The sequence below is a fragment of the Cibotium barometz genome, chromosome 50, assembly GCF_041138505.1.
Source record: "Cibotium barometz isolate CiBa-2024 chromosome 50, ASM4113850v1, whole genome shotgun sequence".
Classification (NCBI taxonomy): Eukaryota; Viridiplantae; Streptophyta; class Polypodiopsida; order Cyatheales; family Cibotiaceae; genus Cibotium; species Cibotium barometz.
In genome coordinates, this window is record NC_141095.1 from 37,539,918 (window position 1) to 37,684,096 (window position 144,179).

Sequence of the window (144,179 nt, forward strand, 5' to 3'; positions counted from 1 at the left end):
TGTACGACTGTATTAACAAAAATAATGCTAATGTACAAAAAAAGGCAAAACCCTAGATTTGAGCGAAAGTGCGCAGAGCAAGATCTTACCCAGAACAACCCAAAACATGCAGTGGCGCCAATGAGATGAAAACCAGCAAGAGCCAATGCCAATGACTGAATAACGTCAAGGCCAACAACAGCAGCCGATGGTCAAGGAGAGCGCAACAACAAAGTGTAGGCGAGAGCGGCAAGAGAATGAGAGCTCTAAAACACTCACTCTAAAACTTACATGAAAAGATATATATATTCCTAAAACCCATTTATAGAGACCTATTTTTTACTACTCTTTGAACATAGGTGATATGGATGTTTTCTTAAGAGTGAGCCCCCCCAAGATCTAGAATCTTTTTTGTTCCCATGTATTTTGACTTTTATCCATATTTAACTAGCTCTCCCTTGTTAAATACCAACGAAAAAAAGGAGGAACAAGCAGTGAAACATGAGAAAGATACAAGCAATTGTCAACGGTTTTTGGACGTTAGATAGTGGGAACGAGAAACTTTAAAAAAACTAGAAGTTGTGAGTGCTACAACAGCATCACAACCAATTTCTCTTTTGAATGTTTGGCCCACCATCCTCTTGCTTGGTTTGCCAATGAACAACCACCTCACATATTTCTTTTGAAGGTTTGGGTCCAGCAGCATGTAAACCAAATCATTGGTTGATGGTGGCAGGTTGTGCTTGCCAACACAACTAGCCCTTGCCAATCGTGTGTTAGTGCAATGGTTAGAATGAAGTTCGAGAGTCCCTAAGTTGTGGGTTCGAATCTCCCCTGTGTGCGGGAGATGGCACTTGTGTGTGGGGGTGATAACATGTGTAATTTCTACTTTCAAAAAACAAGACCCTAAGTTTCCATGGTAGTATATCTAAAGGTTGGAGGGTGTCTAAATGTATAAATTCTTGTTGGCAATAACCATGTGGCTAGCATATTAGATGTTTTTTTCGGGACCAATAATATTTATTTATATTAACTGTTCCAAATTTGACATACACCAAACCCAAAAGACCTACTATCTACTCTTTTTTCACCTCATTCAAGATTTTACATAAAAAGTCCCATCTTTCATTCTCACACAAGAAACAAGATTATTCCCATGAGATGTGATACCCCAGCAACAAGCAAGCCTCCATCATGGCCTCAGTAGTGCAACCACGGGGGGACTGTTTTTCTAGCATTCCCCCATGCTTTGACCAAACCTTGACTGTAGGTCTAGTGCCAATCGGATTCTCAATAAGGCAACAAATGTGTGATCATTTTGTTTTTCCTTGCGGTACCATCTCAAAGTTTTAGGTCCAAATCTAGGAGGCCTTTTCTTCTCAACGCAACATCTCACTTGCAGCCAACAATCCATCATTAGGGGAAGAACCCTAATATGTTTGAAGCTTAGCCATAATCAGGGAAACATTCAAAGCATATTCCTCTGCAGGTTCTGAATCAACAAATCCAATTCCAGAGATCTAATTTTATTTACATTATAGACCAGCGCATGCACACACATTTATACATCAACTCTGTATCCTTCAACCCTGTACATGTAGCCCTCAAGAACACAATTTCATTCCTGCTAGTCCAAATTTCCCATAAGATGCAAGTTCTGATAATGTTGAACACCAATCCACTAAGTTCATCACTTACTGCCCACTTCCCAAGTAACCAGTCCTCCCAAAAGGTTTACATGTTCAGACCCTTCTCTATCCACTTAGTTATTTTGCACCAGGTGCTCCTTAGAACTGGACATTCCCAAAACAAATGTTTGCCACTTTCTATTGAAGATCTGTACCTAGGGCAAATGCCACTAGCCATGTTCCTTTTTTGCACTTTATAGCCTAGGTGATGCCCACATGCAAACCTTCCACAGAAAAACTTGAAATTTCCTACGGACTTGGCAATTCCAGATCAAGTGTCATCTCTTTTTTCGGCTAGAAGAGCTCCATTTTACATTCCATATTTTATTACAATACAGTACATTGGCATCCCCCTTTCTCATTAATGCATAAATGTCCCTAGTTTTTCCCTCCTTCAGTTTGACACCATTGATCCAAGTCCAACCCTTGATCCAGACTGAAGTATCAGTTGTTGTAGAATACAATTCCCTATGCAACACCTCTAGCACCTGAGTCATCAAGTCTCTCTTACTCCTGGTTAATTGAAATTCCAAAGATAAGAGGTTCACCTCTTTTCACCTAGCCAAATCCCTGTCCCAACAGTCAGCAGGATATCTAATGCCTTTGTTGTTGAGAAGCTTTGCCACAGATGTATCAAGTAAAGCTAGGGGGGATTAAACTTATGCAACCATCATAGACCCAAGGACAACATGGAGTTACCAGTTACCCTCCCACCACCATCCCAAGCCATGAAGCCCAAATTATCTTTCCAACAATTGCATAGCAGTTTGCAAAAATCTGAGCATGTGATTTTAAGAGGGGCATATGAAAATAGCTTATCTTTCCAGTTTAAGTTCCCCCATGTGCCCTACATCAACCATTTCCACCAATTCCCTCATCATTTTCATTAAGGCCCAAGTAGCATTTTGAGATAAAACCCTAGGGAGCATCAGAGTCCTTTTGGCAACCCAATGAGTGGGCAAATGGATAACACCAATGTTCCCTTGCTTTTTAGGCACTGACACTTTATCCCAAGCCAGCCAAGCAATGACTCTTTTCTTACCATTGCCATTTCTCCATAGGAAGTCTCTAATAGGGCCAATGATTTTCTTCCAATGACACTTCCCAAACTTTAACACAAGACTTAGAAACATGATATAAGCATTCAAAACTGAGTTGCAGATGTCAATCCTGTTATGGAAGGGAACTTTCAAACCTTCCTGCTTCTTCAATTTTTATCCAAGAATCTATTAATGACCCACATTACCAAGCTGTTTATTAGTAAGTCCAACCCCAAAAGGATCACCAAGTAGTTTGACAATATGGCCCTTTTGCACCACATCATAGCCCCACCTTTGAAGATCAAAGTCATCGTCTTCAGTCAGGCTTATGATTCTAAATTTCAAAACGTTACATTTAGAGCTTAAGGCATTGGCATACTCCTGTACTAGCTCTAGGGCCCATCTCACATTGTTGTTAGGAATAACAAAGAGCCATCACAAAACATTGAATTACAAGCTGTTCACTGTGCTTGAGTTTTAAGCTTGTAATCTTCCCTTCAATGCATGCTAGTTCTAATGACAAAATCAAAGGGGGAGAGGCAATAGAAATAAGCAAGGGGGCTAATGGGCAACCTTGTCTAACTGATCTGTAGATCTCAAATACCCCTACAACTCTTCCATTAAGCATTACTTTAGAATATCCACCCAAGGAGAGAGTATAAATGCATGTAGCCATTTTAATTCTAAATCCCAGTTTTCCCATCACCCTAGCAATAAATGACCATTGTATCCTATCATAAGCTTTCTCTAAGTCCAATTGCATCATGATGTAATAAATGACCATTGTATCCTATCATAAGCTTTCTCTAAGTCCAATTGCATCATAATGCACTTCTACTGAGTTTTAATGGCCACATCTCTACCCAGTAGTGCAGCAAAAATATTATCATAGATGGACCTGCCTTTGAGAAAGCCATGCTGTTTTTTTGAGATAACCTCTTGCAACACATGAGTGATTCTGAGGGCAATCACCTTAGCTAGAATTTTATACATTACTGTTAATAAAGTAATAGGCCTCCAATGCCCAAACCTGCTAACAAGCAGTTTGTTTAGGGATGAGCTTCACAAGCCCTTCTTTAAAGACCTTGTCCCATAAACCCAAGTTGAAGGCTTTCTTGCAAATGTCACCCACCACCTCTTTCAATGAAGGCTAGAAGGCTATGAAGAACTCAGTTGAAAGACCATACCAACCTAAAGCTTTCTCCCTACCCAACTTTAACAAGGCACACCAACACTCATCAACCTCAATATCTCTTTCTAGCCACTTAGCTTTATCAGGGTCCACCTTCTGACTTAGAAGACCTAGCAATCTATCTTTAGCTTGAAGTCTCCTTAAGGAACAATCCTCTTTTAGACTCAGGGTTGAACCCATAAATTTTACCCATTTCAAAGCCAGTACCTTAGTATCATTCACGGTATTACCATCCTCATCCAAAATATTCCCCATAATCTCATTATTATCACTCTTATTCTTTGAGAGTGTAAAAAGCCTATTGTCAGGTTTTTTGCTGTTACTGAATAGCTACCTTCTAGCCCAGTAGTCATGTTCTCTATAGCATCTATCCTCTTCAGCTTTAATATTGGCCTGACACTTAAAATGCAACTCAGTGTCATCAGAATCCAATCCTATAGTCTGCATCTTCAGCAACATATCTTCTAACAAAGCAGACCACTTTCTTCTCTCACCTCTCCTTTCCTCAGACCTCAATTTACCCACATCTCTAATGATCCCTTACATCTCATTAGCAAATTGCTTCCATAAGCCCTCAACCCCCTTTCTCCTTTTTAGTTTATTAATAGCTTCTTCAATATATTCCACAAAGAGGGGGTCCTTCAAGAGTATATTATTCACTCTCAATTTCCTTGTTGGAAAATGAGACAAATCCTTGTCAGTCCCATTAGAATAGGACCAACTCCATTTCAACGGGAGATGATCAGACAGTGTAGAACTACAATCCACTAGCACTCTCAAAGTATGGGCCACCCATGAAGCCTGCTATGACTAAAAAAAACTCTATCAATTCTTGAGGAAGAAGATAAATATTGAAGGCTAAAATAAGTGTGCCCCTGTTTATCTCACTAACCACCCAGATATAAGCTATCCTTAAGCCCCAGCCCCTTTCTAAGCTCTTCCCATTTCCCTTTTTCCTTCCCTATAAGAATAGCACTACCACCACATCTATCCACTACTTTTTCCACCATATTAAAATCCCCTAACACAATACAAGGAACTTGAGCTTTTAGACCAGCAATCCAATTCCACATATTGCTCCTAACCTTATGATTATGAGCTCCATACACATTAATAATCCATATTCTACTAGAGTCATGACCCCACTATATCCTAGATTAACACCACCATAAAAGATTTCCCAATCCCTAAAACTATTTATTCTAGAGGTTTTCCCAAAAAGGTTATGCTCTTGTAAAGCCAAAACAGATAGACCCCACGATATCCTAGATTAACACCACCATAAAAGATTTCCCAATCCCTAAAACTATTTATTCTAGAGGTTTTCCCAAAAAGGTTATGCTCTTGTAAAGCCAAAACAGATAGACCCCACGACTTCACTAATTCCCAAAATATAGCACTTTTCTTCTTATCTTTAATCCCTTTCACGTTCCATGTGCACCCCTTAAACTCTATAGTGTTCTTCATGTTAATGTAGTTTCCGGGACCATCTCCACTTCCTCTCCATCCCTCTAACTACTCTGAACAAGACCAGAATCCTTTCTTGTTTCAATCAGTAACCACCCAGAATTCTGTTCTACCATCATAGGGTTATCACTTTCCAGCAATGGGCTGAAAGGGTTAGAAAAGATGATAGAATTCACATTCTCATCATTCCTATTCTTCCTAATCTCGAGACCCTAACTAAGTTGGGCCTTCCTAGCCTCTGCCTTAGTCTGTCTGACACTAGTTTTGCTTTTGGCTTTGGCTTTAGCCCAACCCCCTTCCATCATGTTCTCCCCAGATTCCACCACCATTAATTCCTTCCCTTTAGACTCTTTCTTCTGAGTTTCCAGAGGTACTCTCTCTTTGTCACTCCCCCCCCCCCCTGATTAACCTCTTTAATCTCGTCCCTCGTAGATTCTAAGTCAGGGCAGTCTTAGGCAATAAGCCCAAAGGCCCCACATCTGAAGCAAGCACCAGGGAAAGCTCCAAACTTGAGGCCTAACTCAATCTTACCCAATTGACCTAAATCTACCTCCATAGACTTTGGAGTTTCATTAGCTGGATTCCATGTGATGTACACGCTATTACCTTGCCTTCCTCTTACCTCATCGCCAGGAATGCATAACACATAAACAAGGGATTGGGCTGTATCACGCAACGCAAGTCTAAGCCAGGGAGGAAGCTCTATCATTTCTACCCAAACAGGGCATGCATTCTGTAAACTTTTATTGACATCAAACAAGGGATCAAAAGGAAAGACATGCACCAACCTTTGCCCAAAAAACAAGGGTCCCTTAGTAAACAACTCAGAAATAGACTGACCTTTAATAAACAACACAATGAAAAAACCCTTCCCTAGGTATAAAGGCTTAGAAACAAAGCAGTCGTGCAGAAAGAGCCACTTGCCTAATTCGCTCTTCGACGGAGGCTTGCCCAGATAGAAAAGGAACACGCTACACATCGAAAATAACCCTACTTGGCTTCTAATGAACTCTTGGCTAAGTTTCAAACATACCTTGCTCTTCACCTGATTATAGAGTCTTTCATTCAGCTAGTCCGGAACACATTTCTTCTTGACGCACTCCACCTTGACATCCTCACCTCTGCGCTTCATCTCCTCCTCTATCTCCGGATCCCAGTCCCCCCATCCACTCGCCCCCTCATCCTCACGTAGAAGCCATTCGCTAGAGGCCACCGCCATGCAAGGCCCAAGATGTCGACCACCCGTCAACGTACAACGGGCATGCACCCACATGAGAGGATTAAACTCTCCACTAACCCACTAACCTTTCGCATGTGCTACATGTAACAATCAGAATCTGATTGCGACCTCTCTCTCCTCAACTTCACTTCTCTCAAAATTGCCTCTAGTGGCATATTAGATGTTCTCATGGTGAGTTTGATATCATGGAGGCCCTTAATTGTGCATCATGTATATATTTAAAAAACTTTCGTAATTATGCAAGGCCACGCGGCAGCATGCGAGAAGGTGGCTGGCTATGGCGGCACTCACACTCTTTTGTGCTTTTCCGGTACTTTAAGTACATGGCCGTGTACTGTCTAGTGTCGTGTTCAGGCCGTTCCTAGTGCCATGGCCTCCTGCTGGTTAGGGTTTCTGGGCATTCTGTTCGTTGCTCTTGTGGGCAGTGCGTCCTCGACATCGTTGAGGCTGCAGCACAGATACAGCGAGCTCCAAGGATCTGCCAAGAGAGGCCCGATGACCTCTGAGCACTACCAACGCTTGCTCTCTCACGATGCTCTACGCCGCAGCCGCCACCGGAACCTTCTTGAAGCAACCTCCTTCCCACTAGGCGGGAATGCAGACCCCACCGCAGCCGGGTAAACCCTGTTTCTTGAGCGCGCGCGCGCGTGTGTGTGTGTGAGAGAGAGAGAGAGAGAGAGAGAGAGAGAGAGAGAGGAAGGGGCCAAGCTAGCGGACCACATACGGTGCCCTCACCCGCCGCCCCCCCGGCCCCCACATATGATCCACGTGACGGCATCGAAAAGAGGGAGAGAGAGAGAGAGTTATTTTTAGAGCTATTCAAGCTTGCGTGCGTACACATACACTGTGAGGACCAAGCACTGCGTCAGTATCCTACTCATGGAATTGCAAATGAGGCGAATTTGTCCAATTAGCTGGACTTCGTTATTGATGACTCTCTGACGTCCAAAGCATAGGTACCCACTGCAGCCATGTTGTTGCTGACTCATTGATGTCCACAGGGACATCGCATTTTACTTACATACAACACACTTCTCTCCTCTGTATTCAGATGTCGACTCAGTGTTTGATAAGATCCAAAGTTCACGTGGCCTGCTGGTTGAAGGCGTCCAAAGTATGCCATATTTACTTAAGGAAGCGATACAGGGTGTGAGATTGGACAAGATAAGGGTGTGGTTGAATAGTCCAAGGCATGGCTCGATATGGGTGTGTGCTTTGACTTGATTTATATGTAACAACCATCTCGTCTGGACTCTTGAATGGCTGTTCGTTCCTCATCCACTGCATCCTCCACAACAGCTTCATCTATGGGTTGTAAACTGGGCTGAATCTCAGCCAAAGGGGGCTGATTTGCCCTTGTTAGGGGCTGAATTTCAGCACCCTGTTGAGCACTTGAATGCTCCACATATGGCTGACCCAAGTTTGTTGGCTTCATGGTGGCTCATAGATGATGAGAAATCTCATGCTTTAGACAAAATGAACATGCTAATCTAGATGGTTAGCCTAATCACAATATGATTAAGATAATGATAAGCATAATGACACCAAGATGGGAGAGTGAGTTATATTTCCATTAGATATGTGTTAGTAGTCATCTCTTGTCTGTATATTTACACCAAGGCCTCTGTTGTGGGTGTGCCCGCCCGATTTAGGTGTTTTCTCATTTTTCCCCACTCTCCATATTTTTTCCTATTTTTTTCCCTATTTTTACCAGGTGTGGGAGGTTTACCAGGTGTGGGAGGCTGTCCTGAGTGGTCCAGGTGATAGCCTACTGGTTCTGCTGCTCCTCATCCTGGCCGACTCCGCACGTGTGGTGGCCGACAGCTGGAGCTGGCCAACTGTCATTTATGCAAGTCGGGTGTCATTTTTGCTGCTGTCGGCTGTCCTTATTGATGGCCGACTGGATCACAAGGGCCATATAAAATGGCCCCTTGCTCCCCCACTTGTAGTATTCAGTCTTCGGGATTTTCATGTGTATATATAGCAGAGTTACACGCCTCTCTCTCTCTCCTTCTCTATTACTGTTTTTTTGTGCAGTGCACTTGCTCTTGAGTTTTCAGATTTTGTCTTCATCTCCGTTGCATATTCTGACATGGTATCAGAGCTCTAGGCTCTTGATAGATCTTGGGAACTGTGTGAGCAGGAGGGGGGTTGTTTTATTGCCGATTGGTGGATTGTTTTGGACTGTTCGGGAAGAGGAGAATCAAGAGAAAGGCGGGCTGATTTGCTAGACAACCACTTGTAGGTTTAAGTTCTTTCTTTTCCCACGCACCCACCCTTTTCAGCTACATCCCCGCAATGGCAGATTTACTTGAGATGGCTGAGAAGCATGTGAAGATCCAGACACTCCCCACGTTTCCAGTGGACCGTCAATTGGACGGGAACAACTACGGCATATGGAAGGTAATGATGGAATCTATTTTGGAGTCTTACGACCTTGTTGATTTCATTGTTGTTGGGGTTCCACGGCCGGAGTTAGAGGAAGGGGAGTAACCCTCGATTCGGAAGGAACGCGAGGCACAAGCACAGTTGTGAGATCGTGTCAATGCCAGGGTCCGTTCTTTCATTTTCCTCAAGTGCACACCGTTGGTAATCAATCATATCAAGCATATGACGCTGGCCAGAGGTATATGGCAGCATTTGGCTTCTCTATATAACAGGGTATCACCCATGAAGAGGATTTCCTTGGAAGTACAGATGCGGGTGCTGAATCCTGCAAAGTCAAATTGACGATGCGGGAGCACATTAACAAGCTGTAGGCTCTTCAGCAGGAAGTTCTTCAGGCTGGGAAAGAGATATCATCAGAGGATATGGCCATCACGTTGCTGTCGCATTTGCCCTCTCCGTACTCAGCATTCTACTCTTCTCTGATTACGAGTGGCAGGCTCAGCACCATCACATGGGAGGAGCTTGCGTCCATGGTCTTGGACAAGGAGGAAAAATTCACGAACTCTCCACAGGGCGGAGGTTCGGATGCCTTAACTGGCCAACGGTCGAAAGGCCGGAATAACAACAAGGGCAAAGGGAAGGCTTCATCGGAGAAGTCTTCTGAGAAGAAGCCTGACGCAGACCGAGAGAAACTGAAGGCAGAGAGGACCTGTAATGATTGTGGCGAGAAAGGCCACTATTGGAGGCAGTGTCCCAAGCGGAGCACCAAGAAGGGTGCCAAATCCTCAGCTGCAACCGGGAAGACTCTAGCTTTTGTGCACAGGGAGGTTGTGGACACCGGTGTTTCATTTTCTTCGTGCAGGGAGGAGGTTGGAGGACACTCCGCTACGGATACTCGGGAGTGGATTCTAGACAGTGGTGCTTCTAGGCACACGACTCCTTCCCGTTCAGATTTACAGGATCTCTACAGGTATTATGGTCACATTCTTACTGGGGATACATCCACTATCCCAGTTCACAGTGAGGGCAGGTTGGAGATAGTTCCCAATGACAGAGGGGGGAAGTATTCCTCCCAAGTATTGTATGTTCCATCACTTGGTTTTCATTTGTTGTTAGTGCATCAGGTTTGCAAGACTGGCGTACGGGTGGAGTTTGATGAGCATTTTGTTGCTCTCCGGGACAAGGCAACAGGTCAGGTAGTTTTGGAAGGCGGAGTGGAGAATGGAGTTTATAAACTTTCAGCACTCTCTCTCCTAGGTCCTCAGTTTTGTGATGAGTGGCAGTCTGGTAATGGCTACTTAAGTGTGGATACGCTACAGGTGCAGGCTTCCCAGGACCAGAGGGTGGATAGCTTGCCAGTTGATGGCAGCAGTTGGCAGGAACTTTCCAGTATAGATGTTGGTAGTTCTTGTGTTCGTCAGTCAGAGGAAACTTTACAGGTAACCTATGCTCTGATGTCTCGTAGTATTCGGGACAAAGAAACTCCTGTAGATGAGGAAGTTCTTTCCACGGGGACCTATTGGAAAGCCAGGCAGGTGGCAATTGATTACTTGCAGAAGGAGGTGGATGTTGCACATTCTCCAGGCTTTGTGATTCCGGATTCAGAGGGGGTAGTTTATAGGTTTACGAAGGCCTTGAGTGGTCTTCAACAGGTTTCCAGGACTTGGCATCCCACGGTAATAGGTGTTGATCCTTGTGAGCAGTATGATGCCTCCTTGACTCGGAAGTAGAATGGTTCATTGATCTGGTTGCTGGATACCAGATTGGATGGGAGCTTTTTGATGAGACTGTTGAGCTCATGTTTTCAGAGGACTCTTTGGGAGGCAGGATTGCGTATCTTGTGGTTTCTGTAGCATGCGAAGGATCTTGGACTCTTTTACACAGGAGGCGGATTGATGAATGGAGTCAGACTCCACGGTTGGAGTGACTCAGATTGGGGAGGAGATCCAGACACGAGGAGCTCTACATCAGGCTACAGTTTTACCATCGGCTCAGGAGCGGTTTCTTGGAGCAGTAAGAGGCAGCCATCTATTGCCTTGTCGTTGACAGAGGCAGAGCTTGTGGTGTTGCTTGTGGTGCTGCTTGTGAGGTGGTGAGGTTGCAGAGGTTGCTTGGCAGGATTGGGTTTCCACTGGTGGAACCCACGGTCATCCAGAGGCATTTTGTTCGTGAAAAGATTGTTGTTGATGACATCTTGCTAGAGTTTTGTTCGATGGAGGACAGTGCGGTGGACCTCTTCACGAAGTCTCTATCTTAGGCTATGCTCCGGCGGCACTCTAGCTCCGTGGGGTTGGTTCCACATCCAGGAGTTGAGAGGGGGTGTTAGCAGTCATCTCCTGTTTGTATATTTACACCAGGGCCTCTGTTGTGGGTGTGCCCGCCCGATTTAGGTGTTTTCTCATTTTTCCCCACTCTATATTTTTCCCTATTTTTTTCCTATTTTTACCAGTGTGGGAGGCTGTCCTGAGTGGTCCAGGTGATAGCCGACTAGTTCTGCTACTCCTTATCTTTCTCTGTAGTAGCTGGCCGACTCCACACGTGTGGTGGCCGATAGACTGGAGGTGGCCGACTGTCATTTATGCAACTCGGGTGTTATTTTTGCTACTGTCGGCTGTCCTTATTGATGGCCGACTGGATCACAGGGGCCATATAAAATGGCCTCTTGCTCCCCCACTTGTAGTATTTAGTCTTCGGGATTTTCTTGTGTATATATAGTAGAGTTACACACCTCTCTCTCTCCTTGTCTATTGCTGTGTTTTTCTGTAGTGCACTTGCTCTTGAGTTTTCAGATTTTGTCTGCATCTCCGCTACATATTGTGACAATATGTACCTCTTAAATAGGCTTAGTACAAGATAAATTAGCAAATGTTAATCATGCTTAGTAGCTTATCAAATTCAATGATGCTCTTCACAAATCTCTCCATGATTATAGCCTCCACATGTCCTAGATTCTAGCTTCTAAAGTCAACAAAGGAGGTTACCTTTAATGCTCCTGGTTCCTCGTACACCTCATGGATTCTTTCACCTTAACTAGCACAATTTACAACTATTGTGAGATTCTAATTGACAAATAAACTAAGGCTTATGGTCTACATCCATAAATCCCAAGTACATGAGTTTGTCCAATAATTCCCTCTTCAAATTGATGATTCCAACCCCCTAGCAGTAGCCCGTGGAATGCTTCATGACTTGTCCACCCTTGTGACAACGTACATGACCCCAACCTGGAATTCACTCTAGTTTGTAGGCTTACAAAGTGAGTGGAATTCAAAAGGTATATAATGAGTACAATGGATTATGATGCAAATGAGTTGGCCTAGAAGGTTCATTCATTATCAACAACAAGAAGGTTGGCCTCATTTGAGGCATCAACAGTATTGTCTTCATCTTCTTCTTGATTGTCTTCTTCCAGGAGGTTGGCAGATATCTTCTTCTTGATGTAGCAATCCTTCTTGAAGTACCGTGGCCTGCCACAAAAGTTGCATTTACCATTTGCTTTGTTTTTGAATGTACCCTTTGTTGAGATAGACCCTTTGGATATATTCTTTGTGTAGTGGGTCTCATTATGGGAGAAGAGATGGCTTCTTCCATGTTTTTGCTTTATCTTCTTCTCTTTATGGGCTGAAATTGCCAGTAAAAGAAAAACAGAAGGATACACCAGTCAATAAAGTAGAGGTGATGAATGCTACATTGGAAGAGGAAGCCAAGAGACAGGGTAGTAAAAGAAAAACAGAAGGATACACCAGTCAATAAAGTAGAGGTGATGAATGCTACATTGGAAGAGGAAGCCAAGAGACAGGCACGTGCCTTACATGTACGTGTAGTTGGGTGGGAAGATAAGGGAAATCCCCAAGAGGATGCAAAGCTCTTGCAACAAAAATGGGAGCCACTGATGTACCCATTGCCGGAGCATGGCGAGTAGGCAGAGATGAAACCAGGGCGAAGATATTGATCATCAGGTTTGGTGACTTGGAGAAGAAGAAGGCCTTCCTCTCCAAAAGGATGGCCCTTACCAGTGGTTTTATGTTCTCATTCGGGAGTGCTATTGTGAGTTGGAGAAGTGAGAAGCAGCCAACAGTTGTCTTGTCGAGTACAAAGACAGAGTACAGGGGTGTTGCTACTATGGCAGCTTGTGAGGTACCTTGGTTTCATAAGCTACTTGGTGACAGTGGGGGATATATGCTTTGTATTACAGGTAGAGTCCGAGCTCCAGGCGGACTATCTGATAGGGTGACTAGCACGATAGGGGTGAAGCAGGGATGCCCGCTATCGCCCACCCTCTTTGGACTGTACATTGATGCGGTCTCTGATTATGTAGACAGATTGGGAGGCTCAGGGGCATGCCTGGCAGGGGTGTTGATACCCATCTTGTTATATGCTGATGATATTGTTCTAATCTCAGACTCTTTGGAGGGATTACAGAGACACCTGGATGCATTACAGGCTTTCTGTGTGGATAGAGTTTTGACAGTGAACCTTGGGAAAACCAAGGTTACGGTGTTTAACACCACACAGGCATGGGTGACGAGATCATAGCCTCAGTTCACTTTCTGAGGGGAGCCGGTAGAGTACATCAGGTCATATGTCTACTTGGGAGTTACTTTCATAGGACCGCGTTTCTCTCTGAAGGAGGCAGCAGCAGCAGCTAGATTAGCTGGAGGGCATGCAACCTTGGGGGCACTTGAGAGGCAGTGTGCACACATACAGTTTCAGGAGCCATGCACCAAATTGTGGCTATTTGATACGCTGGTCACACTGACCCTCCTGTACGGAGCTCCAATTTGGGGGCCTAGCATACATCACAGATCTCAGAGAGGGACAGATGAGGGATGGAGGCAAATGGAGAGACCACTGATTATGATGATTGCCCGCATGATTCGGAGCAAATCATCAGTACCACATGAGATTGTTTGGGTTGAGCTGGGTGCCCCACCAATAGTAACTGAGGCCCTATTCCAGGCAGTTACCTTTTTACAGCGGCTATGGGAGCTCCCTGAGCAGAGGTACTCCTGATTGGCATTGACCTCATCCATACAGTTGGCAAAGGATGGAGATACTCATTGCTGGTACGCTCAGATGAGATCATGGTTTGACCTACATGGTTTGCGGATAGAGGCACTACCACCCTTTCAGTACAATTTGGATTGTCCATTTTTGGATCTCACCCTCTCAGAGCAAAACCGCGTGATCAGGATGGATATCATCAGAGTGGACATAGAGAGGACATGGACTAGCCCCCTTGAGCCAAGTCCATAGTATCACATGAGTGGCATCAATCCTCCGCAGTTGTATATGTGGAGGATTGATGCCACTCATGCCACTGTTGTATATGCGGAGGATTGATGCCACTCATGTGATATTGTGGACTTGGCTTTCCGTTGGGACTTGTGCCTCTATGTACATGCCCGAAAATGCCTGGTGGATTGGCGTTCCATTGGGTCTGGTACCTCGTGTACTTGCATGGAGCACGTCTATTTTGGTATAGTCTCATGAACATGGATTGTCCATACCAATGCTACATTGCAAAGCATCTTTATGTGCTTGCTTGCAATTGAAATTGCATGTTGTTTTCATGCTTGCTTGACCAATGTGTAGTTCTGGGTAAGGGGACGCCTGCCCACGAACCGTGCGTGTGAAACTGTTTGCTGACATGGTTATGTGGCATGTGATAGGTGGTAAGTATTGGTCATAAACCTATCCTTAGGAGTTAACACTAATTTATGAGTGAGTATCGCGAGGTGGACAAAACCCAATGTCCACCGCCCATACCGTATCCCCTTTGTACAAAGGGAGTAACCAACCATGTGTCCTTTCTAGCTTGCTCCACAAAGCACCTGCCTGCCACCTAGAGTGGACAACTCACCACCTCGCTCTTCCCTGTCTCTCTAGAAGAAGTGCCTTTTTCATGAGGGCTTTTGGGTTGTATTTTCTGCACTCTTCTTCCCAACTCCATATCCAAGCTTGCCAAGGTGTTTCCCAAGCTTCCAAGAGTGTTTCGTGCCAATCACTCTCCTTCACACTCTCAATGATTGAAATTCAGCAAAACAGCTCTCTTTCTTGTTGTAATTTTTGGTATTTTTGCTAATAACCCTAATCTTAGCCCTCCTTTCTCAAGTTGAACCATAGGGGAAGCTCTTCGAGGGTTCCCTTCATCCTCTTGATGACTTTTGTCGTGAAGAATTGCGACAAATCGAAGATTCAAGCACTTCTATCGCGAAGACTTTTGTGTCATCGACTCTACTTGCAATTGGTAAGCTTTTATGCTTAAATATGGAAGCAAGTAGCAGGAGGAAGGAACCGGATTACAAGATCACATACCCTGTGTAGTATTCTCTTGTCCTACGTGCTCTCTTGCAGATTGTTGCTACCATGTGTTGGTGGAACAATAGAGAGCGGATGGTAGGGAACATGGGCACTTCAGAGGGTAGTGTGAGTTGTAAGTCTACACCGACAACCAGTTGTTTGCAATATTGTATTTATATGCATTGGTATGGAAATCTGGTCAGAAATGCCCATGACACTATGTACTTGATTCTCCCAAGATCAATATACTTTATTTGAGGGAGGGGCTGGCCGTTCCGGCTCATTGTGTGTCTCTTGTCAATTCAGCAAATTACTTCAATTCTATCGCGAGAGACGATCACCGTGAACACTAGTTATCTTTACACTTAGAACACTATGAACAGCCATACAGTCAATGTTGGAGATGCTAACACAAAAGGCGGGGGACAATGAATTGCATGCCTCCAATGCTTTACAGGATGAGCAAACTCATGTGGTGTGCAACAGGGAACATGAATATGTGGGATAGTCGTCCCGTGGCAAAGATAAGATGCAGGAAGAAGAGTCCATAGTCTTGAGGGCTGAACTTACCCGTATGTAGGCTCTTCTCCATGCACAACAAGAAGAATTGAATCTCTACCGCCGTGAGGATCCATGGGTACATGACCGTTTGAAAGCTGAATCTTATACGGATCATGCAATGGCAATGATTGCTCAAGAGTTGCACATGCAACCAAGGGATGCAACACGTGCATACTTGGCTTGTACCAAGGATGCCTATGTAGAAAAGGCAACCATCCCACATGTCTTGGAATCTCCACAGGTGCCCGAACAAGAACCAAGATCATTGAAAGCAATATGAAACTGGGCAATAAAAACAAGTACCTTTGATAGATCATATTTCCCATGATATGCGTCAAATTGCACAGATTTGTCTCTGGCTTTGAAGTCACGAGACTTTGATGATGCATGTGCTTGCATCTCAACATGTTTTCCTGCATGTTTGTCCATTGGAACAGCCCCTGTGAGTGGCATCATTTTAGGAGGAAAAGGTGATGCATAAGGCATAGATACATGTGCCCCTTAAGCATGCGGCATGGCTGGCCCGTCAACATGCATTGGTGCATTTTCAGCCATAGCTTCTCTCTCACGAGCACACTTAAAGGCATGAGAAATACGTGGAATACCTGCACCAACAGAAAATCATTCAGGCACGTGTGGGGATTCCAAGACATGTGGGATGGTTGCCTTTTCTACATAGGCATCCTCGGTACAAGCCAAGTATGCATGTGCTGCATCCGTGGGTTGCATGTGCAACTCTTGAGCAATTATTGCCATTGCATGATCCATATAAGATTCAGCTTTCTTGGCTTTTAAACTGTCATGTACCAATGGATCCTTATGACAGTAGAGATTCAATTCTTCTTGTTGTGCATGGAGAAGAGCCTGCATACGAGTAAGTTCAGTCCTCAAGACTATGGACTCTTCTTCTTGCATCTTCTCTTTGCCACGGGACGGCTGTCCCACATATTCATGTTCCCTATTGTGCACCACATGAATTTGCTCATCTTGTAAAGCATTGGAGGCATGCAATTCATTGTCCCCATCTCTTGTGTTAGCATCTACAACATTAGGTGTCACTAGCCCGCAGTCCGCAGCAGCATCAACCACCATCATTCGCAGTCAACCAAACTTCAGCAAGTATGATGGTAAGTGTGATCATTCATCAGTTAATCAATTTATTCATCAGTTTAATGCTCATTTTCCATTAGCTAGGATCACAGACCCACAAGATAAAGTCCACTTAGCGGCTCCCCATCTCACTGGTGAAGCAATCACTTGGTGGCAACATTGGTCTAGTATTCATACATACCAGGCCATAGGTGTCTCAGCCTTTGACTGGGACATCTTTGTCCATGACTTGAAGACCAGATTTCTCCCGTCCCAGTACATGACCGGTCTGAAAGATGAGTTCTATGGACTCAGACAGAACGGATCCCCAGTGCTTCAGTTTTCCGGAAAGGTTATTACTTTAGCACATCAGTTAGGGCTATCTGCGCAGGCCAAGATGGAGCAATTCATTCGTGGATTGGACTGTAACATTCGGTTCACAGTTCGTAACTTTGAACCAAGTACATATGACCGGGCTCTGACTCTCGCTCAGAATGAAGAAATGAAGATGAACGGAGGCAAGCCCAAGCAATCATCACAGTCCAGTACCAAATCCCAACAGGGGAAGGGTAATTCGTCTTCTAAAGACACTAAGACAGACACCAGTCCTAGCTCTAGTTCAGGGGGTAAGGAATCCAAGCCTAAGAAGACCCCTGAGGAAAAGGCTCAAGCAGGCATCACCGGAGGCTATCTTCCTCCAGAGGAGCAAAGATAGTATCAGTCAGAAAACCGATGTTTTTTCTGTCATACCATTGGGCATGGTAAGAAGGACTGTCCAAAAAGGCAAGCGGAGCAAGTCTCCAAAGAGCCTTTTGCCACAGTTGCCACAATATCCCCTGCTCCTCCAGACCAGTCTGCTACCACCAATGCGGGTCAGATCTTACCTTCTATGCATCCCATGCCATCCGTAGTACTTGATGCTAAGCAGGAGGGTGAGGCAACAACCACACAGAAAAGCCTGATCCGAGCTTATGGCTCTGCCAAGGGCTGACAGTTCATAATCCTTTTTGACATGGGCAGTTCTGAGGACGCCATCTCTCCCCAGTTGGCTACCAACATGAGCTGTACCTTAGTGTCCTATCATTTGGAGGTAGACGGGTTTACACCTGGTCTCTGCACCCACATATCTCAACAAGCACAGCAGCTTTCTTTTCAAGTTCAAAAGGCGTCATTCTAGCGAGATTTCATTGTCTCTCCTCTTTTGGGATGTGACATGACCTTAGGAATCCAGTGGTTTCGTCAGTATGAACCTATTCCCAATTGGGGACAGGACACCTTTATTATCTCTAAAGGTTTTCCTGAGCCTGTCATGATTTGGAGGGATAGGAGCATTCTTGGCGTTCCTATGATTTCTCATCTCCAGGCCCGACGAGCTATGTGCAAGGGCGTAGAAGGAGCATTAATTTATGCTCAGACAGCTTCTATCTCATCGATAACCGCTCTCTCATCATCTTCAGTCCCTTAGTTGGCAGATCTCCTTTCTCATTCAGACATTTTTAAGGATGATCTCCTACCCAGTATCCCACAGTTAGCAGAACCTCCTAGCAAGTTTCCCGCTTGTCTTTCCAAGACTTTCAAGGGCAAGCTAGAACAGCAGTTAGTTCTTAAACATTTGAAACATGTTCCTTATGGACACATTTTCACAGTCACCATAGACCACCAAGCACTTAAGTGGCTCCGGAGGATGCCAAGTGCCCAGTGGAGTGCTTAGCACACTAGACAGGGTCAGCTCTTCCAAGAGGTTGGAGAAATGATCAAGTACATCTCTGGTCAGCATAACCCAGTAGCAGATGTTCTTAGTAGAAAGACCAGCATCTAGACCAGTCAAGATTCTACCATTCTCAACATCCTTGGAAAAGACGGCCCACTCGGAGTTACATCTTGCCAAGTGTACCTCTCACACGTGCAACAATTCAAATAGAGAATTTCTTGCAAGGAGAGGTATGATTGAGTCCTCTTACATGAATAAGCATGAACTCATGCTTCTTGCATCATTTCCTTTCACATTCATTGCTCCCCTTTTACCTTCCATCACCGGTTCTTCATAGCTTCATGTAAAACTCCTTTGATGGCTATGTCTTGAAGAATGCCACTTACCAAGGCATATGCAAACCAAATGGAGAGGCAAAATTCTCTTGAAGATGCTTGCAAATGTTTGAAAATGATTGAATCTATGCAAGATCTCAAGAAACCCCTTCCTAATGCTTGCATACACTAGGGTTATGCAAGGAAGAAGGAAAAAAACAAGAAATTGCTTGAATCTTTGCAAAGCTTCCAAGATCTTATGAAAATACTTGAATCAAGCAAATCTTGTCCAATCTTGAAAAATCTTCATGCCTCTTGCTATGGTTTGAGCAAGAAGCCATGAGGAGCGTATATTTTTGCCATCACTTATGTGTGCAAGCATGATTAAGAAAAATACTCAAGAAGCCCTATTTGTTTTGCAAGAAATCAAATCATAGCCATGAATGTAGAACACTTACGCCTATGTGCTAGGGTTTTCCAGAGATGGAAAAAACAGTGCGATAGAATCACACATACAACATACAAAAGAGTCCTAAACTACTGCTCTATATTATGTACAAGAAAGAAGTAATACAATTGAAATTCAAGACCAACATGTGGTTGAGAATGAAGACGTCAAATCACAGCCCTATGACCTACTACTACGGAACTCTCATGTGCCAGACGGTCCTTGGGGGTATCAGCAAAAAGCGATCATCTCCCTTTCCTTCCTCCTCACGTATCCAGGCAGTGCATCTCTTTGGCTTCTTCTCCCTATGCAAGTCGACAGAGAACTAAAAACCCCCATGCAGCTGTACCTATACCTGCTTTACCTTGTTGTACATTGCAGCTGTACATGTACCTGTTGTACCCGACTGTACCACGCAACCGTACCTGTATCTCATGTACCCAACTGTACCTGCTGTGCTGAGCCGGCTGTACTTATTACACCTACTTTACTTGCTGCTGGATCTGTAAGAGCCACTGTACAGCTCTCTTGCTGACTGTGTACCTGCAGCTGCCTGTGTACTTGCAGCCATACACACCTGTACTTGCTGTACTTGTTGCAGTACTTACTGAACTTGCTGTTGAATTTGCTGTACCCACTGTACTTGTTGTACCTACGGTACCTGTTGTATGTGTACCTACTATTCCTGTAGTACTTGTTGTACCGGCTGAATCTACTGTATCCACTACAGTACCTGCTTCTACCTGCAGCACCTGCTACGTGCTTGAGTACCTGCTCTTCTACAGGTACCTGTTTGCGTACTCGTTGTCACAGTATGAGTACCTATACGTGTACTTGTGCCACTAGGGTCTACACCACAACAGCCTTTGTGAGCGAGCGAGCCAAGCTCAAGTACGAGAGTGCTTGTTCGTGCGTGGTCTCGGAACAAGAGTTTTGCATTCACTCCACTCCAGGTGTATGAGGTTGGTGGTTTGGTCACTTTGACTCTTTTGACGAATCCTGCATTGACATTCTACTCTGACACTCTTTTGTTTGGGTAACATGTATCCATTATTTGCATTGCATGGAATATCTGGTTGGAAAGCCCTTGGAACTTTGTAGACAGACTAAATACTCCAATAATATAGAACAGTATTGAGGGGGGGGGGTGGGGGTCGGCCCGTTTGCAGCCCCAATGGTGGTGTATTGTGCAGTCTCCATCTTTGTAGTGTTATCTTGTGCAGTGTGGTGTACTTTCAGTTATCTGTTGTATTGTGTCTAGTGCATATTTAAGTGTTGACAAGCTTGTTGTTCATGAGATGGTGCCCATGAACATTCACACCTAATCGGTGTTATTATAGTTGGTATCAGAGCACGGTTGTTTACCTCTTCTACGTGGGGAAATGATCATTTGGGCATTGGGCTCCGTGTCAAGTTGTCAACAGCTGTCATACACTGGACAGCCATGCTCAGAGTGGGCAAGGGCCTAGTTCACATGGCCAGCAAAGTGGTACACATGCTTCTGATGCTTTGGGTAACAACCTTACACATACAGGTTATGTGGAGAAGCAGACACATGTGGGACAACACTCTCAAGACAAACAAGAGATGCATGAAGATGACCCAAATGTGTTGAAGGCCAAGATGGAACACATAAAGAGGTAGTTGTATGCCAAGGAGGAAGAGCTGAAGATGCTCTATGAGAACCTGCAGGTTTATAAGCTTATGGAGGCCACAATGGCGGAGTCTATGGCTGCACACACTATGGTCTCTATGGCCAGGGATTGGGGTATGAACCCTCAAGAGAGAGCTCTCAACTGTCTCATACGCAGTGGAGATGTTAAAGGCAAAGTAGGTGAACTTTTTGTCAAGGAATTCCCGCGTGTGGAGAAGACAGGTGATGATTTGTCTCGCAGGATTAAGTCTTAGAGCAGAAAGACAATAAGTATGTGCAAGCTTACGCGAACAAATCTTGGAAGATCTATTTGGAAGTCTCACCATTTTTGTGCGCGGGTGAGCTCGAGAAGAAACGGAAGTTCAAATCTGGGCTTCAATTGGTTTACAAATCCGGTCTTGATATGGATCGCAATGCTACCTTGCAGGACTACATAGCAATTGTAGCCTTTCGGCAAAGGGGATCATGTTTTCAAGGGCAAAGAGAGGGTTGGTCACATCCTGCAAAATGGTGGACAACATGCTAAACCTTACGTGAAAGATGCAAAAAATGGAGGGAAGGCTGCAAATTCGCAGCCCAAAGATGCCTCTCAGAACAAGCACAAGTTTAGCTTAACGGTTAACCCTGGAGCAAAGAGAGAGATATGCTAAAAGAGGGAAAGTGCTTCTCATGTGCCAGCCAGGATCACATATTTCGTGAGTGTCCTAAACGCAAGAATAAGGACAATGAGAAGCAACAAAAGGTTAATGTCTATGCCATTCCCGATGTGCAAGGGGATACAGGGAATGATGGTAAAGAGAGGGTGGTTTGCAAAGCTTGGGGATAGCTTAAGGGTCAGCCCGCACTCTTTATGTTTGATGACTGTGCGATAGATAATTGCATCTCTGTGGAGATGGCAACTGCATTGAACATTGATGTAGGGGACATGGGACCCCAGATTGAAGCGGAGACCGCCTTTGTGGGAAAGCAAGTGCAAGTGACCCCTATTATTGGAAAGTTACACATTCATATACAGGGTATCTGTTAGCATATATCATCTCCTGTTGGTGGTTATTCTGGTGTTTACGGGTGCCCTTCCCATGCTCAGGCACCCCCCCTATTTTTCCCTATTTTTATTGGGCCTCTGATGTGGGCTGCCCACCCTTTTATGGCATTTATTCCTTGCACCATTTTTCAGGTCGTGTAGGAGTTCATGAGGGAGTCAGCCAGCTCATATGGAGAGTATATATTTTATGCGCTTTCCCCTCACTTTTTATCATCGCTTATTGGTCATTTGGTGAGTACCTTCAGCCCTCTACCTACGGAGTCCACTCCTCGCCTATGGGCTGGTTCTACGGGCTAGTTGTATCCATCTTTTCCTTGAGGATTAGTGCATCAGCGTTTTACCATTTTCTCTCCTCTCTCTCATGGAACTTCAACGTTTTTCTCATTCGTCTACATCTTTCCGCTGCCCTCTGACATGGTATTAGAGTAGAGGTGTTTGGACCTGGAATTGTTGATTGGTGCTGATATTTGCTACATTTTCACGTGAACTTGGTGGCTGCCTGCAATGTTTCACACCTGCATTTTTTTCATTGGAAGGGCCGATCTGCATTTTTTGCGTTTTTTCTCCTCTCCACTCACTTTCTTTCCCACCCACCTTTCCTACAAGTGTAGAGAGCAGCTCTTGGGCTGTTTTGGTGTCTGTGTTTTTTAGAGGAGGTACATCATGGCACTTAGTCAACCTCGGGTGGTTCAAATACCCACTCTTCCGATTTTTCCTACAGATGTGCAAAGTTGGATGGCACAAACTACGACATCTGGAAAGTCATGGTAGAAGCAATCTTGGAGACATACGATCTTTTGGAGTTCATCACTTGGCCGGTCCTCCGGCCTAACACGGACACCGCAGAGGATAAGGATACAAGAGATACCCTTATGCACGAAGCTGTTCTTATGGGATCGGCTCAAGACATTTCTGATAGCATTGTGAAGAAGTACTCCTTGTTTGGCAAAGCAAGTGATAGTGGAAGAGTCCCCCCTGCCGTTGTGCCGCTGCTCAAGACGAAGTCATCCCGCCGGCAAGAGATACATCCTCTTCATCATTCTCCGCATCCTTCTCCTCCTTCACCAACTCCAATCCCTCATCAAAGAGGCCAAGTGAGTTTGAGGTTCCACACAAGAGGCAAGCCACTCTTGGAGGCTCCATTGGAGCAAATGTGGCCTCTCTCTCTTGGGTCCGAGCAAAGCAACAAGACACAAATGTGGAGATTGCACGCACGATCATTGAGTGCAATCTCGCATTTCGTGTCCTCAAAACTCCTCAATGGCAAAGGATGGTGAGGGCCATTGCCGAAGTAGGACCATGCCATGGCCCTTGGCATGGTGTCACCTACAACGATATGCGCACGAAGGCACTTGATGAAGAAAAGGAGAGAATCAACAAGACCCTCGAGCCCGTCCGAGCAGGATGGGTGAAGTATGGGTGTTCCATCCTCTCCGGCGGATGGACCGATAGAAAGCTGTACAGCAGGGCAGCAAAGAGCTCTTGTTTTTCCTCTGAGCGCTGGCCATACAGCAGCCACCTGGCGTGTTCTCTCACCTACAGTGCTGGCTGTACTGTACAGTACAGCAGCAGCCATCTAGGTGTTCTTTCTCCTGATGTGCTGGCCGTACAGCAAGGCAGCAGCTTGTTTCCCACTCCTGAGCGCTGGTCGTACAGCAGTACAGCTTGTTTTCCTTTCTTGAATGCTGGTCGTACAGTGGTACAGCTTGTTTTCCCTCTCTTGAGTGCTGGTCCTACAGCAGGACAGCACCTTGTCTCTCTTTTCCCGGAGTGGCCACTTTTTTGGGGGCTGTTTCGAGGATGTTTTGTACTGTTTTTGGTGCTGTTTGTATCCAGCAATGCTTGGGCAAAGTGTTTGCTAAGGAAGCTTTGTGGAAAATCCGGTGCAGGATTGCACCCGCACCTTGATTTGTTGTAACAGTTTATTCTTTGAATAAAGAAGTTCCTATGGGGGGCCGGCCGTTCCGGCTTAGTGCTGTGTTCTTTGGTGATTGATTATGGTTCTTCTGCTGCGTCACAAGTTTGTTTTTGGTATTGTGCTGTCTGTCTGTTGCCCGAGTGTTCCGGGATTTCATTTCATTGGACTGGATTGGTTTCATATCATGTTAATTCTTTCCATCTTTAGTGGCGCATATGCCCTATCAACTACCTTTTTGTTGTAATAATTCTTTCTATTTGCTATGATCCTTAGTGCTAAGCTTCATTATGGTTGAGTCTGCCCTTTATCTTCGGTGCTCTGACAGAAACTCAGAACTCAGACCTTTGTATATGCATGCTCTTATTTGTGTGTATGTGTGTGCTCGTGGGGGGGGGGGGTGTGGGAGCATACATTGATACCATGTTCTACACCCACTATTGGGCACTGATGACATTAGTGGGGATGTTATAGTATCTAGTCCATACTATGTAGAGATGTGATTGATGAGACTTCATCTTCCACTGGAGAGAGGGTTTCTTCATCATCAGGGGCTGATTCAAATCAGCCCCTCCTTGGTTCCTTGTTGGATTCTCCTATTCCTCTTTCGTCTTCCTTGACTTGAACCGGCATGTCCTCTAGCACCTCAGATGGAGGAATCATGTGACATCAGGAGGAGGAGATTTCGGTGGATGCTCCACAACAGGCTACACCTCAGGAGTAAGGTTTGACTTTTGAGGGGGGATCTCGTATTCCCAATTCTCAGGGGTAACACGGTTGCCTTCACTTACAAGAGGGAGTCCCCATCGATCGGAGCGGTTGCGTACCACGACATCACCTTAGGAGAACTAGACCGGAAAAGCAAAAGGTGATTGGTGTCAATTGGGTCTATAAGACCAAGTACAAATCAGATGGGACTTTGGATAAGCACAAGGCCAAGCTTGTGGACAAAGGCTATTCTCATAAAACTGGCATGGATTTTGATGATACTGTTGTACCCACTGCTTGGATGGCGACCATATAGGCAGTTCTTGCTCTTGCTGCACTCTCTCATTGGCCCATCTTTTAGATGGATGTCAAGTCGGCATTCCTCAACGGGGAGCTAAAGGAGGAAGTTTATGTGGAACAGCTCCTAGGATTTTCGGTTCCTGGCTCCAAAGGTATGGTCTATAGGTTGAAAAAGGCCTTATATGGTTTGAAACAAGCTCCCAGGGCTTGGTATGAGAAGATTGATGCTTCTTTCAACAAAAGGGTTTTAAGTGGTCGGCGAATCTCTACATCTTTCTCGAGAAAGGGTTGTGTACTCTTATCATTCTCTATGTGGACGACTTGATCATCACAAGCAGCCATACAATGCACATTGCTCAGACAAAGGCTGCCCTCAGTAAGGAATTTGAGATGACAGATCTTGGGTTGATTTGCTTCTTTCTTGGACTGGAGATTTTTTAGCCCTCAGATGGCATATTCATTTCTCAGCACAGCAGTATGTTACAGAGCTGCTAGAGGCTTTAAGGATGATAGATTGTAAGCTCATCACTTCCCCCATGGATCTCGGCATTAAACTCTCCTCTTCTGGATCCAATCCATGGCAGATACACTTCTTTATAGGAAATTGGTTGGTTCCGTGATTTGGTTGCTCAACACCACACGGCCTAATCGTGCATTTGTGGTGGGAACTCTCAGTGCTTTCATGTAGGCACCTTAGGATATTCATTGGCAGCCAGCACTTCGCGTGTTGTGGTACTTGAAAGGTACCAAGGATCTTGGTATTTCCTATGGAGAGGGGGCCACTAGAGTGACTTCGACTGGGTTGGGGATGCGGATACCCGATGGTCTACTACGGGTTATTGCTTTACTTTTGGATCTGGAGAAATTTCATGGACGAGTAAAAAGTAGCCTGTGGTGGTACTTTCATTGACTGAGGCAGAGTATCGAGTGGCTTGTTCGGCTGCTTGTGAGGTGATTTGGTTGTGGTGGCTACTTGAGGAGATCGGTTTTCGATTGCAACTCATGCGACAACTAGAGTTGCTTGGCTATTGCTAAGAAACCGTATTTCATGCGCGGACCAAGCATATAGAGATCTAGTACCACTTTGTGTAGGAGCAGATCTTGAAGGGAGACATTATCCTTGAATATTGTCCTACCTAGGACAATGCTGTAGACTTATTTACCAAAGGATTATCTCAGTCAGCTATTGGCATTCATGGTAGCTCCTTGGGTCTTGGGCCACCCCCAAGACTTGAGAGGGGGTGTTAGCATATATCATCTCTTGTTGGTGGCTATTCTCGTGTTTAGGGGTGCCCTTCCCTTGGGGCCTGCTCAGGCACCCCCCCTATTTTTCCCCTATTTTTACTGGGCCTCTGATGTGGGCTGCCCACCCTTTTATGGCATTTATGCCTTATTTTCACAAATTTTCAGGTTGTGGAAGAGTTTGAGGGAGTTGGTCAGCTCATACGGAGAATATATATTTTTTGCCCTTTCCCCTCACTTTTTATCATCGCTTATTGGTCATTTGGTGAGCACCTTCAGCCCTCTGCCTATGAAGTCCACTCCTCGCCTACGGGCTGGTTGTATCCATCTTTTCCTTGAAGGGTTGTATCACATGGATGAAGCTCTGGATATCCCAACAGGAAGGAGGTGGACGAGGGCAGCGGGAAGGAGGAGGGAGGTAGTGGGGTAGCACGAGGGAAGATGGAGGCAGAGGGGAGGAGGGCGATGCGGCAGACAAAGGGAGCTCCAGCTCGCAGGATTGACACCTCTTTGGTTGTACATTCTCACGTTCTTGTGAGATTGAAAGTTGTGAGAAAGAAAATACTGTCTTCAGACAAAACCAAAGGGCGGTGCAAAAACAAACTTGCACACAAAACACTTCAACACCTTTGAAGACCAGGAAAAGGAAAACAAACAGGGGGAGCTAGAGTGCTCCTGCAAACAGTACACGGACACTGATTGGCCCCAAAACGCAGTGGCGCCCCTTGCGGTGTGTCTTTAATTAATTATAAGAGAGCTTTGACTACAATAAGGCTGGAAACTTAGCCGTCACAATAGAACTCCTGAAGCCTGCAAAGACCTTGCATCATGGCTTCTTGTCCACTCGGCATCCACAAACAAGTCCAACCATTGTTCACATCAAAAGACTCTTTCACATGAGTCCTGCATACAGAAGCTTTCTCCCATGATTAGGGCTGCCACAACCATCCATAGCCTCTCACCCTATGAACAACATCAAACCCTGACACATCTAGTGCTCCTGCATCACAACAAAGACTCCAAACTATTCTCCAAAAGAGAATTCGCATCACAGCATAGCATACCATATAGTAGACACACCTATACACTCCCTCTCTACCTTCCAAGGGTACGATCCATATCAGTCATGGATTCCTGTCCCCTGTCCAATCAGTAGCAAGGCTGTACCAAACATGTGTCCACTCCTGTGACGGCTGCCTGCATGTGACCTATCTCCTAGAGAAACCCAAAAACATGAAACAAAGACCTGTTTCAACAAACATTGGGTGACCTGTTTCCCCCTTAAACATCTGGTCTGGCCTAGCATGAAACCCATGTCCTGTTCCATGTGAAAACATTCTTGGCACATACTCAAATGTAGTGGCAACACAACACACAAACAAAAGAGAGAGTTCTTATTGAATATGTCTGGCTGTATTTCTGCCCCACAACTATGTTACGTAGGTATGCCCAAAAACTGGAGGTCCATCTCTTCCTTCCAAGCAGGAAGAAAGCAATCTGCACCATGGGTATGCATCCATGAGAGCTTGCGTCACTCCCATGCCAAGAAACATAACCAGGTGACGTTGTACTTGCAGCCAATAACCCATGTACACAGTGTACTTGCAGCCAAGCATATAAACAGTCTCAAAACATCCCTGTTGCAAGGTGGATCAGCACACTTGTGCACCTCTGTCCAGCAGCCACCTATGAGTGAAAGGAGCTGTACACTACAGTCCAAGTTTGCCTTCAAAAAGCTGTGTGTACCTCTGCAGTCCTGGCCACTTGAGAGTCCAGGGAAACCAGCCCCTCCTTTCTGCAAAAACACGCCGTCCTCCAAAAAGCACACCCCTGTCTGCCTGTGTGTCCAGAGAAACCAGCCTGTAAGCTGCAGCCTGACTCTGTGCAAAAGAGCACGTGTTTCAGCCCTGTGCGCTTGCAGTCCAGCCAGCCGGTGTCTTGCCAAAAGCACAGGAGAAGGAGATTCAATAGGCGCCTATATACACTGCAGGGCAGCAGCCAACCAGCCCTCCAAAAGCCAAAGAGAGAGAGATTTAACGAGTGCCTGGCATACTGTTCTCTGTAGCGCAGCAGCCAGCCCATGAACTCTTCCCAAAAAGTAGGCGTTGAATGATATTCAGCTGCGCCTCTCCATGATTCAGAGCAGCCCGCCAGTAACTCCTTCCAAAAAGCAAGAGTAGCACTGCCCAATAATAGCTTATGGGCCACGATCCCTCTAAAAAAAAGGTGTTCTATTGCTTTTAAAGGTTTTTAAACCTTTGTCCCCTCCAACCTTTTGTCCCCTTGGGTTATGTGAAGAGACTTTAATCACTTGGCCCCAAGTTGGTGCCATTCACACTGTCCACCATGTCCCCGTGCACACTTGCATACTGTCCAGAGAAAAACACAGGGTCGTGACATTAGGATACAGTCTAACTGCGAGAAACCCTTGCTTATGACATTTTGATAGTCTGTTCTTGCTATGACTCTAATACAAGAAGCATTTTTTGTATTGCTCTTCTTTTTATCTTTAACTCTGCAAACTTTAAATTTTGTATGAAAAAATTTCCTTTAATTAGATCAACTTGAAAACATATATTTTTGACGTATTTGAAATTTATATTTATACTCAGATTAGGATTGTCTTTTCCAGATTGTATTTTACAGAGCTAGAGATTGGAACACCGCCTTCCTCCTATTATGCACAAGTGGATACAGGCAGTGACCTGCTGTGGCTTGGCTGTGATTCCTGTAAAACTTGTCCAACTAAAACTAATTTGGGGGTATGTTTTCCATTCTTTCCTCTTAAAAGTAAGTGTTTTATTATTTGTGTGATGTCTTCTACTTGCCTCAATGGATTAAATTATATAATCCTCCACCCCCCCCTCTTTCCGTCTTTTCTTCTCCCCTTCCCTCTCCCTCTCCTCCTCTGATGAGAACCAGTCATGGTAACACATGCTATTGTATCCTATGGTATCTCTTTGCAGGTCCGTTTGAAGTCTTACGATCCAGCCTCTTCAAGAACTAGTCATCAATTCACATGTGAAGAAAACTTTTGTAGAACCAGCTGTTTACCTGGGCACTTGTGTTCGTATCAATTGGCTTATGGTGACGGAAGCACTTCGGAGGGTTATCTTGTTCGTGACGTTTTAGAACTACCAAATGTCAATAATCGGTCGTTGAACAGTGATAATGCTACCATTGCATTTGGGTTAGTAGCTCGATAGTTTTTCTTTGAGCAAATGATCCCATGTGTGTTTTGTAGACACTTTTGACTGTACTCAATGGTTTATGCTGAGTGTAAGAAAGTATGAGGACATATATATATATATATATATGCACTCTGTGCAAATGTAGCTGTATGGTCATGATTTGGCTACATGCACGCCATATAGAGGCCCAAGCACATCAAGAAGTTCTTATAACATCATCTCTTGGATAACCTTGCACCAAATAATGCAACTAATCTATACATTGAAAGACCTTAGTACAAGAATTGGATAGCTCCTCTAGTGTGATAAGCCCAATAGATTATAACAAGTTAGATTTATTATCAAGGCCAGGTTGGATGTGCTTCGCATGGGCTCTCAATGTGCGAATGACTTATTATAATGATAGGGGTGATTTTGCTGTTTGGGGGTTGGAGGTGCAGCCACGGGGGGTGGGTGGGCGGGTGGTGTTTGCTGCGCCTATCAAAGTCAGTTGATTTCTCATAATTAACTGTGTGAAGTGGGAATGATCTCCAGGAGATGAGGTTGATGGGCTCCTGTTTTTATGGGACAAATGGGGTTTGGTAATGTGCTGTGCAGTCTTTCTAGTCTGAGGCTCGGGTTGCTTTGGAGGGAGTTATCGTAGAGAAACCACTCTTGATCTGCTCACCAGCCAAAAAAAAGCGTCTAGATTTAGTTGCCCATGGCAAACTACCATCACAGAGTCATCAGGTGTATCCACCATAGTCACAAGGGAACGTCGTTCCAAGCTCTTGGAACGGGGGAACGCGTTCCATAGAGATAGCCGTTCCCGTTCCCGTTCCAAAATGGCACCGCAGACCATGTAAGAAATATAAGTGAACTATGTATCATGTAGAACACATCTATGCATTATCATGGCCACTACTGAGATGGTTTGAGGTTCTTTCTTTACTATGCCTCTTTCCAAAGCATTTACAGATATATAAAGTAAATTTATAAACACATTTATGCAATGATGTGGCGTTCCCGATTCCGTTCCCTTTTATTCAAGCTTTTCGTTCCCGTTCCAAACAGTCATCTGTTCCCCAAAACGTTCCCGTTCCCTTGTGACTATGGTATCCACATCTGGAGGAAGTACCAGTCCATCTAAGAGTAATCTAGTTGCCATGCATAATTAACCATATTGGTGATTATTCATGCGGATAATTACCCAACTATTTATCATGGGAGGCACACGCATAATTGTCCTTGCTGCCCATAGTTTTCTAGCTCCTACGTTTGCCACACGCAAGCCCATGGAAAAACTTTGATGTAGAATTAAACATATGCAGATAAATGCATATCCTGATCATGAGTGTAATACTCTAGATATATCCACATATTCATGACATAGAATCAAATAACACTCGACAGGCCTAGGATTAGGGCTAGGGATGTGTGTGAACCTAGGATTAACCCAAGACTAGGGTTAAGCCTTAGTTGGGGTGTGGGGACCTGGAGGGTTCGCTTGTGGGCTAAGGGCACTAGCAAGAAGAGGTCAAGTACTCAGGCAGTGGCTTGGGGCTACCAAGGAAGCGTGCAAGATCTTGTGGCCATGTAGCTGCAAGGTGCCAAGTGGTATGGGACACTAGGTTGGGGCCATCGGTACCAAGCAGGCTCGCGGCAATCAGGCTGTGACTAGTTGGGCATTCTCTACGTTTCTGGACCTATGGATGGGCTCCATAGTGTGGACATGACATCTCATGGCAGGGGACTTACATCTACGTCAAGGGTCATGTGGACTGGCACCTCATGGTAGGGGATTGATATTAGAGGGTGGGGATTTTGGTTTACGCCAATATCCAGATTACGGTATTCCGGTTGGCTTGGGGACATAATGTCTGCCCGGAATAACCGCATGCTACAAGCTAAGTGAAAGGGAGATTGTCCAACACATTCTTATGCATGGCATACTTGCATGTCTAGATTTGTTTTTGCGTGAAATGTTTTACTGCCTACAAGATTTGTGTGTCTACTTTATGGGCAGGGGACACCCTCTCGTAAACCATGTGTGTGTGAGATCTTCCCATAGATCAACCCTAATATCCAGGCCAAAACAAGATTAGTACAAACCAAATAGAAGAGGTGCATGCAGGCTCACCACCCAGTCGTAGGCTCGTGACTATGGACCACCCTTGAGCCAGGGGCTAGGGTCCACTCCCACAGGTCCATGCCAGTCAACCCCGACGTCCCATACCACCAAAGCCTGCCCTCAAGGGCCCTCCTCGGCAAGACTACCCATCATCCACCATGTCCATGGCAGGTGTAAATCTCTTGGTTTATCTCCATACCACACTCAATCAATAATAACCCAAGAGTCACTTATACAATGCTTATTGCTGCTATAAATAACAATCCAGTGATAAATAACTAATTATCTTGGATTTATTGAATCTAAATCCTAGCCACCTGACTTCGCCTGCTTTTCCTAATCATCCGAGAGCTCCCCTAACCTTGCTAGATTAGTCCCTAATCCCAAGGGTTAGTGCTAGGTATATAATAGCACGTGAATATGTATTTTGACTTTTCTTGTGGGCTGTAGACAGGTGGTAGGTGTGATTCTATACTCTTTGTCTAAGTTTATTTGTGTTTTAGCTCACTTTGTCATTTTGGAGGTCCACACTTCATTAAAGTATGACTGGAAAACTTGTAAGCGAGTTTGTGTCACAAGACCTTATTCACTTCTTGAAGAAATAATTAAAAACTCACATATACGTCTAAGATTAAAGCATAGACTTTAATTAAATTGATATGACAGAGCATAGCATAATATAAAACAAGAGAAAAAAGAACATCACCATCAACACACTATTGGGTATAATCTCTGTCCTCATGCATATAGCTCCACTTCCACGACATGAGTATTTTGAGAATTGTATTCAATAGATAGCCCAAGGAGCTATTGATAGTTGTGCGTACAAAATAGGGCTTGCTTTTTCACTTTTACAAAAATAGCTCAAACACTAGAGCTTGTTCACACACTAAGTGTAAATAATAAAAACTCTTCTGACATATGTACTAGGAATATAGCAACACCATGCACAAGGGTACATAAATAATATGTACAATCATTTGGCACGTGGCCAACAAAATAATAATATTCCGAGATGATATAGACAAGATCCTCCATGTACGTCACGCGCACTAGTTATCACCTATCTCACAAATGTAAACACATTAGTTGTTTCGATTAATTGTCCTTCTCTACAATTAATCCCAATATGAAACATTGATAGCCACAAACACAATATACACTCGCCACTTGTTTCACTACGATGAAAGTATCATTATACACATCATCTAGCATGGCGTGTATCGTCACTTGCCACACTTCAATTAGCATGGCATACCACTTGTTACACTTCAATTAGCATGGCACATCAATTGCATAAACCACTTGTTACGCTTCGACCATGTGCAGTTGTCTAGTATGTTTCACTTTGACCACAATACAATTATCAAGCATGGCACTACTTGGTACACCTCAATAACATACACCGGTCAAGCATGGTCTCAAGCTATACCAATAACACTAGGTAACCAGCATGGCACATCAATTGCATAAACCACTTGTTACGCTTCGACCATGTGCAGTTGTCTAGTATGTTTCACTTTGACCACAATACAATTATCAAGCATGACACTACTTGGTACACCTCAATAACATACACCGGTCAAGCATGGTCTCAAGCTATACCAATAACACTAGGTAACCAGTATTTAATGCGGGGTCACCTACGATACCAATTCACTAGGATGGCATACCAGCGTCCGGGAGTCCCCGTGCAACTAAAGGGTAGACATTATGTAACATCCCTCCTGCGTGGATAAGCAATTGACCTCAATTACGTGTTTGTTTATTGCGAGCAAAGCAGATCATTGTCTGTCCCTATATAAATTCTAGTATGTTCTTAAATTATGACAAAAAGACATTGAATCAAGGACTTCTATGTGTAATAAATTCTAATGTTCCATACCACCAAAAATTATCCCACATAAATGTAGAGATAAGTATGCATCAGAATCCTTCACACAGGATTAATTTTGTGTCCCATACCATAAGATTAATACATAGTGAAAAATTCATAAAGTATAGTTCAATATCGAAGGGCTAGTTCCTCCAAGAAGTTCTACTTTTGATGCATAAGAACTCTCCTTGAAAATGTCACCACTTCTCTCGCAGACGTCTGAAAAGATGTCATGATTGAATACATGTGGAAGGGCTCCATGGAAGGATTGGTATCCTGGTGTGAGTTCTTGGCATGATTTATGAACTCATGGAAGGGTGGTAACCCTAGTGAGTGACTTTGGACTCATGGAAGGGTGGTTACCCTAGTGAGTACTTTTTGGTCCTGTGTGGACGGCGCCTATGAACGGGCTAGTTGGATGTACAAGATGTAAGTTGGGAGATTTCATCCACTATGTTTGTGCACCAGCATATGTATGTGAGTTGCACATGCATGGATGACTTGTTTTTGATGCCTGGACATTGCTTGGTATTTTGCTTGTGAATGTCCACGGGCACCAAGGATGCTTGGACAACCCGTGGATACGTGTGTGCACACCTGTTTGGGACTCTTATGGTTTCCTTATGTGTTTTGCAAGTGGTAAGTGTGCACACTTAACCGAATTTATTCATTATTTCATGCTACTAAGGTTTATTGGGTGCAAGGTTCACATTCACTTAAAGTGTGGGCGGACACACTTATAATTTTATAAGTGAGTTCACATCAGGGTGGACTATTTTTAATGAACGAAGGCCAAATATGAGAGATGGGCACCCGGGCACTCCCAAAAAGCTCCACGAGTTGCTATTCTGGGTGTGGGAGGGCCAAAGTGGGCAAGCCCTGACTTGTAGAGCACTCAATTGGAAATCGTGGGCTGTTAGGAGCTGTGTGGACAGGAAAAACAGCAAGTTTACTCATATGCATGAGCTACAGGTGGAATACATGCGAAGTACAAGGGTCCTAGGGCTGGCTGGCTGCTATTTCTCTCTACAGGGCAGGTCGACTTCAGCTACAGGGGCTGCAGGTGATCGATTTGGATCCAGGAGCTTGTGCATGGCTGTTGGGACTGTTTTTGGGCTTCTCTGCTGAGAATAGGGCTTGGATGGAGTGAGTAGAGCCTCTACAGGAGCTAGCCGATTGTTATAAGCGCCATTATTGGCTGTTTTTATAGGTTTGCAGGAGGTTTCTCACGATGAAATTTGAGCAAACATGTCCCTAGACAAGTACCAGGCCTAGGGATGTGATCTGGTGGAACCTGTGGGTGACCAGTGAGCCAAAACCATGGCTGGTTACTGTTTTGCAGGTTTGGGACAGCACTTTGTTAGTGGGTTGGTGACCGCTCTATCAAAGTACAGGAGTGGTTGGTGATCACTCTACCCTGGTTGGTGACCGAGGGTGTTCTACAAGAGCGGTTGGTGATCGCTCAACCTTGGTTGGTGACCGAGGGTGTTGCAACAGGAGTGGTTGGTGACCGCCCGACCTTGGTTGGTGACCGAGGAGTTGTAGGTAATGTGTTTACCTATGTTTCCACAGTTGGATAAATCTGGTGTTGGTTGGATGAGTGCGTACTCTCCGGGCACCTGCATCTTGTACATATAAATACTTCTGTTGGTAATAAAGATACCTCGGGGAGGGGGGGGGTGGCCCAACTTCAGCCCCTAGTGCTATGTCATGTGCAAGTTGGTTTATGTTTGCAGGATGTATATGCTCATGTAATGTTTCACAATGATGGTAATCATGTATATGCCAAGAATGGTTGATGTATGTATGCTATTTTGGTATTGGTTCCGTATACACATGCCCATGTTGTGACAGTGGTATCAAAGCATTGGTTTCTTTCTTTGCTTGAGAAAGACGATTTTTGGGCTTACGGAAAGCTTCTTGCTGAGCATACAGATTGTGAAACATGAGCATGCAAGCAGGGTCTGGTGAGCATTCAGATGCACAACGGTCTGCTAAATCCGCATATTCTGACCAAGCGGATGTACTTTCAGAGCTAGAGGCTCTCAAGCGTCAAGTTAGACGCTATCGAGAGGAGAGCAGTCTCTCAAGAATGACCAAGATGTGCAAAGGGTTTTGAATGAAAAGAAAAAGGAAGGGTTCGGGTGACGATGTAGCCTTTCAGGCATAGCAGCAGAGATGGGATACGAAGATCCTAGAGAGTTGGCCATATCTTATTTGAAAGGCAAAAAGGATGTATTGGGTGATGCAGGTACAAAAAGGATTCCCTGCGTGGAAGCACATGCAGATTCTAGTACATCAGATGTAGATCCTCGTCACCGTTATGCAGCTTCACGCCGAGAGCGTTCTTCAAGTGAAGATTCTCACCACTCCAGGAGCGTGTCTCGAGTACGTGGGAAGAGACCCAGGCATGAGTCTCCTAAGCCTAGACATGGGGCTAGAGACAGGGCTCGTTCTAAAAAGAATAGCCGAGAGTTCAAGTTAGGAGACAATTATGTGAAGTTTGAGAACTTCTATGGCAAGATGGATACTACGAAGGCGCTTGCTTTTGTGAGACAGTTTGAAATTGCTTTTTGCAATGAAGATTTCTCTGAGAAGTCTAAACTCAGGCATGTGGGTATGCATCTCAAAGAGACAGCTAGTGATTGGTGGATGGCCAAGCTTTTGGATGCAAGTACTACCTGCACATGGGATGACTTTAAAATTCAGTTTTATGCTCAATTCTTGCCTCCAAACTTTTCCAAGAATGTACGCAAAGAGTGGGATTGGTTGAAGCAAGATGAAGGGGAGACAGTGCAGACATATATAGCTAAGTACTGGAAGGTACTGCTGAAAGTTACTCCCTTTATGTCTCTTTCTAATGGGGAGAAGAAACGGAAGTTTGAATCAGGTTTGCACCCCATCATTCAAGAGAGCTTACAGGTGTACCCAAATTAGACTCTTCAGCAGTTGATAAACTCGGCACTCATAGCTGAAAATTTGCATATGAAGTGGGTTAAAAACAAGTCAAATTCAGATTCATTTAAGGACAAGAGACGGGCTGGTTATGACCAGAAAAAGGGTGGACAGCCATCTAAAAGTGAGCAAAAAGATGCCTCAGATACAAAGGGAAACTCGTCTAAGAAGCCGGGGGTAAACGCAACGATTTTGGGCTGTCAAAACAGCAAAGGCTTCATTATGTACGTGATGGGAAATGTTTTGGTTGCGGTAGTAAGGATCACATATATCCTAAATGCCCGTAGAACCCCAAGAATGCAGATTCTAATCCAGAAAACACTCATGTGAATGCTGTGCCCGATGTGCAGGGTAACACGGGGCAACCCCAGATCATAGAACAATATGCAAAGCATGGGGACAGTTGAGGGATCAGCCTGCACTCTTTTTGTTTAATGATGCATCCACAGATAATTTCATTTTGGTACAGATGGCTGTTGCCATAGGCTTGGATGTATCAAATTTTGGGACTCAAATGAATGCAGATGCCGCCTTTGAGGATAATGGAGTTGATGTAACGCGCCGATCATTGGCAAACTCCGAATTCATATACAGGGATATCTTGATCATGAGAGTTTCTTGGTTGCTCCTCTCACAGGATGTGATGTTTTGTTGGGGATGCCTTGGCATGCTCGTATGGAGCCCAAGAAGGACTGTAAGTCCAAGAAAATCAGCTTTGTTCATAGAGGTAAAGAGCTTGTTATAGAAGTTGGTACTCCAGGTAGTACCATACCTATTGTAAGTCATGTTCAGGTTTGCAAAATAATGAAGAAGTCAGCTTGTTCTTACTTGGTTTTTGTACGAGAACAATCTGAACATGAGAATGTAAATGTAGATTATCTAACCCGAGAGCGCATAGACTTTTTGTGTGGTTATGGTGATTGTTTCAGGGATGCATTATCAGGAGAGTTGCCACTTGAGCGTCCCGAGGATCATCGTATTGATGTGATACCTGGGAGTATGCCCCCCGAATAGACCTCCTTACAGGGTGAGTGCAAGTCAGCAAGAAGAGATTATGGCGCAGGTTAATGACTTGCTTGAGAAAGGGTTGATACCCCCTAGTTCATCTCCTTATTGCTCACCTGTGTTGCTGGTGCAAAAGAAAGACGAGACGTACAGGATGTGTGTGGACTATCGTGCCCTTAACAAGGTGACGATAAAGAACAGGTTTCCGATACCACACGTATCGATGATATTTTGGATAGGTTGGAGGGTGCAACATGTTTTAGCCGCATCGATCTTAAGAGTGGACATCATCAGATACGGGTGGCCCCTCAGGATATTCACAAAATTGCTTTTTGTAACGCAGTTTGGGCTTTATGAGTTCTTGGTGGTCCCGTTTGGACTTACCAATGCTCTTGCCACATTTAATCGTATGATGGATCGTATCTTCAGAGCACATAGAAAGTTCACAGGTACTTTCTTTGATGACATCATTGTGTTCTCTAAAGATGAAGAGCAGCATAAGGAGCATTTGGCCATAGTGTTTGAAGAGCTTCATAGCCATAAACTCTACATTAATGGCAAGAAGAGTGAATTTTTCTTGGCTAAAATTCATTACCTTGGTCATATTGTATCCAAGGATGGGGTACGTATTGATCCCGCCAAGTTGCAGGCTTTAAAAGATTGGCCAGAATTGAAGGATGTACATGAGCTTTCTAGGATTATGCTCATATTATCACCGGTTTATTAAGCTCTTCGCCGAGATTGCTTCACCTTTGCATGATTTAACAAAGAAGAAAGCTACTTTTCACTGGGGTGACAAGCAAAGGAATGCCTTTCTTAAGTTAAAGGAAGCAATCATGACTGGACCGGTGTTGATCATTCTAGATTTGCATAAACCTTTCTTGGTGGAATGTGATGCATGTGGGAGTTGTATTGGTGCAGTGTTGAACCAGGAAGGCCATGCGGTTGCATATGAGAGCCGTCGGTTGCAACATGCCGAACTCTACTTGCAGGTCTACGAGAAAGAGTTACTGGCAGAGATTCATGCTCTCACGATGTGGAAGCATTATCTTTTGGGAGCTGAATTTACTGTTAAGACTGATCATCAAAGTCTACGGTATTTTCTTACACAGACTAAGCTATCTGAGAAACTTTTGAGATGGGCAAACTTCCTATCGATGTTTCATTTTCAGATTTTACATACTCCTGGTAAGAAGAATGTAGTGGCCGATGCACTATCCCAAAGGCCTGAAGTAAGTGCTATTACAGTAGCCTATCATCAGGGACTTATCAGATATGCGAAATTCTTATCATACAGATGATGATTTTCAGCATATATGGGCTGGTTTCAGCAGGGTATAGCAGCCCCGAATTAATCCATACGTGATGGGTATTTGATGTTTCATAGTCGCTTACGTGTACATAAAGATTTTAGGCAGAAAGTGATGGATGAATGCCATGCACCGCCTTATGCAGGGCATAGAGGAATCCTTGCCACTACATAGGCTTTGGAGAGATACTTTTTTGGCCAGGAATGTGTAAAGACATAGATGACTATGTACACCAATGCATGGTTTGCTAGAAAGTTAAGTTTGACAGGCTTAAGACTCCGGGGTTGCTTCAACCGTTGCCGATTCCGAATCAGCCTTGGGAGAGCATTGCCATGGATTTTATCACAGGTCTTCCTAAGACGCAGCAAGGGAATGATGCCATCTGGACTATTGTGGATAGGTTCAGTAAGCAGGCACATTTTAGTCCGGTACAGAAGACCATAAAGCCAAAGCATATGGCAAAGATATTTATGGCACAGGTTTTCAAGCATCATGGTATGCCACAGATGATTGTGGGGAATCGTGATCCTCGCACCACAAGTCTCTTTTGGCGAGCATTGTTTGATAACATGGGAACGAAGCTGAATTTCTCTTCTTTTTTTTTTTCAAGAAAAGATCCTTTCATTAGTTTAAAAAAAAACGCCCACTAGGCTACAAAAACTTTCCTGCTCATAAGAAGGCAGAGCAGAGATCCAATCAAGGCAGCTAGGAGACTCTCCCTAGGTGCAAAAAGGTACAAAGATCAGTACAAATAACTGAGAGCTATATCATACAATAGGAGGGGGGAAAGCCAAACAGGTGGCCTGCAATGCTAGCGGGAGGTTCCCACGTGTAGTGTATAGAAGGGGCCGCTGCGCCAAGTGTGGTGGAAGGCCTGGCTCCGCAAGATCGCCGCATCCGAGTCGCCCCGGATGCGGTCATACTGTCCGCGCAGGGTGTGGATGAGCTCCTGCCAAATCCCCCGAACAGTCTCTGCTGGTGGCTCCAGTCTCCCCTCAAAGGCCCTGAAACACCGGGCTCTCCAGGTGAACCAGATGGTGAGGCTGTTGAGGAGCTCCCATCGTAAATCCCTCTCCTGTGTCCAGACGGCGGACAAGAAATCCGGTGAAGGAACAAGGCGAGGCTGGCCCCTAATGAATCTGATGGCCTGGCTGTCCTGCTCCGTCTCGTATCCAGAGCAAGCCCTGACGATGTCGACCAAGCAGCGGCACCCCTCGTATACATGTCCTCTGGAGAGAGAGGGGCCAAAATGCACAGCATCCTCAGCCAAATCTGCTGCGCATGAGACAGTCCCATAGGCAGTGTCTCTGTGTCTCCAAAGGGTGGCCGCATCGGACACAGGTTGCCAGGTTGCCGGAAGACCACTGTAGACAAGCCAGGTGTCAACTGTAGAGCCCCTGTGGACAACCAGCCACTGAAAAGTCGAGATCCTGCGTGCCTGTCGACTAGCCCAGAGCCTGGCCCAAAAATCCTCTAGGAACCTCCTGTAGAGTCCCTGTAGCCGCCAATGCTCCGCTGCGGCTGGAGAGACCATCCTCCTTGCAGTCAAAATATGCCTCCCCAACCAAAGTGAACTGGAAAAATGTAATTTCTGTGGCCTCGGGGGACGCATAAGGATCATGCCACTCGTACTCGCCAGGGTCCCACTGGAGCTGGGCCAAGGGCGCGCAGCATATGCCCAAATGCGCCAATCAGAGTCCACATCTGCAGGGTCTGGATCAATATGCCACTTCCGGGAAGCGACGGCCACTACCCGTATCCTCTGAAAGATGCACTCTGCAACCAAAGGTGACTCCGCCTCCACTCTCTGAAGTCTGCCCTCATCCTGGATCTCATAGTAGAGGCATCTACCAGCCTCAGTGCAAGCTCTGACAGCAATCAGGATCTCCATCTGTGTAAAGGCTCCCATCCACCGTGGGGGCCGCTGGCTCGAAAGGCGTGAACCACTCCTCAGTGAGTGCCTCCTGAATGTCATTCCTCATAATCAGCCCCCCTCTGAAGTGACTCAGCCTCTCCACCTGGACCTCCTCTGGGAGACTGCAGAAGGCCTGCCAGTCTCCAAAACTGTGTGCTGGGCCTGCCGCCAATGGTCCCCAGGTTAGACGAGGCTGAGAACCCAGCATATGACCCTACTCAGTGCGTACCGCGGGCTCTAGATGAGCGGCTGTTTTGGCCCGCTCCTCATCACAAGTAGGAGGTCTCTGAGAAAGCCCTGGTCTCAGCAGCTCCCAAGCTCGCAGGATGCTCAAGGCAAATCTGTCCTCCCATCCGTCCCGCCTAGACCAGAGAAAGTTCCTGATCAGCCTCTGTACCTGGCTGATGCAAGAGCTCGAGAAGATCCAGCAAGACGTGATGTACCACATGGTCGCTAAAAGCACCTGATTTGTCACCACCACCCTCCCAGCCAAGGATAGCTGGATAGCCGAGCTGTACTCCAATACAAAAGCTTCTTCCGAATGCTCAGAAGAAGGGGGGCGATCTGCTGCTCAGGTGACAAATCAAGTCCAATCTGGCATCCCAAATACCGCACTGCTGTGCCAGGAGGAATCCATCTAAAACCCGGGTCTGGGCTCCATGCCGGAGTGGGAGCGCTACTGATCCAAAGGCCAATGTCTTGCGCCAATTGATCAATGCTCCCGAAGCTACACCAAAAACCTGTAGCGACTGCTCTGCCCTCCGAAGATCCTGGCCATGCAAAAATAATCCCGTGTCATCAGCAAACTTAGAATTGAGCAAGTCCTCTCCCCGGACTGGGAGCTGGAGTCCTCTCAAACCAACCTCCTCTGCTGTCAGATACATGCTCATAGCCTCAACAAAGAAGAGAAAAAGAAACGGGGCGAGAGGGCACCCCTGACGGACTGATCTGGTCAACTCAAAACTCGGCCCCCGTCCTCCTGCCATCAGCACCTGGCTACGAGCTGTGGAATATAGAGCCGCCACCCCTCGAATCCAGACTGGCTCAAAACCCAGGCAAAGCATAGTGTCCTCTAGGAAACCCCAATCGACTCTATCGTATGCCTTCTCAAAATCGAGAAGCATAACGACCAGGTCCTCGCCGAGAAATCTAGCTCGGGCTATCGCCTCCCAAAAGGTGAAAATGTTGTCATGGATAGTGCGCTCCTTGACGAATCTTGTCTGGGTAGCATGAATCAACTCCCCAAGGAAGGGCTGGATCCTCAAACTCAAGGCCTTGGCCAGGACCTTGTAGACAGTATTGAGGATCGTAATAGGTCTCCACTGCCGAATATCATCACACTCCCTCCCCCTTGGGGATAAGAAAGATCAAGCCCTCTGAAAAGCTGTGTGGCCTCACCCTAGTGTCCAAAACATACTGAAAGCCCCTGTGGAGGCCTGGCCCCAGAATGTCCCAATAGCGCATAAAAAGGCAGGCGTCAATCCGTCCTCCCCAGGGCAACTATGGCGCGGAATGGACCCTCAAAGCCTCAACAAGCTCATCCTCTGAAAGAGGCTCACCCAGAACTGTGCGCATACGATATGTGACCCTCCTCTGTACATGGGCCCACACAGTCTGTCTGCAAGCATCACGTGCCTCCGTGGCTGGCTCCGCTAAGAGCAGGTCTCTATAGAACTCAGTGGCAATGGCTCTAATCTCCCCGGGCTCAGTGGCTAACGAGCCGTCCTGTCTCCTGAGCTGGCGTACACCTGCTCGAGCATGGCGGGGTCTGGTAATCTCAAAGAACTCCCCAGTCACTCTATCACCAAGCTGCGTCACTGTGAGGCCTGGCGATGATAGTAGAACTCATGTCTCTGCTCCTTTGCCTCTCTAACCTCTTGGCGTGCCTGGCTCAGCTGGGACGCCACCCACTCACATGTAGGCTGCTGCTCCTGAAGGTGCTGGAGCGAAGCAAGGCTACATCTCAAGTGGCGCTCCCGCTCTCGTGTCTCTCCCAGCTGTGTCAAGGCTACAACGTGCAAAAAAGAGCTGAGCTCAATGAGTCCCTGGGCACACTGGCCTACTGCATCCAGGTCAGAGCTCTGGCTATCATGCCATATCCTCTCAATGTCCTCAGAAAGACTGGAATCTGTAAGTATCCTCTCTGGGATCCTCAAGTGCAAGCTGGTCTCCCGCGTCCCCTCCTCAAGTGTCAAAATAAACGGCGCATGGTTTGAAAAAGAAGTGCGAGCGAGAATGCCAACGGAGCCCCCACGCTCCCCGAACCTGTCTCGTCGCCCACATTTAAGCGATCAATCCGTGATAGATTAGTCCCTCCCTGTCGGCGATCCGACCGAGAAAAACTAAGACTGTCCTGAGAGCGGGAGAGAGCCTCGTGCTGCCTTGCATCAGTGATCCGCAGTGTCATGCAAAATCGCTCCCAAGCTGCAAGCTCCGTGCCGTGCACTGTAACATGACTGCCTCCCACCCTATCGGCTGGGTCCTCAAGCATGTTGAAGTCTCCTCCGACACACCAATGTGCCGCCTCGGGCAATGCATCTGTAACAAAGGGTCCAGAACTCTGCTCTGGCACTAGCATGGTGAAGCGCATAGACATTGAGCACGCCAAAGAGCTCATCATGCATCCTCAGAATAACATACTGTGCTCTACCAGGCACAATGACCCCGCGATCCACAATGGTCTGCCGCCATGCATCCGCAATGACCATACATACTCCTCCCCTGCCCACCCAAGGGGCCAAACCCTGCAGACCAAAATGTGTCCCATCTGCCAGGCATCACGGAACCATATCTCCGAATCCTGCTCTCACTCAAATGGTGCTCCTGCATCATCAGAATATCAATACTGCCCCCAACCAGGCATCTCTGAAGCTCCTGCCTCAAGCATCCACGATAGCGTACGTAGTGTGTGCCGCCAAGGCCCTGTACATTCCATGAGATGATCCTCATGGATGACCTGCTGAGGTGGAGGCTGTCTCAGCCATACGGCGGGCCTTCGCAAGCGGCTTGGATGGAGAATAGTCTCCATCCGAGCGGCTACGAATCTGCCCACCGGTGTGCTGCAAGAATCTCGGATCAGGCGCCAGTGGCTGTGTCCCATGGCGATTGCCTCCCGCTCAGAGAGAGCAACCTTGTGTATGCCTCCTCCCCTCGGCCGGAGGTATCACCTGATGGGTGCTGGCTCATGGGGGCCCTCCGCTTCAAAAAGCCGTGTGAAGGAGTAGTCCAAAAGCCTCCGAGCGCTGTCTAGTGTCGAGCCTACTCAGTCGACTGCGGATAGAGGATATTCGTGAAGCCCGAATCAGCATGGTAGGTCTCCTCTGCGGTGCTCGAGCAAGGTTGGTGCTCAGTGCCCGCCGGACAGCAGGTGAGCGCCAGGGTACTGCCAGGGCCTCCCGAGGAGCTGAGGCGAGTGGAGGGGAAGGGGGGGGGGGAAGGGGGTGGGGAAGGAGCCGCTGACAAAACGGGAGCGAGAACGAGAGGAGGCGAAGGCGAAGGCGGAAGCGAGACGGGGAGGGGGGACGGGGGAGGGGGGGTGGGGGCGAAGGAGGGGGGTGCTGGCATCTCCAGATCCTCAGTCTGCGCTGGGGTCTCCTCCTAGAGGGGAGCAAAGCTGTTCCTCACTGGAACCCAGTGATGCTGAGACTGTGACTGCTGCTGCATCGGCCTCTAGGCCTGCTGCTGTGGCTGTCTCCCTCTACGGCGCCCCTGTCCAGGTTGCCAATCCGAGGTCTCCGTGGGCTGAGCAGGTGTCCCGGAGGCTGCCTGCCGAGCCGCATCTGTGGGCGGGCCATCGGGGGCCTGCTGCTGCTGTGGTGAAGGTCGGGGTCTCCTGCGAGGGCAGGCCTTGGCCAGGTGGCCGACCTGCCTGCATATAAAACACTGGTTCGGGAGCCCCGAGAACTCCACTCTCTGATCAATCCATCCCCCCCTATCCTAGGTAGCTGAATGACCTTCGGAAGAGAGGAGATGTCAGGAACCAAAACTCTGACTGAAGGCAGGCCAACTGCTCTAGCCACCACTGAAGCTGTTGTGGGGCCAGTCTCAAGCACCGAGCCCACCAATGCTCCTATTCTAGAAAGGGAGTGGAAGGTACTCTTGGCGGAGTCCAGGGAAGCAAACTGTGACATGAAATAGGCGCTCTCCCTGCTCGGCCGCTGCTGGGTCGAAGCCATGCTGCCAAGGTCTGAAGAAGGCCCAAGCGCCCCTGATGTCAAGGGGACTCATGGCTAGGACCTGGGCCATGCTCTGGGCTGTCTCGAACTCAATCTGATAGTGTCCGCGGCCCAGTAGCTGAACGTCCAGGATCTTGCCCACATCTGCAACAAGAAGGTAGGCCTGGAGAAGATCCTGGATCTCCCCTCTGCTGGGGGCGAGTGCCGACTATACGGCAGATGGTGGAATGTGCCTGGAGGCGTTCGACCTCTGCGGCGAGGCTCGCTTCCTCTTCTTGGTGAAAGAGAAAGCCTGATGGGGGTATCCTCAGGGGCGGGCGAGGGGGCTGCAGAAGAGTCCCTCTGAGGTGGGGCGGGAGGAGCCTCCATCAGTGTCTGAAGCTTTGTTGAAGGCGAAGCGTAAACGGAAAGCCTTGCAGGAACCGAGCTGCACAAAAGGCGGAGCGGGGAGGGGCGGAGGGGGAAAGGCGGAAGACGGCGGAGGAGGGGGAGAACAAAGGGGGGCGGAAAGAAAATGAGGGGAGGGGATTAAAACAAAGGCGGCGAAAGGGCAGGTGGGGGGGGGGGGGGGGGGGGGGGGGGGGGGCGGGAAGGAGGAGACGGAGCAGGGGGGGGGCTGGCGCGAAAGAGCAGTGGCGGGGGGGGGGGGGGGGGGGGGGGGCGCTAATGAGTAGAGGCGGGGGGAGTAGACGCGAGGGCAGATAGGAGGCGGGGAAGGGGTGAGCGTGCAGGCTGCAGCGCGAGCAGGGGGGAGCGGAAGCTTCAGCGAGGCATTAGTGTGCCAGGTCACTTTCTCTTCTGCATATCATCCAGAGACAGATGGGCAGAGTGAGAATGCAAATTCAGCAGTGCTTGATCTTTTGAAATGCTATGTGGTTAATCGCAAATCAGATTGGGAGAAGTATTTGTCACTGGTAGAGTTTTCTTACAACAATACAGTGCATACTTCTACGGGCAAGGCGCCCTTTGAGATTGTTTATGGCAAGATTATTTTGCCACCTATGCTTTGCATGAAGGATGAGATATTTGTAGCAGATGAGTATGTAAGGGATTTGGATACGGCCTTTGCACAGGTCCGGACAGCCATACAGGGATCCCAAGATAAGCATAAGAAAGCTGCAGATAAGCATAGAAAGCAATTGGATTTGAAGGTTGGAGTGAAACCGGCCTTCAGAAACTTAATGGGCGGTGGGCACACTTAATCACACTTAAATCTCTTTACGAACTGGAATAATAAACTTGGAAGAAGAAGAAAAAGAATAAGTGGAGCTAGAGTGCTCATGCACAAAAGACCAATTGGTCCCAAAGCGTGGCGCCCCTGCAGGTATTTATTTAACAATCGAGGTCGGCGTAGCCCTCGTACAATTCCCGAGAAGAAATCTCCTTGCTCCACGTAGAGGAGATCACCTTGAACTTTCACCCAGTTTGTGTTGTGGGATACAAGAGCCTTGGCCCCCTATTTATACAAGTTGGGGGGGAAAAGCTAACACAAGAGCCTCAGGAAAAAAAACTAATACAAGAGCTTTTATTTTATTAAACTCTTCTTCGAATAGCTTTTCCCTCTCTTTTTTTATTTAAAAAAATAAATGTGGCGTTTTAGCGTTTTCGAAAAACCACGCAGCTGCCCGGCACTTTTTCTCCATCGTTTTTTTCTTTTGCTCGTTTTGGGTTGCCTAGCGCTTTTTCTTTCTGGCGCTTTTCCTTGCGCGTTTTGCTGCTGCCCGGTTGCCCATCGCCTCTCTCTCTCTCTACCACGTGCCAGGCTTATGCACAGATTGCATGACATTGAGGTACCCAAGGATATGCATAATGCAGTGGGGGATATATGCTTTGTATGAGTCTGTGAGACAGGCAGAGTCCGAGCTCCAGGCGGACTATTTGATAGGGTGACCATCACGATAGGGGTGAAGCAGGGATGCCCGCTATCGCCCACCCTCTTTGGATTGTACATTGATGCGGTCTCTGATTATGTAGACAGATTGGGAGGCCTAGGGGCATGCCTGGCAGGCATAGTCATAGGGGACGGCGGGGACGGCGCCTAGGAACGCGGGGACGCCGACACGGGACGGCGCAGGGACGGGGACGGACGGACGTCCCCTGTCTGGCGTTTCAAACCGGGGACGGCGCAGGGGACGGCGTAGGGACGGGGGACGGCTGTCGGGGACGGCTGTCGGGGGACGGCTGATAGCCGTTGCGCCTGCCCGTTTCTGGCCGTTGCGCCCGTTTTTGGCCGTTGCGCCTGCGTGCCGCGTGCCTGCCCCACTGTAGCCGTTTATGGCTGTTGGGCTTGGGCTCTACTAGCCGTTTATGGCTGTTGGGCCTTGGCCCTCTCTCTCTCTTGCCTATCTATATAAGAGCCCACCTCTACAAGGCTACAAGCTGCCACACACAAGTTCATTGCTCATTGCTCAAGCTTCTTGAATCTTCTCAAGTTCTCTCGAGTCTCTTCCAACTTCCAAGTTCCAAGCTCTAGGGCCTAGGCTCTCACCTCTCCCTCAAGCCTCTTGAGTCTTGACTCTTCCAACTTCCAAGCCTCTAGGCTCTCTCTCTCTCTCTCTCTCTCTCTCTCTCTCTCTCTCTCATTCCTCAAGGCTCTCTCTCTCTCTCTCTCTCTCTCTCTCTCACTCCTCAAGGCTCAAGAGTCAAGCGGCAAGCCATCTTCAACCATGGCATCCTCCTCACGTGCCGGGGCTTCTCGTAGAAGGACAACGGGATGGACATGGTGGGAGGAGGTAAACTACACCACATCCGTTCATGGAGGCTGTTCTCGGCCATGGGTATGCAAGCTTTGCCCGTACCGGCGAACGGGTGGCGCCGACAAAGTGCGAGCCCACCTCTTGCATGAGAGTGGGCATGAGGTGAGGTTTTGCACGAATGTCACGCCCGAGAAGAGACGGGAACTTCTTGACAAGCTTAGCGTCTACGAAGCGGTCGAAGCGACAAGAAGGACACCACGAGTGGCCGTGGATCCCGCGACGATGGGGAGAGGAACTCAAGCCTCTACCATGGAGTCATGTGGTGGATCGGGATCATGCACACCATCACCTTCGCCATCAAGTCGGAATGTTACTCCATCCACGACACCGGCACCCTCCATCTCCACGGCCTCTCAATCATTACGTGGCCCACGGCGACAATCTACACTTGGGGAGAATTGGAACCCCAAGTTGAAGGAGGAGGTGGATATGGCGGTGGCCCGCTTCTTCTTCCACGACCACATTGCCTTTCAAGCGGCTAGGTAAGTGCAATCGATCATTGCCAATTCATCATTCATGTTTTCATCATCCTAGTCTCCTTCTCATTAGTAAATTACTTTCTTGAATAGGTCGGAATACTTCAAGGTAATGGTTAAGAAGATTGGGGAGTATGGCTCAACCTATACGCCCCCCTCATCCGAGAGCTTGCGCACTACATTGCTCGACAAGGAGAAGCGCATTGTAGAGCAAGCGGCCGACAACACAAAGCGGCAATGGGAGAGGAACGGAGTCTCCCTCATTGTGGATGGATGGAGTGACACCCGCAAGAGGAGTATTCACGGCATGGTTGCATATTCCCGTGGAGAGATGTACTTCATCTCATCTCATGATGCATCTGGCACTGGGAAGAGCGCGGATGTGCTTGCGGCGGAGTGGGCTACCACCATGGAGATCGTTGGCCCCGAGCATGTAGTCGGCTTTGTTGCGGATGGGGAGCCTTCCAATAGGGCGGCGGGAGCTATTCTCCAAGGTATGTATGGACATGTCACGGTGTCCTTTTGTATGGCTCATTGCCTAAACAACCTCCTCAAGGACATCGGGGCATTACCATGGATCAGCCCGCTCATTGAGGAGGCCAACACCATGGTCTCCTTTGTCCTCAACCACCAAAGACTTCGGCATGAGTTCAACAAGAGGTCCTGTCTCTCTCTTCTCAAATATTCCGACACCCGGTTCGCCTACAACTTTCTCATGTTGGGCCGGTTGAAGGATTGTAGTGGTGCTTTGAGGGGGCTTTTCCTTAGCGACGAGTTTGTCGCCATGCAAGAGTCCCATACAAACACTGGCCAAGAGTGTAGGCTACGGGCGGATGACGCCTCTTGGTGGGAGCGTGTGAAGACCACAGATGCTATGGTGAGGCCCATAGTCCACCTGTTGAGGATTGTAGACGCTATGCAGCCATGCATAGGCAAGGTCTACGAGGCCATGGATCGCATGATAGAGAAGTTGAAAGACTTCGTGCCTGACGAAGACAGATACGAGGAGATCCATGCCTTGTGTCTAGGAAGGTGGAATTCCTACTACTCTCCATTGCATGCAGCAGCTTATGTGGTGGACCCAGAATTCCAAGGCAACAAGCAGGAGAGCGACTGGGAGGTGAGCGTTGGATGGAGGATCATCTTGGATCGTCTTGTGCCTGATGCATCGGTTAGGCGCAAGATCAGGAACCAGCTTTCGATGTACAGGTCGTTTCATGGCTCCTATGGCTGTCATGATGCACAGGTTGACCGCTCCAAAGTTGGTGCTGCTCTATGGTGGGAGGACTTTGGTTCAGATGGACCGGAGCTGCAGCAGCTTGCCATCCGCATACTTAGCCAGGCCGTCGGCTCCTCTTGCTTGGAGCAACTTTGGAGTACCTACAGCCACATTGCCTCTAGGAAGAGGAACCGACTCGGGGTAGAGCGTGCCAATGACCTTGTCTTCGTCAGCGCGAACTTGCGAATGCTTTGCAAGAGCATGACCAAGAAGGCAGATTCCTTCACCGAGTGGGAGATGAGTCAACAAGAAGAGCAACGGGAGGATGAGGTGCAGGAGCAGCATGCCAGTGAGGATGAGACTGAGGATGAGCTTGATGCTTCTTTGGCAGCCGCACAAGCTACCCATGACCATGAGGCGAGCACTTCACGTGGATGATCATTCATGGATCATGATTCATGGGCCTTACTACTTAGCTCTTGCCTCTAGCCTCTAGTCTTCAGCACTTTTTTGTCATTGACTCATTTGAGTCCGTCCTTGTATTTTGCCTCCTTAAGGCTCCTGAGTCCTGACTCTTGAGTCATGACTCATTTTGTATCTACTTAATTATTATCTTTGACTCAAAATCTTAGCATTTTAGTGTAAATTTGTGCTCATTTTGATGTGCTTCCAAAGTAGAATAAGTGCAGAGTAGAAAATTTTTAAAAAAAATTATTTTTTGAGTGCCGTTCCCTCCCCCGTCCCCGTTCCCTACTTATGGCCGTCCCCCGTCCCGTCCCCGTCCCCGTCCCCCATCACCGTCCCCCGTCCCTTGTGACTATGCTGGCAGGGGTGTTGATACCCATCTTGTTATATGCTGATGATATTGTTCCAATCTCAGACTCTCCGAAGGGATTACAGAGACACCTCGATGCATTACAAGCTTTCTGTGCGGATAGAGATCTGACAGTGAACCTTGGGAAAACCAAGGTTTTGGTGTTTAACACCACACAGGCATGGGTGACGAGATCAGAGCCTCAGTTCACTTTCCGAGGGGAGCCGGTAGAGTACGTCAGGTTATATGTCTACTTGGGAGTAACTTTCACAAGACCGCGTTTCTCCCTGAAGGAGGCAGCAGCAGCTAGATTAGCTCGAGGGCATGCAGCTTTGGGGGCATTTGAGAGGCAATGTGCACACATGCAGTTTTAGGAGCCACGCACCAAATTGTGGCTATTTGATACGCTTGTCACACCGACCCTCCTGTATGGAGCTCCAATTTGGGGGCCCAGTATACATCACAGATCTCAGAGAGGGACAGATGAGGGATGGAGGCAAATGGAGAGACCACCGATTATGATGATTGCCCGCATGATTCGGAGCAAATCATCAATACCACATGAGATTGTTCGGGCTGAGCTGGGTGCCCCACCAGTAGTAACCGAGGCCCTATTCAGGGCAGTTTCCTTTTTACAGCGGCTATGGGAGCTCCCTCAGCAGAGGTACTCCCGATTGGCATTGACCTCATCCATAAAGTTGGCAGAGGATGGAGATACTCATTGTTGGTACGCTGAGATGAGATCATGGTTTGACCTACATGGTTTGCGGATAGAGGCACTACCACCCTTTCAGTACAGTTTGGATTGTCCATTTTTGGATCTCACCCGCACAGAGCAAAACCGCGTGATCAGGATGGATATCATCAGAGTGGACATAGAGAGGATATGGACTAGCCCCCTTGAGCCCTTGGGCACAAAAATGGCTCATTACAAGAGCCATTTTCTACACCTCTCACCGGATGATTTTATCACCCCCCGGCGTACATGGATGTACACCTATCACATGGGATACGTTGTGCCATTGGACAGATCCGGACCTCATCACACTAGCTGCGGATCGAGACAGGGCGATATGTGCATTAGATCTTGGATGACCGCATTTGTCAGCTATGCTACCAGGAGGTAGAGACAGAGGAACACTACATTTGCTGATGATGTCTATTATGAGATCCAAGGGCGATATCACTGCCTCTTCCGAGAGGGTTTTGGGCCGTTATGCAGGGTCATGGAGTTTGAGGATCAGAGATGCCTGGGATTGTTTGTACTTGAGCTCAGGAGACACAGAGAGACCCTCTTGGCAGACAGGAGGCCGAGCCATGATGTACCTAGACAGAGGACCCTGACAGATTTCTTCGGCACCAGCACCAGCAACCAGCCCACACACCTGCTGATGCCTCCTCCATTGGGCCATCAGGGCACCGACCACGCTTCCAGGGAGTCACCACTGATAGAGCAGTTATCTTATGTCGTGCTTGTCGGCCACGCCTACTAGGATCCCGACCACGGCATCCTCACCATCGCCAGATCAGAGCCATTATTGCTCGGCATCAAAGGCGCCTACCTCGCTTCTACGACCTCTCCATTCTAGACAGTCCCATGGCGGAGATACTTGATCTAAGGAGAGGGTAACACTTCAACTGATCAGCATACATGGATCTACCTGATATACATTTTTCAGTATTTTCCAGTATTTTCTACTCAGTATCATCTCGGAGTCTTACAGTTCTATTCTTATAATTGTAGGACAATCAATTTATTGTACTTTTTAGTCTCATTTAGTTGTTCTCTTTGATGAGACACCAACTTCAGATGTATTCTCAGTTTTGGTCTCATAGGCCACTATGGCCTCTTAGAGACGTTAATATATCATTTCATTTGATTTTCATTTCTCTCTTGCTTGGGTGCTCCAGTACGACTACAACGCGTGCCATGTCAGCTGCCTACGTGGTAGCTAGCCACCTTTGCCACACCAGCCTCCTGTGCCACATCAGCAGCCTGTGCCACGTTTCAGTGCTACGTCACCTGGACGGGCTGTTGACTGGTTATTCTTTTGCTGTGCTGCAGGCCGGCTGTCCTTGGCTACAGTCAAGTGCCACGTGTCACCTAGACAGCTCCCCCTGTGCTGCAAGTTAAGAGAAAGACCAGAAACATGCACATATGCACACACATGAACAGACACACACACCAAACATGTATCTGCATGCACACACGTGTACAAACTTACACATGCATATACAGGTAAACATGATTAGTGAATGCTAAACAAGTTTAAAACATAATTACAATGCTTAAGAAAAAGAGGTAAAATACTCAGTCCTGTAACATACTCCCCTCTTAAAACAAAGCAATTGTCCTCGATTGTTCATTCAAAGGATCTGCCAACTAACCTAAGTTACCCATAAGAGAGCAACGAGAAAGCTATGTCCTGCCAACTGAAACAGAACATCTGAATATTATAAATCAAGAGCATCCACCTCGTGAATAGTCATGTCTCCCTGGATGCTTTACCTGCTCCGCTCATGGCCATCCCACAGGACCCACGATCAGCAATACATCATGAACATGAGTAAACATAGATGCATATCAAATGAAAGTCTAGAGTAGGCGTCCCCATTCTCTCAAAAGATTCGTATATCCATGAATCAAACCATGTGACTAGTACACATATATCATAGAAATCCCATAGGCAGATATACTGTCAGTTCAATATCTCGGGTGTGCTGATAAGAACACCAAGTGACTTCCAGATCTCATCCAAGTGAACTCTGTGACAAGGGAGCGGAATCGCCCCCCTGTTGAGTAACAAGTAGTACTCTAGAATCTAGAGTTGAACCTATTGAAGCACTTTCTAAGGTAGGCTTCAAACCAAAAGCCTCGAGGTAAAGTTGTAGTATCCTCGGTGAATTTGCCAAGTCACCCTCCTCCATCCACTTCGAATCCATAGGTGAATAGTTCACAAACTTCACCAGATATCGACGTGAAACTTTTTCTCCGACTTTTATTTCTTTATGTGCCAAAATCTGTTCCGGTTGAAGAATCTCATCAAGTTCTTCTACCTCTGGTTGTGGCTCATCAACCTGATCCGTAGGCACGTCACCTCTGAAATGTCTAAGAAGACTCACATGGAAAGCATTATGAATCCTCCAATGATCCGGTAACCGAAGACGATAAGAAACATCACTCATCTTCTCAATCACCTGAAAAGGCCCATAGTACTTCATACTCAGTTTAGGATATAAGCTCTGTTTACCCTTCATTTTCTTGAGTCTAGCCTTCTCAAAACTCAAAAGCACCCAATCACCCAAATCAAAAACCAATGATCGATGGTGTAGGTTTGCTGCTTTCCTCTGTTTCTCTTGAGTCCTTTGAAGAGCCACCTTGACCTTCTTGTAAGCCTCATCCATATTCTCCACAAAACGATCTGCGTGGAAGATCTTATCTTTTGTATGCAGGATCAGAGGTACTTTCTTCCCGCCTTCCACAATCTCGAAAGATGCCTTACCTGTCGAAGTGTGAATGGTGTTGTTGTAAGCAAACTCCACCAAAGGAAGATACTTTTCCCACTGTTCCTTATGATCCGAAACATAATACTTTAGAAGATCCAATACAACTGAGTTGGCAATTTTCGATTGCCCATCTGTTTGTGGATGAAAAGACGATGAGAACTTCAACGAAGTCTTCATGTTCTCGAACAATGCTCTCCAAAATAAACTCGTCATTCGAGGATCTCGGTCACTGACAATAGATGTGGGCATTCCATGGTACTTGAAGATATTTGTCAAAAATATCCTCACCATTTGCTCTGCATTTGTCTTCTTCTTGACTGGAATGAAATGGGCCTGCTTGTTGAAATGATCCACGATAGTCCAGATGCCATCATTCCCACTCTTTGTCCTAGGATGATCAAAGATAAAATCCATAGCAATACTCTCCCACGGTCTATCTGGAATAGGCAAAGGATGAAGTAACCCAGGTGTCTTTTGATGGTCATACTTCACCGTCTGACAAATGATACAATCACGAACAAAAGCATCAGCATCCCTGTGCACAGTAGGCCAATAAAAGAATGCCTCCAAAGCCTTCACTGTAGCCTCAATACCACAATGGCCTGCATAAGGTGGAGCATGCCATTCTGTCAAAACCTTCTGTCTCAACTGAGATGTGACACACAATTTGTCATGCATCATCAAAAATCCTTCCTTGAGAGAATAATGATCAACTCGCTCTCCTTCAGTCAAACGATCAAAGATCTGCTCAAAATCTGAGTCATTAGCATACTGTTCTCGCATATCATCAAGTTTATGATGAAAGATAATAGAGACGGTGGCCACATGTGGTTTCCTAGACAAGGCATCCGCAACCACATTCTTTTTGCCATCCACATGAACAATTTGAAAGTGAAACATGGACAAAAAGTTTTCCCATCCACCAAGGTGCAACAGTGGTTAGCTTTTCCTTAAGCTTGTTGAAAGTTTCCACTTACTTCTGTGTCCATCGAAATTTTACATCCTTTCTGGTCAGGTGATGTAAAGGTGAAGCAATTTCTGCAAAGAATCGGATAAACCTCCTGTAATATGAACAAAGTCCTAAGAAACTTCTCACATCATGAATAGTCTGCAAATCCGGCCAATTCTTTATTGCTTCAATTTTTGTTGGATTCATCCTGACGCCATTCTTAGACACTATGTGCCCAAGAAAGTGAATCTCCTGCATGAAAAATTCACTTTTCTTTCCGTTGACAACCAACCTATGCTTTCTGAGTTCCTCAAAGACTTTGATCAAATGCTCCCGATGCTCCTTCTCTGAATGAGAAAACACAATTATATCATCAAAGGTGTCCACAAAAGCACGGTGGGGTCGAAAAATCCGATCCATCATTTTGTTGAAAGTTGCTGGAGCATTCGTAAGACCAAAAGGCATGACCAAAAACTCTTAAAGTCCAAAAGTTGTCCTGAAAGCTGTCTTGTGCACAACTTCTAGCTTGATGCGAATTTGATGGTATCCACTATTCAGATCAATGCGACTGAAGTAAGCTGCTCCCTGTAATAACCGATCCAAAATATCATCGATTCTTGGTATAGGGAATCTGTTCTTGATGGTAATCGTATTCAGTGCCCTATAATCAAATGCACATCCACCAAGAACCATCTTTCTTTTGTACCAAAAGCATTGGTGAACAATAGGGCGAAGAGCTCGGTTGAATCAACCCTTTGTCCAACGGATCACGCACTTGGCTCATAATCTCTTCTTATTGGGCTGCACTCACCCTATAGGGTGGCTTATTCGGTGGTGAACTTCTAGGAATCAAATCAATCCCATGATCCTCAGGTCTACCAGGCGGCAACTCCCTTGGCAAAGCCTATGAAAAACAATCTTGAAAACTTTTGAGAAAGTCCAATCTTTCCTTGTCCAACTCAGACAGGTCAGAATCTGTGGTATCCTGATTCTCTTTAACAAACACTAAGTAAACAGAAAGAACCTAACAGTCCAAGGCCTTCATTTGGTATCAGAGCCTCCAGGTTGGCCTGCATTGCCCTGCCCGTACTGGTACTGTTCATCACCACCTTCCATACTACACCTGTTAGCGCCGCCTTCAGGTACTGTCCTGCCCGTACACCTGTACCTGCCCGTACACAGTCTGCGCCGCCTTTAGTACCGTACTGCACCTGTCAGCGCCGCCTTCAGTACCGTACTGTACGTGCCTGCATACAGTCGACTGCAGCTACCTACGACGTGTACCAGTTGTGTACCTGGTCGCCTTGCTCTGTACAGTGCTCAGCACAGTCAACGTACCTGCACAGTACCTGCTACGCACATTTGTCTACAGGCGACTGCTTCCGTACTGTACCTGCATACAGTCGACTGTACTTGCAACGAGTACCTGTTGTGTACCTGTTCGCACTGTTCAGTACAGTGCTCCGTCTGAGTACATCCGCCGTACATTCACTGTACATGCAGTCTGCTCCGTACAGTAATCTGTACCTGCACAGTACAACAGTCAAGTCATCCGTACTTGCACACTGCAGTCAACTTGTACCTGTTGAAATCTCAACTGTGGTAAGCATTACAAGTTTTGAATGTTGGGCATTTTTATATTCTCCGTGAAAATCTACAGGCAGATACAGGCAGACTTTCTTGCAAAGAAATCTACAGGTTTTTGCAAGGTTTTGGGTGCAGTAACTTTGGGCAATTTTTGGGCATTTTGGCACTGTGTAAGCCATTTTTGCTGCTCTACTCAGTCACTGGTGCATTGAGCTGCACATTCGGAGGATTGAGAGTGCAGGCATATTTGGGTGAACTGTATTCAGTGGAGTACAGTTGCTTTCAGGGTTCTTGCTATTGGGTTTTTTGATACACAGGTACAACATTGTGCATAGGCATAATGGCAAATCAACAGCAGAGTGATGTATTCACGTATTTGTCTAAGGAAGACAAATTGGACGGCACGAACTGCTCCTTGTGGAGTTTTATGCTGAAAAATGTGCTTGTGGCAAAAGGTCTTTGGGATTTTGATAGTGGTGATGAACCACGTCCAGGTCCATTGGCTCCAGAGACTCCTCCCCAAGGGGGTGCTCGTGGACGAGGACAATAGGTACAGGCTCCAGGGCAGCCATTGCCTGTTCAAAGAGCAAATGCTCAGAAGACATGGGATGCCAGGGATGCACAAGCCTTGTCACTCATTGCATTGTCAGTACAGAGGTCTATTATACCTCATATTCGTTCAGCTGGCTCTTCACAGAATGCATGGGTGACTTTGGAGCAGATGTATGCTGCTCGTAATGAGGCTCGGATCTCATTTTTGAAAAGAGAGCTGGAAAATCAGAAAATGCATGAAGGAGATGATATGTCTAGCCACTTAAACAAGCTGCAGGATTTGAGAGAGCAACTCATCAATGTGGATGAGATTATTCCTGAGACACAGCTTGTGTCCACCATCTTGCACTCTTTGCCAAGATCTTACTTGGCTTTTCATACCTCTTTGAACCTCAGCATGAGGAATGCTGTTGAACCCCTTAAGTATCAGGAACTTGTTGCTCTCTTGCTACAAGAAGAGCAAATGAGGAAGAATATGAATATGAACACAAGTGCTGAACAAGCATTTACTACAGGTCAAAAGGGGAAAGGAAAAACTCAGCCAAAGAGTTCAAATCAGAATTCAGGTGATGGTGGTTCATCTCAGGATACCAAGAAAGGTGATGGACAGCCCAAGAAGAAGGGCAAATGTCATTACTGTAAGAAGCCAGGTCACTACATCACAGAATGTAGAAAGAGGATTGCCAAAGAGAAGGCAAAAGAATCTGGGATGTCTGTAAATGATGCCTCTAAAGCTCCTCCAGAGACTGCTTCTTTTGTTGAGGACAGGGATTACTGTTTCTATACATGCAGCTATGATGCCTCTTGGTCTTCACAGGCACTCAGTATGACAGAGCATGCATGTACTTGGTATTTTGATAGTGGTGCCTCAAAGCATATCACATCTCGCAGGGATTTGTTTTGTCATGTTGGCCCTGCCCCTGTTGGCAAAACTGTTCAGTGTGCCAACAATGCTTCATATCCAGTTCGTGGCATTGGGGAGATTCAGCTCACAGCCATTGATGGCTCCATTCTCCGCCTTACAGATGCCTTATATGTACCAGGGATAAAGAAGAATTTGTTGTCCATTTCTTCTTTAGCACATTGTGGTATGCAAGTCCACTTTGATGATGATAAATGCATGTTCAGAGACAAAGCTAATGCTTTGACCTTGATGCTTACTGGTACATTATGTCATGGACTTTATCAGTTGGATGCATTTCAGCCAGTGGATCAGTCTGCTTATAATGCATTCACTCTTACTCCAGCTATGGTTGATGCGGAGTTATGGCATGCTCGCATGGGGCATGTAAATTTTGGTAGTCTTATGCTTATGCAGCGACATAACATGTTTACAGATCTACCTCTTATGGAGAAGCCTCCAGATCACATTTGTGAAGGATGTATTTTGGAAAAAATGCATAGGTTTTCCTTCCCACGTGATCAGGCTCTACGAGCATTTGTGGTCCCATGCAGACGAAGTCATTAGGTGGTTGCTTCTATTTTGCAACATTTATTGATGACTTCTCTCATATATACTAGTCTATCCTTTGACACAGAAATCACAGGTATATGATGCATTTCTGGCCTTTGTAGCACTTGCTGAGACAGAGTCAGGATGCAAGGTTAAGACTCTCCGTTCTGACCGAGGGGGGGAATATATGTCACACATGTTGAATTCCTTTCTTGAGAGTAGAGGTATAAAACATCAGTATACTACTCCTTATACTCCACAGCAGAATGGGGTTGCAGAAAGGAAGAATCGGTCACTCATGGAGATGGCCAGATGTATGCTAAAGGCAAAGAGGCTACCACATATCTTTTGGGTGGAAGCTGTCATGTGTGCTTGTCATATTTTGAATCGATGTCCCACAAAGGCATTGGTTTCCATTACTCCTTTTGAGGCTTGGCATGGCCGCAGGCCTTCTGTATCACATTTTCGTATCTTTGGGTGTCTTGGATATGCACACATACCCAAAGAGTTGAGGAGGAAGTTGGATGATAAAGCCACAAAATGCATTTTTGTTGGGTATAGCCGTGAGAGCAAGGGCTACCGGTTATATGACCCACTATCCAGGAAGATATTCACTAGTCGGGATGTGATTTTTGATGAAAAATGAGAAATATCCATGGCTGGTTATGATGCAAATCAGGTTGAAAATGATGTGTTTGAAGGTCTACTACCTCTGGAGTTTCATTCCACAGTTGGTGATCCAACTCATGAGGGTACAGGACAGCCAGCAAATGATGAAGGTGGTGCAGAAATTCAGCAACAGCAAATTGAGCCAGAAGCTGAACCAAATATGGGGCAGCAGGCACCACAGGTTAGACACATACCTAGATGGTATTTGAGGACATTACAGGACAGCCATTTAGAGGGTCCTCTTACTGGTCGTACTCGTAGGGAAACACGGACCAATGAGCATGCACACATCATGGATTTGAATCTGGTTATGGCAGCCAGTTTACAGGATGATGATGAGCCCGATTCATTTGTGGATGCATGAGACAATGTGCATTGGAACAAAGCCATGCAGGATGAGCTTGATTCTATTAAAAGGAATCAAACATGGGATTTGGTTGATCTGCCCAAAGGCAAGAAAGCAATTGGTACTAAGTGGGTCTATAAGTTGAAAAGACATGCAGATGGATCCATTGACAGGTACAAAGCCCATCTAGTTGCAAAGGGCTATGCACAGAAGAAGGGCATTGATTATGAGGAGACATTTGCTCCTACATCCCGTATGTCGACACTTAGGTGTGTCATTGCATTGGCTGCACATCGTGGTTGGGTTGTTCACCAGTTGGACATAAAGACTGCTTTCCTACATGGGGACCTCGAGGAAGAAGTTTATGTATATCAGCCCACAGGTTTTGCAGAACATGGTCATGAAGGGAAAGTATGCAGGCTGAAAAAGGCCTTGTATGGTTTGAAACAAGCTCCATGAGCTTGGTATGCAAAGATAGATGCTTTCCTACTCACTCAAGGATTTGTGAACAATCCATCAGCAGCCACCTTGTATGTAAAGAAAGAAGAGACAGATCTGCTGGTCATCAGTCTTTATGTAGATGATCTCTTGCTCATGGGATCAAATGATGACAAAATTGCAGCTTTTAAAGAGAGACTGCAACAGACATTTGACATGTCTGATTTGGGGCTTGTACACTACTATTTGGGCATACAGTTTGTGCAGGATAAGAGAGGCATTGGGTTGTTGCAATCTCGGTATGTTGCTAAACTTCTGGAAAAGTTTAAATTTCAGGATTGCAAGCCTATTAGTACTCCTATGGAGCCTGGGATGAAACTGTCACTACAAGATGACAGTATTTCCTTTGATGCCACTACATATGCTCAGGCTGTTGGGTGCCTTATTTACTTGTGTACTACACGGCCAGATATTCAGTATGCAGTCTCTCAGTTGAGCAGATTCATGCACAGCCCGCGGTTGTCACATTGGCAAGCTGTGAAGCGTGTATTCCGGTATTTGCAGGGTACCTTGTCTCTTGGATTGCTTTATCCTGAGGGGGGTGACATGCAGTTATACGCTTACAGTGATTCAGATTGGGCTGGTGATTTTGATACTAGACATTCCACTAGTGGAAATTGTTTCTTTCTTGGCTCTTCATGCATTTCTTGGCTAAGCAAGAAACAGACCACAGTGGCCACTTCGTCTTGTGAGGCAGAGTACAGAGCAGCCTACACTACTACTGTTGAGTGTGTTTGGTTGCGTCGTCTCATGACTGATATGGATATTTCAGTGGAGGAGCCTACACCTATCTATACTGATAGTCAGAGTGCCATTGCTGTGGCCAGGAATCCTGTGTTTCATGCTCGCACGAAACACATTGAGATTCACTATCATTTTGTTCGGGAGAGACTCCAGGCAGGTGATATCAGTCTGATCTACTGTCCTACAGATCAGAATGTGGCAGACATCTTCACCAAGGCATTACCACGTCCGAAATTCGAAGCATTCCGCACTGCTTTGAATTTGTTTCCTTTTGGTGGATGATGTACAGTGATCACATATCACTCCAGGGGGGTTTGTTGGGTTTTATGCTGTGTATGCACCCAGAGGAGTGCTAGTGATCATCAGTAGATTACTGGGGCACTTTTTACTTCAGTTAGTGGAGGTTTTTTCCCCCAGTTTAGCTTAGTTACACTTATAAACAGTTTATAAGTGTTTTGGTCCACCCGGCACATTTTATGGCCGGACATGTGAACACACATCTTTTTAGGTCACTTTATTATGTGGCTATTGTACTTCACTTCATTATCTGAATACATACAAGAGTCGTGCTCTCTCTCTTTGCTTCTCCACGCTTGTGTTTGCAGCACCTCCAAACCCTAACCCTAACAGTCCAAGGCCTTCAACACCAAGGCATACCCAACAAAACATCACAACCCTCCAAAGGCATAATGTTGAAATCATCCTCTCTGTCCGTGTAAGTCTGCACACTGAGTCGCAGTTTCCCAATGATCGGTGTAACCTCAACCGAATGTTCAGGACAAGCCAAAGTAGCCTCATGCAACACACCCATCTCTTCTGGTTTGATGCCCAACTTTGCTACAAGCTCGGGGTGATGAAGTTTGCACGAGCCCCAAGATCGAAAAAGATCAAAACCTCCTGATCTTGAAGTCTTCCCCATGTTCTGCACAACTCTAAAGATGCATCCCCTTGCTTCAACCCTATCAAGTTAGGTACTAGTCGAGCAGACGGATTCTGTTTCTTTGCTTTAGGCTCTTCCTGTGAGTCATCTGTGTTTTTAAGTGCTCTCTTCGGACACCTATAGTACCGATGTCCCTTCTCTCCCAAGAGAAACATTTGTTGGGGCAGCTATTAGCTCTTTCTTTTCTTCATTCGTCCTTTGAGGTAAGGGCTGAAATTTCCTCTTCTTGGATTGCCCCTTCTCTCGTGGTTCAGTGTCTTTGTTGTCCTTTGACTCCTTTGCCTCTTTAAATGCCTTCTTTGAGAAAAGACGTTGATCCTTGAGTCTTGACATCTGACCAGTAAGCATGGCATATCCAGTCTGAGTATTTTCTATCATGTGAGTCATATTAATGACCTTTGTTTTAATACAATAATCACGAAGCTCCTTGGGTAACCCACAACAATATGTCTCTACCTGCTCAACTAGTGACACGGGCCTAAAGGATGTGACCGGTAGCAGAGCATCCCAAAATTTCTTGTTATATTCTTCCATATTGCTACAATTTTTGGAATCTAATTGATGCCAAGCTGTCATAACAACCACCTCAAAAGTCGGTGTCAACCATAAGGAAGAGAAGATTTGCTTGAACTCCACCCAAGTGCTAGGTGCTATTCCCTGATGAAGAAGTGTCGACCACCATTGAAGAGCATTTCCCTTTAGGAAAGAAGCTGCCTTTCGTACCTTAGATGCCTTTGTGAAGTTACCACCAGAAAATGCCTCATCAAACTGTTGAATGAAGGTGAGAGCCTTCAAACGATCCTTTGCACCACTAAAAGTATCAAACTTCATTGCAGCACCACCCTCTTTATAATCTTTTGGCTTCTCGCCCTGAACAAGATTATCATAGGGCTGTGGTTTGAGAAAAGAATTGCCCACAGCATTAGATCCCATGCCCATCATACCACCTCCCATACCAGGCATACCAAAAGCACTTCCACCACCACCACCACCAAAAGTTCCATACATACCTCCTGGCATACCTCCATACATACCTGGTTGCATACCATAGCTCCCAGTCATGCCCATGTTGGGTACAGCCGTCATGGAATGAAAGACAGAGCCTCCGCCAAAGTAACCAAGATGAGAAGTATTTAAAGGGTTTCCATGGATAGGTGGGGGAAAAGAAGAAGAAGAATCGGGGTATGGCTGAAAATTTGGGTGGATGGAAGCCGAATGTTGAGGCTTAGCTTTCTTCTCAGACCCTTGCTTGGTTTAGAATCAGCTTTGAAGTTTTGTGGAAAACATGAGTCCTTCGCGAGTTCCATTAATCCCTCCATCAAACTCTGCATCTTTGCTTCATAGGTGGCATCATCATCTTCAGCTTCTGGCATATCGGAAGGTATTTCTTGCTCGCTTTCCTCATCTTCATCGAAGTAGTCGTCCTCTTCCGAAGATAAATCCTTCATCTCCGCACTAGTTCCAGCCATAAAATTAAGTGTGTCGACCACAGGCTCGCCCCTTGAAAAAGTTGACGATGAATCCCGGCAATGGAACCTTGAAACCGGCCTTCAGAAACTTGGTGGGCACATTTAATCACACTTAAATCTCTTTACGAACTGGAATAATAAACTTGGAAGAAGAAAAAGAATAAGTGGAGCTAGAGTGCTCCTGCACAAAAGACTAATTGGCCCCAAAGCGTGGCGCCCCCGCAGGTATTTATTTATCAATCGAGGTTGGCGTAGCCCTTGTACAATTCCCGAGAAGAAATCCCCTTGCTCCGCGTAGAGGAGATCTCCTTGAACTTTCACCCAGTTTGTGTTGTGGGATACAAGAACCTTGGTCTCCTATTTATACAAGTTGGGGGCTTTTCCCCCTTAGGAAAAAAAACTAATACAAGAGCTTTTATATTATTAAACTCTTCTTCGAATAGCTTTTCCCTCTCTCTCTTTTTTTATTAAAAATAAATAAATGTGGCACTTTAGCATTTTCGAAAACCCACGCAGCTGCCCGGCGCTTTTTCTCCATCAGTTTTTTTCTTTTGCCCGTTTTGGGTTGTCCGATGCTTTTTCTTTCCGGCGCTTTTCCTTGCACATTTTGCTGCTGCCCGGTTGCCCATCGCCTCTCTCTCTTGCTTGGGTGCGCCAGTACGACTACAGCGCCTGCCACGTCAGCTGCCTACATGGCAGCCAGCCGCCTTTGCCATGCCAGCCTCCTGTGCCACATCAGCAGCCTGTGCAGTCAGCTGCTTGTGCCACGTCACTTGGACGGGCTGTTGACTGGTTATTCTTTTGTTGTGCTGCAGGCCGGTGATGGCACGGAAGCGGTAGAGCTGTCTACGCCCTTATAGCATGCCACACTTCCACACACGCATGCAAACACACCAGAACACCAGACCAAAGAGCATGAACAAGACTCATATTTCAGAAAAGACCTTGACCTTTACAGAGTCGGATATCCCAAGATATCCCAGACACCAGCTACACCAAGCACCCGCTCGCAATCAGTCCTCTCCAGCTCCTGGTCGCTCCCAATCCGTTCCCTCCTCGCTTCTCTGCAGCAGCCCTTCTCGCTCTCTGCTTTGCACCTCAGTTGAAGATCTCTCTGCTGCTCCACCAGCTCACTGCCACTCCCCAAGCATAGAATCAGTCACCTACGCTGGCTGTCTTCACACCTCTGCCCAGCAGCTTGCCTCCACACGGCAGCAACCACACTTCTCTAGCTTCTCTGCAAACCCTTCCTTACACCAGCACCTAGGCGGTTCACTCCTTGCACTCTCCCCCCGAGAGTCCCAGCCGTATCCACACCCTGCCAAAAACAAGCGACCCTTCGCTCATCTTCCTTGCTGCGCCCCCAGCAGCCACACTCTCCAAAAAAACAAGCAGCCCTTCTGAGCCCCTCAACAACCCGGTGGCCTCCTCAGCTACGCTCGAGGCCCCTCTTCCACTCAAAACAACACGGCCTCCTGCCCAACACACACACAGCGGTGGCCTCCTGCCCCCCGTCTCTGTGTCCACTTCTCTCCCCACTGCTCTTCTCTGCAGCAGCCCCTCTCGTTGGCTCCTTGCAGTCCTACTCCCTTGCACTCCTGGTTGTCTCCCTCCTCTGCGCTTCCCTGCAGCGCCTTACACCAGCAGCTATGAGGCCCCCTCTAGCTTCATCTTGCAGCTGCCTCTCCCCAGAACACACAACACGGCAGCCTTCGCCCACTGCTCCCTGCCGAATTCACACAAGCGGCGCTCCCCAGCTAGCCACCCCTCCTTTCAAACCCATGCTGCGCCTGCAGCTGCAGCTCGCCCATAACACACCTGGGGGTCTCTCTTCCCCGTCAGCTCCCACTCCCTTCACGCCTGCACGGGGCTCCCCTCCAGCTCCTCTCCTTGCTCTCCTCAACGACCCCGACCACACTTGTATTCGGTGGCGCACCCCTGCTTCTCTCCAAAATCCCCCACTCCACGCAATCCTGTTGCGCTGGCCACCTTCCAGAATAACCTAGCTGGCGGCAGCTCCAAATTCCACGCCACTTTCCAAAACGTCATCTTCTATTTTATTTAATTTTGAAAATTAAAGGCCACCATATTACTTTCACACCATCTAAAGCTGCCTTGGCTCTCTTCACCCTTTTTTCATGCTCCACATACCTTCAATTGCAACCTTGAGTGCTCGCTTCTCTTGGACACGCATACAACTCAAGTGGCCGAACAGTTGAGACCATCTCCAGCTACGTTCCGGACGAGCTTGTGCTTCCAGAATCCCTACATTGTCCCTGCACACACTTCCATCAAGACCCTATGTCTGACTGTTGCATCCACGATGCCCACACCGAGTCAATGGGTGTTCCCACGACTTCACCACAACACGTACAACACTCATGTACACATGTACAAGTTGATTTTGAGGTTTCCACAAAACATCACACATATTTAGCAACCCCCTTTCTTCTGCTGAGACATTTATGTCCAGCAGCTGCACAATTAGAAACCACTTATCCCCCTGGATCAAACAAAAACCTCGGTGCATCTTCCCTCCAATCCTTCAAGCCTTCCCTTTCATCAAACATCCATTGATACACCCTGTCATAGCCTTCCACTTCCAGTACCCCCTTTGGCTTTTTGTACATGGCCTCCTCACCATCCACTGTACTTCCTCCTCCAGACCAGCTCACAAGAGATAACCACTCCTCACCTCTACTCCCCTCTGTCACATCGGACTCCCACTCATAGTCATGTACCGAAACAACAGATATCTCATCATCAACTTCCATCTCATGGTCGCAATCTAACTTGCAGCCCACATCACTGGCTTCCAACCCTTCCTCTGGGCAACCTGCCAGACCCAAACTATAACCAAACTGCTCATCCATATGCTGAGCATCCACATGCGGTGTGTCCACCATACACTCTTTTTTTTTTTTTGTAAAGCTTAATGTCATTAATTACAGGTGGGAAACCTCAAAACGAGGAAAACCCCACCAAAAAGATCACACTTTTTATTTACAAGTAGGAAACCTCTAAGCGAGGAAAACCCAGAAAAAGAGGAGTAACTATAGGCTTCACCACCTAGAAGCAATCAAAGTAAATCCTATAAGCATCAAGAGTGATGTCCCCAGCATCATAAGCAAAATGAAGCGCGTGACCAAGCGAGAACTTGAAGTAATGGAAGGGAACAATGTCATTGGCTTGGAACATGAGGTTGTTCCGAACATGCCATATGGTCCAAAAGACCCAGAATCTGACCCAGCTGAAAAATACTGCAAACTGAGACTGTGATGCTTGTAACACCCCAAAAAGCCAAAAGCATCTGTGAAAAATGCCCGAAGGGAAACGAAGGCGAAGAGCAGTCGAGACCCGGCGAATGAACGATCTGGAGCATACGCAGCCCCATAGTAAATGTGGGACAGTCTCCTCAATAGCTTTACATCGGACACAACGTGAAGGCGCAATATGACGTGCATGTAACAAGCTACCAACAGGAAGAGCACCAACCAAACAGCGCCACAAGAACAGGCGTTCTTTAAGAGGCAGATGACTTTTCCAAATGCGAAACAATGTATGTTTCCACCACATTGAAGATTTGGAGAGAGACCATAGCTGATTACCATGTCTGACTATCCATGCATCCGATTGCAAGAGGGCATAAACTGTCCCAGCTGAAATACATTTCATAGGAGTGGTTCCAAGATTCCAATCAGATAGACGGGAATCCACATTCAAGCGAGGTAAAGGAGAAATATCAGCAATCATCCGCTGAATTTCTGTCCAAAGATGAGAATAATGGGATCCCAATTGAAAACGATCCGCCGCAACAGAGAAGGAAAGAACCTGACCAGTGTCATCCACCACCTGATGTATCTGACAAATTCCTTTTTGAGATAGAAAATATGCCTGACGAGGTGAACGGTCAACCAAAGTGGAAGAAAATACACGACTCCAATGCAAACTCTCTAGCCGCAGGGAATTGCCCATCAAAGATCGGGAACCATGCCATATCATATGTGAAGTAACTTCCTTCCAATCAATAATGAGAGAAGAAGTGAAAGGACATCCCGGAATGTGTCCTTCAAGTTTTCCACATATAAGATCCCAGTATGTGGGTTGCCAATGACCATAGAATGGCGTGACAATATGCCGACACAAATGGGACACCATGAGAGTCCAGGGTTGCTGCTGATCCAACAAAACCGGCAAAAGCATAGCTTTCCTAGCCAAAACATGACGTCTCAAATCCAAAATATTCAAGCCTCCAAGGCGCTTAGGAGAGCATAACTTGTCCATGGATAACAATCTGAGGCCCTTTCCACGAGATGAAGTGCGCCAGAAATGCGCCAATATACTTGACATAAGGGACTTCAAGCGGGATTGAGACCAATATAGCAAAGGTAGATAAAACTGCACATAAGCTACAAGAATGCATTGCACAATTCTAAGACGCACATGAAGCGGCCAAGTGGACAACTTCCAATAATGTAACTTGGAGTGCAAGCGCTCGGCTACCCAATCCAATTTCCGTGTAGCCGATACAGTCCAACCCAGCGGATAACCCAAATGACGAACTATAATGTTCGGAGGAACAAGTTCGCCTGGCCAAAGCAGCTTATGCCAATCATACTCAGTCAGAGCCAATAGTTTGGACTTACGAAAATTCACTTTGAGGCCTGCTGCCAATCCAAACAAATGAAGAGTGTGCATAATTTGTTCCACATCATCTTGGTGATTGCGAGGCATAAAGAGAGAATCATCTGCATAAGCTTGCGCAATAAAATGTTTCCCAGAGGGTAATTTCAAGCCCTGTAATCTTCCAGACGAAGTCAAAGATTCCAAATACATAAGCAGGGGATGAGTAGCAATCGCATAAAGCAAAGCACTGAGAGGACAACCTTGCCTTACTGAACGTCCCAAATGCCAAGGATCTGTGAGAAAACCATCCAACAAACCGGCAGAGGTACTGTCAGCATACAAGAAATAAACCACAGAGGATAGCTTAGGCCCAAATCCCAGCCGAAGCATGGTATCTGCAATGTAATCCCAAAGAACAGTGTCAAATGCCTTTTCAATGTCAACCTGCATGACCAATACATCTTGTCGAGTGTATTTCGCATACTCCATGCCAATGATGACATTTGCTAGATTATCAGTAATTTGCCTTCGTGGAATGAAGCCATACTGAGATGGATGCAATGTTGGGTTTTATGCTGTGTATGCACCCAGAGGAGTGCTAGTGATCATCAGTAGGTTACTGGGGCACTTTTTACTTCAGTTAGTGGAGGTTTTTTCCCCCAGTTTAGTTCATTTTCACTTATATGCAGGTTATAAGTGTTTTGGTCCACCCGGCACATTTATGGCCGGTCATGTGAACACTTATCCTTTAGGGGTCACTATCATGTGGCTTGTACTTCACTTTTTCATTCATTGAAGCATATTGGGAGTCGTGTTCCTTCATCTCTTTGTTTCCACGCCTGTTTGAGCTTGTGAAAACCCTAACCCTAATCCTTCATAGTCTTCATTTGGTATCAGAGCTTGAAGCTCAGCTCTTGCCCTGCCCATACGCTGCCAGTACTCCTGAGCGCCGTACAGTTACTGTACAGCCCGTACAACAGTACCTGCTAGTACTGTTCCAGCTCTGCGCAGCAGGAAGGTGCTTCCGTACAGTCAGCGCTGCCTTACTGTACCTGACCGTACACTGCGCCGCCTTCATTAACACCTGTGCGCCGCCTTCATTTCAGTACAAGTCAGCGCTGCTTCAGTACCCGACTGTACCTGCTTCACCCGTACTGTACCTGCATACAGTCGACAGCAGCTGACGTGTACCTGCTCACACCTTCCGTACCTGGCGACTGTACCAGGCGACTATACAAATCTGCGCATGCTGAGTACCTGCTTCAGTACCCGACTGTACCTGCTTCGACTGTACCTGCTGTGCGACTTCCAGATCTGCAGAGTACTCAAACGCACTGTTCAGTACAGTGCTCTGTCTGAAAGTACTTCCGTCGTACTTCCACCGTACCTGCAATCTGCTCCGTACAGTACACTGTACCTGCACAGTACAACAGTCATTTGCGTTGAAATCTCAACTCTGGTAAGCAGTACAAGTCTTGAATATTGGGCATTTTTATTTTCTCTGTGAAAATATACAGGCACAACAGGCAGATTTTCTAGCAAGGAAATATACAGGTTTTTTGCACAGTTTGGGTGCAGCAAATTTTGGGGCATTTTGGCATTGTGTACGCCATTTGCTGCTCTACTCAGTCATTGGTGCATTAAGCTGCACATTCAGAGGATTGAGAGTGCAGGCAGATTTGGGTAAACTGTATTCAGTGGAGTACAGTTGTTATCAGGGTTTTTGCTTTTGGGTTTTTTGGTAAACAGGTACAACATTGTGCGTAAAGCATAATGGCAAATCAACAGCAAAGTGATGTATTCACATATTTGTCTAAGGAAGACAAATTGGATGGCACGAACTACTCCTTGTGGAGTTTTATGCTGAAAAATGTGCTTGTGGCTAAAGGTCTTTGGGATTTTGTTAGTGGTGATGAACCACGTCCAGGTCCATTGGCTCCAGAGACTCCTCCTCAAGGGGGTGCTCGTGGACGAGGACAACAGGTACAGGCTCCAGGACAGCCATTGCCTGTTCAGAGAACAAATGCTCAAAAGACATGGGATGCCAGGGATGCACAAGCATTGTCACTCATTGCATTGTCAGTTCAGAGGTCCATTATACCTCATATTCGGTCAGCTGGCTCTTCACAGAATGCATGGGTGACTTTGGAGCAAATGTATGCTGCTCGTAATGAGGCTAGGATCTCATTTTTGAAAAGAGAGCTGGAAAATCAGAAAATGAATGAAGGAGATGATATGTCTAGCCACTTGAACAAGCTGCAGGATTTGAGAGAGCAACTCATCAATGTAGATGAGATTATTCCTGAGACACAGCTTGTGTCCACCATCTTGCACTCTTTGCCAAGATCTTACTTGGCATTCCATACCTCTTTGAACCTCAGCATGAGGAATGCTGTTGAACCCCTCAAGTATCAGGAACTTGTTGCTCTCTTACTACAAGAGGAGCAAATGAGGAAGAATATGAATATGAACACAAATGCTGAACAAGCATTTACTACAGGTTAAAAGGGGAAAGGGAAATCTCAGCCAAAGAGTGCAAATCAAAATTCAGGTGATGGTGGTTCTTCACAGGATACCAAGAAAAGTGATGGACAGCCCAAGAAGAAGGGCAAATGTCATTACTGTAAGAAGCCAGGTCACTACATCACGGAATGTAGGAAGAGGATTGCCAAAGAAAAGGCAAAGGAAGCTGGGATGTCTGTTAATGATGCTCCTAAAGCTCCTCCAGAGACTGCTTCTTTTGTTGAGGACAGGGATTACTGTTTCTATACATGCAGCTATGATGCCTCTTGGTCTTCACAGGCACTCAGTATGACAGAGCATGCATGTACTTGGTATTTTGATAGTGGTGCCTCAAAGCATATCACATCTCGCAGGGATTTGTTTAGTCATGTTGGCCCTGCCCCTGTTGGCAAAACTGTTCAGTGTGCCAACAATGCTTCATATCCAGTGTGTGGCATTGGGGAGATTCAGCTTACAGCCATTGATGGCTCCATTCTCCGCCTTACAGATGCCTTATATGTACCAGGGATAAAGAAGAATTTGTTGTCCATTTCTTCTTTAGCACATTGTGGAATGCAAGTCCACTTTGATGATGATAAATGCATGGTCAGAGACAAAGCAAATGCCTTGACCTTGATGCTTACTGGTACATTATGTCATGGACTTTATGAGTTGGATGCATTTCAGCCAGTGGATCAGTCTGCTTATCATGCATTCACTCTTACTCCAGCTATGGTTGATGCGGAGTTATGGCATGCTCGCATGGGGCATGTAAATTTTGGTAGTCTTATGCTTATGCAGCGACATAATATGTTCACAGATCTACCTCTCATGGAGAAGCCTCCAGATCACATTTGTGAAGGATGTATTTTGGGAAAAATGCACAGGTTTTCCTTCCCACGTGATCAGGCTCTAAGAGCAACTGCAAAGTTGCAACTTATACACAGTGATCTTTGTGGTCCCATGCAGACGAAGTCATTAGGTGGTTGCTTTTATTTTGCAACATTTATTGATGACTTCTCTCGTATATGCTGGGTCTATCCTTTGACACAGAAATCACAGGTATATGATGCATTTTTGGCCTTTGTAGCACTTGCTGAGACAGAGTCTGGATGCAAGGTGAAGACTCTCCGTTCTGACCGAGGGGGGGAATATATGTCACATGTGCTGAATTCTTTTCTTGGGAGTAGAGGTATAAAACATCAGTATACTACTCCTTACACTCCACAGCAGAATGGAGTTGCAGAAAGAAAAAATCGGTCACTCATGGAGATGGCCAGATGTATGCTAAAGGCAAAAAGACTACCACATATCTTTTGGGTGGAAGCAGTAATGTGTGCTTGTCATATTTTGAATCGATGTCCCACAAAGGCATTGGTTTCTATTACTCCTTTTGAGGCTTGGCATGGCCGCAAGCCTTCTGTATCGCATTTTCGTATCTTTGGGTGCCTTGCATATGCACACATACCCAAAGAGTTGAGGAGGAAGCTTGATGATAAAGCCACAAAATGCATTTTTGTTGGGTATAGCCGTGAGAGCAAGGGCTACAGGTTATATGACCCACTATCCAGGAAGATATTTATCAGCCGGGATGTGATTTTTGATGAAAAATCAGAATTATCCATGGCTGGTTATGAGGCAAATCAGGCTGAAAATGATGTATTTGAAGGTCTTCTACCCATGGAGTTTCATTCCACAGTTGGTGATCCAACTCATGAGGGTAATGGACAGCCAGCAAATGATGTAGGTGGTGCAGAAATTCAGCAGCCAAATGAGCCAGAAGCTGAACCAAACATGGGACAGCAGGCACCACAGGTCAGACATATACCTAGATGGTATTTGAGGACACTACAGGACAGCCATTTAGAGGGTCCTCTTGCTGGTCGTACTCGTAGGGAGACAAGGACCAATGAGCATGCACACATCATGGATTTGAATCTGGTTATGGCAGCCAGTTTACAGGATGATGATGAGCCTGATTCATTTGTGGATGCACGAGATAATGTGCATTGGAACAAAGCCATGCAGGATGAGATTGATTCTATTAAAAAGAATCAAACATGGGATTTGGTTGATCTGCCCAAAGGCAAGAAAGCCATTGGTACTAAATGGGTCTACAAGATGAAAAGACATGCAGATGGATCCATTGACAGGTACAAAGCCCGTCTAGTTGCAAAGGGCTATGCACAGAAGAAGGGCATTGATTATGAGGAGACATTTGCTCCTACATCCCGTATGTCGACACTTAGGTGTGTCATTGCATTGGCTGCACATCGTGGTTGGGTTGTTCACCAGTTGGACATAAAGACTGCATTCCTACATGGGGACCTCGAGGAGGAAGTTTATGTATTTCAGCCCATGGGATTTGCAGAACATGGTCATGAGAGGAAAGTATGCAGGCTGAAAAAGGCCTTGTATGGTTTGAAACAAGCTCCACGAGCTTGGTATGCAAAAATAGATGCTTTTCTACTCACTCAGGGATTTGTGAACAGTCCATCAGAGACCACTTTGTATGTGAAGAAAGAAGAGACAGATCTGCTGGTCATCAGTCTTTATGTGGATGATCTCTTGCTCATGGGATCAAATGATGACAAAATTGCAGCATTTAAAGAGATACTGCAACAGACATTTGACATGTCTGACTTGGGCCTTGTACATTACTATTTGGGCATACAGTTTGTGCAGGATAACAGAGGCATTGGGTTGTTGCAATCTCGTTATGTTGCTAAACTTCTGGAGAAGTTTAAATTTCAGGATTGCAAGCCTATTAGTACTCCTATGGAGCCTGGGATGAAACTGTCACTACAAGATGACAGTGTTTCCTTTGATGCCACTACATATGCTCAAGCTGTTGGGTGCCTCATATACTTGTGTAACACAAGGCCAGATATTCAGTATGCAGTCTCTCAGTTGAGCAGATTCATGCACAGCCCACGGTTGTCACATTGGCAAGCTGTGAAGCGTGTATTCCGTTATTTGCAGGGTACCTTGTCTCTTGGGTTGCTTTATCCTGAGGGGGGTGACATGCAGTTACATGCTTACAGTGATTCAGATTGGGCTGGTGATTTTGATACCAGACATTCCACTAGTGGGAATTGTTTCTTCCTTGGCGCTTCATGCATTTCTTGGCTAAGCAAGAAACAGACCACAGTGGCCACTTCATCTTGTGAGGCAGAGTACAGAGCAGCCTACACTACTACTGTTGAGTGTGTTTGGCTGCGTCGTCTTATGACTGATATGGATATTTCAGTGGAGGAGCCTACACCTATCTATACTGATAGTCAGAGTGCCATTGCTGTGGCCAGGAATCCTGTGTTTCATGCTCGCACGAAACACATTGAGATTCACTATCATTTTGTTCGGGAGAGACTCCAGGCAGGAGATATCAGTCTGATCTACTGTCCTACAGATCAGAATGTGGCAGACATCTTCACCAAGGCATTACCACGTCCGAAATTTGAAGCATTCCGCAATGCTTTGAATTTGTTTCCTTTTGGTGGATGATGTACAGTGATCACATATCACTCCAGGGGGGTTTGTTGGGTTTTATGCTGTGTATGCACCCAGAGGAGTGCTAGTGATCATCAGTAGGTTACTGGGGCACTTTTTACTTCAGTTAGTGGAGGTTTTTTCCCCCAGTTTAGTTCATTTTCACTTATATGCAGGTTATAAGTGTTTTGGTCCACCCGGCACATTTATGGCCGGTCATGTGAACACTTATCCTTTAGGGGTCACTATCATGTGGCTTGTACTTCACTTTTTCATTCATTGAAGCATATTGGGAGTCGTGTTCCTTCATCTCTTTGTTTCCACGCCTGTTTGAGCTTGTGAAAACCCTAACCCTAATCCTTCATAGTCTTCATGCAAACCATCATGCAAAAACCCTTTAAGTCTATTGACAAGCATTTTAGCCAGCAATTTATAAACCACAGGCATGAGCGTAATCGGCCTCCATTGCGAGAACTCTTCACAAAGTGCTTGCTTTGGAATCAACTTGAGCAAGCCTTCTTTCCAAGATGAAGGCAAAACCTGTTGCTCCCATGCCCTGTTTATCATTAACAATAGTGGCTGATCCAGGTAGTGCCAAAACGACAAGAAAAATTCTACAGTAAGGCCATCCCAACCGGGAGATTTCCAACGGCCCAAATCACACAAACTGGCATACAATTCTGTCTCCGTGAAGGCGGCTTCCAAAAGTTGAGCCTGGTGCGCCGATAAAATCGGTGCAACTTGAGATAAAAACAAGCGACGAGCTTCTCGACCTTCCTGCGTGAGAGAAGAGGCCTCAAAAATCTTGCCATAATGAGATTCCATGGCCCGTGCAAGCCCCACACGAGAGGTAGTCCAATCACCAGTCGGGAGTTTAATTCTCTTAATAGTTTGAGACTGCCTAGAAAGATGTAAATGACGAAAGAATTGTTTAGAAGTGCATCCTTTATCCGCTATAGCCTTTTGGCGAGCTCTAGTCTGCCACTTTGCCAATTTTCTCTCATCATTACGATGCAACAAAGCACGAGCAGAAAGTAACTCTGTCATCTGGATTTCAGTAAGAGATGAAGTGTTAGCCAGATGCATCAAACTTTGACAAGTGCCTTTGGCCTGTTGAACTTGCTCTCTGAAATGCAATAAATAGTGTCTGCCATAATCCTGGATCACACATTGAACCCGCATAACAAAACGAAACCATGCTGTGTCTATATCAACATGCATTTGAGAGATCAATGGCGAGATAATATCCACAATCAGATTGCGAAAAACCTCATGCTTAAGATAAGCATTATTGACATGCAGAAGTCTCTTTCTAGTTAATGAATCATTGGCAGAACATGAACCAAATTGTATTTTCAAGCATATCGGAGCATGATCCGAGAGACACAAGGAGTAATCAATCCTCATATCACATACAAAATCATCATACTGCTGCATCTGAAAGAGATACCATCGGTCCAGACGAGCACGATACATTGATCGAGCGTTATGTTGAAATGTGAATCCTGGATCATTGGCTTGCAACAGAGGCCACAAATCCAAGGCATTACATGTGTGCTGAAAGAGATCCCAAGCTTGTCGTTCCACATGAAGCATGTGAGAATGTCCAGTAGTATTATCCACATGATTTGGAGCATTATTAAAATCGCCACAAAGAAATGCATTAGAACGCCAACAATAAGAGGAGATGGCATGCCACAAACGAGCCCTGTCAGTAGAGGCTGTGTATGCATACACACCACCAAACTCAAAAACTTCCCCATTGATAATACATTGAACTACCATCCATCTGCCAGCTGGATCATTGAATACCAATATGGGAAATAATTCATGGCGAACAAGCATCAGCACTCCAGAGTATCCAGCGGATCCTGCATAAGCTATCCAATATCCGGCAAAATAGGAAGTTTGCCCGGCAAAATTATGCTGATTATGCTCTTGAAGAACAACAATATCTGCCTTGCAAGTATGTACATAGTGCCAGATTAGCCTCCATTTATCCTGATTGCATAATCCGCGCACATTATATGAAATGCAATGTATAGAACTATGCATCTTAAATGGTATATACAGTGGGCGAGAAAACCAACAGAAAGCTTAAGAACTCGTGCCCATGGGCACATCCGCATCTGTCGCGGAAACATCAGCTGCCAAATCAAAACTCGAATGTGGAGGAAACAAGTGATGGCCTTCCGACGTTGAAGCAGTGCCCCCTGTAACTACTTCCTTATAGGATCGAACAACTTTATCCCAGGCCTGAGCCAAGGAAGAGTTATCATTACAAGGCAATTTTTGCTGAACAACATTCTTCAAGGGGGGCACATAATTGCGAGAAGATGGTAGAGTACGTGCTTTGACAATTTTCTTGGGTACTATCCACGCCTGAGTAGCAGGAAGCTTCTCTTTGCCCTTGTCTTTGATGTTCGGGGAAGCAGGAACATTTGGCATTTGAGACTGCTTCCCTTTACCTTTATTTAGTCCAGTTGTTGATGTGGATGCAGAAGCACCTTTAGATTGTGCCTCAGGGGAAGATTTCACTGGAGGAGAAGTCTGAGGGGTAGGGACAGCCGAAGGAGGGGGTTGTAGATTTGGTTCAGAACATTCAGATTGCATATGACCAAATTTGCCACAGCGAAAACAGGAATTGGCAAATTTCCCCCATTTAAGCTTGAATGGTCGCTTTCCAACCACTGTGTCCCCAGAATCAACGGTAATGCCCATAGGAGCAGGAAGATCAGTGTCCCATAGAATACAAAAACGATTTGTATTGGCATCCAACTTCGGGGGGCAAATCACTTTGCCCAATTGAGCAGCCAACAAAGGAAGAAAATGACGCCAAGTACGAGGAAAATCCACCACTTCAACCCAAACCGGGCACTTATGTCGAATAAGGCTCTGATAATCTTTAGTAAGAGCCCAGGGAAGAACATGAGTCATTTGCGTATTGAAGAAGAGGGGAGACATTTCCAACAAAGCATCTCTAGCTTCCATGTCTGCTAACAAGACCTCATAGAATCCTCTTGCTCCAAAATAAACACCCCGGACTGCTTGACGCTTAAGCAAGAAATCAACCCATTGTCCCACATCCTGTGCACTAGGCATCTTGCCCGGGAAAAAGAGAATCACTGCATTCAATGCATACTGCGCAACCGGATCCATGAGCTCCTGCACCGGAATACGCACTTCTGTGACTGGAGCAGGTCCTTCCCAAGCACATCTTGCTTCTTCGAAATCCTCATGCAGGCATTCCTTAATCAAAGACATGGCATCCAAATTCGAGGTGTTCATTGCTTTCCGACGCTTATAAATGGCCAGCTCAGGCGATTCCATCATGCACACCTTAAATTTTCTATAATCCCCAGAACTGCACACACACACACACACACACAGAGCAGGGACGAAGTGGCAGAGGGCAACTGAAGATGACAACACACACATACACAGAAGATCTGAGGCTGGGCAAAACCAGAAGAGGCGACTAATTAACCTTCTATCAGAGGCAAGGCAAGGGAGGCCAGCCGGCAGCAAGAGCATTCAACGGCAGCAAGTTTAGGCGATGGCCAACAGGCGGGTAAAGATCAGCTGCAGAAGAAGTTGACGGCCAGGAGGAACAGGTGAATGGCCAGCAGGCGGGTAAGATTTAGCACCAGCAGGCAGGAAGGAATTAGCTAACACACACACACACACACATACACACACAGAGTAGGAGGAGGGAGAGACGAAATTGCAGGCTCACAAAAGGTAAGTCGCAGGCGATCAGAGTCGAGCAGCGACGCAGGCGAGGACAGTCACACAGGTTCGCTCACCACCACAGTTCGATCAGAGTCGAGCCACACACACACACTCCACCATACACTCACTTCCCTTCAGCCCATCAACATCACACACAGCAACCTCGTGCACTGTAGACTCATCATTGTCGCCTTCCTGTAGTTTCTCTAGCTTCAAGACCATTGGCGATCCTGCAAGATTCTCCACATCTTGCACAAGCATCCCTACCATGTCTAAGCTTCCCAAACTCCCAGGCAAAGCATCTTGGTCCCCCTGACCAACAACAATAGCCTCACATGCATCCTCACCACTCACAACCACCTCATCCTCTTGGGCATGACAAGGAACACACACCTTATGTTCAGCATCCACACCTGCGAAATCTATCGCACCATCAACCAAAGGAGCATCCAGCTCACCATCACTCACACCATCACTCCCTTCATGCACAACTGGCATGCAAGTACTCTTCTCCAAGGAAGCCATCTTCAACAAATCATCTAGTGCACTATCAAGTACACTGTCCAATTCACCATCCACACTCTCACCACAGGCTGCAATATCCAACTCATCACCCGGATCATCCACATGGGCTCCATCCACAGCACCTTCACTAGTAACTCCTTGATCATCACACTCCATCTTGACTGGCTGAAGTACTGGCACCTGCTCACAATCCACAACATCATCAATAACCTCATCCTTCTCCTCCTCGCCTCCTGTAAGCTCTTCAGGGCTGATTCCAGAAACCTCATCCTTCTCCTTTTTCAACAGGCTAACCTGTCCCATATCCTGCTCTGCAACTGTGACCTTATGGACCTCACAAACACTGGGCTGAATTGCCTCCTTCACCTGCATATTAGGGCCACTCACCCTATCACTCATTCCCATAGACAATTGATATATGCCACCATTAGCTTTGGCTGGTCTCTCACATTGTGGACTCATATGACCCCACTCACCACAATTCCGGCATTGCACATCACTCAGATACCCTCTCCCTCTTCCAATATCTGCTGAATTTCTTTCAAAACCAGATGATGCATCAGGCTTCCTTCCCATAACACCCATGCCTCGTCCTCTTCCTGTGGACTCTATCCAATTCACACTTAAAGACTTCATGAGCTCCACTGCATCATGAACCTCCCTCTTCAAAGAATCCACCTGTTTAGGAACAACAGCAGCTTTTCTTCCAGGATGCATACTCTCAATCTGTGGCACCTTCACAAACCTCTTTGGCTCTTCCCGCATTCCCATCTGCCTGAGACGCTTCACCTTCCACTCCTTCTCACGAGCAACTCTGACAGCCTCCTCAAAACTATTCAGGTTCTTCAGCTCCACCTTCAGTCGGATCGTTGGCTCCAGACCTGCCACAAACCGCTCCCTCTTTATCATCTGCGGGGGTACTTCAGGAATCAGAGCCTCACACCATAGACTCCACAGTCTACCAAACTCTATCAGATACTGATCCACATCCTGACCATCCTTCTGCTGAATGTTACACAATTCCTTCCACACTTCATTCGGACTCTTCACATGGACAAACTGTGCCAAAAATGCAGCTCTGACTACACGGTACTCAGGATCCTGTCGATGAACATTCCTGTGTGCAGTCATAAACATCTGTAACCATGCTTTTGCATCACCCTGCAAGCAATAAGCCAAAATCCGAGAAAGGATCTCCGGGGTTGCCCTGTCTTTCATCAAGGCTGTAAATTCCATCCTCTCCAGAAACCTAGTTGCATTCTCCTGTGGCAATCCCCAATACTCCGGAAAATCCTGAGCCATTTCCCAAATCTTTCTTCACACACCCCTTTTTCTTCTTCCACAAACCAGAGGAAATCTGCTCCTCTGTGGAGGCACCAAAAAGTGATGGCACGGAAGCGGTAGAGCTGTCTACGCCCTTATAGCATGCCACACTTCCACACACGCATGCAAACACACCAGAACACCAGACCAAAGAGCATGAACAAGACTCATATTTCAGAAAAGACCTTGACCTTTACAGAGTCGGATATCCCAAGATATCCCAGACACCAGCTACACCAAGCACCCGCTCGCAATCAGTCCTCTCCAGCTCCTGGTCGCTCCCAATCCGTTCCCTCCTCGCTTCTCTGCAGCAGCCCTTCTCGCTCTCTGCTTTGCACCTCAGTTGAAGATCTCTCTGCTGCTCCACCAGCTCACTGCCACTCCCCAAGCATAGAATCAGTCACCTACGCTGGCTGTCTTCACACCTCTGCCCAGCAGCTTGCCTCCACACGGCAGCAACCACACTTCTCTAGCTTCTCTGCAAACCCTTCCTTACACCAGCACCTAGGCGGTTCACTCCTTGCACTCTCCCCCCGAGAGTCCCAGCCGTATCCACACCCTGCCAAAAACAAGCGACCCTTCGCTCATCTTCCTTGCTGCGCCCCCAGCAGCCACACTCTCCAAAAAAACAAGCAGCCCTTCTGAGCCCCTCAACAACCCGGTGGCCTCCTCAGCTACGCTCGAGGCCCCTCTTCCACTCAAAACAACACGGCCTCCTGCCCAACACACACACAGCGGTGGCCTCCTGCCCCCCGTCTCTGTGTCCACTTCTCTCCCCACTGCTCTTCTCTGCAGCAGCCCCTCTCGTTGGCTCCTTGCAGTCCTACTCCCTTGCACTCCTGGTTGTCTCCCTCCTCTGCGCTTCCCTGCAGCGCCTTACACCAGCAGCTATGAGGCCCCCTCTAGCTTCATCTTGCAGCTGCCTCTCCCCAGAACACACAACACGGCAGCCTTCGCCCACTGCTCCCTGCCGAATTCACACAGGCGGCGCTCCCCAGCTAGCCACCCCTCCCCTGCCTTTCTTAGGGAGTTCTGGCAGCGCCTTTGGGCCAGCTTCCGGCCCCGGAAGGTGACGCTTTTTCTCTGGCTCACAGCGCATAGAGGACTGGCTGTGGGGGCTTGGCTAGCTTTTGGCAGACACCCAGCGTCCTGCCCTCGGTGCGGCCATGCACAGGAGTCGCAGCGGCATTGCTTATGGGATTGCCCACAGGCACAACAGGTCTGGCAGCGCGCTCTCAGGATGATTTTTGTAGGCTCACCAGGTGAGATGCTGGTGACGTGGGGGGCGGTGGCTTGGGCCACGGACAGCGGCCCGGCCCTTGGATATGAGGATGTCCCTGGCAGTGCGACCATCCAGGTCTCTGACAGGGCGATGGTGGTGGTTCCGACGCCAGACTTCTCTTCGGCAGCCCCTCAGGAGGGGGTCGGGCACAGATGGGAGATGATCAGTAGCATGATGGCTTGGCACATATGGAGAGCCCGATGCAGGGAGGCCATTGACCGCCAGGCGACTCCACCGGTGGAGGTCATACAGGCCCTCTGGGTGGACATCATTCACACCCTGAGAGGACACTGGGGGAAACTCCAGGGCGACTCGGATCGCATGAGAGGGCGCCGCAAGGCTTTCCTCCGCACTTGGCAGCCTGGCCCTTTCCTCACCGCGAGGGGCGAGGATGTCACTTGGCACTATAGGCCTCCAGTTTGGCTTTTCTCACCTCCCACATGTACTACTAGGTAGCCCCCCCCCAGAGAGCGGCCAGCCCACGGGGGTGGAGCTCAGGTGTTCACTGTGTTTTTTATCCCTCCTTGCGAGGTGAGCTTTGTAGCCTTATGGCATTTTCTCATTAACTAATAGAAGGATCGTTCTTCCGGAAAAAAAAAAAAAACATCTTCAAGAGCACATAGGACAAGAGAAATACTACACAGGGCGGCTAAACAAGGAGTCGTGCCCTTCTACTGAATAAGTAATGACAACACATTGTCCAATTAGCTTACCAGTCTTCATAGAAGTTGTTGCAAGCGGAAGCCTTCGCGTTGGAAGCTTTAGAAGTGTTGATATCTTCGATTTGCCGCAATCCTTCGCGAAACAAGTCTTCAAGAGGATGAAGGGAACCCTGGGAAAGCTTCCCCTATGGTTCAACTTGAGAAAGGAAGGCTGAAATTTTCAGCAAAAAGACCAGAAATTACAGCAAAAATGAGAGCTGTTTTGCTGAATTTAAGTCATTGGAAGTGAGTAGGAGAGTGATTAGCACTTGGAAACACTCTTGGAAGCTTGGAAAACACCCTAGCAAGTTGGGTATGGCTATGGAGAGCTTGGAAATGGAGAGAAATGGTGGAAAAACAGAGTTTTCAGCCTCCAAAAATCCTCATGAAGAGAAAACACGAATTTCTCTTAATAAGTAAGTGAATTGGGGTCCAATCAGGTGAAGGGACATGGGGAGATGCCCATTTATGAGTAAAAGGGGAGGATCAGGTCCTGGACATTGAGTCTTGTCTGCCTCGGGACTTCAGTGAGTGTGAACTTGGAAGCGGTCATAATTTATAAGTGACTTTTGGGCGCCCAAACTTTAATGAAATGAGAACGCACTCACTTATAAATATTGGCCAAGTCCTAAGGGCTATTTGAGCCTAGATTGGGAAATACTTACCACCTGTTCACATGCCACACAACCATGTCAGCGGACAATTTCACACGCACGGTTCATAAAGATGCTATGCAATGCAGCATTGGCATGAGCAATTTCCATTCATGAAACCATATAAGACCAGGCGTTTCTAGGCAAGTATATGCGATACCAGACCCAGTGGAAAGCCAATCCTCCAAGCGTTTCCGGGCATGTACACAAAGGCACAAGTCCCAGCGGAAAGCCAAGTCCTCCAGGCGTTTCCGGGCATGTACACAAAGGCACAAGTCCCAGCGGAAAGCCAAGTCCTCCAGATATTCCGGGCATGATAACGTCAAGTCCCAGCGGAATATCATATCCAACTATACAGCATGACACATGTCAATAACATGCATAGGCACATTCCATAAGCCATGGACACCAATCCAATATGTACATAGTGTGAAAGCAAGAGTGAACCATTCGGGTGGCCAAATGGTGACAGCTCCGTACACATTAATCAGCCAGAATTGTTCTTCTCCCTTGGACACTTCAATAACCAAGATTTTGCCCGAGGGATGGTTAGCTATCACTGTGGGGTTCCATGAGTTATGTACTATTGTCATCACCCCATTGTAACCATGCTCCAACCCCTCGTAAAAAATCTTCATTCTCTTGAATCTCTGCTTCCTCTTAGCTTTCTTACCATAGAGTTTATGCTCCTGCAACATACAAGCATCCAGTCCCCATTCATTTATGTGATCCCAAAAGGCATCCCGCTTATGTCTAGCATTCAATCCTTTAACATTCCAAGAGCATCCTGATAGTCCCATGCACTTTATTGTGGTTGAGAGTCCAATACTCTCTCATCTCCCTCTTCAGAATCTCTTAGGACCTCTGTGCTATGAAGTACCTTTCCTGACATCTGTACATCACGTTTTGAGGGCATGTCTTGCATATCAACCTCCTCCTGACCAAGGATTTCAAATGCATTCCTCACATAGATAGGGGGAGTTGAAACGGTTCTGTTTTTTATAATTCCCCTGTTGAAGATCTCATGCCATCTATCTTCTTGACTCTGACCATTTTCTCTAAGTGGGGCTGAGAATTATCCAACATCTTTGCTTTGCCTTTCTGTTCTCCTATTTTGCCAATATCCCTGTTGGATGATGGAACCTCAGAATTAAGCAAAGAGGTCTTTTTTCTCCGGTAGTACACCTGCTCTAAGGTCGGAGATTGTGTTGTCTTATGTTGTTCAAAATTTTTCCTTCCCTTGTTCATTTGTCCTTGCTCTGGAGTTAAGTGCTTGCTTTGCCTAGCTTGCACTTGACTAGCCTGCACTTGCCCAACCTGTAATTGTTCTTTTGCTTCATGCAGTCCCTGGCAAAATGACCAAATTTTCCACAATGGAAACAAGCCCTTGCAAATGGACCAAAATGTAAGCTAATTTTTAGCTTACCATATTGACCCAGGTTTATATTCATTTCTGAGGGGGTGGGAACCTCTGTATCCCACTTAATGCAAACCTTGTTTGAGCCCTTTCCAAGGGATGGATTAGAGGGAACAAACTGGGGTCTTCCAAGTGCTTTCGCAAAATCTCCAATAGAGGACCATAGCCAAGGTGGTAGGTCCACAAATTCCACCCAGACCGGACATGCATTGATGAGCCCATTATCCACATTGAAGCATGGGTTAACATAGATAAAGCTTTTCATAAAAAACAACGGGGCCTTGGCAAGCACCTTGGGAACCCAAGTGGGATCAGCTAGAAGGGCATTGTAGTACCCTTTTTTTAGATAGAAGATCTCTCTAACCATAGGTGCTTGTAGAATCTCCTTTTCCAACCAGCCCTTAATCTCATGTCTGGAAAGAACCTTCCCTGTACAGCATAGCGTCAACCCACATGAGGCAAAGAGTGCTACTTGTCTGTCCAGGAATTCAGAAGAAACTGAGACTTCTACTGAGTTTGCAGAAGATTCTCCTCTATTTCCCTCTACGTGTTGAACTTTTGACATGCCTTTTTCTTGTAGAGATTGATACATTCTCTTCTTAGCCCACTCAATACTTTGACAAGCCATGGCATCAAGTCCAAGAGAATCCATAAAAGTTTTATTACTCCATTCACCTTATTAATGGCCTGTTTGCCCCCCAGCAGAGGCATCTCGTCCTGAACATCAGCCCATTCCTTCATCTGCATATCTTCACCAACTACTGGAGATGGCATTAGGCCTGTCATGACAGGTAACTTTCCCACTTCTGTCAGATCGTGCTGCACGCTTGCCGGTAGAGGTACAGGCGATTTTCCCCCTTCATGACTGTGTGACCTAATCAGTTCATGACCAGGCGAACTTACCTCTTCTTGACTGTGTGACCTAATCAGCTCATGACCAGGCGAACTTTCCCTCTCTTGACTGTGTGAGCTTCCTCCATCGATCAAGACAGGCCGATTTTTCTTCTTCACAGCTGCATAAGAATCTAAGATGTCAAGATCTTCATCACTGGATAGCCCTGCTTCAGATCGACTCTTATCTCCCCCTTCCATATCTTCAGCAAATGCCTTGATCGCTAATGCAGATAGCTTTCTCCCCTTCTTTTTTTAAATCTTAGCGCTCGTCAGAAAACTTCCAACAGCATGGGATTTTAATCATCAAAGTAACTTATAAGGTTTATAAGTCGGTGCGTTCACACATCATCAGAGCCAGTATTCGTGCCGTGTTTTGCCTATGGAACTGTCACACCATAGGGAGACTCGTGCCTGGAACTGTGTCTTACCTATGGGACTGTCACTCCATAGGAAGACCAGGTTTTTATGTTTTTATGTCGTGCCAGTTTTGTGCCGACAGATATTTTGTACTTGTTCCATGAACGGGAGATATGTCCATGTTACTATTTGCACATGCACACATGTTTTGCATGTTTGAAACTGTTTTCGCATGACTTGTATTTTTGTGTTTGCCTACTTGACGTGTTACTTACTAAGCGGGGACGCCTGCCAGTGAGTCGTGAAGTCTGCTCTGTATTCTGACGAGTTTTAGTGCATGTGAACAGGTGGTAAGTATATGGTACATGTTGTTTTTATTATTTTATTTCTAACCTTTAGTTTTATAAGGTTAAGTGTTCACATTCACTTAAATGTGGGCACCCCCTTGGGGCACCCACTTAGGGGACAAGGTGGGGAGCCCCACTTAAGTGAGTGTGGGGGTGGGCATGGTCACCTACCCACACTCCTCACCCACATGCAAGCGTGGAAATCACTAGTTGTAACTCCACTCTAATTTTTATCAAAGAAAACCTCCTCCTTCAAGCGTGGACATCATCCGGCGATCACCTTCTTACGTTGAGAAACCGGCGACCATCCCTTCTACGTTTGTTTTTCCCAGGCCACTGCCTGCTCTATCGACTGCATCACCAGGCGGCTGCTTCACCTCGCATACAGGCGACTGTACCTTCTGCAGGCGGCTGTCACCTCCAGAAGACAGCACTGTTGCGCTGCCTCCTCATACAGGCGGCTGTGTACACTACTGCAACCAGTCGCCTTCTCCCTTGCAAGCGGGTGCTACAGCAGACGGCTCTGACTTTTTGCACTGACGACTCCTCACCTACAGGACTGCTGCGCCTCTTCTTACCATCAGGCTGCACTTCTGTAATCGCTGCTGGTGGCTGCCCACTATCTACAGGCGGCTGCCCCCCACCTGAAGCAGCCAGGCGGTCGCTGCTATCCATCCTCTGCAGGCGCAAGTTCCTTCTCTATCCTCCTACGCAGCCTACCAAAGCTAACCGGCTGTGTGTCCAACATCAGCAGGCTGCGTGTGCATCACCAACAAGTGGCGTCTTGCATCTAGGACATTGTCCACCACCAATAAGCTGTGCTCCTTCTCCCACAGCAGGCGGCTGTGGTCTTTTGCGGTGGTATTTGTCTTGGTGGTTCACCACGAGGCAACTGTTTCTTCAACAAGGAATTCACATCTCCTGGGTGGCTTCATCTTCTACACAAACACCACGAGTATAGGTTTTCTATCAGTCATCCACAAGTAAGTGAATTTCAGATTTAAGTAAAGTATTTTGTGTTTAAATCTGGTAAGGGATTCCCGACTCCCTATACGGCCAACACCCGTTCGGTGCCGGGTTGTCCAAGCTCTATTGGAGAACCACGGTCCAAAGGTGCTGAGATCGGGAGAGCCAGGCGTTAGTACGAGAGCGCGTGTTTGTGCGTGGTCTCGGAACACCAGTGAGGCGCTCTCCGCGGAGTCCAGTGGAAGCACAGGACCGTAGAGATTGGACCACACTAGTGGTCGTTCTGCTTCGAGCTTCTGCATCGAAATTCGACTTCGAGCCTATTTGTTTGGTACTGTTTTCATATGTACATGGACATTATCTGGTTCTTGGAACCCATGGAGCATTGTGTTCATTAAATACTCCCAATAAATATATCATATATTGAGGGGGGGGGGTTGGCCCGTTCTGGCCCAGTGCTGGTGTCCATCTTTCCATTTCATTTCATTTCAATTTCAAGTTGTATTAAGTTCTTCATTTCAAATTTGTGGTTTTAAAGTTGTGCTATTAAGCGTGTGGGTGTCCAACGGAGTCTTTCCCACTTGACGGGATCGGTTTCATTGGTATCAGAGCACGGTTGTTTCCCTCTTCCTAGTGGGGAAATGAACGTGTGTACTGGACATCCCGCTTTTAGCAAACTTAAAACACAATGAACAGCCAAGGCAACCCTTTGGAAGTGTCAAATTCGAGGGGTCCATCTAGTGCCTCTCGTGGGTCTGATGCCCTGTGAGGGGTCCATCTAGTGCCTCTCGTGGGTCTGATGCCCTGTGAGGTAGACACAAGCCTCTTGAAAGGGTTATTGATAGTGAATCAAAGGGTCAATTGTCTCCAGGAAAGACAGTTATGCTTGAACAAGAGCCTGATGCTATGAGGACTGAAATGGAACATATGAGAAAACTTTTGCAGGCTCAAGAGCAAGAGTTAAAGTTTTTGCATGAAGATCCCCATGTGCAAAGTGCTATTGAAGCCAGGAAGGCTGATGCAATGGTAAATGTAACTTGCTCGTGAAGTGGGCAAGAAACCAAGGGAGTTGGCACTTGCCTACCTCCTCCGCAAAGGTGATATCAAAGAGGGGGATGACGGAGAGCTGAAATTCAGAAATCCACCTCGTTTGAAGCATGGAGATCCCGCATCCCAAAGGCTGAAATCTTTTATGCAAAAGGAAGAGGTGACAGTCATCTCTCGACATGCATCCTCTCCACAAGGCACAAAGCCTGACAGATATATGTATGCCAGTGCTCATGGAGGGCATGAAAGTCACATGCATGCAAGACATGTATCTCATGGTAATGCTTTTCATGGTGAACATGATGCTTCTAAGGTGTTAGCATTTGTGGCACAGTTCGACATTGCTTTTAGCGATGAGGATTTCACAGAAAAGTCAAAGGTGCGCCATGCTAGCATGTTTTTGAAAGGGACTGCTGCTCATTGGTGGATCACTGAAAAGATCACCAAGGATCCCATTTCTACTTGGAAGGAATTCAAGGATAGATTTTATGCTCAGTTCTTGCCACCAAATGCAGAGCAAACTCTCACTCAAAAGTGGGACAGGTTGGAGCAAAGAGACAATGAAAGCGTGCAACAGTATGTTAACAAATTCTGGAAAGTGTTGCTGGAAGTGACTCCCTTTATGCAAATTACTGAGGATGAAAGAAAGAGGAAGTTTCGTTTTGGACTACAACCAGCATATCGATCGGGCATTGAATTGCACCCGAAACATACGTTGCAACAACTCACAGCTTCTGCTCTTGCTACGGAGGAAGTTTCGTTTTGGACTGCAACCAGCATATCGATCGGGCATTGAATTGCACCCGAAACATACGTTGCAACAACTCACAGCTTCTGCTCTTGCTACGGAGCAATTGGTGCTCAAGATTAAACAGGATCAAGGAGGTTCCAAGGGGAAGGACAAGGCTGCCCCAAATCAGCAAAAGGGTGGACAGCCACCTAAAAAGAACTTCCGGGAGCCTTACAAGGGTGGTAAAGCTGAAAATAACACATCTAAAGAACAGGGCCCAAGGAAGAACAAATTCGGATTAACCCCGAAGCAAAGAGAGCAATATGCCAAGGATGGAAAATGCTTTTCTTGTGGTAGCAAAGACTACATGTTTCGACAATGCCCAGATCGCAAACCAAAGCACGAGGACAAGCACACCAAAGCTAATGTACATGCAGTTCCTGATGTGCAAGGAAACACAGGTCATGATGTTGGATTTATTGAAATGTTATGTGGCAGATCAAAAGACTGCATGGGAGAAGTATCTTCCACTTGTTGAGTTTGCCTACAACAATACGATCCATGCTTCCACGGGCAAGGCTCCGTTTGAGATTATTTATGGCAGAGTGGTATTGCCACCCATCCTTCGTACAAAGGATGAGATTTTTGCAGCTGATGAATATGTTTGTGACTTGGATGTTGCCTTTGGTCAGGTGCGGACAGCCATTGCCAGATCTCAGGATAAGCATAAAATGGCTGCTGACAAGCACAGAAGGGACATGGAAGTCACAGAAGGTGATTGGGTATTGCTGAAATTTGAGAAGGCTAGGCTTCGGAAGAGGCCAGGACGAGAAGGATCATATCCTAAGCTTTCTCCTCGTCTGCAAACTGAATTCGTTTGGTAGGAGAGAAAAATCGACTCTCTATACTGTGTGGGGGAATGGAGGGGGGGCGAAGCAACAGTCCCACTGCGAAATCAGAGAAGTCGTCTCCTGCGTGTGGGGGAGGGGGGCGAAGAGCAGCTCCACTGCGAAATCAGCCCCACTCGTTAATGAGAGAGCTCCGTCGTGTAGCGCCGTTGCTGTAATGCGTCGTTTGGCTGGGCGACGACTTACGTTAACGAAACTGCTGGAAAACAATTGTGTGTTGGGGGGGGCGACACCAGGCGATACGCCTTTGCCTGTGCTGCGTAGCCAGCCAGGCCAGGCCAGTCCCAGGCGGCCATGCCGGCGGACGGCCAGGCCAGCCAGGCGGCCAGCTAGCCAGGCGGCGGCCAGCCAGCCAAACGGCGGCGCCGGCCAGCCAGGGGCGGCGGCGGCCAGCCACCAGCCCAGCAAACGCCACAAAAAAAATAATATATATATATATATTAATTGTTCATTTTTTTTATTAAAAATGAAACGGGCGGCCAGCCCAGCAGGCGGCCAGCCAGCGGGCGGCGAATATATATATATATTAATTGTTCATTTTTTTATTAAAAATGAAACGGGCGGCCAGCCAGCGGGCGGCGAATATATATATAAATTAATTGTTCATTTTTTTTAAATAAAAAATGAAACGGGCGGCCAGCCCAGCAGGCGGCCAGACTCGGCCCTAAGGACACTTCCCACGGGCGGGCGGCCATGCCCGAAGCGGCGAGGGCCGGCCCGGCCCGTTATTTTTTTTGAAACAAAAAACAAAACAAAACACACAAAACAACGGTACACCCCACGAAACAAACCCAACACGGCCGTCGTGCCGTGTGGTCGTAGTGCCCGTTTTCCACGAAAGAGACCCACCGCACACGGCCGTAGCGCCGCATGCTAAGAGAGAGACAAATCCCACGGCCGTAGTGCCGAGTCCTTTGAGAGAGAGCCGTTCTATGGCCGTTGTGCCTAGTGAACACGTCTATGGCCGTAGCGCCGCGAGAATAACACATGTGGTGATCACACATTTGGTTCGGAGAGACTAAATTTAAGCTGAGCATACACTTAGTATTGACCATAAACGTCACGTAGTTTGGCTATAGTGTAAATGTGAAACCGCGGTGTGTTTACTTGGGCTAAGAAGACCGGCAATGGCGTCAGTTGTGCCCAAATTAGACGAAGTGCTTATCACGAGAAATCAAGGTAAGCCTAATTGAGCCGTAGTGCTCATAACCTTTCACAATCTTTTAACAGATGCTAGAAGATTGTGATAAACTTTGGCAAATGAGAACCATGTACAAGCGTAGTCTTGATGTGGTTATGCCTCGTGTCCAAACAAGTTGCTTACTGTTTGTAGCAACAAAAGGCCTTGGCCCATAGAGGCAAGCTGGCCCTTGTTAAAAGTAACAAAATAGTGTCACTACTTGGGACTAGAGATTAGTGACTAGTTTGATTTAGTCACGTGATTGCCTAGTAAAAGTAATCCCTAAGGTGTATATTACTTGGGATAAAGGCGCTAGCAGTGCTGCTAGCAGTACTCAATTTGGTTTATCTAGGAGTACTAATCTGAAGGATTAGCATACGCCTAGATAATAATAGCAAATTTAGGATTGATTTGTAGAAATCAAAGATAAATCTGAAAGGGTATAGTCTTGAGATGTAATGCTCAATGCCCTTATAAAAGTTGATCGAAGAGAACTGTTCTTAAACTTACCAGCATGGTTTTCTCTTCTTTTTATTGCCATGCGTCGACATCCCACTACGAAAGAGTTTGTGGTGATCTTTCGAGGGGGGAAAGAGCCTTTTTATATGTGACATCAATTGGTTTGGTGGTAATTTGATGGTATGGGACATCAAATTCTCACGGAATCGATTGTAGTCTTGGTGGAATGGGACGCCAAGGCTTGTGCATGTAACTTGACTCTTTGGCAGGTCTGTATGTACACTTGTCTGTAGTGATAAAGTGTGCAAGATAAAATTTGAACTTTGAAAATTACCAAATATAGCTATAAGTTGGGATAAAAACCCAGTTACAGAGTTCGGAGAAGCTCTAGGTAGCAAGACCATGATGGTGTACTAGTGCTAATAGAGGTTAGCAGTAAGACTAGCTTGGTTGGACAGTTTCATGCATGGGGGACGCCCATGCATGAAAGTTCCGGAGTGATCTAAATCTAGAGGTTAGCAGTAAGACTAGCTTGGTTGGACAGTTTCATGCATGGGGGACGCCCTATAGCATTTTGCAAGTGTAGTCTTGCCTATGTTCAACATAAGTGTGCAATTGTGAGCACATTTTAGTTGCTACCATATGAATTTGGAAAATATATTACTTTCCTACATAAGCAATTGTAATATTGCATGACAGGCTATGTTGCTTACAAAGTTCATGTGCGTGTAAACCCTATGAGTCGTATGACCCCTGGGAATGAGTGGAGCATTTCTAGGATTTAATAAGGTTTTACATGGCAATAGTGAGTAGTATCTCACTCCAGATGAGCCTGGTTGTTGTTAGTATCGGATCCGACATATGAAGTGTACATAAACTCGGGCTGAGTTAGGATAGAAGGCTAAGCCGGAGAGCTTAGTGGTAAATCCTACTGTATCTGGTGAGTTTTGACTTAACCGGAGTGTTAAGAAAACTCAAAGTCTGGGGCTGAACTGGAGTGTTCAGAGGCAGATATATCTTTTGTTAAATCGGAGAATTTAGCAACAGATGAGCTTGGGGTGAACCATGGTACCCAGAAAAAAAGCTCTTCACACTAAAATAGTGCACAATAATTTTAGGGTGATAAAAATCCATCGCAGGAATGTTTTATAACTTTCCATAGATGATAGATGAAGACCATGTACTTTACGGAGTTAAAGTACATAGGTGGTGACTTCGGCGCCACATTTTTTGTAGGAAGTCACCAGTGGTGTGGCTAGGTCAGCCGAGACTCCATAAGACCTATGCACTAGTTTTTAAGTTGACCTCTATGATAAGGACGTCCAAAAATTCGTGTTGTAATACCAGAAATTGTACTGCAATGTGCAATGGAGGGGTCAATTTGTGTAGTCACTTCTTAGCAGCAAGTGACTTAAGCATCTTGTTATAGATGGCTGTATATGGTACTCCCACTCGGGGGAGGTACGCCATTGGGTACGGAGTTACTCACAGACTAGTATGGAGCTACTAGTGTGATGATAGTGGGTATGTAGTTACTCACTAGTGTGATGATAGTGGGTACGTAGTTACTCACTACTAATACATAGCTGCTAATAAAATTAAGATCCTCGAGTGAAAGATACTCTAGATCAACATTTTAAATTACCAAACCACAATCCATGAGTATCGAGGTACTCATAAATATGTTGACGTTGCTCAAATCGAGGGACCGATTTGTTCGATGGTATGGAATAAGCAAGGAGAGTGGAGTAACTTAAAAGTTACACATCACTAGTCCTAGTGAGTTGTCGAGGTCATCCGTAGTTTGATGATCCCCTCTACCTATCAGATAACATTCAATTTGCAAGCCCTGGCATTTAATCCGTAGTGATTATGAGTTGGGTGTGAGATATGGTTATGAAGTTCTTACAAGAGTACTCGTTTATTTGCTTGTCATTGGTTATAGCTTGGTAGAGATTGCCACCTGTGATGGGTTGGTAGCTTTGCCGCTATAATGAGGAGGCAGCAAATAATGTTCTCATAGTTATACTTCATACCAACACCAAACAGGGATAGGATGAAATTCCTAAGTTCATCATCACGAAGTACTGTGATGTTTGCATTTATATTGAATGTACGATGTAATGAGACATTAGGCTTGTGTAATTACCACCATCAATTATCTAGCAACCTATGGCTTCGCAGCAAGCTCAGTCATTATCTGTGGATTGATAATGTGGTTATTAGTAGTTTGGAATTTTCTTGATAAATGGTACAACCCACCCAAATAATTCATAAGTGTGTAACCACTTATGAAGGGTAATAATATGCAACAATGAAGCACTTTGTTACAAGTGTGAAACCACTGATCTGTTGCAAAGCAATTTATCAATAGTACCACCATATGTGCGTAGACACTATACCACATCTTCGTTGCAAGATGTTTAAAAGTTTCTTGGAAGGACTCAAGAATAAAAATATATTAAACACGGTCTAGATTTGTTCTTGGACCCATGACACTAGCGCGTAGTCCGCTTGAGAGTAGAGTTTTTGAGGACAAAAACCTTTCTTGAGAGATATTCTCAAATATCACATAAACTGAAATAGTTGTGTGAGTCCAGACAATACTTGAAGGAATGTGTCTGGTAATAGCAACAAAGAGTTATAAGTGATTGGATGTAACTCCAGACACCCGTAGTGGTGCCAGAATCTTTATCAAAAATCTCCGCATACTATATGGCCCCCGCAAAGATAGTATGGCATAAGAAATAGAAAGTTTGATTGTTATATTTGAAGGGAAATCTTCAAAAAAGTTACATTTACTCTGAGTTAGAGTGGAGTTTAACCATCCGTATCTAAGAACTTGCGCTACTAGAGTGCTCTCTAGTACATTAGCTTCGGTGCTAATGACATGATGCAAAATCAAGGTATGAAATTTGCCTTAAGATTTTGGTTGAAATACCAAATCATGGCTTGTGTAAGATTATCATGGCTTGTGTGAGCATGATTCTGTCTTTACAGAGGTCTGGCGCGCTGTACGCGTACGCACTTTGTCACAGCCTCGCCCACCTTCCTCGTCGGCACGTAATGCTAGCCCGGAGAGACTGGCCGTACGTGCGGCGGGTAGCGAGGCGAGAGTTAGTCCGGAGAGGCTAGCCGAGCCTTTGGGGTATAGTTTTGATAGTCCAAGTGCGGGTCATCCTGGGATTCAGAAGACCTATGCACTAGTAAAAAATAAAAATAAAAAATTGTTTTATTGGCCTAGTTTGTTTAAGAACGTCCAAACTTATGTGCTGAAATGCAGTAAGTGCCAGGTCAATAAACAGAACGTCTTAACGTTGGAGGACTACTCCATCCGCTGGAGATTCCTCAAGGGAAAAAGGAAAGCATTTTCATGGATTTCATTACCGGTTTACCCCAGACGAGTCGAGGAAATGACTCGGTGTGGGTAGTAGTGGACAACTAAATTGGCAAAGTTTATTACCACGAAGAAAACTGTAAAAACGTCAGAGTTGGGAAAACTCTTTATTAAAAATCTCTACAAGCTATATGGCCTGCCCGTAGATATAGTGTCGGATAGAGATAGAAAGTTCAACAGTCATTTTTGGAGGGAAATCTTCAAAAAGTTGGATACTACTCTGAGTATGAGTACGGCAGATCATCCGGAGTCTGATGGTCCAACAGAAAGAGTTAACCAAATTCTAGAGGATATGTTGCGTTCTTATGTTAGTAAAAAGCAATCTAATTGGGAAGAGTACTTGCCCTTATTGGAGTTTGCCTATAACAGCTCCAAACACTCAGCGACTGGATTTACACCATTCATGTTAATGTATGGATTCCAGCCGAGATCTCCAATGGCTGTTTCCTTGAAGATATGAATGATATGCTCAAAGCTGTACGCGAGAGCATTCGTAGCGCACAGGATCGCGCTAAAACATTTGCCTATAAAGGACGCAGACAAGTGACCTTTGCAGAAGGCGACTTTGTATTTTTAAAGGTTCCTGCGCAGTCAGCAACCATGAAAACGGGAAAGTGTGATAAACTTTCTCCTAGATATTGCGGTCCTTTCAAGGTCCTTAAGAAGATTGGGGACGTAGCCTACAAACTTGAGTTACCGGAGAGTTCTCAAGTTCATCCTGTCTTCCATGTCAGTAAACTGCAGAAATCAGTTCACAGGTTAGAGAACGCAGTTTCTCCAGAGATTTTGGTGGACTTGATAGAGCCACCAAAGATACCACATGAATCTGAAAAGATTCTATAGTATCGTGACAAACAAACCCGACATAAAGTGTACCAGGAGGTACTTGTTAAATGGACAGATAGGGATGAGGAGTAGCAACCTGGGAACGCCGTAGTGCAATTTCCAAAAGGTTTACCCAGTTTGTTTTCGAGGACGAAAACTCTTCTTAAGGGGGGGGTAATGTCACGTAGGCTGTAATGCCTGTGACCGACGGCAGACCGGATGGCCATGTCCGGGGTTCAGTGGGAGAGGATGCCCATGCGGAGTCATGGGCGGCCAGGCTAGTGTGGACGGCAGGCCACACACTATATAGCCTGGGGGATGAGGGGCAATCCTCATTCTTCCTCTATGGCTGGGTGGTGAGCCAGAGGCTGTCCCCTCTTGTGGTAATGCCCGTAGCGGCGTTACGGATATGTAACAGTCACCAATTGGCCGACCATTTGGTCCATCTCCAGTTTTTGCGTCTCGTTCACTTGAGGCCAGGCCAGTGTCTCGTGTGAAGAGGCCAGTATTTTGCTGACATGGACGGGAGCCAGACTGGTGCCACCCGTGTGTTAGCAGGATGGTGTCATATGGACGGGAGCCAGACTGGTGCCACCCGTGTATGACCTGGACTGTGTTCGACCCATGGGATTGTCACGCCATGGAAGAGCCAGTATTCGTGCCGTGTTTTGCCTATGGGACTGTCACACCATAGGGAGACTCGTGCCTGGAACTGTGTCTTACCTATGGGACTGTCACTCCAAAGGAAGACCAGGTTTTTATGTTTTTATGTGGTGCCAGTTTCGTGCCGACAGATATTTTGTACTTGTTCCATGAACGGGAGATATGTCCATGTTACTATTTGCACATGCACACATGTTTTGTATGTTTGAAACTGTTTTCGCATGACTTGTATTTTTGTGTTTGCCTGCTTGACGTGTTACTTACTGAGCGGGGACGCTTGCCAGTGAGTCGTGAAGTCTGCTCAGTATTCTAACGAGTTTTAGTGCATGTGAACAGGTGGTAAGTATATGGTACATGTTGTTTTTATTATTTTATTTCTAACCTTTAATTTTATAAGGTTAAGTGTTCACATTCACTTAAATGTGGGCACCCCCTTTGGGCACCCACTTAGGGGCCAAGGTGGGGAGCCCCACTTAAGTGAGTGTGGGGGTGGGCATGGTCACCTACCCACACTCCTCACCCACATGCAAGCGTGGAAATCACTAGTTGTAACTCCACTCTAATTTTTATAAAAGAAAACCTCCTCCTTCAAGCGTGGACATCATCCGGCGATCACCTTCTTACGTTGAGAAACCGGCGACCATCCCTTCTACGTTTGTTTTTCCCAGGCCCCTGCCTGCTCTATCGACTGCATCACCAGGCGGCTGCTTCACCTCCCATACAGGCGACTGTACCTTCTGCAGGCGGCTATCACCTCCAGAAGACAGCACTGTTTCGCTGCCTCCTCATACAGGCGGCTGTGTACACTACTGCAACCAGTCGCCTTCTCCCTTGCAAGCGGGTGCTACAGCAGACGGCTCTGACTTTTTGCACTAACGACTCCTCACCTACAGGACTGCTGCGCCTCTTCTTACCATCAGGCTGCACTTCTGTAATCGCTGCTGGTGGCTGCCCACTATCTACAGGCGGCTGCCCCCCACCTGAAGCAGCCAAGCGGTCGCTGCTATCCATCATCTGCAGGCGCCAGTTCCTTCTCTATCCTCCTACGCAGCCTACCAAAGCTAACCAGCTGTGTGTCCAACATCAACAGGCTGCGTGTGCATCACCAACAAGTGGCGTCTTGCATCCAGGACATTGTCCACCACCAGTAAGCTGTGTCCTTCTCCCACAGCAGGCGGCTGTGGTCTTTTGCGGTGGTATTTGTCTTGGTGGTTCACCACGAGGCAACTGCTTCTTCAACAAGGAATTCACATCTCCTGGGTGGCTTCATCTTCTACACAAACACCACGAGTATTGGTTTTCTATCAGTCATCCACAAGTAAGTGAATTTCAGATTTAAGTAAAGTATTTTGTGTTTAAATCTGGTAAGGGATTCCCGACTCCCTATACGGCCAACACCCGTTCGGTGCCGGGTTGTCCAAGCTCTATTGGAGAACCACGGTCCAAAGGTGCTGAGATCGGGAGAGCCAGGCGTTAGTACGAGAGCGCGTGTTTGTGCGTGGTCTCGGAACACCAGTGAGGCGCTCTCCGCGGAGTCCAGTGGAAGCACAGGACCGTAGAGATTGGACCACACTAGTGGTCGTTCTGCTTCGAGCTTCTGCATCGAAATTCGACTTCGAGCCTATTTGTTTGGTACTGTTTTCATATGTACATGGACATTATCTGGTTCTTGGAACCCATGGAGCATTGTGTTCATTAAATACTCCCAATAAATATATCATATATTGAGGGGGGGGTCGGCCCGTTCCGGCCCCAGTGCTGGTGTCCATCTTTCCATTTCATTTCATTTCAATTTCAAGTTGTATTAAGTTGTCCATTTCAAATTTGTGGTTTTAAAGTTGTGCTATTAAGCGTGTGGGTGTCCAACGGAGTCTTTCCCACTTGACGGGATCGGTTTCATGCACTGCCCTATAATTGACGCATGCACTGCGTTCAGCCACATGTTGGGCTGCCATGTAACAGATGCCTGCGCTGCCTTCAACCACGTGTTGCGCCGCCAAATAGTTGGGCTGAACCACCAACGCCACCTGCCAACTCCAGTTGTTGCTCGTGTTTCCGCCACCACCATCTGCCTGTGGTGCTTCAGTCGCATACGTCGCCAGTTTTAGCTGTTTGCGCCGCATGTGTCAGCAGCTTGCGTCGCTTGTACCAGTGCTGCCACACCTATTCGTCACCTACCACAACTTATTGGCTGCCGTCGATAATAACTGGCCTAGCACCATTGTTTGCCAAAGCTACCGCCATTAGTTATCTATACCGTATAGCCTTGTGGACCAGCCATGGTTCAGACGCCTTTGTGTGTTTCTTGTGGACTACTTCATATCCAGTTTGAGCCAACAAACTCTTAGCAGACCCCCATAAGCTTCCTCGTCCACACTTATCTCCGATATACCTTGCTTACAAGCTTTTGGACTTGGATCTAGATTTGGATTTGGATATTGGATCTAGTACTAGCTCGGTGAGAGATTCTTCTGGATCATCCCCGTGGTGTGCTCGACATCAACATCGACATCGACTTGGATTTCTACATTGACATATTTTTTTGATTTTGTATTCATTGGTTGTATTGGTCCTCGCATGAAAAGCCCGTGGATTGTTCCTGAATAAATTCCTGAAAGAAGGGGCGGGGCCTGTTCCCTGCTCAGTGTGTGTTTACTGTGCAAAGCTCCCTAAACCCTTCTCTCTCTCTCTCTCTCTCTCTCTCTCTCTCTCTCTCTCTCTCTCTCTTTTGGATACGTGGTTGAATCTGTCACGGCATGCCCCGCTGGGCTTACAAGAAGGGGCATAGAGGCTTATGTACGCACATGTATCACGTGTCAAAAGGTTAATTTGATAGACAAAAAGACTCTTGGTTTGCTTTAGCCTTTGCCGGTTCCCAACTAGCCATGGAAAAGCCTTACCTTGGATTTTATCATGGATTTGCCTCGTACATAATATGGCAATGATGCAATATGGACCATTGTGGATAGGTTTAGCAAGCAAGCTCACTTCTTGCCTGTCAGAAAATCATAAAAGTTGAGCACATGGTCAGAATCTTTATGTCACAGGTTTTTAAGCATCATGGAATGTTAATTGTGGGGGATAGAGATTTCAGGACAATGAATGTATTGTTGTTATTGGCATTGAGGCACACCCTATGTCACTAGTGCAATGTAATACATGTACTTTGGATGGTGATACTAGTTTAGATATAACTGTGGCATCCACTTTACCACCTCTTACAATAGAACAAGCCCGGTGGGATAGTAGGGATGCACAAGCACATGCATTGGTGGCACTTTTCATGAAAAAGAGGATTATTTCTTATATTTGCTTATGTTAAACTACTAGGTATGTAACGAGGGCACGAGTGAACTACTTGCATACTAAGCTAATTCTTTCATCACCTTATCATTCTCAAACGGATGGACAATGTCACAAGCCACCTCCTCTATTTTTTATTTTTTAAAAGAATATATATATATATATATATATATATATATATATGTATGTATGTATGTATGTATGTATGTATGTATGTATGTATGTATAAGTGGAGCTTCACATGCACAAGCCACAAAAATCGAGGATTTTACAATGCACCTTCTCGAATTTATCCGCTTTTGGTGGATCTTCTGTAATTGGGCTCAAAGGGTGGTGTTCCAACATATGGCTTTAATAAACTGATATGGAAAGCGTTGTGCATCTTCCAATGGTTGGGTAAAGCCAACCAAAAAGCCACTTCATTAAAATTCTGAGTAACTTGAAATTTTGAGTAACCTGCTAGCAAGCTTGATAGGCTTGCCTTCTTGCTCTGGTCTCTTGCAGAGACGTGCCTTTTCAAATTTAAGGAGGACCCAATCCCTCTCCTTAATATCCATTTTGCGCCTATGCTTGTCAGCAGCTTTCTTATGCTTATCTTGAGAACATTGTATGGCTACCTATACCTGTGCATAAGCGGAATCCAAATCTCTAACATACTGATCAACAGCAAGGATTTCATCGTTAGTGCAAAGGATGGGTGGAAGTACAACTTTACCATAGAGGACTTCAAACGTTGCCTTGCCGATCTAAGAATGCACAATGTTATTGTATGCAAACTCGACTAAGAGCAAATACTTTTCCCATGCTGCTTTCTGTTTAGAAACATAGCACCTAAGCAAGTCTAGCACCAGTGAATTTGCTATATTGCTTTGCCCATTAGTTTGTGGATGATTAGCAGAGGAGAAATTAAGTTTAGTACCCATGTTGTCAAAAAGAGCTTTCCAAAATAAGCTCGTGGTCCTACGATCCTCGTCACCAACAATAGATTTGGGCATACCATGATGCTTAAAGATATGAAAGAGAAAGATATAGTGAGAGCATGTATGACGGCCATTAGTTCCTTCTCATAAATAGTACTATGCAATTTTGCATGCTGCAACCTTCGGCTCTCAAAAGCTACTGCATGGCCTTCTTGATTCAACATTGCTTCTATGCAATCACCACATGCATCACATTCCACAATAAAAGGTATGTACAAATCTGGTACAATGAGTATCGACCCATGACTTATGGCATCCTTTAATTTCTGAAAAGCCAACTGTTGCATATTACCCCATACAAAGGCAATCTTCTTTTTGGTGACATCATGCAAGGGACCAGCCAAAAGAGCAAAGTGTTTAATGAATCTACGATAGTATGAACATAAACCAAGAAAGCTTTTGACTTCATGCACAAAAGTTAATATAGGCCATTCAACAATAGCTTGAATCTTAGCGGGGTCCATTTGAACCCCATCTTTGGAAACAATATGCCCAAGATAGTGAATTTCAGCCAAGAAAAATTCACTCTTTTTGGCATTAATATACAGCTTATGCTTACGGAGTTCTTCAAAAACGATGGCCAAATGATTCTTGTGTTCTTCTTCGGACTTAGAGAAGACTAACACATTATCAAAGACCTGAAAATACGATCCATCATTCGGTTAAAGGTAGTAGGAGCATTTGTAAGGCCAAAAGGCATTACCAAATACTCATATAGACCGGATGTAGTCCTGAAAGCTGTCTTATGTACATCTTGAGGGGCCACTCGTATTTGATGGTAGCCACTCTTTAAATCTATACGACTAAAAATAGATTCTCCTTGAAGCTTATCCAAGATATCACCAATCCTCGGTATTGGAAACCGATTCTTGATGGTTATCTTGTTCAAAGCCCCATAGTCAATTCACATTTTGTATGAACCATCCTTCTTCTGCACCAATAACACTGCTGAGCAATAAGGTGACGAGCTAGGCCTTATCAAGCCTTTCTTGAGAAGATCATTAACTTGTGTCATGATTTCCTCTTGTTGGCTTGCACTTACTCTGTAAGGGGGTTGATTTGGAGGTGAGTTCCCAGGGATCAAGTCTATACGATGATCCTCTGGATGCTCTGGGGGAAGTTATCCAAGTAAAGCAACTCAAAACAATCCTCCTAATGGGACAAGAAATCTGTCCTACTTCTATCCAGTCATGAAGACATTCTTTGATAAAAACCAAGTAAGAATAAACAGAATTTTTTATTTCTTTCTTGATGGTAACATGGCCTACAACTAGAATAGTGGCACCTTCAGTGCCTACATTTATACAACCTTGTTTGCCCTTGTGAGAAAAAGTAAGCTTCTTCCCTTTAAGATCTGGCATTGGAAGCATATGAAAATGCCAAGGCATGCCAAGTAAAACATCATATCTTGAACAAGTAGGACATATGAGGAACTCCTCATGATCACCATAATTACCAATTTGTATGCGAAGCTTGCCAACCACTAGCGTAACATGTGCATTTAGTCCTTGGAAAGCGGACTCTGCATGCATACTTAATCCCATCTGCTCGGGATGTAACTTGAGTGCTTTTGCCATCTCAATAGAAATGAAATTGTCAGTAGAACTAGGATCAAATAAAAACAAAGCATTTTTATTTTGCAATTTACAAGTGGTGTTGGGTGTTGGACTCACACACTCACACACACAAACCTGCACATTAGGGTTAGGTGCAAGGTAGAGAAGCTCACACACAGAAATGAGAGAGAGAGAGAGAGAGAGCCAAAAGTGTGGTATCCACAAAGTGCAAGTCAACCCTTGCATGTGTGCCACATCCATATAATATAGAAGTACAAAATATTATATGTTAGAGTGTCCTTTCACACTTGATGTCCAAGGGGAAAAACCACATGGGAAAAAGTGCCCTTGGTTAAGTCCTGTTCACACATAGCACTACCATAAGTGAGCATATGCCTACAAATTGTTGGGTGTTGGACTCACACACACACACACAAACCTGCACATTAGGGTTAGGTGCAAGGTAGAAATGAAATGAAATGATATATTAACGTCTTCAAAAGGCCAAACTGACCTATGAGACCAAAAAGGTTACAACAATTGGTGGATCTGATACAATGTCTGTGTAAGAAAAGCTAAAAACAACTAACTGAAACTGAAATAACTATGAGGAAAAGTACGGTACTAGGAGCTCCTAATGGATAACATCTGGGAGGAAAACTCCAGCGACAAAGGTAAGCATCATACACATCACTATCCAAAGAAGTCTCTCATCGGTCGATGGCGGATATCCTAAATTTCCTCCATGGTGAGTACTCTGACTGGACGTCTCCCATGCCGTGCTAGTATGGTCCTGATCCTGTGTTGTAGTCTCCGCCGGTGTCGAGATGGGCCTCTCATCTTGGGACGCCTGGACCGCCCCAGCTCTATAGCCCGATCAATCAGTGTACCTCTAGTGCGGCTATACTCTGGGGCTAGCTGCAATGCCTGCTGGCCTGACTGCTCAATCTCTGGTCGAAAGAAGTCTGTAATCTGCCTCTGTAGGTGTCTCTCCCTCTCTGATCCCCTCCCTCTCAAGAGACCCTCTCTATGTCTACGAAGCTCCAGCAAGTATAATCCGAGGCATCTCTGATCCTGGTATCTCATGACTCTAGAAAGTGGTCCGAAACCCTCTCTAAACAGGCAGTGAAAACGGCCTCGTTGTAGGAGAAATGGGGTAGAGACAAAGCTGAAACTGAAACTGAAATGAAAGCAAGACTAAAGAGGAAACACCAAGCTTAGACATACCTTGAGATGAGTGTAGACAAGACACAAGATTGATTGATTATTGATGTGACACCTACAATTTATAGGTGAGAAGTACAAGATTGAGTAGACTCACTTATGGGACAATTATAGAGGTGCCACGTGGCATACACTGAGATGACCAAGACTAAAAGTACTCCTAGTGAGCACTTATTTCCAACACCCTCCTTAAGTGGACACTAGGAGGAAGACAAAAAGACAAGACTATGACATGACAAAAGATAAGACCAAGACAGAGAGACTAGACAAGGATTGAGAGACAAGCTATAAGACAAGATGGACAAGACTAGAAGACAGACATAAAGACTGATAGACTGAGAGACAAGACATGAGAGACAAAAGATCCTGAGACACCCCTCCTCAAGTGATATCCTCACAAGGGTAGGGACAAGAGTGGATCATAGACATACAGAGAGAGAGACAATCAGCCAGTAGAGTGGTCCCACAGAGAGAGACTTTCAGATAGACATGAGAGAGACTGACAAATAGAGGATAAATGGGGACATAGACAAAATGCCAAAGACATGTGGGTAACTAATCCACAAAAGATAGGCATATAGACTGATAGACAGAGTGTCAGAGACATATGACTGTAAGATCACACAAGATAGACACATAGACAGAGAGACTGACTGATTGTAGATAGACAGAGAGATGGACCTTGATAGATAATCCCTCCTCAAGGTCAATCCTCCTGCTAGAGTGGGTAATGCAGGGGTGCCTCTTGGATAGGGACAAAGATAAGTCCATGCAGGGGTGCCTCTTGGATAGGGACAAAGATAAGTCCATGTAGACAAATAGACATGATATTACCCCATGATCTACATCATTGGTGATCAATGGTGGTAGATAGCATGAAAACCATAGACAATTATGAGAGAGATGGGAAGGTCTTACCAGATTTGGCAGTGTCTAATCCCGTACAAGATAGAGAAGTAAATGAAATTCAGAACTTTTCTCTTTAAAAAAAAAGAAAAAAAAGAAAAGAAATAGAGAGTAGACTGAAAATACTTCTTAGATGGAGAGCGCCTTGAGCTGCTGCTGTAGAGGTTGCTGGAGTAGAAGATGGAGACATGGAAGTTGGAGTGGAGGCTGGAGGAGAAGATGATGAGGCACAAACTGACTGAACAGCAGCACCCGGCCTGGTATAGACAGCAGCTCCACGAACACACAGCAACGAGAGAATGACGTGGCAGATAGGAGCGGCCAGAGGCTGAGGAGACAAGCGGGCAGTTCCAGCAGATGCAGATGTCGGAGCAGATGCAGCGCAGGCCTTGCTGGAGATGAAGAGGCAGAGGCGTAGAAGGGGGCGCGGTCCAGGGGAAGATGGCGCAGATTTGCAGCAGGCTGGAGCTGAGTCATGGCGACAGAGATATGGCGGGGAAGCTCAAGTAGAGAGACGGCAGCACCATGATGAACCCCCGCAGCAGCAAGAAGGCGAAGACGAGCAGTTGTTGGCGCAGATCTTGAGTTGCAAGCTGGAGCAGAATCAACAGGCGGAGCAGAGGCAAACAGGGCAGCGATGAGGGTAGGGGCAGCACGGGCTGCACCTAGAGAGATGCCATCGAGAGAAAGAGTCGCCCAGCTGAAGGAAAAGATTCGCACCATAATGAAGAGCCTTATGCTGATGGAGTAGATGAAGAACATCGTCAGGAAGAAACAGGAACCCTTCAACTGGAGTATGGTGAGGCAGAACTTGATGAAAACAGGGGCGGTCAGAATTCTGTGGCGGGCAGAAAAAAAAACGCAGCTATGGCTGCAGCAGACTGAGGCAAGGATGAGGGGAGCCAGGATAAACCTGCTCTGATACCATGAAGGAGAAATGGGGTAGAGACAAAGCTGAAACTGAAACTGAAATGAAAGCAAGACTAAAGAGGAAACACAAAGCTTAGACATACCTTGAGATGAGTGTAGACAAGACACAAGATTGATTGATTATTGATGTGACACCTACAATTTTTAGGTGAGAAGTACAAGATTGAGTAGACTCACTTATGGGACAATTATAGAGGTGCCACGTGGCATACACTGAGATGACCAAGACTAAAAGTACTCCTAGTGAGCACTTATTTCCAACACTCGTATCTCATAATATACTGGACAGTGACATATATAATGTAACTGTCTCTGGCTCCATCTGGCATAGCTGACAAATTCGGCCTCAGCTGGTACTCCTCTGAATCTGCCAGTCTCAATCTCTAGCTGGTGTGAGGATGTGCGCATCTGACCAATAGCACACCGTACCCCATGAGAAAGATGAGTATCCATGTAGCTGGGTCTAATCACAAACCCATCCTGCGTGAGCTGGAGAAGATGATCTCTATAGAAAGCCATCTTCGTACCAAGCTCCTGTGTCGGCTGTACCCATGTCCTCCTAGTGTCCAGCTGAATCAAGTCTTGCTTGATATGTCTGGTAATCTTTGCCCGTGTGAGAGAGAGGGAGGGTGCATCCAGGGAGTACTGAAATGGAGGTAGCCTTTCCATACTAAAGCCATGCAACTGGAACCAAGCTGTCATCTGTGCATACCAACATGATCCGTCTCCCTGTGATGCCAACTGTCGTGAAGACTCCAGGGCTAAGCGAGCATATCTGTCTCTAGGGAGAGCCCAAGTGCTATGTATAAAGGAGACTGATCGAGTGAGTGCCCCTACTACCAATGGGGGAGCAGCCATCTCTGCACGGATAATATCATGTGGTACGGAGGCCTTGGCCCTAATCATCCAGGAAATCATAGAAACCAAGGGCCTCTCCATATGTCTCCATCCATCAGTGCTACCAGCTCGGCTGTGGTGATCTACTGAGGGTCCCCATATCTCCACTCCATACAGCATGGCTGAAGTGACCAAAGTGTCAAAGAGCCAGAGCTTTGTTCGAGGTTCCTGAAACTGAACCTGCGAACACATCCTCTCTAGTCTCCCCAATGCTGCATAAGCTCTGGTCAATCTGGTCTCCGCTGCTCTCCTCAAGGAAAATAGTGGGCCACTGAAAACCACACCAAGGTAAGTATATGCATCTGTATACTCCACTGTCTCCTGACCATATGTAAAGGTGGGTACTGACCTCCTAACCCACTGTGCTGTGGTGTTAAACACCATCACCTTGGTTTTACCAAGGTTAACAAACAATCCACTGTCCTGTGCAAAGGTGTGCAATGCATCCAAATGACGCTGCATCCCCTCTGGAGAATTTGAGATCAGCACAATATCATCAGCATACAATAACAGCGGAATCCATGTCCCTGCTAGCTGTGCTCCTCTGTCACCCTCTCGCTCTACATAGTCTGAAACCTCATCCACGTACATCCCAAATAAGGTGGGAGAAAGGGGGCAGCCCTGTTTCACCCCAATAGTGGAGTGAACCATCTCAGATATACCCTGAGTAGTACGTACCTGTCCCACAACTGTCCTGTATAAAGCCATGATTCCCCAAATCAGCTCTGTGGGCACTCCCATCTCCTATAGTCTGCGCATCAGTCTGGCTCTCGGTATTGTGTCAAAAGCTTTGCGGAAATCCACAAAGCAACAATAAATCCTCCTGCCATATAATTTGCCCTCCTCAATAATAGCTCTGAGTGTCAAGATATGGTCAAGAGTGGAGAAACCTCTCCTGAACCCTGCCTGCCCTGATGCACGTATGCCCTCTCTCTCTCTGCCCATCTACTCAACTCCTGCTCAAGAATAGATGCATATAATCTAGCCAATGTGTGACCAATCATGATGGTACGATAATTCCCAGGAAGCATGGGATCCCCTGACTTGAAGATAGGCACAATCGTGGACATATTCCAAGTCTCAGGAAAACCCTCACACATGGCTCGGTTAAACATCATAGCAATAAGCTCTGCAAGCATATCTCTGGCATGAATAAAGTGCTCTGCTACCAAACCATCATGATCATATGCTCTCCCAGTCCTCATCCTGTCAATAGCTTTCCTTACCATCTCAGCAGTAAAGAAAGCACATGTCTCTGGGCATGGCTCCGATGGGTCTGGCAGGGGCGGCTGGCCTGCTGGGCTGTGTACAGGGATGCTGCATACTCACCCCAAATCTTTGTGGAGGTAATGGCTGGTGATGGTGAATGCTCATGGAATAGTCTCCATGCCTCGCCTGAGTCCTGACTCATAAATAACTGATACAAATCCCTCTCTAACTGAGCAAGATAAGCCCTCTTCTTCCGTCGCACTAGGTGCCGGAAGGTAATCCGTGACTGTCTGTGAGTGGTAACACCCATGAGCACCTCTCTCTGTAATCTGATCCTCATCTCTCTGCACTCCTCATCATACCAACTGTTCTGGGGCATGTTCCCAGATCGTCTCCGTGTAGGCTGACTATGGGGATATGCCTCTGATGCTGCAGCATGAAGCGTATCTATCAATATCTGAGTGAGCTCATCTAATGGCCGTCCTGGCTCCTCGGCACATAAGCGTCTGTATATCTCATCCGTGTACACGGTGTCAGTCTCCCTCGTAAAGGTGTAACGAGTGTGTGTGGAGACCTGTCCCAATGGAGCGGTGCTGAACTGAAATGTAAGAGTGAAGGACAAGATAGCATGATCCACTGCTATTCCAACCGGCCTAGTGCCTACCATAAAATCCTGAAAAGAGGGAATGAGACTGGGCTGAGCCATAACATAGTCCACTGTACTAGCACCATGCCTATGTGGAAAGCAAGTGAAACTGCCCAATGTCGGGAATCTCTGTAGGCCATTCAGGATGGTCAATCCATGTGCAGTCCCCATGTCTATCAAATACCGCCCATACACTGTATGCTCCTCATCCTGTGAGAGTCTAGATAGGCCCATATCCCTAACATCAAGCTCCCTCAACATCTCCTCTGAGGTATCATAAAATACTGTCTGGTTATGGGCGGTCCTGGCATTGAAGTCCCCCAGGAGAATGATGTCACCATCCCTGGAGAACTCCCAAATGTCATCATCCAAAATAGAAAAGGGAGACTGCCCGCTAGGTGATGCATACACTGATGTACTAGGAGCAAAATAGCATATAGCAATGTAGAGATATCTGCCCGTCCCTGCCCTCAGTCTAATCCACATGTACCTAGCCTGCTCATCTCTGCGGACTATATGTATCAGTGGCTGTAGCTCCTCTCTAAACAATACTGCCACTCCTCCTGAGCCCCGTCCTCTATGCTCTGAACGAGTCTCCTGTCTACAAGCTGTCTCCCATCGGTATCCACTAACATGTGGCATGGACTGTCCAGGAGCCTGATGCGTCTCACAGTAGAAGATGATGTCCCTCCCAGTGAAACTATCCTCAAAAGCCCCTACATCAAGACGTAGAGATCCATTACAATTCCAAGTAGCAACTTTGAGTGTAGTCCCATAAGTCTCGCGCTGTCATGAAGAGCGCCTCTCCATAATCACCACTCTTACCATCTCTATAGAAGGCGACTTTCCCTTTCTCTCGGGCTGCCCTTATCTCTGGCATAACTTCTTTCATGTGGGCAAGTTGCGAGAGTGTGAGGTCATCTCCAAGAAATATTCCCGTCTTCTTGAGTGTAGGACGTCTCTTCAAGAAGTCCTTCTTCGCTTCCATGGAGGGGAAACGAATGATAAGTGCTCTCTCCTTAGAAGATTCGCCACCACTACCTTCTCTCTTCTTTCCCACTCTCCATGCCTTTGTGTGCGTGGCTTCAATGCCTATCATAGAGAAGAGCTCCTTGGTTTCCCCTTCCGCATCATCACGGTCTTTTAGACCGGACACTCGTACATGTAAGGCCCGGGTCTTCCTCCTTTGCTCCTCTTCAAGGGTCATGTTGATGATGGTGGGAGTGGGGATGGGTGGCAATTCTTTACCTTTCCCTTTCTTGGCGACCTCGATCCATTTCTCCGCCTCGTCCATCTTCTTTTGTGTCTTTGTGATCACCTCCACCCATGAAGATGTCTTCTCTTTATGTTGCTCCTCCTCCTCTCGAATGATCCTCATTTGTTCCTTGATGGTATTCAGCTCTTCAAGAAAGGAGGGCTGAAATTTTCCATCCTCAAGATTGCTTTTTGAAGTGGCTGCCAACTCTTTTTTGAGAGCTGAGATTTCAGCCGCTTGACTCTTAGCATGCAATTTGGCCTCCACTAGTTCCTCCTTTAAAGCTGAAATCTCAACCTCTTGCTTGGAAAATCTCTCTTCGAGCTCTTGGATTTTGTCAAATCCCTTCTCGAGTTTGGAGAGGCGGTTTATGATTGCGGTGATGGAAGAGTCGACCATCTTCTTGTTTTCTTTGATAATTGTGCCGAGCTTGTCCTCCACCTTCACGAGCTCCTCTTTAAACCCGGTCTTGGTCATGACTTTTTGCATTCCCACAGCCAATGGACTGAAAATTAATCCATGACACAGGAGCAAAACAGCAGCAACAGGGGGGGTTCAAGTCATGTAGGGAAAAGGGGAAAGAGAGGAGAAGAGAGTTATGTTGCTGCCTTGGGGGCCTGAGGAAGGGTGGGTGGAGCAACGGAAAGACGGGCAGGCAAACAACGAGGGGGGGGGGGGGGGGGGGGGGCAGGGCGGGAGCGCAGCGGAAGGGGGGGGGGCATAGGCGGGCAGCGAAGAGGGGGGAGCCGACGAAGGGGCGAACAGAGGGAAGGGCGAAAAGACGGGCAGGCAGAGAGAGAGAGAGAGAGAGAGAGAGAGAGAGAGAGAGAGAGCAAAAAGTGTGGTATCCACAAAGTGCAAGTCAACCCTTGCATGTGTGCCACACACAGAAATGAGAGAGAGAGAGAGAAGCTCACACACAGAAATGAGAGAGAGACAGAGAGAGCCAAAAGTGTGGTATCCACAAAGTGCAAGTCAACCCTTGCATGTGTGCCACATCCATATAATATAGAAGTACAAAATATTATATGTTAGAGTGTCCTTTCACACTTGATGTCCAAGGGGAAAAACCACATGGGAAAAAGTGCCCTTGGTTAAGCCCTGTTCACACATAGCACTACCATAAGTGAGCATATGCCTACAAATCCCCCCTGTAGTGGAAGTGTGAACCTATACAAGGGTAGCAGATCACTCTCTGTATAAGAGTAAGCCCAAAGCTTTGCGGAAAGCTTCAAACTTTTCTCGAGGTAAAGCCTTTGTGAATAGATCTGCAACATTATCCTGTGTAGGGCAATAAGATAAACTGATCTCCCCTGCATGTAGCCTCTCTCTGACATAGTGATAATGAATCTCTATGTGCTTGGTACGTGCATGAAATACTGGATTTCGTGCCATGGCCATAGCACTTTGGCTATCAGTGAGAATGGTGGTGGGTGTCTGCTGACACTCACGAAGATCAGCCAATAGTCTCCTCAACCATACACAATCTACTGTAGCCGTAAAGACTGCCCTGTACTCAGCCTCACAAGTAGATGTAGCAACAGTGGGTTGCTTTTTACTCAACCAAGATATGCATGAACTGCCAAGAAAAAAACAATTCCCACTGGTGGTTTGCCTAGTATCATAATCACCAGCCCAATCTGAATCACTGTATGCATAAAGCTGCAAGCTGCCCCCCCGGGATAGAATAAACCAAGATCCAGGGTACCCTTAAGATAACGAAAAATGCGTTTGACTGCTTGCCAATGCTTTGTGCCTGGGCTGTGCATGAATTTGCTCAACAAAGACACTCCAAAAGATATGTCTGGCCTCGTGTTACACAAGTAAATGAGGCATCCCACTGCCTGGCTATAAAGGCCGGCCTCAAAAGGCTCTCCAATATCATGCATAGTAAGCCGTACACCTGGTTCTACCGGAGTAGAAATGGGCTTACATTCATCCATGTGAAACCTTTTTAGCAAACTTTTTATGTACTTAGTTTGCTGCATAACAATGCCATCATCTGTATGCATAAACTGTATGCCGAGATAGTAGTGTAAAGGCCCCAAATCTGACATATCAAATTCAGCTTTCAAATCAGCTTTGAAATCTGAAATTTGTGCTTTGCTTGTACCTGTAATGAGCATGTCATCTACATACAAGATGACTATGAGAATATCGGCATCGGTTTTCTTCACATACAATGTGCTTTCAGCTGGACTATTCTCATAACCTTGGCTGGTTAGATGAGCATGTATCTTATCATACCAAGCTCTTGGAGCTTGCTTTAACCCATACAATGCTTTGTGCAACCTGCATACTTTATGTTCCTCACCAGGAACTACAAAACCAATGGGCTAATTTACATATACTTCCTCCTGTAAATCCCCATTTAAGAATGCAGTTTTGATATCCAATTGATGCACTTTCCATCCTTTATGGGCAGCCAATGCAATCACTGATCTTATTGTGGTCATTCTCGAAGTAGGAGCAAAAGTCTCTTCATAATCTATTCCCTTTTTCTGGGAGTAGCCTTTAGCCACAAGTCTTGCTTTGTACCTGTCAATAGTACCATCAGACTTTCTTTTGACTTTGTACACCCACTTTGTTCCAATTACATGCTTGCCTTTAGGCAATTCCACAAGATCCCATGTATTGTTCTTCATGATAGAAGAAATTTCAGCTTGCATAGCTTGCAACCAATGCTCATTCTCATGTGCTTCTTCATAAGAAGAAGGCTCTTCTGAATCAAAGAGACCACCCATTGCGAATGCAGACTCCCCACGATGTACATTCAAAGCATGGCTGGAACTAGCCCTTGTTCTACCCGTGAGAGGAGCTGCAAGTTTGCTTTCTTGCAAAGTTTTCAGCAACCATCTTGGCACTGACTTGGTTGTGTCTATGGCTGTTTGCTCTTCCCTGACAAGATCTTCCACTTCTTCCATAGAAGGGGGCTGAATGGCTGGCTGGTCCACATGTTCTACATGTGGATTTTCTTGTGTAGGGGCTGGCTGATCTGAATCCCCCCTAATTGCAATGGGTAAAAGTCCATCAAACATGTCCTGTATGCCTGTATCATTGCTTTTATACAAGCTGACCATGGGCTGTTCTGAATTTTCAACAAATACCACATCTCTACTCACAAAAATTCTTCGTGTAGTTGGATTATAAAGACGGTATCCTTTGCTTTCATTGCTGTAGCCCACAAAAATGCATTTAATTGCTTTGTCATCTTGCGTTGTTCGGAGTTGTTCTGGCACATGTGCATATGCCAAACACCCAAATGTACGCATATAATCCACTGTTGGCTTTCGGCTATACCAAGCCTCAAATGGTGTTATGGTTTTCAAAGCTTTTGTTGGACGCCTGTTCAACACATGAGTTGCACACATTATAGCTTCCATCCAAAATTTGTGAGGCAACTTTTGTGCTTTCACCATGCATCTTGCCATCTCCATGAGAGATCTATTTTTCCTTTCAGCTACACCATTCTGCTGCGATGTATAAGGCACAGTACATTGGTGTCTGATGCCCTTTTGAAGCATATAATCCTTGAATGCATTTGACATGTATTCTCCACCTCTATCTGAGCGGAGTGTTTGGACTTTACATGCACACATATTTTCAGCCATTGCTACAAAGTGTCGAAAGCATGTAAACACATCTGCTTTTGCTTTCAAAGGGTAAGCCCAAGCAAACCTGGAGTAGTCATCAATGAATGTGACAAAGTAAAGATGCCCCCCTATGGATGGTGTCCGCATTGGACCACATACATCACTATGTATGAGCTGTAATTTACTTTCAGCTCTAACAGCTCCATCTTTGGGGAATGGTTTTCGTTGCATCTTTCCCAAAATACAGTCCTCACATACATGTCTTGGTGGAGACTCAAGAGGCGGCATATTATCAACCATATGATGTTTCTGCAAAAGCATCAAACTCTGAAAATTTACATGCCCAAAACGAGCATGCCATAGCTCTGCATCATGCATAGCAGGAGTGTGGGCAGCCACTGTATTTGCATCATAAGTGCGCTTGTCATAGCTGTCCAGCTTATACAAGCCTTTGTATCGTGTTCCAGAAGTGACTATTTCATAACCCTTTGATGGGTCTTTTACCAAACACTTCCCATCTTCAAATTCAACCTTTAAACCTTGGTTGTTTATGGTTGAGACGGAGAGCAGATTTTTCTTTATTCCTGGAACATACAATACATTTTTCATACATATATTGACACCATTGGCTGCAATAAGTATGACATTACCAATTCCCTTTACTGGATATGTGGTATGATCTGCACATGATACAGTGCGGCCATTTGAAGCATAAACCAAGTGGTGCTGAAATACATCTTTGCATGAAGTGATGTAGCTCGAAGCACCACTATCAAAATACCATGATGCATTCTGTCTGTCAGATGCAATGCAAGACATATCAGTGTCTGAAGCACTTGGTGTGTCACTAGTGCATGTGACCAAAAAAGTGTACTCTTCCTGGATTACATTAGCTGATTGCTGTGCTTTGTCATCCGAAGAGTCTGCTACTGCATTGCCTGCTTCTTTCCTTTTCTCTTTTGCAATCCGCTTCCTACATTCACTGATGTAGTGTCCAGGCTTATGGCAGTAGTGACATTTGCCCTTCTTTTTGGGCTTGTTTGCATCCCCTTTGTTAGACTTTTCACCACTAGAAGAGGGCTGTCCATGACCAGCCTTGCTAGACTGTTGTCCCCCATGCCTAAAGCTCTTTGCGTTACCCTTATCCTTGGCTGTAAATGCCTTTTCTCCACCACGGTTGCTTGATATGTTTGCTCTTGTTTGCTCTTCCTGCAAGAGTAAACCCACGAGCTCTTCAAAAGTGACGGGATCACCACCTCCTCTCATCGAGAGGTTGAGAGAGGTGTGAAAGCCCAAGTAGGAAGGCGGTAAAGAATGAAGAGTGTTGGTGACCATCTGTCTGTCTGGGATAACCTCATTAATGTTGAGCAATTGTTCCTGCAAATCTTTCACTTTGGTGAGATGATTTGCCATGGAGTCACCCTCATCCATAGAAAGAAGATCCAATTGCCTCTTCAAGTAGCCAACTCTTGCCTCGTTGCGTACTTGATACATTGCTTCCAATGTGTCCCATGCAAGCTTCGATGTCTTGCATGAACGAATGTGCGGAATAATGGTCCTTTTCACTGAAAGGGCTATCAATGACATGGCCTGTGCATCTCTAGAGTCCCATCTCTTCTGCTCTTGTGTGGGAGCAGGATCTACATCAGGAGCTCTTTGAGCACCTCCCCTTTGAGGCGTGGCTGGCTGTATGGTAAGTGGGCGTGTGTCATCACCACACACGATGCCCCAAAGCCCTTTGGCTACCAGCAAATTACGGATCATGAAACTCCAGAGGGAGTAGTTAGATCCATCCAGCTTGTCCTCCTGGGTGAGCACACCAAATACATCTGTAGCATTCTGTGCCATGTCAACAAAATATATCTACAAGCAAACCAAGCACCAATGTGCACTGCCAGGCAACCAAATGTCCTGTGCAAATGTATGCCTGCAAACCAAAGCAAGTGTAAACCTGCACCAAATTGTCCAATTACACCCAATGTGTATACATACGCGTCAAATCGCAGCTGTAATGCCCAATTACATGCTCCAATCAGAAAATCCCCAATTTTTATGCACTCCAATTGCTTCAATGTGCATCTAATTGGCCAATTTTCACAAAAGCCCCAAATTTCTGCAAGTGAAAGAGGTTCAATTTGCCAATTTTGACCTCAATTTTGAAAACCCCCAAATTTTTGCAAATGAGAGAGGTTCAATTTGCTGATTTTGACCTCAATTTCAAAAACCCCCAAATTGCAGGCAAAGCAACATGCCCAATTTCTTTTCTTTAAATTGTCCTAAAATTGAGAAATCCCCCAATTTGCCTTAATCCACCACCTGCAATCTTTCAAATCTTCCTTGGTTTTTTTTTTTTTTGTTTGCTGAAACAAAGGTACCTGGGCAGCCGGGAAGAGACCTTGTTGAAGGGAGTCGTTGCAGGTGAAGGCATTGGAGAGAGTCGATGCAGAGGACGGATGCGTGCTCTGGGCGGTGGCGGACCAGCAAAAATGTGCTCTGGACGGTGGCGGACCAGCAGAAACGGGCGATCCAGAGGCGGGCTCTGTGCAGCTGTCGGGTCCCAGCGAGAGGCGCAAATGCGCGTAGGAAAGCAATACGAGCAGGGCGCACGGCCTTGGACTAGCGACGGGCGAGCGCGCCGGTGCCTGGAGTCGACGGTGGAGGACGGACGGCGGCCGGAGCAGAAACGGCGACAGTGGGTCGAGACGGAGTAGAGTCGGCCTGAACGGAGGGGCGTGGACGGAAGTGGTCGGCCGGAAAACGGAGCGGCAGGTTGAGACGACGCTGGCCGGCGGCTACTGCGACGTAGCGGAGAGGTGCCTGGGCGCGGCGACGGAAGCGGGTGCCGGTTGGAGGTGGAAGAACCGCCCGCGAGCTGGGCGGTGGTGGTGGGCTCCCCACTAGTGCCGCCCGTCTCTGGCTGCCGGACGGCTGAGCTCCGACGGACGGAAAAACGGCGACGGAATCCGACGGACGGAAACACAGCGGCGACGGAAAAACACAGTGGCGACGGAATTTCGCAGGAATTTTTCCAGCAGCAGAATATCAGGGCCAGCTCCCAGCTCCCAGCTCTGATACCAAATGTTGGGTGTTGGACTCACACACTCACACACACAAACCTGCACGTTAGGGTTAGGTGCAAGGTAGAGAAGCTCACACACAGAAAAGAGACAGAGAGAGAGAGAGAGAGAGAGCCAAAAGTGTGGTATCCACAAAGTGCAAGTCAACCCTTGCATGTGTGCCACATCCATATAATATAGAAGTACAAAATATTATATGTTAGAGTGTCCTTTCACACTTGATGTCCAAGGGGAAAAACCACATGGGAAAAAGTGCCCTTGGTTAAGCCTTGTTCACACATAGCACTACCATAAGTGAGCATATGCCTACAAGTGGCACCTTCAATGCCTGCATTTAAATTTTATACAACCTTGTTTGTCCTTGTGAGAAAAAGTAAGATTCTTCTCTTTAAAATTTGGCATTGGAATGCCAAGGCATGCCAAGTAAAACATCATATCTTGAAGAAGTAGGACCTATGAGGAACTCCTCATGATCACCATAATTACCAATTTGTATGCGAAGCTTGCCAACCACTAGTGTAACATGTGCATTTAGTCCTTGGAAAGCGGACTCTGCATGCATACTTAATCCCATCTGCTCAGGATGTAACTTGAGTGCTTTTGCCATCTCAATAGAAATGAAATTGTCAGTAGAACTAGGATCAAATAAAAACAAAGCATTTTTATTTTGCAATTTACACCAAGCCTTAAGCAATGCATCGTTGTTCAGATTAGTTGAGGTATTGCCTTGTACCTTTGGCACCGCATTTGGAGGAGGTGTGGCTCCGTGAGTAGCCTCTTCTTTTAGTAGTTGAGGACATTCCCGCTTCACGTGGTCTTTACTGCCACAATGGAAGCATTTTCCTTACTCTCAATCTGCTTTAAGTAGTTGATTCAAACGAGTTGATTTATTCTTACCCCACAGCTTCTTTTTGTTAAACCCTTGCTTCTTTGGCTCTTTCTCTCCGCCTTTAGCTGGCTGTCCAGCCTTGAATTACTCTTGATTTGCCCTTTGTTTAGCTTTGTATGAGTTGAACTCTTGCTTTCTAGGGGTGCCCTTAGTATGCAAATTTTCAGCTATCATGGCTAACGCCATCATATGCTGGAAAGTACTATTAAGATAGAGTTTAAGGCTCATTCTCAAACTTCTGCATCTTTTTTCATGAGAGATCTTCATAAAAGGAGTTACCGTAAGCAAAAAAGCCCAAAATTTGTCCACATAAGTAGACACATACAAAGCTTAGATTTTTCTGTAAAACTCCCATTCACAAATGCAATTTTAAATTGTCTAATAAAAGATAAAGCTTTATTGATATCCTGTTTACTATTATATGATTCAAACTTGATATCCTTATCCCCAACCTTGAAAGTCTTCAATTTCTTTGACGGTTTTCCAATATTGGCTTCAACATGGCTTGTAGAATGGTGTTGTGAATTGCTTTTATGAGTAGAAGAACTGCGACTAGGTGAAGGGGAATGATTCCAAGTACGGTGTGAGTATGGGAATGAGAATGGGAGTGAGTGGAAGAATTGCGACTTGATGAGGAAGAATGATTTCAGGTATGGATATGGGCGTGAGAATGAGAACGGGAATGAGACCGAGAAGAACCCTTAGATACATGAGTTGGCTCGCTATGCCTCTTTTTCAAAGATTCCAGAGCATGCTGACTTTCTGTATCTAGTGGCTCTGAGTAGAACCTTGATGAGGAGCTTGGCATTCCGTCTGTGGTTACTCCTGGTGTAAGGAGAACCAGGGCTGTTTTGAGGACACCTGGCAGTGATCCAGGTATACGTAGGTCTACGAGGATTAGATACCCTGTTGACAGGTTGAGATATGATGGATATACAACCCATCATTATGCTTACATGGTAAAAGCAATACAGGAGGTTTGAGCCCACTTGCTTTGAGCAGGCAGTTGGAAATAAGAAATGGGAAGATGCCATGGATGAGGAGATGGCAGCATTGGATGCAAATGCAACATGGGAGTTAGTGCCTTTGCCTAAGGAAAAGAAGGCAATTGGATGTAAGTGGGTGTATAAAGTCAAGCACAATGCTGATGGTTCAGTGAGTAGGTACAAGGCAAGATTGGTTGCCAAGGGCTATGCGCAGACTTATGGCATAGACTAGGAGGAGACATTCAGCTCGGTTGTAAGAATGGCAACCGTGAGAGCTATCATTGCTATGGTTGCAGCGAAGGGTTGGTCTTTACATCAAATGGATGTAAAGAATGCTTTCTTGCATAGTGATTTGCAAGAAGTAGTGTACATGATGCAGCCACCAGGTTATGAGAGTGATACACATCCAGATTTTGTATGCAAGTTACGCAAAGCCTTGGCTTGAAGCAGGCACCCGGAGCATGGTCAAACAAGATCGGGGAGTATCTTGTTACCATTGGATTTCAGATATCCAATGGAGATTTTTCACTATATGTGAAAAAGACAGATAGAGGGATCATGCTATTAGCCATCTATCGGATGACTTAATTATCACTGGTGATAGTGATGCAGACATACATGATGTCAAGATGCTTTTGAAGCAGATGTTTGAGATGAAGGATTGGGGTGAGCTGCGGTATTTCTTGGGCATAGAGGTGGTGAGATCACCTCATGGCATTTTGCTATTGCAGAGGCAGTATGGCTTGGACATGTTGTCCAAGTATAGTATGACAGGTTGTAAGCCTATTTCAATGCCATTGGAGCAGAACACAAAGCTTTCTGCAGATACAGGTGAGCTTTTGGAGGATCCCACTACATACAGGCGCAGTGGGTAGTTTGATTTACATGACCATTACAAGGCCAGACTTGAGTTATGTTATTGGACTTGTGAGTCAGTTTATGCAGGCTCCTAGGAAGCTACACTTGGATGTGGCTAGATGGATCCTCATGTACATAAAGTCCACAGTTGATTATGGACTTTTCTATGAGGCGGGTACAGAGATACAGTTGCATGGGTACACAGATGCTGATTGGGCTGGTAGTATTGCAGACAAGAGATCTACCAGTGGTTTTATGTTCTCATTTGGGAGTGTTGCTGTGAGTTGGAGCAGTAAGAAGCAGCCAACAGTTGCCTTGTGGAGTACAGAGGCAGAGTACAAGGGTGCTGCTATGGCAACTTGTGAGGTGGCTTGGTTTCAGAAGCTACTTGGTGACATGGAAGAGCCCGTGGATAGGACAGTTGTCATATATTGTGATAAAATGAGCAGCATACAGTTGGCGAGTAACCCAGTATATCATGCTAGAACGAAGCACATTGCGGTGCATTATCACTTTGTGAGGGAGAAGGTTCTAGCAGGAGATGTAGATCTGGTATATGTCAGCAGAGAGGATCAGGTGGCTGACATCTTCACGAAGGCATTGGACACATAGAATCTCCACAGGTTTAGGGAGTATGTATATGTACAAGTGTCACGGGCCAATAGGCCAGATTTCTCCTCACATGGAGTGAATATAACTCAAACAAATTGGATTCTTGTTGATGAAGTCTGGACAGTCGAAGAAGTCTCAAATCACAAGCACACTCCCCCCTTCATTGGGTCTTCCGGGACCGTGCACCAACAGGCACGCTCGTACTAACACAGGCAAAGGGGTACACCACGGAGGGAACATTGCCTGGTTCTCCCAGATAAGCTTTGCTCCCAAATTCCCTAGTGTGTCTAACCTTCACTAGCTCTCAGAAGTTCTGAGGGCGCGGTTAGCACCACCACACAGGGAAAAACTAACCACACTAGGAAAGCTTCCTGAGCATGGTCAGCATAAACATGCTTTGTTCTTGCCCTGCACAAAACTTAAAGAAATCTGTGAACTTAATTTAACAAATTTTAGATTTACACAAAGAAGAAACATGAGGCACTTGGTACAGCAGGTATAATTTGGTACAACAGGTACAGTACTCATAGCAAGTACAATCAGCCAAGTACAAGGTACAACAGGTACAGTACTTGTAGTAGGTACAATCAGCCAAGTACAAGGTACAGCAGGTATAGTACTTGCAATAGGTACAAGGTACAGTAACAACAGATTCAGCACAGCACGTGGGAAATCAGCAGCAGCAGGTACAGGGCAAGTACAATAGGCGGGCAGCAGCTGGGAGGCGGGTACAGAACAGAATTCAGCCTTTGGGGAAAGCAGGTGATGGAGAGAGAGTGCAGCCAGCAGGCGATGGAGAGAAAGTGCAGCCAGCCACCCACGTGGGACATAATACTAAAATGTCTCATGCAAAACCTTTTTCAAAGGTTATAAAACCTTAATACATGTTTAATACTATGGGCACCCACACTAGAAAATGTCCAGCCCTTCTTTTAAATGTGTGTGAACACATTAGCTATGGGTAGTGCTCAAAATGGTGATGCTTTTCCTCCACGTCAAACTATAAAGGAAACTATCTCTGCACAACATAATCTGTGAAATTCATGCAGGTACATCCCCCATTCTAAGAATACATTCTTGTTCCATGAAACTCTCTAATAATGCATTCATATCAAAGACAACTCAAGAGAACAACTTACCCTCTCTACCTCATCAACAATTGCCATCCTACATCCCTATGGTGACCATTCTAGGTTGTATGCTTTTTAGAATTGTTGTACATGTGTGATTCAATTAGGTTACTTTTTCTTCTGCTTAGTGTCATGTTTTATTCAGTGGTGTGTTGTAGCACGGCAGGAAGGTGTGTTGTAGCGCTTGCTTCCTGCTGCAATTCCATCTTATTTGATTTCTATGAAGGCATGCCAACTTCATAAAGCTTGCTAGACCGGATTTCATTCCTTTGAAAAATAATTTTGCTATTGAACTGCTTGTGACATCAGGTGTGCAACTTTTGCAAATGGAGGATCGAAGAACCGTGATCAGGCATTGAATGGCATTTTAGGACTTGGCCAATCAAACATGTCATTAATTCAGCAATTGGCAATGCAAGGAAAGACTCCTCGAATTTTTGCTCATTGTTTGGAAGGGGAAGGAGGCGGTGGCGGCGTTCTTGTGATAGGGGAAGTAAAGGAGCCTGGGTTGGCTTACACTCCTATACGGAGCAACCAGTTGAGTAGACTCTTAAAAGCATGGCTGCACATAAACCTGCACACGATGCGATTCATAGTTCTTGATTTCTGGTCTGGCTGAGAAAAACTAATCTATTGGAGAGAAAAAAATGATTTTTCCCCTTTTATCTTTCTCTCCTTCAGATCACTCATTATTCTGGAGTGAACTCTGTTGTTCGTTTGTAATAATGGATATATTAAAAAAACTTTCTATAACTCTTGATTTTTCACAGGCTGCATTACAATGTTAACTTGAGGAGCATCGAGGTGAAAGGTCAGTCTCTTAAAATGGATGCGCCTTCAAATGGAAGTGGGCAACTTGCTGGCACTATTTTTGATAGCGGGACGACGCTGACTTATATTGCGGAGTCAGCTTATCTGGCTCTGCTTCAAGAGGTGGCAAAAACAAGATTGCAAAAGTGATAGTGAGATGTGTTGATTTCAAAACTAAGCGGGTTTCTTTGTTTTTGCAGATATTGATGTCTCAAGATTTCCAACAGATACCTGGTGAGGACTCTGTATGTATTATACATCATGGCAGGTCAGTTGCCTTCTTAGCCTTTATGCTGCCAAAATCTTCTTAACATGTACTTGCATGTGGTAGGCTGATGCTGACCGTTATTATAGAAACAATGATTCAAAATTCATGCCTTTTTCGCGTTAAGCGTTGGTGTTACATACCGAGCCTCCTAAACTAGAGCTTTTGTTGCCTTTTTGGAGTGCAGTTTGGATGACGACTATCCTTCGGTGACCTTCACTTTTGAGAGCGGATCAACCCTGACAGTACAACCTCATGATTACTTCTTCCAGGTCCAAACAACGAGGGTAAGGGTTTGTTTTGGCTAGGTCTCCTCGTCTCCCTTTTTGTATTAATGTTTTATTTAATTTACTTTCTTTTTTATATATCCATGGTATCATATAGTTAAAGATTGTATCATCCATCCTTTCTACCTCATGAACCTTGCAGGACAACACTTTTTGCATTGGCTTTCAAACCTCAACATCTGAAAACCCTGACTTGACAATCTTGGGAGGTTTGTTTTTGTTCTTCTTGTTGTTGTTGTTTTTAAACTGGGAAATAAATAGATTGGTATTCACCCTTGTTTTTCTTCATGAGAGAGTCCTTTCTTTTTGAGCTAACTCTTGTTGTTTTGCTGACAGACCTAGTTTTGAAGAACAAGCTGGTTGTCTATGACCTTGAAAACCAACAAATAGGCTGGGCTGATTATAACTGTAAGAGTCTAATATGAAAAACCTTGGGAAAAAGGAATTAAGTATGGAATTGCTAAACCCATCATCATTTTTTTAAAGTGAAGATGTATTTTTATTAACAATAAGAAAAGAGTACATATAAACTGTGGGATTGTCTTCCCAAACAATCAAGAGAAGAACTACCCACGGAAACCCATCATCATTTTTAAGAGTAGCCATTTAACTTTTCCAACTTATTCTATGTCTCTTGATGTTCATGCAGGTTCCTCAAGTGTGACTGTCTTAACTTCAACGGGTAAGCCTGCACAAGTGTTTGCCACTGCAATTGGTAGCTCGGGACATCGAGCTCCTAAAACGGGAATTGAAATAAATTCTGCAATATTTTTACTAGTTTTTATAATGCTGGCCATATGATTTTCTTCAATTGATGTGCTCATGGTGGTCAAATATCCGTCTCTTGTACATATGTATATGTATGTACACACACATGTACATGTACTTTTCTGTTCCAGAAACACACTGATCCATAGAGAACTTGCAAAAGCAGTGGAAAAGGCGTTAGCTGCCGATTTAGACAGTCCTCTGTCTGGCTTTTTTTCTCAGTAGGTCCTCTATCTGGCCTTGTCCCAAGGTTCGTATACGCTGTACCGGCATGTACATGGATATGCATTAGTTCAGGCTCTAGTGGGTGCAGTACAGGAGAGTGTGATAAGTGGCAATACCATACCAAAAAATAAATTTTGAAGTGCCCAGCTATAATTCTAGTCAAGAGAGGGGCTTGTAATGATACGAGTCTTTTCACAAGCAAGTCAAATCACGACCAATTCATATCATTTCTTGAATATTAAAAAAAACTTGTGGGAGTAGAATTGTACTGGAATAACAAGACTAAGCATCACTCACCTGACTTAGGTTGGCGCTCTGATTAAATAAAGAAACTAAATATGCGGTCCAATAATAAATTCCAAAAGTTGTGTGTGTGTGTGTACATACAGACACATAGAGAGACACGTGCCCACGTAAGTACGTATGTACATACATATGCATATATATCGTATATGTATAAATATACTTACACATATTTACGTATGAATACACACACACACACACACACACACACACACACACACAATCATAAAAGCATATATGTCTCTCTCATGTGCATTGCACACTCCCCCCCATGTGTACGTAATGTGTGTGTGCATGTGTGCGCGCGCGCGTGTGTGTGTGTGTGTGAGAGAGAGAGAGAGAGAGAGAGAGAGAGAGAGGTATATGTGCAGAAGTGTATACATATGTATGTACATACGTATATATGTACACACTTTTTATATAAAAAAAAGGTGAAAATAAAGCTTCTATTATGGAAAAAAAACCAACCCAATGTGGGATTGACTCGGAAAAACAACTCAAATTGAGCAAGAGAGATTTGCTCCATTCGGAGGCTATTATGTAGTGCCTGTGTAAGATGCACTTTGAAAAAGGGATAAGGATCAAAGTCTGGCTGATTGAACATGGGAGTATTGCACATTTGTCATTTTGTCCAAAGTGCCCAAAATCTAACCCAAGAAAAGAATGTAGCATTATCGTGTAATCTTGGATTGTCCACACCAAAAGCCAAAAGTTCTTGGTGCATCTTCCACAAGGAAAATGAGCAGCCAAATCATTAGCTAGACATCCCAAGAATTGTTTGGAATTGTCTGTCTGACATCTACAACATCCACGAGATGCAATACCATGTTCCGTAAGAATATTAGCAACGAGCACTGTTCCAATCAAACATCTCTACATAAACAATCTTTGTTTGAGTGAAAGACCATTTTCCCATATACATTGTAGGCGTTTCTTCCATCAACTTTGAGGTTTATTCAGAACACAAAAAAGATTTGCATGCTCTTGTATCCATGGTCGTGGAAGTATATGGCGGTACATGGAGGTTGCGGTAATTATAAGCAATCGTAATCTCCTTCCATCAGGGTCGGAAAGCCCAACCATGCATTCTATCATGCAGATCTAAAAGGGGCATTGGTTCGAGAGGATGTAGCATATCTCTCAGCTTTCTCCATAGTGGCCTACGATGCATACCAAATGTTCTAGAAGCTTGCGGAAAAGAAAGTACCATGCCAGTGTCATCTACAACATCTATTATTTGATTCATGACAAATCTTGCGAGGGAATATGCTTTTCAAGGCTAGAGACTCGAGATGTAGAGAGGACCAATGAATACCTTTCCAAGCGCATGGAATTTCCTTGAAAAGCTTCCTTGCCATACCATGAAATTATAAGCTTCCACACACACACACACACACACACACATACACACATACATATACATATCATATATATAAGTAAAAAATAAACATAAAATATAAATAAATAAGATATATAAATATTATGTGTATATATATGTATATATTTATACGTACATGTATATATTATATATATATATATGTGTGTGTCTATTCTTATATTGTGTGGGATCTCCGTGAAAGACGATCGCGATGGTAGCTTAATCACTTGAGAAAGAGAGAGAGAAGAAGCAAGAGGGAAGTATGAGAGAATAAGTGATTAGTACTAATCACTCTCAAATCCTAACCCTAAGCACACCACACATGTTAGATTAGAGTTGCTATTGCATAAATGGGAGAATGAGTTACAAACAAAAGAGAAATTGGCTTTTATAGTTTCAAGCCTTTTCTCACTAGGTCGTCTGGGAGTAAGTGACCCCAAGTGTCCAAAACATAGTTACAAGGCTTTTCTTTATGGTTTGGCCAACTGATCGATATCCTCTTGTCTGTCCTTCGAAGCTCAATACTTAGGAGCATCTTTAGGGTGTTTTCCTCGTCAAATGATGACGGGACTTACAATATAGTGCGAACGTCCATTACATAAGTGTGCGGACATGGTTGTCATAGGAATGTGTTAACCAATATGTGGATATCATACTTCTCTTTCTCAACTCGTTTGTGCCCCTGTGATTGGTAAGAGGTTGTCGAGGCACGCTTGGAAGTGTCGCACTTGGTTAGTTCTCTTGTCTCTCTGGAAATGAGGGGGTGAGTTAGTAAGATGGAAAGAAGTTAGTGGAGTGCTGGCGATTAAGTATCCAACTATTCGTATGGGCTCTTATGAGTTTGTTTTCTTATATGTGACCAGTAGTACCCTTTATTTTGTTTTTGGTGTTTTTTTTTTTGCCTTTTGTGGTTGGACATCCTCTTGAGAGAAGTCAAAGTACCTGAACGAGTAGACTAGCACGGAATACTTAATGACCAATTTTGAAGTGGTAGGTGGTGGCATGAATGAGGGGTTAATAAAACAATGGTGTGTTAGTAAGTAATTAGCGGCGAGGGGGAATTCCAAAGGGACAAGGAGGTAACTCACATGGATATTGCTTGCGCTTTGAGATGCTGTATACAGTCAATGGCGATTTACATGACAGGTATCGCTCCCGGGGATGTTGAGTTATTGTCGTGCGGTGTTCTCTTTTTCTTTTAGTTATATGTCTTCTTCTGTCATTGTAGCTCATGGAACTAGGATCCTGTGTTGATAAGAGTGGTAGTTGATGGTGAGAATCCAAATATGTTGAGCATAAGAAGAAGTTATGGATAGGATTGATGTGGCATGAATCACAGTTATTTAGGTGAAGCGGGGGTAATTAAGAAAATCCATGCAATGGGTCGTACCATTGACCAAGCTTGCGCCCACCACGGTCCCCTCATCCAGAGATGTACGTGTGTGGTTGTCGATGCTGAGGCTTTGTGCGGTCTGTGCACATAAGACAACATGGTGAGAATTGCAAGTGTTGTGTTTGGGCGAGGACAAAAGGTGTGCCCATGGTTCCAATCCACTCTTTTCCAATGATAATCTGGACTTGGAGTACTCCTACATCTATGACATGAAATTTATACTCCAACTGGTTATTTCTTATAGAAATTTTAGGAATGAAATACTCAATACTCACTAAACGCATTTCATGTGAAATTTGAATGTAAGTGTTTTCTTGTGTAAGTGTGGGTTATCCATGAGTTGCGCAGTGTGAAGAGATGGTTTGCCTAGGGAGATCTATGTGTCCCGTGGCAAAAGATTATGGCTAGATGTGGGAGACAGCAAGGCACGTTTTCTTTGCATGTTTCTGTCCCAAAGAGTCTTTGTGGGAGTCTGTGTCACTGTTCGCATAAATCGAGTTGTTTGATGTGAACGTGCGATTTGGGCTTGGCCACTTGTTAAATAGGCACTCGAGGATTAGGAGGCATAGGGGAGGCAAGATCTTCGTTTATCGACGTCATGTTGGCGAACGGAGCTTCCTCGACCTTAAGCATAAGTTGGGGCTCTTGCCTTACCGAGTGTGGAAGTTCAGGTTCTTGTCCCAAACATCGGAGTAATTATAGGAGACTGCGCACAATCGGGTATTGATTCAAGGGATGCAAAAACGGGTACCAAAAAATACATGTTGAAGTGCCCAACTATAATTCTAATCAAGAGAGGGACTTATAATGATGCGAGTCTTTTCACAAGCAAGTCAAATCACGACCAATTCATATCATTTCTTGAATATTTTTTAAAAAACTTGTGGGAGAAGTAGAATTGTACTAGAATAACAAGACTAAGCATCACTCATATGACATTGGTTGGCACTTTTTATTAAATAAAGAAACTAAATATGCGGTCTAGTATATTCCAAAAGTTGTGTGTGTGTGTGTGTGTGTGTGTGTGTGTGTGTGTGTGTGTGTGTGTGTGTACATATAGACATATAGAGAGACACACACGCATCCATGTACGTACGTACATACATGTATATATATATATCGTATATGTATAAATATACTTACACATATTTACGTATGAACACACACACACACACACACACACAATCATATAAGCATATATGTCTCTCTCGTGTGCATTTGCAAACTCCCCCCATGTGTATGTAATGTGTATGTGCATGTGCATGTGTGTGTGTGTGTGTGTGTGTGTGTGTGTGTGAGAGAGAGAGAGAGAGAGAGAGAGAGATGTGCAAAAGTGTATACGTATGTATGTACATACGTATATATATACACACTTTTTATATTAAAAAAAGTGAAAATAAAGCTTCTATTATGAAAAAAAAACTACAAGGAGTTAATCCAAGGTGGGATTAACTCGAAAAAACATCTCAAATTGAGCAAGAGAAATCTGTTCCATTCGGAGGCTATTATGGAGTGTCTGTCTAAGATGCACTCTCAAAAAGGGATAAGGATCAAAGTCTAGTTGATTGAACATGGGAATATTGCACATTTGCCATATTGTCCAAAGTGCCCAAAATCTAACCCAAGAAAAGAATGTAGCATTATCGTGTAATCCTGGATTGTCTACACCAAAAGCCAAAAGTTCTTGTTACATCTTCTACGAGGGAAATGAGCAGCCAGATCATCAGTTAGACATGCCAAGAGCTGTCTGGAATAAGTACAATGCCACACCAAATGTGGCACACTCTCAATGTGACTACTACATCTACAACATCTGCAAGATGCAATACCACGTTTCATAAGAATATTAGAAACGAGCAATGTTCTAATAAAAAATCTCCACAGAAACAATCTTTGTTTGACTGAAAGACCATTTTCCCATATACATTGTAGGCGTTTCTTCCATCAACTTTGACGTTTATTCAGAACCTAGAAAAGATTTGCATGCTCTTGTATCCATGGCCGTGGAAGTAAAGGATGATACATGGAGGTTGTGGTAATCATATGCAATCGTAATCTCCTTCCAATCATCAGGATGTCAGAAAGCCCAATCATGCATTCTATCATGCGGATCTAAAGGGGCATTGGTTCGAGAGGATGCAGCATATCTCTGAGCTTTCTCTATAGTGGCCTCTACGATGCATTTCAAAATTTCTAGAAGCTTGTAGAAAAAGTACCATGTCACTATCATCGATAACATCTTCTATTTATTGATGACAAATCTTGTGAGGGAATATGCTTTTCGAGGCTAGAGACTCAAGATGTAGAGAGGACCAATGAATACTTTCCAAGCGCATGGAATTGCCTTAAGAAGCTTCCCTACCATACCATGAAATTATAAGCTTCCACACACACACACACACACACACACACATACACACACATACACATATACATATACACATACATATCCATATATATAAGTAAAAAATAAACATAAACATACAAATAAATAAGATATATAAATATTATGTGTATATATGTATATATTTATACGTAAATGTATATATACATATATATGTGTATATCCTTATATTGTGTGGGATCTCCGCGGAAGACGATCGCGATGGTAGCCTAATCACTCAAGCAAGAGAGAGAGAGAGAGAGAGAGAGAGAGAGAGAGAGGAAGAAGCAAGAGGGAAGCATGAGAGAATAAGTGATCAGTATTACTCCCAAATCCTAACCCTTAGCACATTACACATGCTAGTTTAGAGTTGCTATTGTACAAATGGGAGAATGAGTTACAAACAAGAGAAATTGGCTTTTATAGTTCCAAGCCTTTTCCCACTAGGTTCTCTGGGAGTAAGTGACCCGAGGCGCCCAAAACATAGTTACAAGGCTTTTCTCTATGGTTTGGCCAGTTGATCGAGATCCTCTTGGCTGTCCTTCGAAACTCAATACACTTAGGTGTGTTTTAAGGGTGTTTTCCTCATCAAATGGCATGATTTACAATATAGTGCAGGCGTCCATTACATAAGTGTGCGAAGATAGTTGTCGTACGAATGTGTTAACCAATATGTGGATACCATACTGCCCTTTCTCAACTCGATCATGTCCTTGTGATCGGTAAGAAGTTGTCGGGCGGGCACGTTGGAAAGTGTCGCACTTGGTTGGTTCTCGTGTCTCTCCAGAAATGATGGGGTGGGGGAGTTAGTAAGATGGAAAGAAGTTAGTGGAGTGTTGGCGATTAAGTATCTAGCTATTCATATAGGCTCTTATGAGTTTGTTTTCTTGTATGTGACCAGTATTACCCTTTATTTTGTTTTTGGTGTTTTTTATTTTTTGTCACCTTTTGCAGCTGGACATCTTCATGAGAGAAGTCAGAGTACTTTAATGAGTCGACTAGCACGAAATATGAAGCACAATTATTCATTTAAAGCGGGGGTAGTTAAGAAAATCCATGTGATGGGTCGTACCAGCACGGTCCCCCCGTTCAGAGATGTACCTGGGTGGTTGTCGATATACTGAGACTTTGTGCGGTGTGTGCGCATAGGACATCGCAATGAGAATTGCAAGTGTTGTGCATGGGCGAGGGCAAAAGGTGTGCTCATGGTCCCAATGATAATCCGGACTTGGAAGGCTCCTACATCTATCACATGAAATCTACACTCCAAGTGGTTATTTCCTATAGAAATTTTAGGAATGAAATACTTAATACACAATTCTCATTAAATGCATTTCATGTGAAATTTGAATGTAAGTGTTTTCTTGTGTAAGTGTGAGTTATCCACCATGAGTTTTCCATGCCTCCAAGAATATGAGATTAGTGTGGACCATAAGGTAGATGTGGGCTTGCCAATGTTGAAGACCATTGTCGGGAGTCCAATCCATATTTTGGTGGATTTAGTTCTGGTGGAAGTTCAGGGGCGGTGGGAGACTTACCAGTTGTTGTTAGGGGTGAGACAGTACCCTTTGTGGAAGTAGTTGGTGCGGGCAGAGGATCAGATTCGATGCACACCCCTTTCTAGAGAATCATTGTTACCTTGCCCTTAGGAAGCACAAGGGTAGCTATGTTGTTGCCCGAGTTGATTGCACTTGGAGCGTTCTTGACCCAGCTTCCTCCAAGGATAACTGCTTCTTTGGTCTCACCTGTGGGAACCACATAAAACTTACAAGCGAATGGGTTAGAGACAATATGTACAGTTTTTGTAAAAGACCTAAGGCTTTGAGTACGTTGTCCACTAGGCAATTAAATTTTGGCATGGGCATTGAGAAGAGATGATTTACCTAAGGAGATCCTTGTTTCCTATGGAAAAAGATTGTGGCTAGCTGTGGGAGACAGTAAGGCACGTTTTCTTTTCACATTTTTGCCAAAGGGGAAATCTAGCCAGAGCCAAAGGATGGTCATTTCATGTTGGGGAGCTACACTTACACTTAGGGTGTTATGCGAGGCAAGGGCCTTGTAGGGTTCATGAAAGTACTTAGCTGGTTGGGAGCACAAATTGTGTGCCAAGTTTGCGATCTAGGAGGGTATCAAGTGTAGCAATGATTTTCATCTAGTCGTGGTTGATGTTATCATCATTGAGAGAAGCGATTGTGTATGGCACCTGCGCGTCATCAAGGGTTTGATGTTACAAGCATCGCAAACAAAGAGATTGTCGATTCGAGCAGCGGTCATAGAATCTTTGTTGGCAAAGGGACATCTGACCATGGGATGTGTGTGCCACATATGTAGATTCACTTTGAGCATTTAATTCCCTTTGCGGAGGTAGACATGATTTGAGTCCCAGTCATGGATTAGACATGTTTCTCGCATGAAGGGTCTTCCAAGGATGTTGTCTCATAGACGCCGTTACAAAAGTCCATGACTACAAATGTAAGTTTGAAGTCACTGACTCTAATATTAAGGTCAAGCGCTAGGCTAAGGGGTTATGCAAATGTCGTGTCCATAAGCTTTATCATCATCAATGTGGTGGGATCAAGGTGTGGTTGGCCCTAGTTTTCCCAGCACGTTCTTGTGAAGATGCTTATACCAGCACCCCCATCCAGGATGCCTTTGACCCCATGTTCGTTTTAGGAAATGGGCAAGGCTGCGTTTGTGTCATCACCTTCAAAGTAGTGGCCCAACGCATTTACTCGAATTGTTGGTGCACCTTTGGGTCGTGGGTTGGGTTGATGGAGTAGTTCAAGATGATGGGGCTCGGATGCATATGATGAATCTGAGTTAGCTCTCTCCTTTACGGAGCCTGTAGTTTTTGTTCCATCCAATCCCTAAGGTCATTCCATAAATTTGGATTTCCTTTTAACAAGGTTCCAAGGATTTGGGAGGAGCATGGGGGAGTGGCATTGATGAGAAGCTTCCTCATGTGTAGGGCCTTGTTCATAGGGTGGACTGGCAATGGTATATTTTGGGGGGCTGCATGGGGGAGTGGCATTTTGGCACGATCATCGCTCCCCCAAAGGAGGATGATGTGGTCTTTGTTGAGCCACATGGGGGGCTGCATGGGGGAGTGGCATTTTGGCACGACCATCATTCCTAGAGGAGGATGATGTGGTCTTTATTGAGCCACCTCTGTGGATGCAAACCCATTCATCACCATGGCCAATGTGCTTAGAGCGGTGTTTCTTTTTAGATGGGGCACATTCAGTAGCTAAGGTGTTGGACTACTTGGGTTTATTGGCCTTCTTGAGTTTGGCCTGCAAACCGTGTGATGACATTCAATGAGACAGTGGATATCTTCCCATGTTGAACGCTCCCTCAACACATTGAGGGAGGACATGCCTTCAACCACAGAGTGAGAAACTGATTGCAAAGGGCATGCCTTCAACTGCAAAGGGAGAAACTGATTGCAAAGGGCATGCCTTCAACCGCAGAGTGAGAAACTGATTGCAAAGGGCAATCCTTAAAGTAATGGTCGATTCCATAGCCATGACATTGTGATGTCACTAGCAGGCACTGCTTTTGAGGGTAGAGGAAAAACTAAAGAGGTGGTATTCCTTCAGGTACACCTAGAGTGTGTACAATTGGTTTAGGGTCCATGTGAGGCATCGACAAAGGGAGATGATGTGTTTTGATGCCTTAGGGAACGGCCGAGCGCATGGGCTCCAAGGGTTTATGATTGGACCCGTTTTAATCTTTCCATGATCAATGGGGTTTTCCTTGAGAGGCAACGATTGGAGTGAAAAGATGGGCACTATAGAAGGTCATGGTAGCACTATGTGTGAGTGGTTAGTTGGGGGGGGTGCCACCAGTAATGCATGGTGCCCAGAAGGAAATGAGGGAAATGTTACGAATGAGCTTTAGGTTATTATTCGCTTAGTGGCCAATTGCATGGAGTGGCTTTGGGTTGTCATTGGCTCGGTGGCCGAATGCGTGGAATGGCTTTCTCGCATGTTGTCATCAAGAAAGATCGCCCATTTTTGCAAGCTTGATCAAAGGTGGAGGGATCCTTGACCAACATGTGGTTGTGAAGTCTTGGATTGTGCAAGCCCAAGAGAAAACGGTCTATTAAGTGCTTGCAAGCTTGATCAAATGTGGAGGGGTCCTTGACCAACATATGGTCGTGAAGTCTTGGATTGTGCAAGCCCAAGAGGAAACGATCCATTAAGTGCTTGTACTCAATTTTTCCCTCTCTTTGCAATAGGAATCGAGGTACTTAATGCGTGCGATGTAATCGCACACATTAAGTGCTTGTCACTCATTTTTTCTCTCTCTTCGCGCAACCCGAATCTAGGTACTTAATGTGTGCGATATAGTCGTAAGGTTTCCTCTTCTTTTTGTTCTAATTAGAACACTTGGATTATGGGGCTCCATTTGGACCCGTAGGATACAAATCCAAGAACGAAGGTCTCTCTCACTGCTTTGAAAGAGCCTTTGTGCTAAGGGTACAAGGATTGGAACCAATGCACAGCTTTACCTTCAAGGTTGAGTCCAAAGAGATGGACCTTTGTTGCATCATCTAAAATTTCAAATGCCTGCCAGATTTGGTTAAAGACCTCTAGGTGGAATACGGGGTATCCAACGCCATGGAATTTCGGCATAAGTTGAAAAATTTTCATCCGCGTGGGTTGTGTATATGATGTTTGTGGGTGCAACTGTTGTGCCACTCCCCTTCCTAGAGCTTGCGCTAAGCACGAAATGTCCAGTTGTAGCTTAAGTGGAGGTGGTACGTGGGTGGGAGGTGGGAATAGATCCATGGGTATAGGAGGAGATACGTGGGTGTGCTCAAGACATCGAGTCACTTCGGGTTGCCTGTATGGATGTGCACCACTAGATGGGGGATCTTAATTAATCGTTTTGCTCTCATGACCAAACGCGTTTGGCGCGGCCACGTGAATGTGCCATGGCTGGGGTGCCACCCAATGGAATGGAGGCACTTGGGGCATGCAACCATGACCGAAAGTGTCCATGATGTGCATTGAGACTTAGAAACGCTTCAACGGTCTGCATGTGGACCTTAAACAGGAGTGTTCGGTCTCTTTTGCCTCATGCGTGAACACATCCTTAAGGTGAAAATGGTCTTTTTAGGTGTTTCATGTGTGTAAAAACCACCCTAGTGAGCCACAGAGGTAGACCATAAGCACCTCTAAAGATTTGAAAAATTGTTTTTTTAGGTATGGTATGCCTGTGGATTTAGTATGGTACGCTCGTGGCTTTGGCACGGTACGATCGTGGCTTTGGCACGGTACCATCGTGTCTCAGGCAGGATTTGGCCATATCTTTGGCACAGTATGGCCGTGGCTTTGACATGGTACGGCAGTGCCTTTGGTATGATGCACCCATGGCTTTGCCATACGGTACGGCCCTGTCCAAGTTTGGAACGACCGCGTCAAGGTTTTTTTTTGTTCGGGATGGTACATCCGTACACTTATGAGCGTACGTCGTGTCTTTAGGAAGGTATGACCATGTTCTTTTTAGGTATGGTATTCCCATCGCTTATGAGCATACACCCGTTTACTCGTACGCGCGTCTTTAGGAAGGTACATTCGTGTCCAAGTTTGGAACGACCGTATCAATTATTTTTTTTTTCAAATTTTTTTTTCTCGGGTTTGTCCGTACACCACCCCAATTTGAATTGAGGTGAGGTGATTGTTCAGTGAGGGACAACTAAGATCCCCTCATTAATGCAAGGTAGGTGGGAAAAGGCTAAAGTTAGAGGTTAGCTCTAGATTAATGGTTTTTAACTAATCTAGAGGTACTCTAACTTAGCTAAAAATTAATCCCTCTTAATCCCACTGTTGATCACCTTTTAACCCTCTTTTTTACTCTATAATTTCTCCCTAATGATGGCAAGGAGTTTAGAGATGGGGATTTGATAGGTGGATTAGAAACGTTTAGGCTAACCCAATGATGTGATCACTCCTAATTTATCTCTTTAATTAGGTCTCTAATTAGCCCACTTAAAAGAGAGAAAATTAGACAAATGAGACCTACTTAGTGCTGATTCTCACTAATTGTGAGCTAATGAAAGTGGTCTAGGCATGGAATTAGATCAAGGCAAGTGTTTAGAACACTAATGCCACTCCAACTACTCCAATTACAAGCAATTAGGCTCAATTTTTTGTTTTTTTTAGCTCTCCTTAAGTTCACTAATCACACTAACTAGTAGATTAGTGATAATTAATAAAAATTAAGATATTATTTGTGATTTTTGTGTGTTTTTGGGTTGATTGGTGTTCTATCTTACATTCCTAAGCTACCATGTTTAAGCAAAAACCCTCTTCTTTGAGCTCTCTAATCACCCAAATCTCTAGTTTTTTTGCTCAAACACTTGCTAATCCTACTCCCAACCAAAAGCTATGAGAAAAATCAAAACAAAAACAATAAAATAAATCAAACAAACCGAAAATCGAATGCCATAGTTACTTACTTGGCATCAGGCTATGGAGGCTTCGTCAGATTTGAATCAAAGAAGGCTTTGACAAGTAGTGGATTGGCGCTCCCCAGTAAAACGGTGACAAAGTGGGGTCTAATGTTGCTAGTTCACCTTTGTCTGGTCCTTTCTTCATACATGATGTCTCGGGATTGGGTAAAATGTGGAATGTAGTTATGAATGGTCACTCTCTTCGTGTGAGTAGACAGATGTAGTCTTTGAGCCTTTTGTGGAAAATATAGATGATCATTTTGACAATGATGTTTTTTAATTTCACATCTTTTATGCTCGCACTCATTATTGTTCATGAGTGGTCATGTTGATTTGCCATGAATTTTAGCCACATTAGGGAAAAACGAGACTCATTTTCAGGCCCTATAAGATAATCCACGTCATCCTATTTTTTGTGAGTCAAAAAAGGAAAAATGAAGAAATTTCAGCTTATTTTTGCGTGTTTTCGTAGAGAGAGATAATCAACAAGTTGGTCCTTACTCTGACGGCATGTTTTTAAATGCTTGAGAATAAAAGAGAATATTTTATTATTGTAGAATGCTCCTTGTATGTAATAAATATCGAAGGAATAATTAGCCCCCAACATATCTATTGGGAAACGAGCTCTCAATCAATGTACTATATGAAAAGAGTTTTCCCTCTTTAGTAAAGCATTTCTGTTTAAGTGATTTTTTTTCTCCCCGATTCTATTGCAATTTTATCATTTAGCCTAACACACTAATATTGATGTCCATTAAATCCTCATTCCATTTTACTTTTACTTGCATATTTGACCAAGTTTCCATGGGAGAGAAAAGGAAGCCATATCATATATATATTGATCTTTAAGAAGATTATGCTCCCTTTGAAGAAAATAAATAAGCCCATTTCAATCAATTTAAGAGAAAAGAATGAAATAAGAGTTTTAGGTTCAAAGCATATAGACCTTTAGTGTGATGGATCTATGTATCCAATAAATTGTCTAGACTCATTCACTCCTCCATTCTCTAATTCGATCTCATCGATCAGATATATTGGAGATGGTCACCAAGGATTGCTTATCCAATAAATCCTCTAGACTCCTTCATACCTCCATTCTCTAGTCTGGCCTCATCAATCAAATATGTTGGAAATGCTCACCAAAGATTGCTTAGCTATTACATTGCACTAAGAAAATCAACTAGAGTTGTAAAAGACTTAAATTTTGTAGCACAGTTGGAGTATAATCATTTGAAAGAAATGTAAACCACACTTTAAAAAATCCATTTACATTGAAGAAACAACCTTTTAACCATTTATCTTATGATAATTATTGCTATATAAAAATGATCATAACAATGAGATATGGGACATCCATGGGATCTAATATCTCATATCGTGTTATTATGGCCAATTTAGAATAACCTCATTTTAGTCATTTTAGTCATTTTAGTGCTTGAATGGATTGAAATTAATAATTAAAGAACTGCTCCAAAAATATAATATTGTATTCAAGATAAGAGTATAAGAGACTATAAGACTGTATGATGTTGCTCCAATACTTTTTGTGATTGAAATTTGGTGTTTTTGACATCACAAACACGTCCGGCACACCTCAAAACCCCAAGAAGAACGACTCTTGGAAGAACGAGGAGATATGGCAAAAATAGACATGGAACACGAATGACCACTACCACATGATATGGGGCATTCTTGTTCCATTTCTATTTTTGCCATATCTCCCCGTTTCGGCATCGGAATGCAATGATCCAAGAGTCATTCTTGGGGTCTTGAGGCATGTCAGACGCATCTGTGATGTGAAAAACACCAAATTCAATCACAAAAACTATTGGAGCAACATCATACAATCTTAGAGTCTTAGAGATCATATCATATTGAATTAAGGAGAGACCATGAGTATAAATCAAAATTGAATCATAATAACATGATTCATAATACTAGTCTTATTGGATTAGTATAATTTATGCTTCAACACGTGTGCTCTCTACATGTGATGGATTTTTCTTTAGATATTTTTTTAATTAAAACAAATCCATCTCATAATGTTTAGTGAAGGAGCAGTGGATCATAATGATTTTAATGACCAAGTAAAGAAGAAATATGGTAAAAATATACATGGATAAAAATGACCCACCCAAAAGGACCAGAACAATGTGATCAGGAACAAAAGTCAGCATATGATGTCCCATATCACGTTGTTGTGGTCATTTTTTGCATTGAGAGTATTTTGCATCAGACACGCAAAATGACCAAAATAACACGATATGGGACATAAGCTAATATAAGATGTCCCATATCACATTATTTTGCACATTTTTTTCTTTAAGGAGTATCTTGCACCAAGCACCCAAAATGATCAAAACAACGGCATATGGAACATATGCCAACATAGGATGTCCCTTATCGCATTGTTGTGGTCATTTTTTACTTTAATGCTATCTTGCACTAGGCGCCCAAAATGACAAGAACAACACAAAATGGGACATAATCCAACATAGGATGTCCCATATCACGTTGGTGTGGTCGCTTTTTTGCTTCAAGAGTATCTTCCAAACCTAAATGCTCAATTGGCATTAATCTTAGAACTGTGGAAAAATGAACTAATGTTGTAAAATATCACAAAATCAAATTAATCCAAGGAAAGACCACAACAATATGATATGAGACATAAACTAATATAGAATGTCGAATAGCTTTGTGATTGTTTCTCACATGATAGATCTTGCAAACTTTAATAACTAACTATAATTTTTAAGGCTTACTTGATAGAGGCCACTTACATATTAGAGTCACTTTTTTCCTTGTAGTTCTTTACACAATATACATTTTGCATGCCCTGATGATACCTATACAACAAAGAGAATCATGCCAGAAACTAGCATGTTATGCATTTGTTGGCTCATTCATTTGCATTCTTGTTTTGTACTCTAAATTAAAATTAAAATGGTAAATCTATTTGGCTCTCGTCAATGATACCTTCTCTTAATTGTTAAAAGAATTTCGTTCTCTCCAATAGTGATTGTTGAAATTACTCTATCATTGAATTTGATTGCAACTCCAATTAGAAGAGAAAATTACATTTTTCTCTTCCTTTATATCCCATCCTTCACACCAAGGATTTTATTCATATCTCTCTCCTGCATGTTTTCACATACAACCATTATCTTTGTAACTCTTATTATTGACTTTGCAAACAAATGAAATAAACTTACAATTTGGTTTGTGTCAAGGAAGATCTTGTGGACAAGAATCTCTTCAATACATGTTTTATTGATCCCATGTTTGAATCCTTGGATTCTTTCTTTCAAACATGATATAAAATCGTTGGTGGGCTGATTCTCTTTGCTTTCTTTTCTATAATGGCTATAGAAAAATCAACCGCCCTTGACATTGTCAAGGGATTCCATGCATTTTCTACATCAAGTATATTATGTAATCATTTGGACATTTGAAGATGGCCTTCTAGATCATGTTGCCATATCAAGGAATGCAAGAGCGCAAACAGGAAATGGCATTTGGTAGTGATCAGAGTGAAAAAAAGTGAGAAAATCGTGCATGTGTTGTTAAACGTGGGAAACATGAGTTTAAAAGTATAGGCTGGAAACGTACATTTAAGCCTTACGAAAATGTTAAATGCTGACAACATTCTACGTTACGTAGGCTTGTTGCTCATTGGTTGGGCATCTATTTTTCTTTTCCCTAAAAGGCCCAAGAATGAGTCGTGTTTTCCCCTAATGTGTGTCGCATATAATGATCCATTGGGAAGATGGATAGTGCTCCAATGCCATGTGAATGGATAGATCTTTAAATTTGGTGTTGTATATGCATCATAGACTTCTTCAATGAGAACTCAAATGTGGAAAAAATTGAGTGCTTACCCTTGGCTTTCAAATGTGTTTTTCTGTGGAGACTTAAATAAATCTCCTAAATATGATGATAATACTAACCACAAATTGCATATGCTTGGTACTGAAATACGTTAGTGTCATGCTACACTTTAATATATGGGAGTATGTGATTTGTGGAAACACTTGATGCCTACCACGCAAGGGTTCACATTTCATAACAATGCTATTGGGCTCATCTAGACAGCTGGTATATGTTAAATGCAAACCAATATGGTACTTTTACATGCAAAATGTCTATAGACTATTCAATGCGTCTTTCAGATCATCACCCATTGTGGATGATATTGTGTTTTGGCATATCAATAACGGATGTTCCACTCCGACAAAAGAGGCTATTTATTGATCAGCAATAGCTATCTAAAACATCAACCTTTTGTTGATTTGGTCGCTCATGTAATGTAGCCCTTAAAGATGCATATATTTATTGACAACATTAACATGGCTTGGCACAAATTCACCACTCGCATGCAGGCTATTATTTTTGGTTATGGTAAATGGTTCTTGGGAGAAGAAAGAGGTAGAGTGCAGGATGCAAAACTCATCGCTCAACAACTCACTGAATGTAGTCATCAAAGAAGCCCAGATGATTCAGAGCAAGACTTTTATCCAGGCAAGCATTTGTATTAAAGAAGTGATGAAAGAAAGCTGCAAAAATGGTAGATCAGGTCGAGATAAAAACCTCTAAAAGATAAGTGTAAGCCCTTGAAAGATATTGTTACACTATAATGGTAGTTTATTGCCAGTGTCATGGTGGAAAATACGGGGTTTGGGCCTAAGACGAGAAATATTATTTATTGGCTCTATGAAGGAGGCATTGCTCGATGTATATTACACGAGAGTCTTTTAGATATTTGGTCTCTTGGCAAATCAGTGCAACAAGGTTTCCCCCTTAGTGCATTACTTTATGTGATAGCCACACTCATGCCATGCTCTTATTAATGGACAAACTTCTTGCAGAGAATAAGCTACATTGAATATAGATTTCGAATGTAAAGCACTTTGTTAGCCAAGCTTATGCAGATGATTCATTTTTCTTTCCAAGGAATAGCTTCTCTTATTTTTCTTTCCAATTCTTTCCGTGAAGCATGTGTGTGTGTGTGTGTGTGTGTGTGTGTGTGTGTGTGTGAGAGAGAGAGAGAGAGAGAGAGAGAGAGAGAGAGAGAGAGAGAGTACTATGTTGTGCAAGATGATTACATGTGTGTGTGAGAGAGAGATTATCCAAAAAGGGAGGAGAAAATAAAGTGAGCCACACGACTAATTTAATATCAACATTAAAAAAACTATATTGATATATCAGCCTTATCAATATAAGGCTACCAAGTACTCTTATCTTGGTAAGGCTACCAAGTACTCTTATCTTGAGCAGAAGGCTACATCCCTCTTTACAGGTGAGGAGACCTATTATACACCACTCTCATCTCGTCTAAATCCACCTAGCCTAATACAACTAGCTCAAACTCATGTTCTTAAGCATGTAGATTTCATACATTCCAACACCCCCCCTCCTCAATGGCTACATGGCACATGGAAGCCATTGGACTTTATACCTTACATGATTTACAAGACACAATGGGTTAACCTTTATAGATTAGGATTTACAAGAATTAGATAGGTTATGGTGAGTGGTATACAAAACTCTAGCTAGGGAGTAATACAAAATACAAGATGCTTTTGATGAAGCAATTGGCTATAAGCACCTAGTTACCATGAGTGTATTAATGTGCCACCTCATAGACACACATTCCAAGCAAAAGGAACACATATGAGCACCTTGTGTCACATCGTAGCATGTTGATAGACATCCCCCTCTTAACTACATGATTCCATAGAATTCTTTAGAACTAGACACCATCCTGCTCTCCATTGGTTGATTTGGAGGGATTAATAAGAGGACTAAACACCTTGGCGGACCAACACACAAGAGAAACCTTGTCCTCCTTGATGGTGAAGACGATGTAGAAGACATTACTTGATATGGCACAAGCATGATGCTTGCACATGACCGGGGATCCAAGCATTGTTGTGAGGAGAATGTATAAAAATTGGTGAAGAGCGCATTAAATACCTCATGTTTATGATGAGCACCATGAAAACGGGCTCCCAAGAAGGTGTCAGAGATGAAGTAGACCTTTTTCCCATGAACTTGGACCATTGATCACAATAGAAAATTGTTGCCATGATATATAAGATCCACACTATGAGCTGATATAAGATCCACACTATGAGCTGATGTACTGCATAATTTTTAACATGTACCTCCTCTAGAAATGAGTCATAGCATGAAATATTGGATATTGGTGGGTCAAAATGTAGCCTACCCTGTGTGGTGCACTTTTGCAATATGACTGCAGCAACTGCATACAAATTTCTTCTTCCTCCACCTTAGATACAGGCTCATGGAAATTCACTATGGCACATTGACAAGCCTGCTGGGCGGAGGGTGTCTCTCTCAAACATCTGGAAGAGTAAATTACCCCTCAAATAGAAAGTCTTCTTTTGGAGATGCCTCATTGGTGCTTTACTAGTTGGCAGTTTTTTGGCTGAAAAATGTATTGAAGCTACATCTTGTAGAAGGTGTTCGCATCTTCTATGGTCTTACCCCTGTTCTCATGCTCTTCTGGGGACAGATTGTTAGGATGTCTTCGTCTCAGATTTGTGGGTAGATCTTTTGGTAAATTTTTTTAGCTTTTTAGCAGCATTTCTCCCCCCTTTTCTAGAATTTGATGCTTTCATTGCATGGACTAGGTTTTGGGCCCTATGGTCCATTTATTATGCAAGAAATCAGCTGATCTTTGCCACAAAAGATATTCATTGTTTTACTTTATTCAAGAGATCCCTTTTTTTATCTCTTCAGGATTCTTTTGACCTTGGAGATCTTCCCTTGCACCAGTTACAAGTGTTCTTTGATTGCTTTTAAATTTTAGCTGTCTTGATGTCGGGCAGCTGGGATTGTAAATTACCTCATGTTTCTTGTATTTTGACTGTGGGTTTTCTTCTCCACTTGGAGGTCTTCCACTAGTAATATAAAGTATTTAAAAAAAAGTGTGTTTGTTTGTGTGGGTGTGTGTGTGTGGGGGGGGGCGGGGGGGGGCGGGGGGGGGGGTGTGATGGAGAGTTCAACGAGGAGATATGCACTTCCGACTGTGCAACACCGCCTTCGCCTCTGTGCAGCGCACCACGCAGCACCATCTTCATTGACTGTGTAGCACCGTCTCTACTCTTATGCACCTACTTCTTGTGCCTTTGCACACATGCATCTACATGTGTGTCTCTAATATACGAGTCTGTGTACAACGATGGCCTGTTGGCTTCAGACCAAAATCTGAATATCAAGGTTTACCATCATGCTCACAAGAATGAAGAGCATAGGAACAAGGTTCTCTATAGTAAGCTTGGTAAATTTCTCTAGGAGTTATCTCTTGACAAATGTCTTGTTCATAATACGCTGATTGGTGACTTTGTGGATAGTAAAAAGAATTGGCAATTACCGGATCCTAATTTTCGATTTGATATTCCTCTCCCTTTGGTGGTCTCATCACCAATGAAATTCTCAAAAAATGTTGTAGTGCTTTTCTTACTGGGCAAGATGCCTCTTGCGACTAAGGTGGCACAATGGATAAAATTAGAATTGCAGGGAAATGTAATTGATGGTGTGTAGTGGGATGCTAGAGGATTTTATAAGGTTCTTTTTAAAGAACTTAAACACAAAGTAGCTTTGCTTGAAAAGTCGCCTCTCATGTTTGGCACTCATTTGGTTCATGTATTGTTGTGGTTGGCAAATAAAGATTACGAAAGTGTCATTAAGCATAAATTCCCAATGTGGGTCACGAGAAAGCATTTCCCAGAACATTTATGTGAATATTTGCTTATGTTGGCTGCTTATTTGGGTAAGGTCATTTTTCCTCCTCGACTTGTTGAAGATGGAAATCGTTTTATGATTCTCTAGGATAGAACTAGGCTTGTTGTTTCCTTAGTCTTTATTGGAATAAAATGTACTCATGATAGACAGGTTGGGATTGGCCGCTGTTGGAACTATGAACTTATTTGGGGCACTTTTGCTGGTGTATGCTTTAAATGTAAACAATTTGGGAATATCTCCAATAAATGTCCTACTATCACTCATAAACCACTAGCTGTGGCCAAACCTTCGTTGGCGTCAGTTTCACCTTCTAATTCTACTACAAATGCCATTCTTGTGTCGTCCTCCTACTGCTTTGGCTAAGCAGCAAGAAAAACTGAAAAAGGCTCATTTCTCATAGTTAATTAGCAAGCCTCCACCAGTAAGGTTGTGCCATTTGCTAAGTCTAAAGGGAAAAGTACAATGGATCAAGATGGTTTTATTACCTTGAAAAATACTTTCAAGGCGCCTTTGTACAAAACCCATAATTGGACCCAAAATCAAGAGAATGTAGCTCACAATGTGGATTCTTTAGTGGCTAATGTTCTTAACTTACAAAAGTGAATCATGCTACCAAAGCGATCTCATGTAATTGGGTTTAAGTTTGTACTGGAGGTACTCAGCTCTTTGATAAGCATAGTGTTATTTGGAATGTACTCCGAGATCCCTCATAGGTGTCTCATGAATCCATATGTGGGATATCACTAATCAAGTGCACACTATCCTCTAGAATGAACCCACTATCAGCTATTGTATCCACATGATCCATAGGAAGAAGGTTAGGCGCAAAGGAATCAATGCACTATAAGATAGGCAAAGAGGAATCAATGCTCTATGTAGAGGAATCTATGCTCGATGTAGAGGAATCGATGCTCAAATGTGCTCGTTGGCCATCTCTACCCTTGAGATCATGCCCACATGATCTAACTCACACACATCACTATCACATACATCATCATCATATGCATATGTGTCAATAGCATCATGTGCATGTGTATCGTCGGGGGGAATCTACGCATATCGATGAGAGTTAAATCCCCTCATTTCTTTGTCATGTACATAAGATGCTTCCAATAAAGTGTGTTACATATAATGTACGGCATATTTGCAATCCTCATAAATGGATATGTTTACGAGATTATGTACATACCACGAGACCATATATAGTTTTTTGGCAAGAAAACAATCAACATGAGTATGGTCCAGTTTGGCCATTTTGTTGGATATGACATTTTCTATGCTAGAAGCAAACAATTCTTAGGTGTTGCTTTTCTTTTGTGACATAAACTAGAGCCAGCATTGGAATATAATGATTCATTTGGGACGATGTATGATTATGCAATGTATTTTGCAGGGTGAAATTTTTCAGTTTACAGGAGTGTATGCATCTCAATCTTCCCATGAGCGGAAAAGGATTTGGAATTTGCTCAATTCTTATCCCTAGTAGATAAATACTTTTATTTGTAGAGATTTTAACAACTCTCCACAAAGAGAGGATAATACATGTGGCTTTTTTCGTATGTTCCATGTTGAGCGTCAGTCTTGGGACAATTTCATTCTACAAATAGATGCCTTTGATCTTTGGCTTTCTGCTATGGCTAGAATTTCGGGATTCACTTATTGCCATAATGCTCTAACTTAATATTGGGCTAGATTGGATATATGGTATTTGTTACATACTTAACAGTATGACTCCTTTTTATGTAAGCTTTGGACTGATCATGCCTCAACACTCTTTAATCATGCACCACTATGGTTGGCTTTATATTTTCATATGCTCTTATGGGAACCTCCTTTATAGCATTAGAGGCTGTTACACATAAATAACAGCTATCTCTTGCATGTTTCCTTCAAAGCTTTAGTACATGATGCCATTTCTCTGCTTTTTGTTCAGCTATATGTTGACACTTCTTGGTTTCGTTTTGTGCAACAGATACAGATACTCATTGCTGACTATGGAAGATACTATGTTGCTGACGTCAAGAAAAGAGTTGAAATGGCTAAGAAACAAATCCAATTGCTCACAACACTTAGCCATCTTCAAACTCTTATGCAAGATCAACAAAATGTGTTGTGCAAAGCTAAAGCATGTGTCTCTGTGAATCAATAAAGAAAGATACAAAAATGGCAAATCCGATCGAGATGTAAGCAACTCCAAGATAAAGATTGCTCATTAAAACAATTTTTCATAAGCTTGCATGCTGATAGGCAGAGGCACAAAATAGTGCATGTTAAGAAATTTGATGGCACATCGACATCCACAAAAAAGGACCTTGTAATTAAATGTGTCAATCATTATCAGCACATATTTAAGAGTTCATCTCCTGGTGAATTCTGATGGTCATGATGTTCGGAAAAATTTCTTGATGATGTTTGAAAATTTTTCTTAAATTGTGTGCATCCCATTGTTGAAAATGAATGTGCTTTAAGAGATGATATGCCCTCGTCTCACTAAGGAAGAGATGACATATACGTTATATGGTATGCGATGTTGGGAGTCACTTGGTTGGGATGGTCTGATAGTTAAAATTTTTTGTTGCTTTATAGGAGCTTAAAATTCCAATCTTGAACATGATTAATGTTGCATGGGAAATAGGATGTATGCCTAATTCCTAGAAAGAAGGCCTTGTGATTTTGGTACCTAAAAAAGCATTGGGAGAATCCTGTAAGATTGGAGACCAATCACGTTAATGCCAATTATCTATAAATTGGCACAACTAAAATGCTTGCAAATCATATTGGTGGTCTACTTTTCCATGGTTTGCATCCACAACAATATGGTTTTTTCCACAGAAGACAAATTATAAACAATATTTCTGATGTATATCTGATGATGGAATATGCCAAATATACTTCTCAGGATGCTCTTGTTATACAAGTAGATGTAGAAAAATCTTTCGATACAATTCAATGGGACTACAGCTCCATATGTAGATTTTCATTGATACATCACCATGGCGTCCACAAGCTTCCAATTAATCTCGCAAGATGCAACTTCTCCTTTTTCCTTGATCTTGCACTTGAGCTCCATATCATGCATACTTCTCATCCTAGCATGCATCCAAGGGTGCTGTCCAAGTGGATATCTTGCAAGAAATCGAAGGTGCTCTCCACGCGAAATCTTCAAAGGCTTCTACAAAACATTTCCCATCTTCCATGAGCAAAACCATGAGCCATGCCTCACTTGACATGCTCCAATATGGAATGCAACCAACCCATCACCACTT

General features: G+C 45.0%; 2 protein-coding genes across 2 annotated transcripts; one reads left to right on the forward strand and one right to left on the reverse strand.

Moving 5' to 3' along the window:
- The first annotated feature begins 6,870 nt into the window (after window positions 1–6,870).
- Window positions 6,871–121,200, forward strand: LOC147610090 (aspartic proteinase 39-like). The gene is made up of 10 exons (XM_086786669.1): window positions 6,871–7,223; window positions 28,917–29,046; window positions 29,251–29,474; window positions 119,184–119,411; window positions 119,645–119,807; window positions 119,885–119,952; window positions 120,137–120,236; window positions 120,379–120,445; window positions 120,573–120,644; window positions 120,886–121,200. Exons 1-10 carry the CDS (start codon window positions 6,976–6,978, stop codon window positions 121,035–121,037), a joined length of 1,452 nt encoding a protein of 483 aa, XP_086642795.1. The 5' UTR covers window positions 6,871–6,975; the 3' UTR covers window positions 121,038–121,200.
- LOC147610091 (uncharacterized) lies at window positions 75,385–77,014 on the reverse strand. The gene has a single exon (XM_086786670.1). It carries the CDS (start codon window positions 76,949–76,951, stop codon window positions 75,515–75,517), a length of 1,437 nt encoding a protein of 478 aa, XP_086642796.1. The 5' UTR covers window positions 76,952–77,014; the 3' UTR covers window positions 75,385–75,514.
- Window positions 121,201–144,179: the final 22,979 nt, after the last annotated feature.

What these genes read in the sequence shown, in the direction of transcription:
- LOC147610090 (XM_086786669.1), top strand. Translation starts at nt 6,976, where the DNA reads ATGGCCTCCTGCTGGTTAGGGTTTCTGGGCATTCTGTTCGTTGCTCTT. An exon ending in TGTATTATACATCATGGCAG is followed by an intron (nt 119,953 to 120,136) that starts GTCAGTTGCCTT and finishes TTTGGAGTGCAG; the next exon opens with TTTGGATGACGACTATCCTT. An exon ending in TCCAGGTCCAAACAACGAGG is followed by an intron (nt 120,237 to 120,378) that starts GTAAGGGTTTGT and finishes TGAACCTTGCAG; the next exon opens with GACAACACTTTTTGCATTGG.
- LOC147610091 (XM_086786670.1), bottom strand. Translation starts at nt 76,951, where the DNA reads ATGCTCTTGCTGCCGGCTGGCCTCCCTTGCCTTGCCTCTGATAGAAGG.